This window comes from Lagopus leucura, unplaced genomic scaffold, assembly GCF_019238085.1.
Source record: "Lagopus leucura isolate 7727_CA_CO unplaced genomic scaffold, USGS_WTPT01 Super-Scaffold_100028, whole genome shotgun sequence".
Taxonomy (NCBI): Eukaryota; Metazoa; Chordata; class Aves; order Galliformes; family Phasianidae; genus Lagopus; species Lagopus leucura.
Genome location: NW_024962279.1, coordinates 1838003 through 1969473, shown reverse-complemented (window position 1 = coordinate 1969473; position 131471 = coordinate 1838003). Strand labels below are relative to the sequence as shown.

The 131471-nt window shown below is 42.9% G+C and overlaps 3 protein-coding genes across 6 annotated transcripts; 2 read left to right on the top strand and 1 right to left on the bottom strand.

Annotated features, from left to right (window-relative positions):
• The first annotated feature begins 10776 nt into the window (after positions 1 to 10776).
• Positions 10777 to 16693, top strand: PSMD6 (proteasome 26S subunit, non-ATPase 6). The gene is made up of 8 exons (XM_042880994.1): positions 10777 to 10963; positions 11509 to 11714; positions 12682 to 12827; positions 13661 to 13880; positions 13990 to 14098; positions 14901 to 15069; positions 16153 to 16230; positions 16385 to 16693. Exons 1-8 carry the CDS (start codon positions 10819 to 10821, stop codon positions 16479 to 16481), a joined length of 1170 nt encoding a protein of 389 aa, XP_042736928.1. The 5' UTR covers positions 10777 to 10818; the 3' UTR covers positions 16482 to 16693.
• Positions 16694 to 19383: 2690 nt separating this feature from the next.
• Positions 19384 to 100229, bottom strand: ATXN7 (ataxin 7). Of its 4 annotated transcripts, none has more exons than XM_042880872.1 (13): positions 100163 to 100229; positions 84438 to 84530; positions 76497 to 76757; positions 76116 to 76184; positions 55014 to 55118; positions 30460 to 30724; positions 29624 to 29886; positions 28823 to 28905; positions 27603 to 27868; positions 26998 to 27196; positions 26359 to 26480; positions 24745 to 25699; positions 19384 to 23466 (listed from the first exon to the last, which is right to left on the bottom strand). In XM_042880872.1, exons 3-13 carry the CDS (start codon positions 76744 to 76746, stop codon positions 23449 to 23451), a joined length of 2595 nt encoding a protein of 864 aa, XP_042736806.1. In that variant the 5' UTR covers positions 76747 to 76757; positions 84438 to 84530; positions 100163 to 100229; the 3' UTR covers positions 19384 to 23448. The 4 variants fall into 4 exon arrangements, with proteins under 4 accessions (XP_042736806.1, XP_042736807.1, XP_042736804.1 ...); XM_042880873.1 differs by lacking the exon at positions 100163 to 100229 and adding an exon at positions 99306 to 99320; XM_042880870.1 differs by lacking the exons at positions 84438 to 84530; positions 100163 to 100229 and adding an exon at positions 76913 to 77115.
• A 73-nt stretch (positions 100230 to 100302) lies between these two features.
• On the top strand, positions 100303 to 108345 carry THOC7 (THO complex 7). The gene is made up of 8 exons (XM_042880989.1): positions 100303 to 100410; positions 100665 to 100782; positions 101689 to 101816; positions 102135 to 102221; positions 103628 to 103685; positions 106839 to 106905; positions 107029 to 107098; positions 107972 to 108345. The coding sequence occupies exons 1-8, from the start codon at positions 100392 to 100394 to the stop codon at positions 108037 to 108039; spliced, it is 615 nt and encodes a 204-aa protein (XP_042736923.1). The 5' UTR covers positions 100303 to 100391; the 3' UTR covers positions 108040 to 108345.
• The last annotated feature ends 23126 nt before the right edge of the window (positions 108346 to 131471 follow it).

Here is a 131471-nt window from a genome sequence, read left to right as displayed (position 1 = left end):
GTGGTGGGAGTCAGCAGTGCCTGCTTCACCACCTGGCCCAGCCATGATGGCTGAGGGCTCTGCTCAGGGGAACAATGCTTTGCATATATGTATGAACACAGTCGTGCATGGTGAAAGATATAGAGAGGAAGTTGATTTGGGATGCACAGAGAACTGGAGAAAACAAGCACTGCTCCCCACGGAGGCTTTATGGCAGCCCCAGAGATCTGAAGATTTAATGATGCTTGCTTGTTAACAGCCATGAGAGAGCCGGAGAGCCCGGCTGGGGAAAGAAAGGTGGAATGCTCCCAGAATCACCTCCGTAATTTGGATTTTCAAACCGATGTTTATGAGGACATCATTACTGCTGAGCATCCACTGGGCTCAGGGTGTAAAATTCCTTTTATTCATCTCAAGAGTCAGCATTCGCAAGTGCAAGAGATTTCCAGGTGCTTGTCTAGTTCCCAGTTTGTATGCAAATGATGCTGTAACATTTCGTAGGCGGAAAAGCCGATTTTAGTTAGCGTCAGTCAAAGTGTATCAGCCTTGTCAGAACAGAGATAGTTTGATTCTTTCAGGTCATAACAACCCAAAACTCTTGACAGAATATTCAGGCACTCTGAAAACATGATGAGCAAAATGAAAATGGTTTAAAGCATTATTCTTTTCAATTAAGTTATTACTTTGGGATGCACAGCCACTGCCCAGAATCTCCCCAGCATCTCTAGCAAGCTCCTTCTGCTTGCATTAAAGCAAACTGAATTTGCTGGGGTAAGTGAGCTTGTGTCAGGGATCAGCCTGGGGATGGTGTGCCCCAGCAGGTGCTGGGACTGGGCTGCCAACAGAGTACCCCAGCACCGGGCTGGTTTGTCCTCTGCTCTGTCCCTTCTGCACAGGCGCAGCCAGAAGCAGCACTGCAGGATGAAAGAACTCTCCAAGGGACCCTGAGTTGTTAAACTGGGCAGGTTTGGGATCCAGGGGAGCTTCCAGGAGAAAGCTGAAAGCTTGTTCATTAACCTCTATTGCCAGAGCAGCTGCTTACCTGTCCTGAACCAGTTACTGCGAGTTTCACATTTCTGCTGCATGCAACTTCTACACCTTCATAGACCACTGCTCACTGCGAAAGACAAAAGAAGCAGACATTGCTCTGCAGTGAGCGCTGAAAGCAGACGGATTTTCACTGACAGAGGCGAGCACAACGTGCTCTCACACACACAGAGTTCTGCATCACAGCCCCTATCATCTCCATGAAGCACCGTGAGGAAATAACAATTTTAATAACAGCATGCATGCACCCCTTGAGCTCTGGCTGATAAGGCAGCAATCAAGTTTCACCGCCACAGAGCGAGATGCCTTGTTATCTCTGTCCCAGAGATAAGCCAGCCCCAGAACAGCAGGGTACCCCTTCCCATCAGCACGTGTGCTCCTCCAGAGCAGGGATTTCTCCAGTACCCACTCCACCACCCTGCAGTCAGAATATCCAAATCCATGCTGGGTCCCAATGTGCTTTCATCCAACGGTCCCGATAACAGCGTTGGCTTCATTCTCATCCTGCATTATTTATTCATTGCAAATTTAGCAAATGCGGCCCATGCCATTCCAGTAGGGCAAGCAGTGAGGATGAATTTACTGCTGCAATAATGCTATAATATCCTGGTATGGCATAACTCTGTCCTTCTAAATTAAGCACACGGAGTGGGTAGGTGGTAGAAAGCACTGTTGGACGTGTGGTGGTGGTGACTGCAAACTCCGGTTTGAAAACGTGGGGAAAAAAGCCCAACTGTTTGCTTCGTTTTCAAGGTCAGCCATTCTGTCCTGTGCACAGAGAAGGAAATGCTAACACTTCTCCAGCTGTTCCCAGACAACTGAAATCTGCTGCTTAATTCCAAAGGCCATTTGGTCCCCATCTCCAACCTTCAGCTAAAAATGTACTGATTTCTGACCGGCTGAGGCAAGAAGGAAGAACATTTCATGTTCCTGCAGAAATACAAAGAGACACAAAAATCTGCTGCATCCCATAACTTCAATCCCATAATTAGGTCTCCTCTCATTTCTTTAGATGCTCTGCCCTATTTATCCATGGCTTTCTGACCCTGTTTCTATATCTGGTAATAAAAACAGTATTCTTGACCTCAGGTAACTGAAATCTACAGGAGCTGCACCAACTTTGTATTTAGAAGGGGATGATAGCTGCCATGGAGCAGGACTTGGCAGGGTGGGCAATGGGAGATGGTGATGCTGTGCAATGCCAGCAGCCCATCCGATGGCTGTCCCTAGACCTGGCACTGAGATGAGAGGCATTTTCTCATTGCTGGTGGCGCTGCCAGCAGAATTCTGATCTTTTTGGCAAACCCAGAGCTGCAAAACACAGGCAGTGGCTGAGCCCTCAGGAAAGCTTGTGCAGGGCATGCAGAGAGAATGCAATCATCCTGCCTCCAAATGAGAGTCAAGATTAATTAACAGTGATAGCCTTCCTGCCCATGAAACAGTACCTGCTTCCAGCCAGATAGAAGTGGTGAAACTGTGTTCCCAAATGCCAAATCTAAGAATAGATGAGCTGTGTGTCAGCCACGTCACCTTTCTGTCTGGTAGATGTATATTTCGTAAAGGCAGAATATCTGTTGCATGAAAACCAGCCACCTGCCACCAAACGGCAACCTTTGCTGTGCCACAGCATGTTCTCAGCTAACTGATCACAGAATCATACAATCATTAAGGTTGGAAAAGACCTCTAAGATCATCCTGTCCAACCATCCACCTACCACCAATATCGTCCACTAAACCATGTCCCTAAATACTACATCTTCCCTTTCCTTAAATACTTCCAGGTACGGTGACTCCACCACCTAATGCTAACACTTACCACATGCTGAAGATTGTATTTCCCAGCAGCAAGTGCCCCAAAAGCAGCCTCTGAGAGGAGCACAACAACCCTTGGCCAGGTCAGCGAGGCCAACAAAGAGCATCCAGCACGAACATCTGGCTGTGACAACTGGCACAGAGAATTCCTCCCCTACTCTTTTTGCAGACGTAGGTCTCAGGCCCAATCCCTCCAGCACTCCGATCCCTCTGAGCCCACCCAGACCCTGATACATGTCCTGGTGTCCCCACCACCTCTCTGGGTAGCAGCGTCCTGAGCTTCTGCCTCCTCCCACCCAAGCCACGTGAAGCCTGTGTCCCTGGGAAGGATGTAAGGGGCTCTGCAGTGGGTATAGCCATGGTCGATGTGTCTCACAGCCAGCCCTGGCATCTCCATGGCAACCTCAGGGATGCTCACAGTCTCTGCACGTAACCACAGCTTTCTGAGCGTGCACACAACTAGCAGATGTCATCATGTTCTGCCTTGGTCATCTCTAAAGGGGCAGTGGGGTAATGCTCAGGGAATTAATGAGAGGCAGCAAACTGCTTTAAATACTGTAATTACTGCCACGATTCTGCTGGATTAAAATCAGCCTCTTCCTTAAGATGCACAAAATCTCTCCCATCCCTCAGGGATTGCTCTGCTGATGCTGCTCACTGCAGCCCTGCATATGTTGCTGCAGCAGGTGATGTCCGTGTCACTGCTGGCATCCATCCCCCAGCCCTTCCCTTCAGGGAAAGTTCAGTCTTTCGCTGCTGCTCAGGTCGCCTGTCTGTCTCACAGCTCACCCCATGCATCCCCAGCTTCTCCCTCTCTCCCCACCCAGTGCTGTGCTCCAGGATACAGGGAAGAGCCAATTACATCGGTTTTAGGGTTAACGTGTTTGCATTCATATTCCAAGCCTTGCTTTCACATCTATAACTCATTTTCCAACATCTTCAAGCAAATTTCACACTGTTGGAAAAATGTCAAGGGTTTAATCTGATATGTGTGATATTTACTGATGCCACCAGGGAGGGAGATGATCATATCTTCCACATCCCGCCGTATTTCTTACAGAGGCGAAAAAACATCAGGGGAATTCTCTGTCTTAAGCCCATTCATTGTATATGCAAATGAACATAAATCAAACTGAGGAGCGCAGACAAACAACTTTGAGTATAAGAGACTCAAGGAAGTTTTTTGCAGTTCATGGTTCTAGGGTTCATAGCTCTGCCAGTGCGCTTTGCCACAGCTGTACTGTGCATCACAGAGCGGGACCTGGTGCCTCGGTGCTCTCCTGTAAGCCCAGGGCACAAAGGCTCTGGTGCCATGGCAGGGAGGATGCTCCTTGCTGCCATCGCTCACAGAGGAGCCTCTCTGGGCTCATGCATTACACACAGCTATAATTAATGCATGGCATTCTGCTGATAGCCAGATATCAATCAATAGTATCGACTTCAGTGAATTTCGAGCTGAGCTTATAAATGTAATTTAATTTTGCCCAGATTGAAGAAAAAAAAAAAAAAGAAGAAAAGAAAAAGCATGCTGCATGAAAGCAATATTCCTGAAGATTCATTTTGGTCAGACATCCGGATCTCAGAAATGGGGCTTGAAGTGTTTGTGGCAAGGAATATGCTTAATTAGATTCATGCCTGAGAAGTCCCCAGCTGTTCTGCAGACAAACAGAAATATCTGAGATTTCTTCCAGCTCTGCAGAGTCACAGAGATTGGCTCCTCTCCCCACTGCCCCAGTCTGAGAGATTTGCAGATGTAATTACTATCTGGTGCTCTGTTTCAGACAATACAAGATGCCACACAACCTCTGAGCACAGAGCAAATATCCCAGCATTTTGTTCCATGATTACTTCCACCCTGTTCACTCCAGCAGCTGAAAAAGCCTTTGCTATTTTTTTCAGGCGAAAGGCTTTCTGGAAGTTGGACATAACACACAGTCATTAGGAAATGAAAATACCTCATGTGCTCAGGACAGAAAAAAGAAGAAAGCTTTGTGAGCTTATTAAAAACAACAGCGCTCACCATGCGGATCTTTGAGCCAAAGGAAAAATTCCCTCTTCTCAGGGTTGTCAGTGCCTTTGTGTACCCAGCGCCCAGTGCGTTCTCGTGGTTCATCCAACTTGGAGGTGGATGCCAGCTGCCCTGTATTGATGGTGGGGGACTGCAGAGCAGCCACACCTCGACTCCATCATCCCCCGAAGGCTGAACTCACCGATTATAAAGTCCTCTGAGCTCCTGGACCCCAGGGCAAACCCATGTGCTGCCGGGGATTGTCATGCCCAGACGGCACAGCTGGGGTGAAGCCAAAACAAGAAGCAAGTGCCAAACCACAGCCAGCCATAAACCCCCGTGCTTGGTGGGGAAACAAGCTGTGACCATCCAACTGCTTACATCCCCAGGTCACCGAGTCCAACCCCAGGCAGAACGATGCTGTCTGGGAACCCCAGCTGTGGTTCTCTGGCTCATCCCACTTCTCGCCTGCTGCTACCCCAACCCTGGTTTTGAGGTCCCAGCTCCAGCCCTTGGCCTGGGGTGCCAACCGTCGTGCTGGTTGTCCACAGTCCCCTCTCCTTCTCCTTTCTTTCTTTCCTCCTCATTTCTTCCTTTCCTTCTCATTCTCTCCTTTCCTTTTCATTCCTCCCCTTCCTTCTCATTTCTCCATTTCTCCTGCCACCCCTTGGGCTGCTCACTCCACTGTGCAGGCTGGGAGGTCTAAGGATGCTCTATAAGTCATGCAGCATGATTGCAGTGGGCCGTGTGCTGCTCTCCCTGTCCCTCAGAACGCCATTTCCCTTTACCTCAAGGGAAATTAAGAATGCTTAAAAGATGACCGCTTTGGCCTTTGAAGCTTTTCTTTCTGATTCAGTGTGTTTGTGCCTTAGAACAGTGTATCAAATATTGTGGCACTCGGCACGATCTCTGTTTCAGTGACGGGCAGGTAATTGTAATTAGTTTTATCACGGTGCAAATTCAGAATCCACTCTGAATGCTTTCCTTTGAATTGAGTTAAAAGGAGCTATTTGAGCTGACAATCATTTTGACTGCAGTGTGTGAGAAAGACTCCAATTCTAAACTTACGGGAAAGGCTCATTTTACTGCCGGGCTCAGAGTCTGCCGTCTCCGAGCTCGTTGGCATCGCTAGGTGAGAGCCAGAGCCAGAGCAAATATTTCTCTGGGCTCCTACATCCATGCAGTGAGTTTTGGATTACACTGAAGTGGATTCACAAGAGGAAGCCGGGGGATGGCAGGGAGGTGAGCGTGGATGGAGGCAGCACAGGGGATAATGGAAGGAAATGGTCAAATGAAGACAAAGCAAAGGCAGGCAGAGAAATAGCAAAGGGCTTCAGGCTGAGAGCAGCTGAGAGAGAAAGTTAAAGTTATTTGCATTGTTCTAAGAAGGTTAACAGAGCACACAACCTGCCCCCTCCATCCCCTGCTCTCACCACTGTTATAGTGATGGGTACGAAACACGCTACACCTGAAATAGGAAAATAAGGGGTTTAATTATGCATGCATGGCTGCAGCCAGCTCTTCAGACAGGCAAGAGCAAGGACAGCTTTGCAAAACAGCAAGCAAGGACGAGGCTGCCTGCAACTCTGAGAATTGTCATGGAAACTACAAGGAAAGTGGCACACAGTGCCAGGGAAGGTAGGCAGGAAAAAGGCACTGGAAATAGCTGCTGCAGGAAAGCCTCCTTGCAGAGCTTCTAGACATTAAAAGTCAATTGAATCAATTGTTGAGTAATTTTGGACGTTCTTTGAAAAAACAGTTTTTAAAGGGAAAAAACAAAAGAGTAAAAGAAAAAACCATGTATGGCTCAGCAAAATGTCCAGGAGGAAAATGCTCTGAAAGGAAAAAGTACAAATGCAAACAAGCATCCTGCAATGTCTGTTACATAGGTAGATGCACATAGATTGATACAGTCACACTTGTGTGTGTTTGCTTATACACAGCATACTATATATATGCTATCTATATAGTATTTGTATGGTTATTTGTATAACTGTAAGAAGTGTGTGTATATAAATACATAAAGTAGCATGTACATGTATATAGTACGTATAGTCTGTACATCATATACAGTACATATAGAGCAGTATTAGATATATATATAGGTGTCATGGTGTGTGTGTCAGGGCAAAGCAGAGGTTGATTCAGAGGGTGGATATCTGCAAAGTGCACGGGCGTTGCACCCTGCTCACATGAGTTACAGGGAGTTGTAAATCACACCACGTAAAACACAGCATCTGATATACTGCAGTATAAACTCAAACTGAAAGGAGGTGACAGCAGGAGAACTGTCTCATTTACCAGGCAAGGTGAATTGCCATCCCCCAAATGCAAAAAGCACACGGGAAAAGGAAAAGTCTGGAGCAGAGGAGATGAGGAATGGAAAGACAGTGCTGAAAGGAAATGGAAAGGAAAATATCACAGCAGTGCCATGCTGGTGCAGCTCACATGAGTGACCCTCACATCCCCACCTTGGGACTTAGTGCACTCAGGACAAGGAGCATCAGCAGCTTCTCCAGCTAATTTGAAACCCAAATCAATGGGCTTCAGGTAGGTGCTCTCCAGGCACATGAGCAATGCTCAGAGCCAAACTCCCATCAGTTTTTGAGCAGTGTCTTACCCTGTGAATCCAGCAGTACGCTTAGACTGCATCCACTCCAACGTGGCATTTATTTTAAAAGACAGCATAATGTTATACAGCACTCGTGTTTGCATCAAACACTGCTTGCCTTGATTAATACATGTTTGCCTGATTTGCTATGAGATCTAAATAGAAGTTACACGATGCTTCTCAGCCCGGCGCTTTTCTTTGCGTGATGTGAAAATGACCTGTCATTACAAAGAGTGAAAAATAAAACGAGGCTGTGTGTTTGAAAAGAAGCTGTGCAAAAGACCTGCCAAAGCACATCAATATTTGTAATTACAGTGGCAGGTGCTGCTCTGTGTGCACACACCAGTGAGGGCTGCTTTCCCACAGATCAGCTATTCTTTCTCCCATTTTGCCCCCATCGCCACCAGCGCAGCACTCCCATCTCTTACAGTGTGCCTCATCAATACCCAACGCGTTTCCCTTCCCTGCCTTCATCCTGGGATGGCCACACAGCCATCCCCACTGCTGATCTCCTTCCCTAAGAGATGTCTGTGCCAGAGGCATTGGCACTGGTGCTGAGATGCAGGCACGGGTTAACCACGACCGCTGCTCCTTCCCAGCTCGGCTCGGCCCTATGTGGCTTGGACCTAAGTTCAAGCAATTGGTCGTCATTGGGGACTCGTGACAGCTGACAAATTTGGTTCGGGTTGACCCAGGGGTTTAAAATGCATTTCAGAACAGACACACAGACTGACAGGCGGGCGGTGTAATTGTGTGAGACTATTTCCTTTGAAAAAGAAGCTTTAAAAACCCACAAAGGACAAAAGTCGCTAATGCACCTCAAAAAAAGGCTGACAGGAGCTAAGAGGGGGAAATGGAGTAGCTCCCAAGGCAGCAGAAGCATGGAAAAATCTTAGAATTCTCGCTCTCCGTTTCTAATTATCTCAGTAAAAATGGCCCAACCATAGGATCATTGAATCACATAATCTTTAGAGTTGGAAAGGACCTTTAAAGGTCATCTAGTCCAACTCCTGTGCAATGAACAGGGACATCCACAGCTGGATCACATTGCCCAGGGCCTCATCCAGCCTCACCTTGAAAGTCTGCAGTGATGAGGCACCCAGGAGGGCTTATACAACACCAACCTGAGGATTTGAGTGAGCTTTTTGCTACCGGCACGTGTAAAGCACAATGAACTCCAAGCAGATGGCTTATTTAAAGATCACATAATATGTACTGAAATCAATATCCAGATTACAGTGGAGCTGTTTCAGGGAAATAGATATAATTGTAGACATGTGAAAACCATCCAATCTGGACAAAGACTGGGGCAAGAGGAATCAAGAGGAAGTCTTAGAAATGCAAAGAGTTGAAGTGCACGTAATTACCAGTGAGAGGCATTGTAGCTAAGCAGATAAAGTTAATTATACAGTAAAGGAGCATTTCCAGTTGGCGTGGTAGTAATCATAGTCAACAGAGAAGTGCCCATTGGAAGGAATCACATATAATAAAAGCAATCATTTAGTATAAGTGTACAGCACAAATTACCTAAAAAGGCAGAGGCAGATACAGACACACAGCTGGAGATGACAAAGCTTAATGAAGACTTGTGGGGTTCTACAACCAATAGAACATCTTAAAAAGCAGCAGATCCTGTCCCGTGTGCTGTATCCCACCAAACCCATCTGCAGGAGGTATTGGTCTCTGCATTCTGACATGGGGGGAATGGAACATATTACCCCAAAAATAAAAGGCAGCCTTTAAGGTTCAAGCATAGATCATATGCATGGTGTGTGTAGTACGTGCCTGTACGACCATCATCTTGGTGATGTAACAGGATAAACATGGGAGCAGCGTGGGAGCAGCCCAAAGACACTGCACCCAGGGCTGTGGCAGGTGATGGAGCAGAAGACCCCCACAGCCACCCTGCCTACCCCTTGGTGTCTCACTGCTATTAGATACTAACAGCTTCCCAGTCCTCTAACTAATGATAAAGTTTAGTTTTGTCGCCCTCGGATGCTAACTCCTACTAACTCCCCCTAACCTGGCTTGATTTTTGGAATACCCCAACTAATATACCTTAATGCTGCAAAAGACTTAAATGAAACGTTGCTCTTCACAGCATCCCCGATGTGCTAACAGGGAAGGATTTAGTGATTTGAAAGTATCCAGATAAATAAATAAAGGGCACCAATTAAAGAGAAACAGACACCCGTCCTATCAGATGAAAAAGTCTGAGGCTCACAGCATGGCTCCAAGCAAAGTTAATTGGTATTACTGGGGTCAGCCTGCAGCTCGTGGTGTGGGTTCTGTGCAAAGAGCTTCTCATGGCAGCACAGCGCCAGGCCTTGGTGCATCTCCCTTTTGGAGATCTTCACAATCATTATGTCAGGGGGAAGTTGTTTACTTTGTGAGTGGTGAGGTGCTGGAACAAGGCTGCCCAGAGGCTGTGGATGCCCCGTCCCTGGAGGTGTTCAAGGCCAGCTGGATGGGGCTCTGGGCAGCCTGGTCTGGTATCGAATGTGGAGGTTGGTGGTCCTGCATGTGGCAGGGGGTTGGAGATTCATGATCCTTGAGGTCCCTTCCAACCCTGGCCATCCTGTGATTCTGTGACTCCACCGAGCTGGGCAGCAGTCAGCTGCAGCCCACGGTGGAGAAAAACCTCCCGCACCGATCCATATGGTATAGATTCTCTATGACACAGAGCCTTGTAAGATGAATTACAGTCACCACAGGCCTTGCTGCTTGCTATACGTATTTGAGGGAGCATCACATGCACGCAGCCAGCTCCTGCACTGCTGGTTATCCCTTAAACGTACATAAGTATGCAAAGTGTGGGCAAATATTTACAGACGAGAAGTGCCGTTTTGTTTAATTAACCAGTGTTTCACTTTGTTACCAAGCACAACACGGAGTACTGGCAATACCTGCACTCGGGAAAATCGACTCTCTTACTCTCCTCTCATTCCCAAGGATTGACTTCATGGCGAACTGAAAGGTGGCAAACCCAGAAATGGGGGAAGGAGCAGCTTTTCCTCACAGCCCGCAACAGAACCGCAGCTCTACCCGCCGCAGGCGCTGAGCGCCACAGGACGAGCACAGCACTGCTGCACGCGCACCCCCTATAGACCACGCACGCCCACTCTGCCCCGTTCTGCGCATGCGCACTGCCACAACCCCCACCACGCGCTACTTCCACTCTACGCATGCGCACTCCCCCTCTTTGAGCTCTCGCACACCTCCGGCCCGAAAGGGGACGCTGCAGAGCCGGCGGCGGCGCCGGAAGTGAGGCCGCCGTTTCCGCCCGTCGCGGCTGAGTCACTGGGCCGCGCCGCCGCCCCGGTGCCCGCCGCCGTCCCGAGCCGCCCCGAGCCTCGTCGCCATGCCGCTGGAGAACCTGGAGGAAGAGGGGCTGCCCAAGAACCCCGACCTCCGTATCGCCCAGCTCCGCTTCCTTCTCAGCCTCCGGCCCCGCGCGCCCGACCCCGCCGCTCGGGATGAGTTGATGGCGGCCGTGAGGCTTCACAGTGAGTGCGGGCGGAGCGGGGTTTGTCTGTCCGGATGTCGGTCTGTCAGCAGGCCGGGTCCGTTTGGGGGCAGCCGACTCTGGCTGCCTCAGGTTAGTCCTGGGGCGGTCGGGCGGTCGCGTGTTGGTGTGTGCATACCAGTGTCCGTGTGCACGTTTCTGTGCCTGGCTGTAGGCGCGGGCCGTCAGTCCGCCCTGGGGGCAGCGAGGGCTGGGCGGTGGAACAGGGAGGGCTTCGGGCACAGTGCTGTGCTGCCCCGTTCCTGGCTCCCTGCACGCTTAGCCTGGCTTTTGGAGGTTTTAAAAGGTGCGAGCTGTGGCTGGGCTCACTGTGCGAGAGGCTGGATAAATAAACAGTAAGGAAAGTGCTGAGTTAGAGCAGAGTCAGAAAATTAGCAGGGAAATGTGCCAGGTAGGGCCCACTGAAGCAGTGCCCTGGTAACGTGCTGCTGACTGCATGGATGTCACAGGTACCTGGCTTCAGAAGGACCTGATGGTCAGTTGTGTTGTCTTTCTATAACCAAAGCATTCTGACTTTTCTTTCAGACATGGCTCCATATTATGAAGCACTGTGCAAGTCTCTGGAGTGGCAGATAGACACGGAGCTGTTGAACAAAATGAAGAAAGCTAATGAGGAGGAATTGAAACGGCTTGACAATGAACTGGAAGATGCTGAAAAGATCTTGGGGGAGAGTGAAATCCGAGATGCGATGATGGCCAAAGCTGAGTACCTGTGTAGGATTGGGGACAAGGTGGGCTCATTGCTGTTGTGCTTAACCTGGCAAGTGGCTGAGTACCACACAGTCATTCACTCGGTCCCTCTTCTTCTCAGTGGGAATGAGAACTGGAGGGGAAAACGGGGGGGAGCAGAACTGGTGGGTTGAGTTAAAACTATTTACTAAGATAGAGAAGAGAAAAGAATGATTGTTACAGTTATAAATATATGTGGATGTATTTGTGCATGAACGTATATGGATATGTGCATACGTATGGATATATAATGTACATATCAATTTATATAATGTGATGGACAAGCAGTTGCCTATCACCCCCCAAACAGCAGAAGAGGGTGAGATGAACTCCTACCCCCTTCAAAACTCTCCTTCTGCATGATGTTGTATGTTATGGGGCTGCCCCTTGGCCTCTTTCCCAATTCTGTCCCCTCCCAGCTCTTTGGAACCCCTTTTCCCCAGCCCTTCCCCAATAGGAGCTGAGAAACTGGAATGGCTTTGGCTCTGTACAACACTGCTTAGCAGCAACTAGAAATATCCTTGTGTATCAACATTGTTTTCCTCCTAAAACCAGAGCATGAACCTGAAGAAAAACAGTTCTGTCCCAGCTGAAACCAGGGCGATAGCACAGTTTTTTCATGAAAGAAACACAGTGTTGTAACCTCTGTAACTGGATAGATTTCTGGGAGTGCTGGGTGGAAACTGGCTGCCTTGCAGTGGGCTTTTTCTATGGCACAGCACATACGTGGATGGGAGATAGGGGGAGGGTGTTGCTGGAATTAAAATTAAGCACTGAAAAAGAAGTAGATTGTAAAAAGAAAACACTTGCCCTGAAAAGGGAAAAAGCTGTTTTCCATTTATAGATGTTGTTTTTCTCTTACCCTGTGTCTTTAGTCAATGCAGCGCAATTGATGCGCTGACGGCAGATGCTTTGCAGATATTCTGATTGCTCTGAAGGTTCTTATAATGCAAATGGTGATTTTGTTAGGAGGGAGCTCTGACTGCGTTTCGCAAGACTTATGACAAAACTGTGGCCCTGGGACACCGTCTGGATATTGTGTTCTATCTCCTACGGATCGGCTTGTTTTACATGGACAACGACCTCATCACACGGAACATTGAAAAGGCAAAAAGGTGCTGTTTGGGTTGGCTGAGTGCAGTAAAGCACTTTTCAGACAAACTGTAGCAAAATAAATGGGAAAAACTCCACCTTGCCATCAAGAAATGACAATGACAGCCTGTGAGACGGAATCGCAGAATGATGGGCAGGTGTTCACTTGGACTAGAGAGTTTCCTATTTCTCAGTCTTTTATGAAGGCAGAAACAATAGCAAGGCTAATGTGTTGTTTCAGCTATTTTTCAAGCAACTTGATTGGACTTTGTAGCCCACCCCCCTTTCTCTCTTCTGTAGCTGTTGGAAGACAAGTTTGGATACAATACAGTACAATGAAGTGCAGTGCAGGGGTGCCACCTGAACCCAGCACATCCAGCTGGCTTGATAAAGTGCCAGTTTCTCCTCCAGAAGCAGGAGCCCAGTGCCAGCATGTTATGCCCTCATTTCCACAGCTAGCTTATCTCTGGGATGTCAGCATTTAATATTTCACTGTTATAAACTTTTCTTATGACATAAAGTTGGCATGACTAATGTGATCATTGAAAGTTTGGCTGTTCCACTGGTAACTTCTTTCTGTGCTGCTAGTTGAACAGCTTTGATTTTAGCAGCAAAAGAAGTGGAGGTCTGTTGTTGCAGCTGAGGTTGATGGTAATATTTATGTGCACATCTCAAGGAAGTGTCATTGCTACCCCTGGGAGGTACATGAAACCTAGATTGTTTCTACAAGTTGTAGCATATAAGAGATTTTGCTTTCTCTGATTGCACGTTATCACTTGATTTACTGTACTTGTTTGGTGTGACTTATCCCATAATAATTTTACATAAGTAATTTTCTTTTTTGTTCTATTTTAAGTCTAATAGAAGAAGGAGGAGACTGGGATAGGAGAAATCGTCTAAAAGTGTACCAGGGTCTGTACTGTGTAGCTATTCGAGATTTCAAACAGGCAGCAGAGCTCTTCCTTGATACAGTTTCAACGTTTACATCGTATGAACTTATGGACTACAAAACATTTGTAACCTACACTGTCTATGTCAGCATGATTGCATTAGACAGACCTGACCTTAGGGAAAAGGTAAGGAAAGCAAGTGACACCTGGTTCCAACAGACGCAGCCTTGCTTTAACCTGCTTATCTCCGGGCTAAAAGGAATCGTATTTAAGCATGCTTTTCCTTTGTTTCCAGGTAATTAAAGGAGCAGAGATCCTGGAGGTGTTGCACAGTTTGCCAGCCGTACGGCAGTATCTCTTTTCTCTTTACGAATGCCGATACGCAGCCTTTTTCCAGTCTCTAGGTAAAGTTGTCTTGTAAGAGCATTCCAAGTGCTGTAGTGGTTTGTTTCACATCATTCACAGTTTCTGTGCTATAGCTGCAGTCTACAACCAGAGCAGAAAATGCCCCACAATTTAGACAGCGGTGTAAAGTTTGATGCTGTATGATTAAAACCAAACGTGCAGTGAGCCTCATGAAGCATTACATCTAATTAGCTGGAAAAGACTTGGAAAATAGCTATGGAGCAGCATTTTACCTGAATAACCAGGCCAAATGGGTAAGCTTTGGAAATCTGATCTTTGAAATAAACTAAAGGCCTTGTGCCTAGGGACACTGAGATCCCAGCTTGTAATTGAAGCTTTCATCATTGTTATCATTTCCAGTTTGGTTTCTGTATTGAAAGCTGACCAAAGAAAAGCTTTTCTTCAAACTTTTGTCATCCTTGTCAGTTCTTTTTAGGAAAGCAGAAAATTAGATATTTAGAATAAGCAAAAAGAGCATTTCATTCTGGACTTCATTTGTAGTGCAAATGTTTCCCTGCAGCACATAGGGAAGAGTGATTCACATCCTAAAAGTATTTCACGATGACAAGTAGGATCACTAGCTTTGCCATAGTATTGCTTGCATTTAATCACTACTTCTGATTCTAGAACTACTATAGCTTTTACAGACTTATTTTTGTCTGGCACAGAATGCCTTTCACATCCTGAGCTATGCAGGAGAGCAATGTAGTTTTGTTCACACTGATTGCGTATGAACTGTTTGATTTACCTGGATGATAACTGCACGTTTCTTACTGATTAGATTTCTGTTTCTTGTTTCAGCAATTGTAGAGCAGGAGATGAAGAAGGATTGGTTGTTTGCACCTCATTATCGATATTACGTGAGGGAAATGAGGATCCATGCCTACAGCCAGCTGCTGGAATCTTACCGCTCTCTGACTCTGGGGTACATGGCAGAAGCATTTGGAGTCAGTGTAGAATTCATAGATCAGTAAGTTGTTAAGCTTTTTGAGTAGAATGTTTGTTTTAAACCTACCAAGGTTATGTGAGTAATTCTGTTCTTTATCCTGCTATTCTTATGGACCTTAATAAGCCATAACCTTTAACGTTTTAGAGGACAGCATGGTCCACAAATACACCAAGGTAGATACTCACATTCCCACACATTATCTGCCCTGCACATCTCATCGTGTAGCTTTGCTTGCTTTCTGCTAAGTAAATAGAATCTGCTGTTTTTAACTTAGATCAGACATACACTGCAGTCTCAATTCACAATTGGTTTTCTGGTGTAAGAAACAAAATCAGATTTAGATCATGATGATAACTGACAGGAGGTGAGGAAGTGCCTTTTACCTCGGCCGTGTGTGTGAAATGCTTTGTTTCGAATGCTTTCACAGGAGCCATTCTTCTCTCATAAAGAAATTTCAGATTTTCTAACATAGAACAGTGTTACAGGAATATGAATACTGCTTAAGTGTTCAGAAATGAATCAATAGGTGTTTCAAGAGGCACCAAATAGCATTCAATTCAGAGGTAAATGTTGCTAAGTCATACTAGCTTTTGTGCTCCTCGGTAATTTATTAGCAATGTGGCTTTGTCTTACCTCATATCCCAGGGTTTATTATTACTATTTATTTATTATAATATCAGCAGTGTCACGTGAAACACTGGCTGATAAAGCAAAGCAAACGAGACGTTTAGAACTGCTAGGAGACCCTTTAAGTGAATTGGCAGTATTTACATCAGGATGAATTCTGGATGGGTTTGATACCCGAGTGCCACCTCTGGATTTGAACAGCTGAGCTAAATGATGAGACTCACTTAACTGGAGAGTGAGATTTTGGCTTGAGAAGAAAATACTGAGACAGCTTGTATTGGGGTTGTAGGAATGATGGTGCTTGTTTTGTGTCCAAGCTTTAACAAGATGAGAATGTATAAGACATCTTATGAAAAGATATTGCATGTACTTCAGCAGTAGATGCCCATGATGTTTTGTAACAGCACATCCTATGCTTGTAGGCCTGTACTTCCTTGGAGAAGTGTTGTTTAACAGTCTTTTTTTTCTCTCTCTTAGGGAGCTTTCGAGATTCATTGCAGCTGGGCGATTGCACTGCAAAATAGACAAAGTAAATGAGATTGTAGAAACTAACAGGTAGGAGGACATCAATTGCTAGAGGTTACATTTTGCAGCCCGGCTGAGTTCTGAATTTTGATCACGTTTATGTGTATGCAGTAAGTTTCATGAGGTAAAAGATCTCAATTCTAAATGGTTTTTTTTTGTTTTTTTTCCCCTTCACAATTTCTAGGCCGGATAGCAAGAATTGGCAGTACCAAGAAACCATCAAGAAAGGAGATTTGCTGCTAAACAGAGTTCAGAAACTTTCCAGAGTAATTAATATGTAATTTTTCTAATGCAAGGGAATGCAAAATGTAGATGTTTAAACCATTTTGGAAGTAACCTATAAATATATTGTATAACTTGGTATACTGTAGGTAAAAAAAAAAATAGTAGCGAGAGAGCTCATGTTTTTACTTTCCACTTCATGATGTACACAATGTTTATGTACACTGGGGGATGGATCCCAGTTCATTTATTAAATGTCTGGTACAAATGATCTCTTGTAATACATTTTATTCTTTCACTTGAATGTGGGTGATGCTCAGTGCTTTATAACAAAGCGAGTGGAAATCTGTACAGAAAGAACACAGTGATCCTTTTTCTAAGACCTTTACATTTGAATCAAAGGTGAAAAGAAATAATTGCCAAGAAATAATAGTAGCCAAAAATTTGTCATTTTTTGAGCACGGTCAAGGCAGGATCAATTCTGACATGAGAGAATTGCAGTGTAAGGCAGAAAGAAGAGGCATTTTCTTTTTCTAGAACTGATATGGAGCAGGGCGTGAAGACTGCAGCTCTGGCTGCTTTTTGGTAGCATCTTTTCCACTGTCCACAGATACAAATGCTAAGGATGTTAGATGGCAGTACTACAAAACAGTATGAGCCATAGGGCCCACTGAACTGAGGGATTTCCTTTGTGGTGCAGAGGTGAATTTTCCTTTCAGGATATTTGTATTTCTCGAGATGACAGCAGGGTGTAGAACAACAGGAGTTGCACTGGATGATTCTTAAAGACCCTCTGACTTGCCTCAGTGTGATTTCTGTTCTGAGCATAGCACTTCAATTTCCATTCAATTTCAAGCAGAAGTGATAGGATTTCTGCTTCCTTTAAACACAAGGTAACTTTCATTTATCTTTCAGTTTCTGATGATAACAGTACGTTTTCCTTTGGCTTGTTTTAGCTCACGATTTCAATTTAATTCTGATTGTGTCAGTCTGACCCAATTTGTGGGTTGGTCCTGACACCTATCCATAGATTTATAGCCTGCATGCCAAAGTTGTACATTCTCTCTCGTAATTTAATCCTGTGCAGTTCCTTGAACTACTGCCATTCTCCAATTTCCCCCTGGGAGGCCAACTTAGCTCTGGCACTGAGGTAGTCAGACTCAGATGCTGCTTCCAAGCTGCAGCCTTACGACCCTGACACTTCCCCCCTTGCTCTGCACTATATTAGCCATCATTAAGCTGTGAGAACACTAGTCTGTGGGTAAAGCTTTTCTACAAAGCAGTTGAAATCTAGTTTGTGTGTGACTGTCCTTTGGTTCACCTGTGTCTAAGGCTCCATTTAATCTCTCACTGAAGATTGGGCTCCAGAGCTCGAGCTCTAGCCTTGCAGACAACACTCTCATTTGCTTTAAAAAAAAAATAAAGTGACCTGTTGGGGACAGGAACGGCTGCAGGTAAGTGAATGGAGCTCAGCTGTAAAGCAGAGGATGAAGGAAACTTCCAGCACTGCTAGAGAGCAACAAAACCAAGCAGCAGTGCTCTGTCCTTGCTGATTTGTATGGATTGGGTGGCAGCTGTCAGTGACAACCGTATCTCATGGGCTTGGACGCAGCCTGCTGCCCGCATGTCTCAGGCTGGTTTTCCTTCCTTGCAATGAAGTTTAAATCCGAGTTAATTTGAACAACTTCAGAGAAGGTTTATGAGTCTTCTGAAGTTTGGTGCGCCAGAAGAACAAAAGCAAATCAAGCACATGCTGCTTTTCTGCAACAAAGGTCCCATGCTGCTTGTTAGGAACCGATCCAATAGCTAATGCAGTATTGAGCCAAAGCACTGAGAAAAGCATTCAGACAAATTAAGAGCCTCACAGCAGATCATACAAGCCCACGTGTGTTTGATTATTTGTTGCAGCAGAACGTGATGATAATAAAGGCACCCAAATTTGCATTTAAATAAAGCCAATGGCAAGCTCTTCTATCAGCTGCTGCAGTAGCTGGGCTAAGTGAGGGCAGGCTGCGGTGTGCCATGGCTCACAGGGCTCTGCTGAGCTCGCTGCACGTGTGGCAAAGGCACGGAGCCAATGCCTCGTCCTGGCTACAGGCATCTTCCTGTGAGAGTGGCAGCAGAGGCCCTACTTTCTGTCCACAAACTCCAGGACTGAAGTAATGGCTGGGCTGTGCTCCAGCTGCGATCAAAAGGCGTTTTTCCATGGCAAACCACTGCTACTGAGCCAATGGACTTGCTTTGCTGGGAGAAGCAGCAGCAGAGGGCAGAGGCTCTGCTCGCTCCTATGCAGAGTTGCAGTGCGGTGTGCCCAGTGCAGCAAAGGGAGACACAGCACATGCAGAGCTCCAGGACACCTCACAGAGTCAGTTACAGGGATGCACTCAGCTGGTTTTCTCTACCTTGTCGGTCTTAGGGGATCCAGCATCCTATTTTAAACGCAGCTGAAAGCAATTCTGCATCGGGTGCAGATGGCTCTGATGGCAAGCAGAGCTCTGCTGCATGACTGCACGTCTCTGGCACAGTTCAGCACAACCCCAGTGCCAGCAGCTGATAGCAGGGAGCAGGAGTTAGGAAAGAAAGGGGAAGAAACCAGAAGATATTTGCAGGGAGGCGAGGTTAAGAACAATCAGCCAACACCACAGTAACACTGCTATTGAAACACCAGTACTGGAAGCAAAGAGCCTGCTTACTGCCCGCCCCATTTCTTCCAGCATTCATTCCAAGGACTGAAAAATACTTTGTGCTTAGAGCTAAAATAAGAATAAAAAAAAAGAAATTAAAACAAAAAGAAGAGCACTGCTGTGGCTGTGGAGTCCGGCCCAGCGCAGGAGTCGGACGGGCTGTGCAGAACTGCACACAGCCTGCCCAGCCCATCCAGAGCTGAGTCGCAGCTCTTTGGTTCCTCTGAACGGTGAGGGATGGTAAAATGAAGCAGAAACATCGGATGCGTTCCATGCAACCAACCTCATTTATTGAAAAGTCCTAATTTTATTGCCTTGTTTAGTAACATGTTTGTTCAACAAACTAATCTTTGTCATGAAGCAAAGCACAACTTTTTCTTATAAATAGTATAAATTATTTTATTTACAGAAACTTGTTACAAAACAAATAGACTATATATTTATTTTTCTTTTAAATATCCAAAGTAATTTTTCTATCCCATGACATTTGTTCATGTACTATACAGCAGCCAACACGGAGTTCAGCTGATCAGATGCTCTTGATTATGTATACAAATTATCAAACTATTCACACATTGTACACAGGAGATTGCTTTTAGAACCAGGCTCAACACCGAGCAAGACGCTTTCAAGGCCTACATTCACATTGACATTACGTAGTGCTCATTTTTCAAATTATCCTCTTTAAAACGTAAAATATCTCGCACAAAATGTAAAAATGATTATTTTCTGCTCAACAGCGAAACGTGAAGAATCTTTCCAAGCCCAATTCCCTCCTCCGGGACAGAATGAGTGAGAGATAAGAGAGATTCCTTGGCAAGAGAACTCTTACAGGAAGACAAACTGCCTTAGAAATGTCATTTGGAAATCACATCTTTATTTCTGAGTGGTGTCGAGAGGTACTTACTGGGTTTTTGTTTTCCTTTCCCGGAATATGGACTTTTGGGAACATTTCCTAAGTTGTTTCACTTATGGATGAATAATCCCCCATCCCCTTCCTGCCCCAAATGACACAGCTCAATCCACTGCTGGTTAAAGGAAGCCCACGCTCCGAACTCTTGGCGCTACTCCCGCTCTGCACTACTAATGGGATTGTTCCAGCACAAGGTACTCCAATGGAAACATCGCACAAAAGTCACCAGCACTGTTTGCTTTTCTGCCATCAATCCATCTCAACAACTTCAGAAAATATATATATATATATAAACGTGTATGTATATATATGTACACACACATATACACACACACATCTATTATATATAGGTGGAAAAAGCAAGCTCCGAGATTTCAACTGAACATTCAAGTCATTTAAGGAGAAGCTGTCTCAGCAGTCCGAGCTCAGATCGAGTTCTATCAGGCACTTTCAGTTTTTCCTTTAGTTTGAAACCACGTGAGACCCACACGGACGCACACACCAACGCGAAGCAAGGAAAGCAGTGTGTCACTAAACAGAGTCCTCTGGAGTCAGGCAACCGAGAAGCAACGCCGGAGCGAGGGACGTGGCAGGGATGTGGCTCCAGGCACGTGGAGGCACCCCTTGAGTTGCAAAGTAGGCATGTTGCTATTGGCTTGGCAGTGAACCACTTCAAATTATATATATATATATACACACACATATATATATATATATATATATATATATAACAGAAAAGGTATTTGCTTTTTCTTCTTTTTTTTTGCCTTTTTTTTTTAATTAATTAATAAATAAATACTAGGTGATCTCAATTGTACCAAAACTGGATATCAGAAAAAAAGACCTGTGCAAAAATACATATTTAAATATGTACAATCAATTAACAAAATACGTCTTCTGAAATAGGGATACTTCAATATTTATAATAGAACAAGAAATTCCAAAATAAAGATACAAAAGTATGTTTTTCTTTTTCTTGTATAATTCTTTGTTCATCATTGCAGCAATGTTTTTAGGTTAAGAAAACTGCAGGAGTCATAACGAGAAGTCGGAAAGACTATAAAAAGTGTATCTCTTAAATTAATACCAAAATCTGTCTAGAAACAACCCAGCCACTGCAAATTCATTTTTGCTAGGAAAATTGATTTTCAGCTTCCTTTGTTATTTACAGTCAGAACCAGGGGACAGTAGAAGCTCCGGGAACAACGCTCTGCTTGTAGCCGACATCTCACACACGACATGGAGGCAGCTCCATCCATGCCCACAGGCACACAGACCCGCAGTGCTGCAGCCCGCTCTTCCAGCAGCTTCCAGCCCGGCTCTGCTCTCCCTTCCTGTGCTGCCGGAGGAGCACGAGTTTGCATTTTGCTTTCGGATCAACAAAACCTTATGAACAGGGTGAGCTTGGTCGCAAACTCACGAGATTCCGTTCTTGCCAAATTGTCTCCTTTGTGTTTAGAAGAGTCGAATCGCACTTGTGACTGAGACCGTCCCAAAGTGACATTTCTGCCCCAGAGATTTCCTCGCACCATGGATTTGATTCCACGCGTGCGGGACTGAATGATGCATTTTGATTTCTCTTTGTGGCGTAATACTTTGGTTCCTTTCACGTTAAACCCATCACAGTTCCAACAATCCTTTCAGTAGGGCGCCTTATTAATCACAAATCCTTCTGTTCCTGAAAAGTTGCGCGGGATTTTGTTTGTTTTTAAATTAAAGTTTGCATAATAAGAGTCCATAACGCGTCGCTTTCTAAGAGTGATCTCTTGTATCCATTCAGAAGCTCAAGTGTCTGCATAGAGGCTGCTTGCTTTGCCGTACGACACCGGTTCTGGAGCAAGTTCAGGTGAAACTGAAAGCATCGTCAGGTAAACAACTCAGCGACTGCTACTGGTAGTGGCTTTGGATTCCCTGATGTACAACTTGCCACCGAAATGGGGAAGGCTGGGCAACGGGAACAATGTGACAGGCTCAGATTGTCTGCTCTCAGCGACAGCTGGTGCCCCTTTAAGGCAGAAAAATGTCTTCTTGGTCAATACTTTGCTTGCCTTGGCTTTGCCCCTTCAGAAAAGTTCAGTCCGTTTTGAGACTTCACCTAAAAACTTAACAAAAGAACCCCGACGAACCAAACCCCAATACAACGAGCCCTTGAATTCACTTCTGAGGTGTTCCGAAGCAACACAAAACGTTTCCTGCAGACTGAGAGGGTGCACAGAACCGTGCAGAGCCCCCGACTCACAGTGCCAGGCAGGAGCACAACGGCTGCAATGCGCACAGCTGCACCTGACGTGGAACTCAGCTGTCATCCGCTCCCCAGTTTTGGGGAAATAAAATAAAATCTGAGTGGTTGAAAGCATCAACGCTTCAGTTCTACAAAGAAGGCATAAAATAAGTGACTTTTATTATTATTATTATTACTATTTTTTAGAAAATATTTAAATAGTTTAAATACTTCACTTTAAAAGGGCTATTTTTTTTTTTTACAGGCTGGAAGGCCAAGCCAGCCTAACATAACCAACACGGTTGTTATTTTACAAATAACAAAGGTTGATGGCATACAGTAAAGGTCAAGAAATACGTTCTTTGGGCACATAGTTCTAGAGGTTATTTGCCTTTGCTTCATATTTTTGGACTGCTTAAAAAACAATTAACTTCTTCTGCAATCAGATCTTATCCAAAAGAATAAAAAATAATTTCTGTATCACCCAAGCACAACATTTTTATACTTGCTTTCTGAGCCATGGCCTCAAACAAGTTTTTGCTGTTTACTGTTCCTATTGGTGTTTTAACGTTTGTTTTTAAACTCCTGATAGCTTCTTACCCCAAATCACTTGCAAAAGGCTGGGCAAAACGCAGACTGCTTGTTTGAATTGTGCTATTTTTATATTCCATTAAAGGAACATTGCTATAAAAACACTAAAGCCATATTCCCTTCTCGAGGGCTTCTTTCCATTGTGCCTCACGCATTTGTGCCCCTTGTTGTGGGGTCCCCTCTGCTGACAGTGTCCACCTGGCAGCTATCACCTACAAAAGACACCATCAGTATAAAAATAAGTCCACAGTCATGTTTATTTCCCCCCCAGAAAACATTCCTTTGCCCAGCCAATCTATGTCAAATAGTGGCAAGATGATGTACTCCTGTAAGTAAATCTCACAGGTTTGTAGCAAACTAGTCCAGACCACCGTTAACACTGATAAGAGCAATTATGTGGCTGAACTTCATCCAGTGTCCATTTCTAGTATTTTCACTGCTACAGACATGGCTTCAGGGAAATTCCTTGTTTGAATGACAGTCCAGTAGATTTCCACACCTGAGGACCATGGGAAGCTGGGAAAACTCAAGGCATCTTGGAGTCCAGAATTCCAGATGGAGGTTTTGCTTGTAGTGAAAACTGTCCAGTTCTTTTCTCACCATGGTATATTCAGCTATCAGGGACGTGCCTTTGGCTTTTGAGCAAATAAATGGGAGAGAAGTATGAGTGAGCCAGGCTGTTATAGCAGGAGCTCCTAAAATACATTTTCTGGATATTGAGAGCATATTCTGGGGAGAATCAGCAGGCATAATCTGACACACCACTCATACGCAGTTGGCTCATCTGAAACTTCACAATGCTCAAGCTAGTGCTTTCTCAAGTTAGAGTGGTTTTGGACATGACTTCCTTCCTCCAAATTGCATTTTTCCTTCATTTCTTATTGCAGTTGAAGTAACAACTGTTAGCTAAGCCCAAAAATAAGGTTCAGTCAAATAAATGATTGTTTGTTATCTTAAACACAAGTGGTGAAAGTCTTCTTCACAGCTCAAACTCTAAATTCAGCAGCTGATCTGAAAAAGATCTCGCTGACCTCCTACCTCTTGGCACGCTCAGATCTCAGGCTTTTAGTACCACAGGAAACAAAAAGAGCCTTTAGTTTTCATCTGGAAAAATCTAGTTCCAAATGTGCCCTCTAAAATTCCATCTTCTCTACACTTTTAATTGCATATGAAATTATTTTACCCCTCCAAATGATCCTTCAAGCCAATCTGAAGCGTTAAGAAGTTTAAGCTCATTTTAACTTATGAAGAAACTTCTTTCCCAATTCTAGTCCAGCGCAACCTGTTCAAAAGAGTAAAACTCCAAACTAACTTTTTCTTTTTTAAAATTACATACCGATGAGATCTGCTTCTTTTATAGTCAATGTTTGTTTTATAGACTACAGAGGTTTTTATCTATCTTGTTTATAAAATTTAATCTCGTTAATACTAAGAAGTTAGTCAGTGACACCTTGGGATAATAAGCTTATTTTATCACAGTTCTGTTATCAGCACCATTATGTTCCACTTCGTAGAGTGTTTATTACTGACACGAGAACAAGAAGTTAGGCTGAGACACTCAGTTCAGTCCCATGGCTGGCTGCAAGATTTTATAATTACTATCATTTGTTTTTAAATGCAAGAATTGAATTTCATCTGAGAGCGACTGACAGGAAGAGCATCTGTGGGAGCCTGGGATGCTGTGTTCAAGGTGGCTTCAAAAATACACAAACAAACTCACACTTCATACTACAGCGTTTGTAAAAATCCTGCACAAATGTTCTACAAAAAAAGACTCAAAGAGAACGAGCAAGTAAGAGGACTGTCTTTTCCTTGAAGCGTCTGAAATTGGTTATCAGTAACTCAGCACATCTAAATATCAGCACACGGAGAGACGCGTTCGCACTGGCTTATTTCAAGACAAAAGTTCCTACCTGATGAAGAAGAGAATTGTTCATCAGTCCTTGTGTCCCTGGGATTGCACCAGTGTGTTTTGCGTGAACGTTATTCACCGATGGCAATTTGGCAACTTTGTTTGACTTGCTGCTGCTGCTGCTGTTTATGCTGCTAGAACCAGGTGGGCACTTTCTTTTCTTCCCTATTAGTTTGTCTAGGGAAGGATGCGAATGTGAAAAACCGCTGTGCGAGTTCACAGTCAGCTCACTGGACTGATGAACAAATGGCCCTAAGGAGAGAGTGGAATCGCTGCTGTTCATCATCACACTCATTCTTTTTATTGATTCTGCAGGGCTTCCAGTAGGAGGACCCCTCCCTGATTGGTCATGTTTGAGGCTAACGGAGTTAGCTTTGCTAGTCATACAATTGAGGCCAACGCTGTGGGACGAAGATGTCACCGACGGATGATAGGAGGTCCCAGAGTTTCCAGAGTTAACCACGCAGTTTTTTCTAAAGGACTCTGTGGAATGAGAAGGTGCTAGCAGTGCGGAACTGTTTTTACGCTTCTTTCCTGAGCCGCCGCCGCTGCTGACGCTGCCGGTGCTGTTACAGGTGCCACTGCCAGCAGAAGATTCCTTAGGTTTAAAAGATTTGCTGGATTTCAACTTCTGAGGTTTGCTGGGCATAGGTGAAGGTACAGAGGAAAGCACTGTAGGTGTTGAAGGAGACGAAGACACTTGTCTTGATTGCATACTGCAGACAGGATCCACTGCACCCAAGGTAGCGGGATTTGCATTTAGTGTAGTTCCATGTGATGGTACCGATTTATTGTTCAGAGACGTACAGGAAGGAGACACCAGAGCTGGAGAGGACATAACAGTGGTGGGGAGGAGGAAACCCGTCGTGCTGACCCCATACTGCGAAGCAGGTATCGCATTTGTCCGGTGCGGTGCACGAACTGCTGCTGTGCTACTAGATGCTGGTGGAATTTTCCTGTGAGTAAACAGGAAAAGAAAGAAACAGGTAGCTCCCATTCTTTGGGATGATATTTAGCATCATCAATCAACAGATGCAGTCACTCCAGCACTAAAATATCTTGCTGGCACTTAATAGTTGCAAGAGAACGATGATGAAAGGTTAAGAGAACTGGGCGTCTTTAGTGTAGAGAAGGCTCCAGGGAGACCTCACTGCAGCCTTCCAATACTTGAAGGGAGCTTATAAACAGGAGGAACGACTGTTTACGAGCGTGGATTTGGATAGGACAAGGGGGAATGGTTTTAAACTGAGACAGGGGAGGTTTAAGTTAGATTTAGGAGGAAGTTCTTCACTCAGAGGATGGTGAAGCACTGGAACAGGTTGCCCAAGGAAGTTGCAGATGCCCCATCCCTGAGGCATTCAAGGCCAGGCTGGATGTGGCTCTGGGCAGCCTGGTGTGGTGGTTGGTGACCCTGCACATAGCAGGGGGGTTGAAACTGGATGATCATTGTGGTCCTTTTCAACCCAGGCCATTCTGTGATTCTACAAAAACAGAAAGCATCCATCTTTGACTTCACTAATCTAAAGGAGGGGTTATTTTTCTCTAACTAGAGTTACAGGTTTTGTGTATTTCTACAAATACCAACAAGAACAAGAACTCTTCCACTTGTACTCACTTCCACATCTGCGAATTAAGATGCTTCTCCACCATGAAGTTAAGTGCACATCGAATATGGTTCCACCGCTTATCAAACACGTAATAACCTCTTCCAATCTGCCGACTACCAAATGTGCAAAACTGAAAAGACAGATTTTTTTACTGGCGTTTTCTACTTTCAGTAACAAAACATTTGTTTATACATACATGCAGAATTATTACCATTTCTAGATGTCTAAATCAAGGATAGAACAGATGTTACACTGCAGAGATGAAAATGTAACAACTATCTTAAATTTTGTACATGCAACCATCTCTTCTGAGTAGCTGTCAGCTTACCTGCTTTTAGCCTAGCCAGGCAATGAAGTTTGTGATTTAATGTAAACTAAGTGGTTTTAACAGGCAGAAATCAGGAGAGGTGCATCTACTGCTAAGGTTGTACCTTAAGGTTCAACTTGCTTCTTCAGTGAAGCAGTCAACATTTTGCCAAAAACAGTAACAATAAATCAGCCTCCACTATCAATTAGTAAGAAAATAAGTACTTTAAAACCTGAAAAAATATATACATAATAGAAATCCACCCTTAAAACCCCCAAGTTGCTTGTTTACAAATTCAGAGCCAGTGAGAGACCAAGGTTAACTTTGACTTAAAACATACAGCGGCTGGTTGAGGATGATGACCTGAATAATGACAATCCAGTTTTTCAACAGGCTCTTCTTTTTCATCACATTCTCCCTCATCACTGGATAACCGAGATGCTGGCTCAGCTGCAGGCAAGGGAGGGTGAGGGGACTCGTGGACTGCAGGAGAATCGCTGGGGGCATTTCCACTGTGCTGGGCTGGACAGCCTGGAGGCCTGGGCAAGGGAAGCAGCAAAGGTTGAGGCAAGGCTTGGCAATAAGCACTTATGGACATTTTAGTACTGACAGAAGGAAATTCACATTAACAGTCACTTGATATGATCCAGAGTCTCATAACATACCTACTTAGGGGAAGGACAGGAGGTGTTGTGCCCCTGAAAAAGCAGCAATTGTTGGAAAAATGTTTAAATTGATGCAAGTCAGCTTCTACTATTTAGAACTCCCAACCCTTCTTGCTATGAGTTACAACTCAGCGTGCAATTGTTAATTGCAGACAGACCACCACCAGGGCTAGAGCAAAAATGCTACTCTGTCCCAAAGATCTCCCTCTCTCTTTCAAAATCCACATGACAAAGCAATCGGTATTAATTTCATACTACTGGATATACTGATTTTTCTTACCTTGGAAGACTGGGGGGGTGAGGTTTGGGTTTATTAGGTAATAAAGGCTTTGATTCTGTAAGAGTAACTCCATGAGAATTTTGGTGCAGCTCCTGGGAAGTTTTAGTAGGTGAGGGATGTGGTTCCCTGAGAGGGGGCATCTGCTGATGATGATCCGAATGTCGAAGAAGTTCCTTTTCCCTGGTTTTGCTTTTGTGCTCAGCTAACAACACATCAAATCGTTTTCTTCGACCCTGTACAGCCCTCCGCTGCGTTAAGGAATGTGTCTGCAAATCCATGAATAAATCATTAATCCCAAGCCATTAGATCTGTGGAAATCAAACACTCAAGACACATGTCCAGAGCTCTAGAATACAGACCATCACCACGCTTGTGGCTTAGTTAAAAAAAAAAGGAGAAGAATGACTTATGGAACAGACTCGGACAGTTTGGGTGGTGTGATCATATGCCTGCTTGATACGAAATAATGAAGAATAGCAACTGAGTTACAACTTATTTCAAATTGCTTTTCAAAAGAAGAAATTACCAAAGTTCAGTTCCTGCAGTGTGTTAGTGACAGCTTCGTTTACCTTTGTGCTGAACAGGGCTTTTTTACCTGAGACTTTCCCTACTAACAGTTTAGTTGCTTTTCATAAGAGTGCCTAATCATTACACAATTGTAGGGGATTGGGATTTTCAGTTCTCTAGAACTGACTGATACCCACTTCTCCCTCAAAAACTTTTGAGCCAAAGAGCACATTTTATCTGATGGAAAGTTCTTAAGGATTGCTTTATTTCGGTTTGACCCCGAGCTGTACCTCACAGCATCCTCACTGACTCCTTTCTGAGTAAGTTGCAGGGGTCCATTCAGTGGCACTGGCATTTGCACAAACACCTGCTAAGTATTTGCTGCAGGTTTTGCTTGGAGAAAGAGAAGGATACAGCTTGGCTGTGCTGCATACATGTGGAGTTAGAAGCATTCCAGTGCCAGCATCCGTGTTTAAAAGGTTTACCCAATAATGAAGAACTGAAGGTTACTTTAAGAAATATGTTTTTGGATAAATAATTAACTGGATTTTGAAAACAGCTCTTTCTTGGTTGCTGGCAATGTGCTTTGAGAGGAAGCATTTACAGAGGCAAATTACTGACTGACAAAGCTTGTACTTTCCTGTGTTCTGTTATATTCCCCCAGAAATCAAACGTAAACCTTACAAAATCTTACTCTGATTAAGACATCCTACCTTGCAGGTCAAAGACCTAGTACAGGGTTTCTTGGTTTCCACATCAATGACACCACAGTATATATCAGGATCAAATTCTCTCTCTGTCAAAGATGCACAAACATCCCATCATTGAAAAGTCACAATAAAGACATTTTGAAATACTAACATTTTCTTCACAGAATTTAACTATTCCGCCAATGTTTTCAGGTAGGACACATGCAAAGGTACACAAAGATATGAACAATAAAACTGTACAAATGCATTTATTTACTCTTAGCAGATTTACCACGTGCTGACACAGTTCTCAAATCTGCAAACAGAATTGAGAAATTCACAGCTGAAAGAGACCACAAAGCAGGACTATCTCAGCTGCATTAGGATTTACTTGTTTTTTACATACACAAATGATCTTGCAAAACAAAAAACATTTAAATGTCACGATAAATACGAACACAGGGTGACTTTTTGCTTTTCTATAATCCTACCAACAACCAAAATTACTGCACTGTAATACCATGTTTTCATATAGGAAAGAAGGAAAATTAAACCTCTTTAAAGACAGTGGAAGAGAGAAACGTTAAAACACGAACTGATAACTGTAACATCAGGTGGTTTCTGAAAGCAACAGCCACGTTTCAAGTTGTTTGCATCCCTTATGAACCTGTCTAATCATAAATTCAAGTTCTAATACGAAAGTGTACTTCATTACAAGTTAGGTGTTCTAAGAATAAATATTAATATGCTTCTAAAGGTTATTTCCATATGTGTATTTCAACACGTACACAAATAATATAGCAAGTAATATTTAAAAGCAATTACCTGACAATCTTTTATGTAAAAATTTCCTATTATTTGTATTTTCTTCAGGTTTCTTTTCCAAAAATGGAGGCACAGAGAGAAGACCTTTACCATTCAGTATCTGTCCAGGGGAAGGCAAGGGTGGCTTTGGTATTGAGGGACAATTAAGGCCAGTCTTTATTGAGGAACTCACAGTAGTAGAACAAGTTGGACCAACAGCAGCTTTCAGTTGGGCACCATCTATCTTTGGATGAATCTTTTCCACTTTGACAGATGGAGTCATACTATTGTTTATGAAAAATAAACAGAAAAAATTGCAGATGATAGTACAAGCATCACAGATTACAAAAAGTACTTGACATATTGCATTACTCAATACTCAGATCTATTAGTAATACAAATTTAGACCTTTGTCCTTAATTTTCAGTTTTATTTAGTTTATTTTTATTCAGTTTTATTCAGTTTATTTTTATTCTTCCTCTTACATATTTTCACATCTTTGGTGATGTCCACCCATTCCTTCTGTGCTTTCTGCTACCTCTTCTTAAGTATTTCAGAGTCATCAGTGACTTCAGAAACTTCTCTATGATGGAGGTATAGAGACTAGATCAAAGAATGAAGACCCCCTAGTAGCACAGCCTTTATTTACAGTGACTCAAGATGAACCTTGGCGAGTGCTGTGTTCAACAGTTGCATTAGTTTACCTATCAGCTTAGACTAGGCTGCTCAAAGAGATCTGGTGGAGTTTAAAGTGATCTGTCAAAGCAAAAACCCTCTGAAACAACAAGAAATTCTACTGATACAGCAGTTTTAATGCAAGTATTAATGCTCAATTCTTTCTCAACACACATACTCACATTTTATCATGGGGAACTTTGCTATGCTGTACCGGATGCATTAACCTGTTGTTTCCGCTGATCTGCAGCTTGTCTTTGGGTGATTTCAACAACTTGGAACTTGATGATGATGATGATGATGATGCACTAGTACCTCCACTGGATGAACGATTGCTCCCACTTCCGCCGCTACCTTTGTTTTTTGAAGGGAAAGATGAAATGAGGGAAAATACTGAAGAGGAGGGAGGAGTCAAAGGCGGCTTGCTGGAGGAGCTGTGTCTTCTTTCTGAAGAGGAGAAAAAAGAAACAGAAGGGGGGGGGGGAAGGAGGGGGGTTTAAATTCACAAGGCCCATACAGAAACAATTCTTAAATACTTCATACTGTCAATTACTACATTAACGTTTTTCCTTTGCTGGCTTGGGAGATCCTCTGCCACACACGGAGCAGTGAGGAGTCCCTGTAATCCATGAGGCTCCATTCACTGCTGGTCCCCAGTCAGTTAAAGGAGCCTCTTAACTTTGTGAGCTCCATTGCTCAGTCGCTACAGCTCAGCTTTTACGATACACTCCCCATTCTCCATCTTACAGAGCAGAACTCAGAAACACAAAGCAGAGAGACCTCAATCCCCAGGCCAAACAAGGTTCAATACCACATTTCCTCAAGCAGTAACTATTCTCTGTTAGTACGTCTCCTAATGATCAAACTGATATTGGAGCAAAAACAAAATTTCACTTTCTGATGATCTTCTCGTGTGTTCTACCAGACCTTCAGTGTCAATGCCCCTGAGAACAAGGGCTGAAGCAGTGAGTTACGTGCCTTCTGGTTTTCTTATTGATTCTATCAATCCTTTCAATATATGACCAACGTAAAGAAGAATTCTATTTAGCAGGAAAAGGAGCAATGTATATTCTTCTTTGAGAAAGGATATCCAAGCATTTGAACAGTCAGGTTTTATCAATAGACATGTTGGAAAAGAAATGATTTAATTAACATTAAACTGTCAGCATTAAATATTAACCATTAATACATTTCTAGAACCACTGCAGTTAAAATAGCGTATAATTCAAAAGTACTTTTTTGGGATAATGAATTCTCAGACACAGAATACTCAACAGCTGCACGGAGTTCCCAGCTCTGCCTACATGGACAGCTAACAGAGCATTTGCTCAGCTGATCTTTGGACACCTGTGATTCCTAAACGATCCCTGCACGTAATCAACACCTGCTTAGAGATGTCCCTCTGGCAATCAAGTATATGCAAACCTTGGATCTAAGAGAGAACAGAGTATTAACAGGTCCATCTGTGGGTAACACTTCCTTCCCAGCCGGCATTGTTAATGGTGCCCACGTCCACGACTGGATCCTTTACACATTCTGACTTAAATTTACTTAAGCTGCCAAGGAAGCAGGCTACTTGTGACATTACAACAAAGTGAAAGCCAAGTGCAGCACAACCTGTGCACAGGTCTGTGACACTATGGAAAATACAAAGTAATATATCCACGTTCTGCTTATGGGATCTGTTTTTCCCTCCCCTCCTAAGTACAGCAATCACACGATATGGGGATGATGGCTGGTAAGAACTTCACTCACAGCTGGAAGCTGGAACCTGTGATGTTCATTCAGGATGATCTGCTTAGTTTTCTAGAACCGTGTGCCATTGAAGAGTTCTCATGTATGTTAGCATACTTATATTCTAGTCAATGGCTGTGCTTCTAATATGACATACTGCTTATTGCCAAAAGTCTTTTTATAGCAATGGCAAGAATCCCTGAGCAGCTTTGATAAGTTACTATTTGAGGGCCATTAGTTCAGCAATGCTACACCCTATGAGATTACTCCATGAGATAATGAGAAAAATTGTTCAATACTCTGCCAGCTTCTGTGTATTTAGAAAATCCAAAGTCTGAGTACTTAATAGAGTTACAAACAATCTCTAATAATTTAGTAGCCCGCTAATGTAATATTTGGAGTTTGTTTTGGGTTTTTTCCCCCCTTTTGCAAAGGAGAATGTTGCTTCATGTTGCTTCCTTGGAAACTGCTTGGCAGGAGAGAAGAGAATGAACCTAGGATAAGACTGAGCAGCTCCTTGCCTCCCAGCATTAGGAACAAACTGGGCAAAATATTAATCTGTGTTATTGATTCAAATGGTACGCACCCTTCTCTCCTGGCAGCTTCAGTTGGTACCATTCAATTAGCTCCAGACAGAGATGCTACTGACTGCTATCTGCATGAATGTTTAGTAGCAACAATCTCAATACACGTGAGTTAATGAAAGAGGCAAATCTGTCACTGCTGATAATCAAAAACATTGACCTAGGAAAGTGAAGGCTAATGGCTCATCAAAACGCAGGACTGTTGTCTGTCAGAGACAATTTCCATTCTACAAACAGTTGTATGATTTGGAGCGCAAAGAAAAGCCAAATGAGCATTTTCTGGAATTTTGAGACTTCTGAAAATTACATTCCCAGTACTGAACATCTCATTCACAACATACACAGCAGCATTACAAAGATGTTTTCTCTGCCAGAACTGCTGAAGTGTCTTAATTTAGCTAAACGCAGGTGGTCACAGCACAAGTAAGCACAGATATCCTTGGGATGTTAGCAGACTTCTCAGTGACAGGGCAGACAGTCTGATTCAATCCATTACCTACTGCTCATTATTAGGGAAACTGTTCTCACTGCAGTGTGAGGCACAGGAGGAGGCAGAGTGCTCCCTGCTACACGAGTCTTCTGGTTGTGTCCCCAGTTATCTGTTACAGACAAATCTGCCACAGCAGAATCAATATATTTGAGGGAAACCTGTACCAAAACAAAGCCTTAGATCTTCATGTGGGTGCTTAAATAAGTGGTCTGAGCTTCAAGATCAGGTTATCACTGCTTTTACACATCACAATACATCATAATGTAGGGCATGGAAAAGCCTCTGGATCTACGATTTTTCCATCCCAAGAATGATATAAAATAGCATGCAAGAGAGGTGATCTGCCAGTCCTGTTAGTGTTCCTTACGAAAACCTCCAGTGCATGTTATGATGCACTAAAGGGAAGAGATAAAATTAAAACTGTGAAGACTTCACTCATTTCCAATGTATTTGCTGATGGACTGACATATTCTCTTCACAGACAAATTACTACACAGACTGTCACTGAATAACGAAGACCACTGTGCACATTATGCCAGCATATCAGTGATAAATTCTGCTAATCATTTGCCAATCTAATGTAGTTCCCATATGCCATTAATTCTAACTCGACTTGAAAGTACTTCAAAATAAAATCATCTCCAGGTGCTCAGTTTTCGGATTTTAAAAGTTGACATACGTGCACCTTCCCTTCATACAACTCTTGAAAGAAAAGTAGCACTTTTTAATGTTATGATTGCTCCTGCAAAACTTCACAGTGGTATTTCAAGTACTGCACCTGTCCAAGGCGGCTCCCATCTCTAAAATCTCATGGGAAGGTTCTTGTTTGCTTTTAAAGCAGAAGGAGCTTTTGCTCTGGATAAACAGTTGGGAAGTTCCCCTTGATCCCATTCAGACTTGCAGGAGACACGCAGAAGATTCGCAAACATTAAAGCAAGTTGAATGACAGCATTTTGTCCCCAATGTAATCAGTGATGAGGCGCAAATCCAACTCACAGCACTGTGTAGAATGTGACTTAATGTTTAGTATTAAGCACAGCTTATATTTATCAGGTTTAGTTAACTAACCTGGAAAAGAAAGGAAAGGAGGAGGAAAGAGAACAGTTTCTCATCACATTTGGTTACTGCTTCTAGGCTGTAAACACTCAGATTTATTTTGGTCTATAACCTTATTTCCACAGTAACATAAGAGAAAATATACTTTTCATAGAGAAAATCATTCTCCTAAGATACTAATTTGCTGTACGCCTAACAAAAATAAGTATATTATCGGAGTAAAAGCTCTCCAATTTTTCTTCCCAGATCTACACTTAGTCCCCAAACTTCAGGAAGTGTTCTGTGGTGTTCATTCTCCAAGTGCATCAATTAATAGCTTTGGGCAGCAAACACGATGTACAGATCGAGTTTCATAAACCCACTTTTTTAATACTGACTGCTTACGTAAGTACTGGGCAAGGAGTCAAACTGACCTGTGTCAGTGCTGGCAGAGCCATCACTAAAACTCAACAACACCCATTCAAACCCACAGGGCCAGTTTAGTCCAATGAAAAATGTTGTGACTCCAGTCACAGTTCAGTTTTAGTGTAGGTTAACTTAGGTGTAAGGGTATTATTCAGAGTACAGAACTAAATAAGTTTACTGAAACAAAGCATAAGCTTACATTTCTGTAACTATTATCTACATGTCTAATCTAAACTAAAAGCACGATAAGTGCTACTTGAAACAAGCTTATCTTTTTTTCATCATGCTGATCTACTGTATGACTTATCATTTCAGAGATGAATTAGCACAGTCATATTAAAACAAGCATCATTCACCTGAGGATAAATTTTCTCCAGTGCACATTTCTACTGTCGTTTTGGAGAACTAATTTTCTAATTGCTCCAAAAAATGGGATGCAGTGCATGCCATGAGGACACAGACTGGGACTGGAGGAAGCCCAGCATGAGTCTGACAAAGTGGCTGAGGTCTGTGGCTGCTGCACAGCCACTTGGAGAAGCTTGGAGAAGAGAAGGCTCCAGAGAGACGTCACTGCAGCCTTTCAGTACTTGAAAGGAGGGGGAACGGCTTTTTACAAGCGTGGATGGTGATAGGACAAGGGGGAATGGTTTTAAACTGAGACAGGGGAGGTTTAGGTTAGGTATTAGGAGGAAGTTTTTCTCTCAGAGGGTGGTGATGCACTGGAACAAGTTGCCCAAGGAGGCTGTGGATGCCCCATCCCTGGTGGCATTCAAGGCCAGGCTGGATGTGGCTCTGGGCAGCCTGGTCTGCTGGTTGGTGACCCTGCACACAGCAGGGGGTTGAAACTGGATGATCATTGTGGTCCTTTTCAACCCAGGCCATTTGATAACTCTATGAATTTAACAGAAGACAATCACAAGCGATGTACACAAAGGCAGAGGAGTCAATCTTACTCCACTTCTTCAACAAATGAAGTCCACAACTTCAGAAGAGCATTTTGAGCAGTAAATCCTGATTTGACCAGGAGTACCCAAAGTCCTGTGTTCTGAAAAAGGTTTTTTTTAAGACACAACCCTCTCCTGCCAGCTTGAATCCTCAGCCACACTGACCTCACTGTGACAATTACAAACAAACCCAAAAAACAGATCCACGAAGATGCTGCAAGAGGAACCCAGGAGCTCAAATCAAGGCCCATCGATCAAAATGCTCCTCCTTCGATGCCATCCTGGCAGCGTGCAGCTGGTTGGGAGCAAGCGCCTGCACAGGGCCTTCATCTGCTGCTCGCTCACTTACTGCTGCTTCATTATCCTGCACTAATCACGGGACCCAGATACCCAAGATTCTGCCTTAATCTTCCACTGACATCCCTTTAATCATCTGATCAGTTCTGTTTGCACTGCAGTCAGGATGAGGTCGCTCTGTGTCCAGCTGGGTGGTGTTATACCGACACAGAGCCGAGCAGGCAGCATCTACACTAAGTCTTATTTTACACTCCAGCAAGAAAGTTACAGAAGAGAATTCTCACAGAGACCAAGCATCAGCAGGACAGACCGCCAAGGGCTGACTGGCAGCAGCACAATCTGTCATGTCTCTAGAGGGACTTCCTGTTTCATAAAAAATGTTCTGCTTGCAACCAGCAGCTGATATTATTGTTTAATGCTCGATGTTAGTAAAACCAAAAAGAAAGCTTGCCTGATTGTCATGTATGCTGATGTCACTCCATTCATGGAAAAGTAACAACTGAGCAGGAGAGGCAAAAGTATTAAGAAGGCCTAGCAATGATGTTGCAGCATAGGAAATACAAGGCAGGGCAGTGCACACACAGAGTAACACAATGTGCATGTGCTCCCATGCTCATCACAACTGTCTTCCTTGTAAATAAGCAGCAATAGGTATAAACTTCTTATCTAACAAATAGGTTTATGCAACATCTTTTACATAGACTATGCCAGAATTAGCTACACTGATACAAGCTCATATCTCAACAGTTCCTTGCTCAAAAAAATATTCAGGACATCAGACATACAGACTGCGTCTCCCCTGCCTGCATGCAACCCCATGCCATAACAAGGCAATTAGGCCACAGTGATGAAACCCCACTTTAAAAATGTATCTGACTGGTGCTATCAAAAACCCAATGAAGTGCAATATCTAACCAATTTTGAAGAGCATATTTTAAAACCCAGGGGTCACTTCTGCAACTTGATGCATTGAAAGGTTTGCTTTGCCTAGCAGAGATTTAAACTGCTGGTTTGCATGTTTTCACATGACACCTTCACCACGTACACTGCAGCACTCAGTTTTATGTTTTCATTAAGATTGCAGCACCAAAGAAGATAAACTCATTCTCCCAAAGCAAAAAAACCCCAGAATTTCAGGTCAGGTCATGCATTACAGTGCAAAATCTAACCACAGAAATTAACCATTTTTGCAATTCCACTTAAAATGTTTGCTCACACTGAAACGCTCCTTGGCAGCTCCAACTCGAATATTTGAGGAAACTTCTACACTCTCTGACAAAGAGGACTCAGAAAAATCACTTTCCTCTTTGAAACCTGAAGCCAACAGACAAATAAAACAAATACACCAAGAACTGACTGTGGATGCCCCAGGGCCATTTCTAAGTTGGTAGGGCACAAAATCATCACTAAGTTTTACCTCTCATACGTTTTCTGTATCTTGTTTACAAGAAGCATTGCTGTGTATTTCCTGCTCTGGTGGTCCAGCAGTCCTAAGCAGAGCCAAGGCCTCACTGCTCCAGATGGGAATTCCTAAAGCATTCCCTCTGTCAATCATCTTGGAAATGCACATCTTGGAATCTCCCTAAAGAGCACACAAAATCTGCCTATGCTTTAATTAGCATCCACCGATTCATTATGGAAATTCAAAATTACAAAGACCGAAGGGGTTTTTAAAGATGTGCTTCGGTTACAAATGCACCATTCAGAATCCAAAACTCTCATATATATTAGTACAGGACTTCAATGTATCATTCCAGTTCTGAAACCCCTCCATTTAATTCACACTGATTTAAGACACATCAATAATGCACATCTGCAGGTTGATGATGGCCCAGCACACTTAACAGCACCTCCTCATGAAATCCAAACCTCAGTTCAGCCGAAAGCCACTGACTGTTTGGAATGATGTATTCAAGCTTCTAGCTCAGCTCTCACTTTGGCTTGTTTTTAAGAACAAGTTTAGCAGAGCATTTTGCACTAGAAATCAGAGCAAAGTCCAGAACCTGAGAACCACCATGGAGAAGGGCTCTGGCTTTTTCCTTCCCCACTCTCACCGTGAGCACTGGGGTGCTACTCCATCTCTCCCAAGTTTCCCAACATTTAACACTGAACATCTGGAAATTATTTTCTCAAGTCCTGAGAAGTGTGGTGGTTAGTTAGTTGACCACATCCTTCTGAACAAAAAGAATAATACTAATAGCTACCATTAGGGTCTTCTTTCATTACAGTAGTTACTGAGCAGCACTGGCTGCTTACAACACTATAAAACCAATTGCTCTCTGATTTGTAAATACATACATTAGAAGTTTTTCTTGTGATTTACTTACAAGATGCGAAATCCACTCAAGTGATCACTCTGCAAATATTTTAGATTAATGGGTATGAAATTATGTGTAAACGGTCACATTTCTGTTACTGCTGAAGAAAACGGAGTAGGAGAAAAAGCTCATTTTCCTTACAACACCAATTTCAAACCTTTAAAACCAGCTGTCAAAAAGGAGACAATCCTGCAACCGTAACTTGGATTATTTAAATGATGCATTTTAAACATCACAGCTACAGCACAGCCAGGATGATGCTGTGGTTTTCTAACCAGGCGATCCTAAGTCAGCAGGAATGGCTTCGGCTTTCCCCATAGGAAAACTGCAGCAGAACTGCTCCCCAGAGACCAACGCCGCAGAAAGGAGGGGAGGGAACAGACTGCAAGTAGCATTAAGAATGCAGCAAAAAAACCAGCAACACTAAAACATATTTAAATAAACAACCTTCAGGTGCACCCTTTCTGACACTGCTTCCTTTCCACAAGGCACTGCACATTACCAACATTAATTTTTCAGTTTTTCCGTATTTGTTACTAATCCCTCCCAAAGCCTTGCACGCAGAGCACACGAGTAGTTCTGCAATCAGATGCCTCAGGGTGTAGGATTACTCTTTCTAACACATGTGCTGCCCCTGAGCGATGGGAAATGGCCCTGCAGCCCCCACCCGTGCAGCACTGCCAGCCCCAAGCCCAGGCACTGTTTTGCCCCATGCTGCAGGGGCAAACTGTAATTAGTGATGCTCCCTTGGGTTCACTTCAGCTGCTGAAACCCTCGTGAGGAGCTCCCAGGAGTAATGTGGGAAACAGAGACAGGACAGGGTCTTCAGGGCATATCAGAGCTGAATGCAGAGCTTGGAACAAGAGGCTGCAGGACAACATCCAACTCGTGGTGTGCTGTCCTGAGTGACTCAAGCAGAGGCAAGGGAAGGATGCATTTCTCACCATGCAACCTTTTGGGTTGGGAGCAGGTCTGTAAATCTGTCAGGCACAGGAACAGAAATATTGCAGAAGTTATTACAGAAGGACAGGCAAGTGTCTTGGATGGCAGCTGGGCCATGCAGAGATTATAACACACACGTTATGAGCACTAATCTCTGGGCAGCCTGACGACACGACATTACCTGCATCAACTGATTAAAGACAGGCACTGAATTAGCCATATTTTTGCTATTAACAAATGTGTTGTTTGAAATTAACTTCGGAAAGCACCACTGAATGGAGGTACTGCGCCATGCCCACATCGCTCGGTGCCACATCTCCGTGGTTCTCTGACAGCTCCTGGGATGGTGACTCCTCCACTCCCTGGGCAGTGGGTGCCAACCCAGAGGTCAGGATGGGCCTTTCCCACCACGCTCTTCTCACCCAGCATCACCAAGGCTGCTCACCAGCCCTTATCACGTAATGTAGTAGTCAACACCTGTCCACCTTTCATCCTGCTGATGCTTCTCTTTGCACCACATTTGAGAATTTTAACATTTTCCCTGCAGCTATTTACCTGTAGCAAACTTCAATCCCTGCTGCTACAAAACATGCTGAGTGAGAACTACTTAAAAACCATTTGTCAAACAAAATAGAGAACACCCAGGCACTGCCATCCATAGCACAGATAAAGAAAACCCTGCTGAGGCCTTTTGCTGCAGGATGTGATGAGCAAGGAGATTTTGGACCCCAGAGGAGACAGGCTTGTCACCAAAGTGCAGTAACAAACACCTGACAACACCATGCAGAGGAGCCTGGGTGGCACTGTGGATCTGGGGGACCTGCCTGCCCTGCAGGAGCTTCTCAGCACAGGTTTTGACTGAAGAAGACAACTTTGAGAGGTGGAAAAGGGAAACAAACTGGTGGTAAAGCAAATAGGAAAGCTTTTCAAAAAGATGTTTCTAAATCAAACGCCTTTCTGAAATGTGAAATCTCTTGGAAGTTAATACCAAAACTGCAACCTCGGTGGAAAAGACAATAAATTGAGTTGTGGGGCTTTTTATTGCTGTTTTTGAAGTCAGATCCTTATGTTATTTTACACCCTTACACCGGCCATTTTTGTAATTATAAAAAAGGATCACTGCAGCTTAACTCATGGTCAATCATTACCGGCACGAACCAACTGTTCCCGTGTTTAAAAGCACTGAACACATTGGCCACACACCAACTAAAATTGTACAACAGCATTAGCACAGCAAAGTCTTCCAGCAGTCACCAATACAGCCGAACGAGGGCACGAACTGAGCACGCTTGCACAACAATGCCTTTCAAACGAAACAGAGCAGCCTTTTCCCATCGCTCTGCGAAGGCTCCCGGCAGTGCAGCACGCTGCCCGTGCAGCCCCAGCGCCCTTTCCATCAGCGCTTGCAGCAAGCCTGCAGCTGCGCTCGCTCCAACGCGCTTCCCGTTTCCTCCCGCAGCACGGAGGGACGGATTTGCCCCCCGGTTTGGGAATTACGTGGATGAACGAGCTCAGGAAAACAAGCTCAAGTGAACAAGTCCTTAATAGTTTCTTTCTTTAATTAACGCTCTGATTAAAAGCCGCCCATTTATCTAGAGGCCTGACAAGATTGCAATCAACCCGCAGTTTTATCGCTGCAATCTGCCCCTCTCTTTTCACCCCGACCGCTCTGGATTTGAAGGGGGTGGGATGCCGAATTTCCGCAGGAAAGCCCCCGCGGTGACCGCAGCGCTGGCACAGCCCCGCTCCCCCATCCGCTTATTGAACTTTGGCCAAATCGCCCCGATGTCATTTCAGGAGGGCTCCCGCGGGCCGCTCGCGTTTAATCCTCATTTTCGGCTTATCCGCTCCGATCCGCCGAGTCCACCGGCGGCACGGCCCCGCTCCACCTCCTCCGGCCCCGCTCCGGCGCCGCGGGCCGTCCCCGCCCGTCCCCCCCCCTCCCCGCCCCGGGCCGCCCCGGGCCGCGGCTTTACCTCCGGCAGCGCTGGAGTCGCGGCGGCGCTGGCGGCGGCCCAGCGGGGCGGGGAGGTGGAGCCGGCGGCGATCGAAGATGGCCATCGCGGCGGGGCCGGAGGTTAAGCCGCTCTCCCATTCGCACAGCGAGCGGGCAGGCCGGCAGCGGCCCCAGCAGGCGCCCGGAGCTCCGGGCTGCGGCCCCCTGCAGGAGGGGCTGCTTTTTTTTTTCTTGCTATTATTGTTTGCTGGGGCGGCTCTTGAGTAATTATGAGAGAGTAAAAAAAAAAAAGGGGGAGGAAGAAAGAGAAAAAAACGCAGGAAAAAAAAAGGGATGGGGCAGAAAGATAAAAAAGGGAGGGAGTAAAGGAGAAAGGGGGCAAAAGGGGGGAAACTAAAGAGGGAAAATGAAGAGAAAGCGGAAGGGGAAATGAAGAGAAAGCAGAAGGGAATGAGAGGAAGAGAAAAGAAAGCATAGTGGTACTTGATGACAAAACTAGAATAGGAAGAAACATATTGCTAGTGGCTTCTGCCCTTGTTTTAAATGCTCATCGCCTTAAGGTAAAGTTTCTGGCCTTTCCTATCAAATGCCATTCAGATTCATTTTTAAAGCAAAAAAGTCACTTTTCCACTTAAAGTTTGCTAAGAGAAAGACATATATGCATGCACTTATACAAATACCTTTGTGCATCTGCTCACTGCATTACAACAGTCAAACAGATGCAGGAAGCATCATTTCAGGAGGGCTGGTTTTGCCTTTTTGGTTTGTTTGTTTCTACAAAGATGTACAAAAGCCCAGAGACGACTCCTCCAACCAACGAGCTCAGAAAGAAATAAGACATCCTCAAACCCATTTCTGGAACACCAACTTTCCCACATCTCTGCAGGCAGGCACACAGCAATCAGCTCCTCCAGCAGCTGACAGCTCCAGCACCCATCCCGTTCATTAAAGGCAGCACAGCCATACACACATTTTCCTGCACTGAGCTGTTTTAAAAAGCCATCTTTCTCCTTTGCCAAAATCAGTAGCAGCCATGTGTGCTTCTGGAGGCTTTGTTGCTGTTGTATGCTGTTCTACTTGACACCTATCATTAAAACTGGGTAAGACTCCAACAGATTTCAGTGGTTCCCAAAACTCTTGACTTTAAACTACCATGTGGGGAGCCAGCACTGATGTGTTTGTTTTCTTACCAACTCAAATTTTCCTTCCTTAGTCTTTGATTTGGTCTATTCTCATTTTAGGACCAAGAGGGTGAGTAACTTATTTTGCTTCTTGTTCCACAAATAAACTGACTGAGATCGGGCCATTCAATTCCAGCCTGGAACAATATAGTAAGTTGTCTTCCTTATGAGTGAGAGCGAGGACAAAGAGTCCAATCAGTAGGAACCCAGCAGCTGGGTGTCAGAGCTGGGGCTGGAATGGAAGCGAGAGGCATGACGGCACATTCACACGGCGAGAAAGCGAGCGGCCGGCTGACAGCACGCAGCTGCTGAAATGCACTGGGTTTTATGCCTTGCAATAACAAAATCTATGATTTTGACATCTATGCTGGAACACAGCTTTTTTTTTTTTTTAAATTTACTATTTTCTAATGAACAAGGACTTCTGAGCAACTTCAGTCAGCATTGAGGGGATTTCACCTTGAAACCGATGGATGGATGTGCCGCAGTTAAATGAGGAGTCTGAATGGGCATTCTGATAAATTGAAAAGTAATCTGACTTCATAAAAGCAACCTGTTATACGTAGCACCGGGATGATGAAATCATTCAGTGCAGGAGGTGGGGGGAGTTAGCTCTGCTGTGCTGCAGAGCCTGATATCCTGGGCCTGGCTGATGAGAAAGCAGCCAATAGAAGGACAATAGGAATAGTGTCAACCATTGCAAAGAAATAAACTTTGCTTCCTGTGTCTCAGGATAACAGAGCAGCATTGGTGCCCTCCTTTCTACATTTACTCACTGAACACACAAAAATGAGAAGGTATTTATACCATGAGTGCTGCTGTCACTAAGCACACACATCCAGTAAGGAAGCAGCATGCACATGTCCTATTAAAGTGGGAGGCAAAAAAAAACCCCTAACCAAACCAAAACACAACACGCAACCTGAAGGTGTGTGCACTGGGCAGGAGGTGTTGCAATGGGAGGGTGAGCAATGGCAAAACATGCAGCACAAAGCCACAGACAAGGTTTCATTACCTTCACTGTGCATGAAACAGCTCATTTATCCTCTCTAGAAATTCAGCAATCTCAGGCGCCAATTTCACAACACTTGAAGCTGGCTGGTGCAAACCAGCAGTGCTGCAGCAAGAAACGTTCCTGCCCTCTCCCCCAGTCCTGACTGTTCCGCTCAAACCTTCACACCATCTGCTCCCTCCCTAACAAAGACAAAATGATCAGCTCAGAGACCTGACAGCCTCCCAAACTGCACGCCTCATTGTGCCAAAGCCTGCAATTAGCAGAGCGACCAGCAGCAAGTATTAAGAAGTGCCTTGATCACAGGGAAAGGGCTGGGGGCTGAAGCAACTCCTAAACGACTGGCCCTGACAAAGAGCTGTGTTGTGAGCTGTGATAAGGGTCATTTTGCCCAGATGCTGAAAGTTTTAAGGGATATCCAAGATTTAAACTTGCAAGGAATTTCATCTGATTGATATCAACACTACATAAAGCAGGCTTGCTTACTCTGCAGCCTGCTTAGGTTTACATTTAGTACCCTCTAAAATGATTTTGTTGTAAATATTTTGCTTCAAAGAGATTGTTTGGTAACGGGTTACTATTATTATTCTTCCTGGAAGGAAGGGAACAACAGGCCTCAAGTCAACACCGAACTTCTCACAGCTGATCCATTGAGAACTCATGGTTACTTGGAAAAACCACTTTGCTGCTATGCAGTGAAAGAACCCCCCCATATGCTGCAACATCATGAAACCAACCTTACCATATACAGCAGCAGAATTATATAAAAAGTAAAGGAGTGCTTCTGATATGTCTCCAAAGTCTCACTTTTTCTCCAAATCTGGAAAGAAGTGCTCTGAAGCACCACTACGAATGAAATCCCTGCCCTCCAGAGCCATGGGACAACGGATTTTGAAATCACTGGATTTTTATCTGGAGCAGCAGGGAGGACAGAGGAAATTTTGGTAGTGAACAGTTCCTAAGTGACACAATCTGTCATTCTCATTCTGTGACAACCTACACAGAAGCATCAACCCTTGCAGCATTACATGCAATACAGACTACGGCATTTCTGTAGCTATTGAGGCCATCACAGGTATTTTCAGAAGCTGAATGGTGCATAGCTTTGTGACCCACACAATGACCTTTGGTCAAGGAGTACCTGGCACTATGGGAGGGGACTGACACTGTTGGTTTAAAACTTTATAGTCCAGGAGAGGGCCAACATGATATGTTTCCAGGAATGTATATAGTTACCATAAAATCACGGAACCACCAAGGTTGGTTATAGGTGGCTCTTCACAGATTGAAAGCCAAAGCAAAATGAAGAGAATGAGGACTAGTGAGTCCAGTGTCAACAATGAGAAGGGCCAGAGTGGGACTGTAAGGTTTCCCTCTATGATCTAGAAATGTGAAAGGAAAACAATTACTTCACTAAGCTCATCTTACTACAGTTGACAGTTGTAAGAATATCAACATGCTTCGCCTACTAACTCAAACAAAGACTTCAGCCATGTAGTAACAAAGCAGATAGAGCCAATTTTCCTCTCAGCAAGGAGACAAGCCATGAGTTCCACGTGAGTATCTACAAATGCTAACGAACAGCTTTTAAACCCATCAACATTATACCAAACAAAATTACTGATCAGCTCAAACGCAGCTCTGTTAATAAATCCACTAACATCTGAAAGCTTCAGACTCCGAGATGCAAGAGCACAAGGAAAGTGTTGCACCTCCTACCTAACAGAATGAGCAGCAACATACTGTAGAAGCCAGGGCTTCTGACTGACAAAGAGACAAACAGGTTCTTGGCATCCTGCAGGGTCACACGGAGGAGACAGCACAGCACAACTTCTACCTGGAGGAGGAACAAAATCCTTTGGATAAAAACATCAAAAGGTCGTCTGGCTGCAAGGGAACACTACTTTTGGAAAGTTACTATGTATAGAGTTTTGAGTTAAAGACTTTCTGACTATCTTGCCAAACAGTCAGGAAAAACTCAGTTATGTAGAATCTGCTTTAACTCTCCAGAAACCCTGTCTAATTGCATCTTTTAGAAACCACTGCATAGAGTGAGAGTTTCATACCAACATGGGCAACTCATTATCTGTGGAACAGAGAACAGAAAACAGGAAAGAGTCTCTTGATGATGGCTCTTCTTTCTCTAATACAACCTGGAGAAACTAGTTTGAATGTTATGGCCAGCAGCTCTCTCAGACATTGCAAGTTTATTAGGACATGCATACTAAAAGACATAGGGTAAAAACCTTGATTTTCTATACAAGCACTACTGTGTATTTTTGCTGCATCAGAAACAGTTAATAGGGTTTTTAAGTATTTGGGTTGTTACTGATGGAATATCTAATAAATGCAACACAGCCAACAACAATAACACAGGCTAATGTCAAATTTCATAACATATTTATCTGTTTCTATTTCCTGCCTTAAAAAAAAAAAAAATATTGCCATTGTTTTCAAGTTTCACATTGTTACAGAGCTCTTCCAGAGATGGGCACTACAAGAGCTAGTCCAGGACTGCAACTGAAAAGCAGCTTGAATCACTGGTGCAGCTGGACATGACAAAACATTTAGTAATCTGAATAGACTTCAAGACCATTTACATTACTTGGATACAACTATTTAGTGTTAAACTGTTAAACTTAACTAGGTGAGAAGCCTACAGTTGGCATAAACTGTACTTTTTTTAAAGTGAATGCCAGCCTGCATTTTATATTACTACTTTTTTAAAATTCATCTGTGATTACAGATTTATCAATAAATGTGGAGCTCTCACCGTATATGAAGTGATACACACTCCCTCTTCTGGTAACCTCTTAAAAGAGCTAGTTTCTAGACTTAGCGTATCAAATGTGAGATTTAAAACGTATCACATTGCCCAGGAAAAAAATCAAAGGGATGATATGAATGGCTGCAAGCCAAACACAGCCAAGTGTTGATGGAAAATAAGCAAATAAATAACAACTGGAAGTTACCTGATGCAGTGCCTAAGCGAAAGCCAAGTACAAGCAGCCTGCATACACTGCGGCTGTGCCCAAAACCAAATTGCTATTGATTCCTTTTAAATTAGTAGGAATTACATTGTCTTAAGTTTTCCCACAAGTGTGACACGCATGTACACATCTGATGACAATTTCTGTGCCCTGCAGGTATGCGAGAGGCTATAGCTTTCAGAATATCCCCCACACCTCCTGAGGCAGCAGATGAAGTTCTTCCAAAACACTGCCTTCACGTGGGCCCTGCATGGATACCTTTCCTCCATCTAGCACACTGCCTCATCTCCTCTCCACTTACAGAACTGGCACACTTTCCTCTCCCTGCCCTGCTGCAAAAGCTGTGTGAAAGCTACACACATCCTATGGACTCCTTATTCTCTACAAATAATTACTTGGGGGATTATTAAGTACAATTAAGAAAATCAGCCAAAAAGAAACGCAACGTAACTGTAGAAGAAAATGACAATGACAGGTAGGTGCACACAAATGCATTTATCCATCTCCTTCTCATTGGTCAGTGCCTCATAAAGCTGGGAGAAATGTCCCAATTAAAAACTATATTTTTTCTGCCTAAAACATGCTGAGTCTGAGAACACCATGACATTACACAAATCACACTTACACACTGCTGCCAAAATATTAAGAATGGAAATGCTTCTGAAAAAGCTTCTGGTTTTGCTTTTGTTTTCGGTCTAATGAAATCTCTCCCTTTCTTCTTCCACCCCCCCTCCAATACAAAGTAACAAAGGCAATAATCTACCTTCTTCATTCTCCCTTCTGTGAGGTCATTTTCTCCTGCTTTCTTTATTTAGCTTCCTCCTTATTGTCTTCATCTATTTCTTTTCCACACGTTTTACTTCAGTTCTTTGTTTTACATTTCCCTTTTTAGCTATTCCCCTGTGTTCTCTCTTTCCCCTCCTCTCCTTGGACACGCACCCAGACTGCAAACCACTTCTGGCTGCACTGCAAACTCTGCCAAAGCCTCCAGCCTGTGCTAGTTGGGCTCTGCCATCCCATCCCATCCCATCCCATCCCATCCCATCCCATCCCATCCCATCCCATCCCATCCCATCCCATCCCATCCTTTCCACCCCTCCAGGTGCTACACAGCTCCCAGCCCTCCTGCAGCATTACGGCTGGGAGTGGTAGTACCTTGGCCAAAAGTTAACCTGACTGAATGGTACTGCTGAGATTTCCTATCTGCCATTCATAGATGCACATGTAGAGGAAAAGGGGCTATGGGTAACTCCTTCCCCTTCCAAACGTGGCATTTGTTCGATAGACGGCTGGTGGGATGAGAGGGTGCAACCTGTGCCACTTGAAACTACACGTTGCCAAGAAAAAAAGAGAGCTTTCTTCATGACAGTTCAATACCCAACACTGTTTTACAAGCTTCCTAGAATACTTCTCCCTGGAATTATAGTGGTGCTCATCTGAGATCTGTAGTTCTTGGAATAGTCTATTCACTGCATGAGAACACATACTTCTCTCTCAAAATAAATGAGGAAGTCCCTATAAATATTTGATTGACTTATATATGGTGAGCTCCCCAACAGCATGATTACATCTCGATGGCTATGACCCAGTCTCAGGTCCACCTCCATGACAGCAGAAATCCTGCTGCTCTTCTAACAACACATCCAGCCCCCTTCCAGCTCCCTAGCTCTTAAACAGGTTGCAGCTTCATTCTGCTGTGCTCCATTTAGGGCCCTCCGCCAAAGGCTGTGTGCCCATGGCCTGCCCTCGCAATGCGTGCCACCTCCTCTGGCGGAGCTCCAGCTCAAAGGAGTGGCTTAGGCATTAGAAAGAGCCCTTTTAGTTAGAAGGAAGCCTTCCAAGGATGTGGAGCATGGAAACCAATGCAGAACTGCCTTTGCTGCATCTGCTGAAAACCTGAAGTAATTCTGAGAGCTGCACTGTGCTCCAAGCACCAAATGAATTTTCAGTGGCGAAACCTTACATTGACTTTCAGATGAGTTAACTCTCTCCTTTTGGATCTCTTTGAATAGCAGACCTGACAACTGGCTTCCAAAGTGAAACTGTAGACAATTGCACTCAACAGCTCCTTGTATCATAACGCCCTGCCTTCTTCAGATCGTACTGAAATCTGTTATCAACCCACTAACTTTCTGCCTCTTGCTGAACAAGTATTTCTGTAAGCCACAGTGGACATGGCACTACTTCCTCTTTTCCCACAAACATAAATACTGTTGTTTTCTTTCTTTCTTCTTGTTCTCCCCATGTTGATGTCTACCTTGAAAAGGGAGTGGTCTGCCCCAGTCTTTGAGTACTTATCTATATTAGCCTTGTTTTAAAAACACTTTAACATCAACAGAACGGAATAAAAAGATACTCCCTATCCAGCGAGCAATAAAACACAAGGATTTCCGCATGTAGGCCTGCTGCTAGTGCTGAATGGCATGAAATTTGATTCCTGTTAACCAAAAGCCAAAAGCACACCAGAGCGTTTCTGAGTTCGTATTCTTTCAGCACACGTGGTGCTGTGAGTGGGCAGAACAGCACGAGTTACATCCTAAGCGGCACGCCAGTTTTCTTTACATCTGAAGCTGAACATCACGGTTTTTGTTTGTTGATCTTAGTGCCTTCTGTCCTCAACCAGAGGTTGACAAATCCATGAACCCACAAAAAAAGGGAAGTTCTACTATACTACAAAACCGCCATCGACTTCTTAAACAGACTCCCTGCGTTTCCATGTCATAAACAAAGACCACAGCCATTACGCTTACAAAAATAGCCTTCTGCACACCAACTGCCTGTGTAACCACAGCACACACTTTCATTACTCCTCAAATCCTGCATGGCAGAACTGTTTCAGACTCTAAATCCCAACGCACACAAGCTAAAGGCTTTGGGGTGCACATTTCAAACCCCCCAAAAATAATAACCGAGTTTCTTTCCAGGTGGTAGCAGTTTCTTATTTAAGGATGCATTATTCTTAAACAAGTAAATAATCAGTTGAAATGGTTTTCTGAAATGAATCCTGCGCTGACCTCTGAGCCCATTCCTTTCTGGGAATATGCCAAGACGATTCTTGAAAAAGTTGCAGAATTTCACGTATCTCTGCCAAGAAGAAATTCAACCAGTTGCTGCTGGATCCAGAGACTGGAACGGAGATCTAACTGCTGGAACACAGACTGCGTGAACTACTGCAAGAGGACTCCGTGTTTAAACACAAGTTGCTGAAGCTGCCAACGATAATTTGTTAAATCATATACATTAACTCAGGCTATAATATGCCAAATGCCACCTGCGCATGTTTGGCAATACGCTTGGCAGATTACTCCAGCACATCTGTGACACACCAGATAATATTCAAGTTTTATCTTGGTTATTAGACTACTACAGAAAATTACTGATACCCAAGAAAATCCCTGTGATTTATATAAAATACTTTCATACTGTTTTAGAAGTCATTAGAGAACAGTGGACACTTCATTACCAAAACAAATTACTTGTTGCCAAAAGCATGCAAGCCATAAAGAAAACTTATCCTTCCAAAACACAGATGAGCTCATGCAATCTCCTACAAGAAAAAAATAAATAAAACAAAACCCACCAAACAAAACTCCCACTACAGGTCCAATGGCTTTGGAACAAGATTCAGTACATTCCTTTCTTTTCATATCTGCCTCAAATGCTGCCTTGCACAGACACTTTATCTTTGGCTTTGTAATACTTGCTAAGCACTCTAAACAAAAACATCTGCAGAATTCAAAAAACTTTTAAAGTATTAAATACTGATGTTAGATTTCCAGAATTAGCTGCTGCCAAGCATGAGACAACACAAAAATGGTAGGACAAACTGATGCTCAATTCACAGTGTCAAAAGAAACTGAGAACATTACACTGCTTCCAACCCTCTATGATTCTGCGATAACACCTGAATCACTCATGATATAATGTCCAAAATACAGGAGCATGTTATCAGAGATAGCTAACGGATCGCTCATCCCAATTAAAATCACAATGACTATTATTTGTACTCTCTGAATGCAGGCACTTAACACCAAAAGCTAACAAATAAATTAAAAACAGAACACCACTATGATCAGCCAAAGCAGTAAACCTGCTAGCTAAAGGTGGGTGTGAGAACTGGGTGAAGGAGAAAGGAATACGCTCATACAGTTAGATGTATGAAGGAGATTCAGGTGAGATTTCACAGCCACTTGCTGGATGGATCCATGTGAACACCCTTCTGTGCAACCGAGATCTGCCCTCCTTGGCCTCTGCAGGTTGAGTATAAGATTGTGTGATAATCTTCATTTCAAGTTCACAGCCTCCTGGAAAGCTCAAGTGTACAAATCTGTAATACTGTTCCTTTCCTGAAACCTACACTTTAAACGTGTCCTGGGCAGAAATACAGATGCTGGGGTATTTCCCCTTGGTTCACAGAGAAGCAGAAAGCAAAGCTCAGAGCAGTTGCTCGCCTTAGTCACTTGCATGCCAAACCTATGGACTCTAATCAAAACATGGCACATACCTCTATAATGACTCAACAACCTGACACACTGTAATGGTCTCTTTCCAATGCTTACTGTATTAATGGTTTCCACAATCACTGTGTGACTCAGATGCTATCAGTTTTACAGGTAGCATTCCTCATGCCATACCTACTGCTAGCAGTTATAACCCCACTTGGTATTTATGGAAACAAGAAAATCTGCTGGAAAAAGAAAAAAGAATAGGAAAAAAAAAAAATAGAGGGAAGAAAATCCATGTCTCTAAACTGATGCTACTTCCACACCAGTGAGCTGTCTATCTCCTCTCTGTGAGCCACCACAGAGCAGCTCAGATGGGGAAGGGCAGCAGTTCTTTCCAGACAGGAGGCCGATCACCACAAGGGAGATGCAGTAACCATGTGGAATGGCTGAAATACCAGCAAAAGGTCACATGGCTCCAAAAACACTGCACTTCAGGGCTGCCATGAAGTACCTGAAATAACTGCAGCTACGTCTTCTGCAAAGAGCAGCTTTCTGCTGTAGTATAGCAAGCATCTATATATTTAGCATGATTTTTAATGGGAAAAAGAAGGAGGAAATAAAGGCAACGTTTTCAGTCCTAACGCAGGCTAGCTGCCAAGGAAGTATTCCTGATAAGGGTGATGGCTGACAGACAAAATCAGTTTTACTGTAAGAATTAATAGAGTAAGAGAGGAAACTGCTCAGGACTCAAGAAACGCACCCAGCAGTAATAGAGAAGGCATGTATATGCCACATGGAAGCTGGAGAGGCTGGCACATGATCAACCAGACTGTCAGCTGCAGCTGGAGAAAAATACTGTGCTTTCTCAGAAGAGGTCAACAGGATAAGAGATCTCAGGTGCTTCTCTCATAGGACTGAGTGCCCGGGTGTCACAGCTTTTTCACTCCTTCGCCACTGATTGATCTCGGCTCCAAAGAAGATGCTGATGCCACAAAAATGCAGCCAGTCCAAAAGAAGCAGCAAGAATGCTGGCAATAAAGTGCTTAAATCATCTGTTCAATCCTGAAAGCGAAGCAGCTGAGGTGTGACAGAAGGAAGATTTGTTCTGAATAGCAGGCCAGCCCCTGGGCTGCCCCACACCAAGAGGAGAAGGCACTGGAATGGACTGAAAGCAGCTGATGGACACAGGCCAGGGGAAATCTAGATCAATGTGCTTTAGAAAAAAAATGATCAGATTACTTTCCAAAAATGCCAACAGATTTTGACCCCTGTCATATATATGGTGTCATATATATACAGCAAATGTCAAAAAGCCAATGATAGCGTTTGCATATGTATTTACATCCATCTATAAAACAACAGCACTAACAGTACTACCAATTGTTCCAATTTACCAAAGAAGGGCACTTCATACTCCAAATACATGCCTAGATTGCCTCCAAATATATTTAATTTTGAATTAGTATCTCTTCTAGTCACATAAAAAGCCATGAAATATAAAAGCATGTTTTATATTAAAAAAGTGAAATATTTTACTAAAAAAAGTAAAATATTCTGATGAATAAGATTATGTTCAAATTGTCACTAACATGGGAGAAAAATTACCTATCATATGTCCTGCAATGCACTTTCAGCCTACCTAAGTAGTTTATCACAAATATGCTTTAGAAGTAATTAATTAGCTCATTAGGCCTAGTTGATAGTTTGTTTACCCTTCCTTTGACAAAAGTGACATTTTAAAAGGGTACATTCTACTTTAGAAACCAAAATCCCATGTGACACCTGTTAAAGAACTCCAAGTACAAGCAACACATGCCACCATAAGTTGAGCAATATTTTCTCCGGTAACAATTAAAAATAAAAAGACTGAGATCATTACAAAAAAGGTACAGCTTCAGGAATATGCTGTAATCTTGGAGCGTATGAAAGTAATCGCTCCTTTTAAAGTCCCTGAAATAAAGGCACGAAGAAAAGACCCAATCCATGGAAAACTGACTGAGACGAATTCAAACTTTATTTTCTTAGCCTACTTTTTGTTTTAGAAGAACCAAATGAGGACTTCAGCTATTTCCTTCTCCAAGTACACAGAGTGAGGAGTACACTGCTGAAGTAATCAATCATCTCTCATATTTATCAGGTTTTAGTTTGCTAAAACAAGGGCCAATGACATAAGGATCTTGAGACTGTTGAAAACAGAAGACAAGGTTGCTGGCTTGACGTGGAATCACAAAGTCAGCCCTCTTACCTTTCTGCGACTATTAGTTTGGCAAACTAAGGTCTTTTAATAATTTTCACCCCACCCAAGCCTGTTTTTCTCATCAGATTGTCTCCTCCCATTTCCTCTGCAAGCTGCAGCACTTGTTTAGCGTCTTCATTGTTCAGAATAGGTTTAAGAAATGCTAAGAAAAGCCTTGTCATTTCCATCCCTTTCTTCTCCATTTCTCTCAGAGAACTGATCTAACATTAGTAGGCTTACACTCCTATAACATATACAGAACAGGAACGTTGCATGAGTTTTTCTTCTTTAATCTTGAAAATATATTTTCCATACCTACATTTTGTAATTGCCTCTTTGTGCTGTTCCTTTCAAATTACAAATACTGCTTACAGGAGAGTTTAAATTAATGACCTTACAATAAACTACACTTCTCAGAATGAATTGAACACTGATACAAGCGGCATTACAAAACCCAATACTTCCATGTCCATGGTCAAGAAACAATACAGCTCCTGAAACCTATTTTCAATCTGCCCAAAGGTTGTCACGCCAACAACTACAACACTGGCCCCTACAGTATGGATCTCCAGTTACGAGAAAGCAGGTGGGGGTCACCAACTCATTGCAGAACACCAGTCCAAATCATGTGCAGAGGCCAATAGCTCTCCTCCATCACTGCCAACCCGAACCAGCTTTATATTCCTGGCCTTGAAGCACAAGAATCATGATGCCAACACTCAGAACTAGTTACCTTCCAGTCCTCCCCCATAAATTTATTTTTAACTGGCAGAATCCATTTAATATGATATTTTAGAAGGACTTATTGGACATCCCAAACTGATACTCAGTGACAGGTGAGGAATCACACTGGCAAGGGGTGGAATTGCTCTCAACATATACAAAGGCTTACATCAACTGGAGTGAGAGAAGCGTATTCCCTTCTGCTCTTCTCGCTCCTTATAGCCCTGGAGACATAAGCTGAGTTTGCTTTTTATTTTACTACTACTGCCATCCACAGATGAGCAAACAAACTAGCAAGAATTATAACATCCATCAGATTCTTCACTGAGTGACTGCAGAAATCCAGCAGCAAGGGTTGGGATGTATCCTGTATGGCATTCTAACACAAAAACCAAGTGAGAAAGAACAAGAAGTGCACCCTCTGCACAGCACAGGAAGACCATTTCCCAGTCTCAAGGAAGCAGCAGAAGCAAACGTGTCTTTTCTTGCTGGAGAATTTAAGATGCAAGGAAAGTTCTGCTTGCTCTCAGATCTGGAAAAGACTCCCCACCCATATCCAAGATTTTCTATCCTTTAAGCAGCAAAGCAAGCAGTCAAATACTGGGCTAGAAAAAAATGAACACATACAAACAGACAGACACAGGGAGGAAGGAGTAGTTCAGATGTTTATTTTTGTTTCTAATCAAGCGCTAACATCTCCTCAATTTCTCAAGAAACAAACAGCTGAACACCAAAAACCTTCTATTTACGTATTGACATGAAAATGCTTGATATCAATTTCTAACCTCGATATGTACGGAAAAGAAGGTCTGCTGCCTCTCTCTGCTACTTTTTGTAGGTAGCAAAGGAACACTTGAACTTGCAGAGCACTTTGTATTTTCTCAGTCCTCTATAAATGTTGGCTAGCACCAGCCAATGTAACAAGAGCTTCCTAGCAAAGTTTATATACAAAACCATCGAACCATTAAAATAAATACAGACTGACACTACTGAAAATAAATAAGCTTTCTGCTCCTTTGGAAGCATATTATGTTTTACAGCAGAATTTGTAAATTTAGCTTTTGGTTAAGTTACAGTTCAAACTGCAATGGAACCTCATGTAAAAATAATCAGTGTAAATACACATGGAGAAATGACACATACAAACACGCTGCACATCCTGTCTGTGAAATACAGTACACATGTCATTTCAACACCGAACTGCACGTGTGCAGTGCTTCAGGAAGACATTAAAAATTGAAAGGAACAAGATCTTCATGTAACTGCACTGTTACGTATATAAAATGATTAAACACAGGTTATGTTCTTTGACATTATTTATAATTTAATGTTCTATGTACCATCAATTAAAAAAAAAAAAATTGCCAGGCTTAATCCTGATTTAACCTCACCCTTAATTATTAAAAATAGTTAAGCACTTACCATAATGTGATTGAAATGCCTGTGGTTTTACGACCTGATTACAGTGGTTACACATCACCAAATAGAAATCATCATGAGCCGGGCAAAGACCAAATATTGGCATATCTAAAAACAAAAAGACAAAATGGCATATCTCTCAGCTGCTTACAATGATTGAAAAACAGTTTAATTACAGAGCCACGACACTAGAGCTGAATCGTAATTTCAATACACATGTATAAAATCTGAAAACGAGGAAAAAAAGAGCATATAATGCAACAGATCCTTCAGTGCTAGAGTACTGCAAGAGTAAAAATCTCCCTACAAAGACAAACGTAAAATAAGTGATTACTTGTAGAAAACATGTATTAGAAATCTGATTGAGGACTGACCGTCTCATAGCAGATGCAAGAATGTAATAAGAGGCAGACACAACATAAAGGGATCTTTCACGTATTCTGAAACAAGCTTGGATTTTATTCCAATTTCATTAAATGAGTTCTAAGACGAAGTTTACTGCATTTTTTTAAACCATTTTAGACGCACAGTCGTTGGGCAGGTAGTATTACATGCCTAATGGTTTTACTCGTTTAGCAGTGCATTATAGTTCAGCCATCTGCTGCCAGAGATCTGTGTAACTGCTACATAAGAGAGAAATAGAGAGATAACAGTATGTCAGAGCATGTGTGGATTTGGGAGATAACATACATACTTGCAGACTTTTACTAATAAAATTAGTTGCCCCAGCAGTGTTTTTAAGAATACAGTTTCTTAAGAGCACAGTTTAACGTTTAACACCCAACTGAAAGGTTTATTACAGTGATATAACTAAAAATGTTACTCGTTAGAAGACAAAAAAAGAGGAAACTGCACACGTAATAGCAAATTCATTCATCACTGCCAAAGAGCATGGCTAAGGGATTTACAGCACTATTTAAAGGATTAAGACTGATATAAGAAAACTTATTTTCTTCTAAGAACACTCAAGTGATAGATTTATATGTTAGCAGTAAATTAGAAATTAAGGACGTTCTTCACCTCTGTGCTAGAACCAGTCCTGGCGCTTTGTGTTAAAGCTGTTCACGTGCCTAGATGTGTTTGTAACCACACACTGCACTGCACTAGAAAGATATTCTCGCTGATGAACAGAACTCTGGCTGTGGAGTAAATGGAGTCGCTGCGTTTTCAGAACGCCGCTGACACAACCCAAGGCAAACAAGGGCCGCAGCGCTGCCTGCACGCTGCCTCTCGCAGACAAAAGAACACATCCACACCGAGCAGCTTCCAGAGCGAAGGGCTCCTGCGGAATAAGGGTTTTCCTCCAGAAACGTCATGATTTCTTCTTTACAAAAGAAGGTGCACGTCCCAGGCTTTCAAAAACACAAATGGAGCTATACCGAAACCGAATACAACACCTAGAAGGGCAGCTGCAACCAGATTGTGCCTTTGGACCCAAACACAACGACTCAAGTGGCTGTGACAGGTCACAGCTATGCTTATCTGCATCACAGGCACTTCTCAGCAACAACAGTTATGTTACAAAATTATCACACACCGATCTGTGCTTCATTAAGTACTGAGTGGCACTGTTTAAAAAATTTTACCTGTATGGTACTTTGGAAAAGAAAAATGTTTTGAGACCTCCAGGTATATCTAATGCACCATCAATTAGGCAAAATCCTGTAAACATACCCTAGATGAAAGCAAGATAGGAATAATACTTCTCTATTTCTCAGTGTTTCCTTTATGTGATTTGGCTTTAAGCTGGTTAAGGAGAAGAAATACAAATAAATATTAATATTCCATATAAACATACAAACTTAATGGTCATTGGTCAACGCTCCAAGCAGGAGTTCTTTGGGCAGGTCCGCATGAAATAGTTTCCACAAATAGTCCATGGTCACTTCCATCTGACTACTAATACACTGTGATGAATGGGACAATAACAGTGTACACTGCCTGCTATTTACATTGTTAATAGCACACTGACTGGCTACTACTGCATAATGCCTAATGAACTGTAAACCCACACCCTGTAACCTTTTCTCAGATCCAAACCTTTTCTGACAACACTGAATTCACAGACTTTACACCAGCCTGTACAAAACGCAGGGGGAAACCAGCCCTCCAAGATGACAAAAGGATCGCCTGCTTCTCTTTGCCTGCTTCTCTCTGTCTTGCAAGATAAAGCACTCCTTGGCATTAGTCACAGTCACTCAATTCAAGTAGCGCCCTATGAATATTTGCTGGAAATAGGGAGCTGTAATTTTACACTACAAGTGAAACAAATCAGCAGAAGTTGACATAAACACAAATGCTTTCCTGTTTCCCGTTTCAGTTTCAGGATCCCCAGAAACTGGAATAGTTTAGGAGCAGCCCTATATACTGGGAAGCACTTCTTTCTTTACAATTTGAAAACCGAAGTTCTGAGTGACAGAAAGCAATGCCAAAGCACTATTAAACACATAAACTCACCAAACCCATCCCAGGAGTAAACACAGTTGATGCAGAAAAAAGGATTTGCTGCAAATCACAACTGTGATTTCAGAGGAAGTCATGCACCAGACTGCAGCAGGATGACACAAAGAACTTCTGCCTCCAGTACACCACAGCCACGGATACAGAGCATCACCTACATGCAGATGGTGAGAGAGTACCAAGATGTTGGAGTCCTAAATGCAAATCCTTTGTTTTCTCCTATGTGATAACATTAACTTTTAGCTTTTAATTATCAAAGCATTTATTTAATTGATGCAATAAAATCCTTTTCTTGCTGTAAATGTAGGGCTCCAAATACAACCAGCACAGGACCAGCTGAGAGCTGCACAGACACGAGGACAACCCACAGAGTAACACAGCAGGTGTCAGCAGGCAACAAGCAGCACCAACACTCTCCAGACACTCAAGATGAGCTTCACAATGCATCTGACTTCAGACTGTGATTCCATCTAGAACAATGAAGATCACTGGGAAAGGGCTGGCTCAAACCTGAAACCACGTTGCCCAACACAGGAGCCTGTAAGGCACGTAAACGCCAACGCTCTTCATATGCTTCGTGTCATTCGAGTCAGCAGAGCAAGAAGAGGATTCAGGAACTCTTATTTCTGTTCCTGTGTCCCAAAAGGACAAACACCAATGCAAAACCGTTATGCGAATGACATAAAATATACTGCAAGTATTAGAGAATATGCAGAATAGTTCAACAAAATGTACATAGCAAAGTGAAGGAGATGGATGTTCGAATTCTCCCCCCACAGCCCCGTATCACAGTTTAGAAGTCCTGCCACTGATATTCCACTGTCTAATACTTTATACCTATTTCATTTAATGACATGCAAATTCTCCATTTAAAAGTCTAATGAAGTTTACAGTATTCCACCAGTATCATTTCAAACGCTCCGTTCCTCTGAGTTTAAAGATGACTTCTGAAATACTTAGCCGTGGATGTAAAGCCCATGCCTCTCACGGAAGAGCCTAGCAACCGTGATTCATATGTTCCTCTTTCAGAGCTGAGCTGATTTAACTCTCTCCATCTGGGAATGTTTTTCAAGGTCAAACTAGAAATTTAAATCAAGACCTCAAACTTTCAATTTACTTTTCATAAATGTAGTATTTATATGGTGGCAACACACAAATATTGTCATACGAGCTGCTAGTTACATTAATTCTATTAACACCATGAAGAAAAATGACTTAATTTACCTCCATATTACACCTCTGAACACTGTAACCTCCAGAATTCATTTCTTTCAAATGTAACTCAGCTCCACTTTTAAAAGAAGTAAATTCTAATGATATATTCCTGTACACCTCCCCAAGAGCAGTACAAGCACGTGCCACAGATACTTCTGAGATATCTGAACTGCATTACTTGCTTACTATGTAATAAGGAAAATGCTTTTCACATGGAAAAGGCCAATTCAGCATATTTCTAATAAAAAAAGGAAAGACAACAATAGCATAGGACCCGACATACCCAACCACCACATAACAAGGGACATGTCTGCCCTGAGCTGCCATTTCCTCTTCCAGCAAGGCACGCAGAAGCAGGCGTCAGCAGGTAACTTCTTGGTGCTTTCAGCATTTCCCTTTGGGACAGTCTCACTCACAGTCACTAAAAGCGCCTCTATGCTTTCAGTTCTGCTACTGAACGTCACAGACAACAGAACAAATAGAACAGGCTACAAACAGGCAGTGAGATAACAGGTCGTCAGTTTGCTTTTATGGAGTCATTAGAACTGGTGAATTCAGTGACTAGCACGGCTCTACTGCACATTCTTTTACTGTTCTTTCTTTTTTTCTTTTTTTTGTTTTTTACCTCCCAAATTTACCCAATTTCCTATAAATTTTGTTCCTTTGTAGTCTGGGACTGTTGTGCCATGTAACAATCCCAGCATCTGAAAAGGCAGCATCCTTTCTAAAATTTTTGCAAAACATCACAAAAAGATGAGGTTAGAAAATCTTTAGAGGAGCGCAATGCAGAGAGTCCAAATCCTGGCCGTTCTTAGAGACCAGATGCAAGTTTCCTATTTTCACAGAATCACATAATTGTAGGGGTTGGAAGGGATCTCCAGAGATCATCGAGTCCAACCCCCTGCCTTCTATTTTGCAGAAGTCTGCTCACCACAGTCGAGAAAACAAGGAGTGAAAAATGAAACAGAGGAAGAGAAAGCAAAAGCAGTGAGGACAGAAATGAAAGGGCAAAAAATAAACTCTATTAGAGATATGGTTGAAGAACAGGAAGCTCAATGGAAAAACAAAAGTGACAAGAAACCATGAAAGTAGTCCATAAGTATTTTCCAGATAGAAGACTACTAACACTCAGTTCTCTCCTTCCCATTCCCAGCATGAACATCTGCTTAGCAATATTATTTTTCAGAAGCCTGTGTCTGATTTAACACAAGCACATATGTACTGCTTCCAATGCAGTACATCTTGACAGTGGACATTTCCCATGTTGATGTCTAATGGGAACAGCAGAACCTTTTGGCTGCAAAGACAGCACAGCATAATGTGCTCCAGCCCAGTTATATTTCCAAAACGTTTTTAATCAGCTACAGTTAATATTAGTTGCATCCCCATTAAAATGCACGGTGTTTGATTACTAACTGTGCTCATAGCAGGTGTAACTTCCTATCATCTTCACAACTCCCCAACCACAGAATTTGCTTTCTCTGTACTGGGGCCCGAGCCAAACCCACCCTGAGTAAATGTACCAACTCTCCCCAAACCACCAGGGCTTCCAGTAAGATGTCAGGAAATTGTTTCAGAGCTATAATGTACAGAAATTGCAAATATATTCCAGTATTTTGAAATGTTGCCAAATCTGAGTTATTTGAACTACTGACTTCATGGACAAAAACTTTTAAGTTCAAATAAAGTACACAAAAGCTATCTCGAGTGTAATTACTCTACTCTAGTTGTGCTTTCCCTTCTTGTTAGAACAGAATCAGTCTTGAGCACGCTGTGGTAAAAATAATGCTAGCACAGCTTGTTTTACCTCATGGTAAGAGTAGATCTCCTTCTCTAAAGGCTTTTATTAGAACTTTTCTGTAGGATAATGCAATCCTTCATTAAAGTCTGAAAGAATGTCAAAAAGGAAAGAAAAATAATAGTAAAATAACTACGTGGTGTGGTGATTCAGACTCAGGTGCAGTACCTTGACACTGGTTGTCATCTTGCAGGAAGACAGTTATGGTGTCACCTTTGTAAATTTTCTTACAACTCTTGCTCCATTGCTATACTGTCATCTTCAAGCAATAACATATTCCTATTGCTTTATTCTTTACAGTCATGAAGAACATGTATGTCATATTAATACTTGAACCCAAACAAAACTTCCCAAACCACTGCTCTGAAAAGCTTGCAACTTGAGGAATGAGGCATGAGGAGGGAGAAGGCAGGCGACTTGCTCAGCACTTAGCATCACATCAACCAGGAGCACTGAACAAGGCTGAGCTCAGCTGAAATCAGACCAACGGCCTGTAGTCCACCCCAAAAGCCAAAATTGTGCCAAAAATCCTCACAACAGGAGTCCAGCAGGTTCTGCTGCTGACATCAGCTGTTGATAACGAGTAATATTCAGGTACAAGGAGGATGTTGGATGCAAAGCTGCTGGGCAGCAAGCTTCCTGCTCCAATAGCACTACAACAGATCGCCCTCCAGACCAGGAGCTGTGCCCACAGATCTACTGCAGCAGTGTAGTGAGTTGTGAATGGTTGGGGGCTTTAGTTAAGACAAGTCATATAGCCCCCTTATTTTAACTGATATGAAAGTCAGATGATGTTTTTTGTTTTCACTTAAGTTAGCATCTCAAAATACACCTTTCATGAGCACATCCTATTTTCCACAACTCCAGTATTATCTGCTAAATGATATTTTTCCAAATTGTTTCTAGAAATGAATCGAACTGCCTATCAATCCTGAACACCCATCCTTTTCTATACTTATCAATGTTAAAATGAAATTTATCTTCTGGCAATTTTTTACATACCAGATAATAATTAAAAAAAAAGAATACTCCTAAGGAGATATCATGAACAAAATAAATAAAATGGCATAATATTCAGAGTGCTTAGAGACCACAGAGCTTAAAACACAATAAGGGATTTCAGTAGGATTCTTGAGGTTTTTTGCAGAACTCCAACACACAATAGAAGAACAGAAATATCTCATGAACTACATGAGCAGACACAACAAATTTGTGCTTGCAAAGAATATATGCATAACCAAACAACACAGAACTTTCACATTTACAGAAATACCTTTGGAAACAAAACCATACCCTGCACAATTCATACACATGTTGCCTCAGATACAAAAGAAAGTCTAAGTACAAAGCTAGGCTCAGTAAATGGGCATTCCCACTCTGCACTGCCAAAGTTAAAAGCCAAAAGATACTCAAGCTGTTTCACTTAAGCTCAAAGGGAAGCGTTGCTACCACAGTACTTTCTGCAAGGTAATAACCTGTCTTTGAAATTCACTGCCAACTGTGCTCTGTACGTTCTTAAGTAGCTTACATTTTTTGCACACGCAGCTTTTAAAGCACAGCTATTTGAGGAGACATTTGACAGACATCGCTCTTCTTGGGCTCTGAGCACAAGTGTATGAACTTTGTTTCACCACGCAGTTACTGATTGATAGGATGAAGAAAGGAACAGCTGAAGCCTTGATCAAATGTTTTTACTGCATTTACCACTTTGGCAAATGGAACAATCACATATAATTTCATTGAAGTCCTAAGAATACCCAAACCTCAAAGTTTTGGCTCAGAGAAGTGATTTCACTTCAGGACCAAAACAGCCCACAATCTGGTTTAACCATGCACAGCAACTGCACTACTAGATTTGATCAGCTGCAGATCTTTAACAGGATGACAACATCTTATCTCTAAAAGCACAGCTCTCTCTCTCCAGTCTCCTTTTAGAATGCAAGATAGTCTGTTTATCCAAAGGAATACATGCTACGGTCCTGCAAGGATAAATTAACATATGGGTTTTTATATTGCTTCCTCAAATTCAAGACAGAATTTTGGACCATGAAACATGAATGGTCACAGACAACCTACCTTTGCCTGCTCTTGCTTTCCATGCACTCAGCCACACCACACTGCCAAAGGCCCATGCCCTGGACCAGCTCTCCACCTCCAGCAAAAAGCCTTTGCTGCATCTTATGGGCAGCACGACTCCTCTGCACAGAACCAATCAGCAAGTCCAAACACCAGCCAGCCCTTCTGCAAGGCTATCAACACCTGATCGCTGTGATTCTCCCTGCAGTCTTTCCTCTCGCTGAGGATGCAGAACACAGCACCAACAGTTGTTGTCTCCTCTGAGATCGAATGGTCTTGGGGAATTTCTACAGCGTGCCCACTGATAAAAAACAGCAGCAATCACCAACAGCCTGTCATGCACACATGCACCTGCAGTCTAGCGTGCAGCTGGGGGTTCTAATTTTAGGCTGCCAAGATTTGAATGTTCCTGAAATTACATATAAAACACATATTAAAGCAGACGTCCAAGTATTTAGTTAAATTCTTTGTATATGAATTCAGCTACCCACAATCTTCTAAAAGTCTAACACAAAACATATGTCAGATGCTTCCCTCAGAACTTCAAAATACCACACAGTTTTTCTAAGTTTACAGAAGGTTATCTTCAAAACAATCAATTAATAAAACTTGCAGTGAAATACAAGTCCCATATTTAAAGCTTTTCAGTGGATTATTCTCCACATACACTGCATTGTTGCACTAGGTTTCCATCAGCAACTTGGATGAAGTCAGTCATTTGCAAAAACTATTCCATTTACTCATTCATTACTTTTCAGAGTGGAGGATATTTTAAATTTCTCCAGTCAATTTATATATTACATGAATGCTTAATATACAATTTGTCATCACTCTCCACAGAGCAAATGTTCACTGAAAGTCACACATTATTTTTAGGTGACATGATCTCACTGTGTCATTGCCATATTTTAGGGAAGCCAACAAATTATTATTTATGTTTCTGCGGCAAAAAATAATAAATAAATTGTTACAAATCTAATCCCAAAATAACTGCAGGGACTCTCAGCACTGAGTTCAATTCTGCAATTGCGACACAAAACTTGAACAGAATTCAGGAAATAAAGAAAGTTTACACAGTAATACTAATAGCAGGTGTGATTTCATATGAAAGGGTACACAGAAGCACTTCACTTACTGTGCAGGAAAGCAGTGTCTTTTATGTGGAAAAAAGAGCTCTGGCCAAGAAATTAGCCACAAGACTAGGCTCAATTAAAATTAACTCTATCATAGAGAGAATAGCCTACATTACATCTTAAGTCACATACCTCAAAGCACGCTACTGTTATTAACTGTTTTTACATCAACATTTCTTTCCTCCTCTTTTATATATAGCACTCTGTGTACTTTGCAGCAGCTGTACTCTTGTAGTAAGAAAAAGGAAGTTTGTTTGATTTAAATCTAAACTTACAGTTTACATAAAACTGCTCATTGCAGCGGAAGTATTTTGATGCATTATGACTGCAAACTGTGAACGCGACCCAAGTTCCTCACCCTCTCCCATCTCTTATCTAGGCATGCTTTTGAAGAAAAAAGTGGCACATGTGGCTCAGTTGAAGTTTTTGTCATGTTTCCCCATGCTACTGCCCCATGGCACCACAGCAGTGCAGATCTTGGCTCTCAGTAACCGAGGAAGCAGAGCAGTAACAACCATTCACATGAAGATTTACGCATGCTTTTACTAATTAAAAGCTGTCTGAGTGAAACATATCTCAAAAGATATAGTCGTGGGTAAGAAAATAACAATGAAGCACACAGTAATATTTAAAAACCAAAAAAAAAAGGTGTCAACACAAAATGGCAACAAATAGCAGAGAGGATATAACCTTTAAACATCTGAAGATTCACAAACCAATAGAGAGGGTTACGCATCTTGTGCGTGACAGTACTACCGCAGCCTTCACCTTGAAAACAAAACAGTTAAGACATTATTTTCCTTGCTGCATGGCACACGTGCTGTGCTCATTGGTGAACCTGTTCTACCCCCATTCCCTGCTGACCACAGCCAGCCCGACCTGCTGCGTGACAGCAGCACAGCTCTGCTCGTGAGCTGTGCAAAGACAATGCTGCTCTTCACAGGGAATTCCGTTTTGCATCGTGTGCTCGATATGTGAACCAGCAAATCAGCGTGTACAAAAAAAATTAAGAAAAATAACACAGATGACCTGTCAGCTAAATTCTATTTCAGTATTTTCTTTTATTAGGCAACCTAATTACCTAAAACTACCCCACCCTGCCACTCCCATTCTTCATACACTTGTACGTCCACTTCAAAAATAAGACTGTTTCAATCATACAGCTATAAGGAAACCAATGCCTGTCGTTTTTGGAATGCCAATCTACATTTCTGCATCCCTCCCAGCAAGCACTATTGGTTCTTCATTAAAATGAACTTCCTTTGCTCCACACATTCCCTAACAGTTAATTTGATACGATGTTAAAAAATATATGTGCAAGTTGCATATTTATGCATATTTATATGCGATAGGTATATAAATGTTCCATCGCAAAAAAACTCACAGTACTTTGATATTTAATAGGATTAAAAGATAAAGTGGAAAATAAAACAATGCTTTTGTTGTTATGGTAAAGAGAACCAACCTACTTTTCTCATAGATTTGGGCACACAGGTAGTGACGCTCATTTTAAACTTGGACATCATGCTTCTAAATAAAGATGACTGAATATTTCAGTAACTTAGTTGAGCAGCCAGTGAACTTCAAGCCCTTACTTCAGTCAGCTGGTATATCAGAAAAAGAATTTACTCAACTACATAACATATAGATCTGGTAGCTTTGGTTCAACTCATACTTTTGACAGACACTTCTACAGCTACTTTTGTCCTCTGGTCCCACTGCAGCCTGCAGTCAGTCCTCCAGGAAGAAGGGGGATGGGTACATATGAAGGGGCCTAAGTACACAGGGGGAAGAAGAAAGGCACTGTTCTCCCTTTTGTAGGTCAAAAAGCAAAAGTGTTCTACACTAGAGGAGAAAAAAATAAAGGACTGAACGGGGCACCAAGTTTAATATTCTTGTTAAGAAGGCTGTAAGAAGAATAAGCCTGATTACACAAGCAGTAAGCCAGAGAAAATCATCGCTGTGCAGATGTAGCAGATCAGACACACCAAGCGGAGGCAGGCAAGCGGTGCCTTGCAGACCCCATCACCCACTGAGCATGAGCATCTGGGCACCTCGTGGTACAATCTGCAAAGGCACAGCAGAGCAGGCATGGGAGACACGTGGAGCCAGCACTGAGAGACACAGCAAAGAACATACAGAATCTGTACTGAAAAAAGACGCAGGAAAGAACGCTGCAAAGCCCTGGTTAACTGTCAAACAGATGACAGAATGACAACAGCTAATAACAGGAAAACGATAACAGAACATTGAGAGGTGAACAGAATTCTTTGATACCATAACAAATTTGCAGTTTACCAGCCTTCACCACACTGAACACAGATGCAGCCACCTTCCTAAACTAACTGCTAACCTTCCTAACTAACTGCTGCAAACGTTTGGGACAAGGAAACCTTGCTTTGTGACAGCAGCAGGTTCTCTGCCTGGCACAGCACTCACACGCGTGCAGTACAGGGCTGGGGCTGAGGTCCCAGCTGCAGCGCCCAGCTGCCCCGGGTTAGCCAGGGCAGGCAGGGAGCCAAAGCCGCAGCCGCCGAACTTGTTCAGCCAGTCTGCCCAGAGCCAGCCCACAACGCCGCTTGGAAATCGCTCAACAGCTTCTGCTTCCAGCAGCCATGTGCAGCACTTGGGGGAGATGCCGCAGGAGCCCCAGGCAGAGCACTGCAGGGCCACCACGGGAACCCACAGGGCTGCTCTGCAGCCTCCAGACGGTGCACAGCACAGCTCAGCCCAGTCCCTCCCCTCACCGCACTGGGAGCGGGAGCACAGCACAACACTTTGCCACTCAACAAGAAGCAAAGCTTAGGGTCGTGCATCTTCCTATCAGGCCTTCCCACTTCACACGCAGGAGCACCGCCCGGCTTCGCATGGCTGCGGCCATTGAGGGCAGCGTGGCTCTCACTGCTCCTTCTCAGCCCCAGAGGAGCACAGGCACAGCACGCTGTCTAGATTTTACTCCTGTCTCCTCTACCTACTCCGTGGATAAAAATAGCTCTCTTATCTCCAAAGCTATCAAGCCAACGCTTCAGATGATTACGCTCGGGCCTCAAGAACTACTGAAGAGACTCACAAGCTGTATTCCAGCAAAAAACACAGAGGGCCGTGCCCCTGCTTTTTGGGGCATAAACGGACAGCCCTGCAGAACCAGAGGGATATTTCCCAGTGCCTGAGTATCAGGGAAAACAGGATGACTGCTGTCTCTCTTAGCAGAGCTGAACACACACAACAAACACCATATATTACAGAAAACGAATCAGCTAAGAAAGCATCCTAAAAACCAGAATTCTTTACAAACCGAAGACCAACAAAAATCTTCTAAACCACCACACACTGTGTCTGACTACTGGAAACAATTTTCACTCCACTGACATATCCATCAAAAATAAAGACAGCTAAAATCTTTGCAGAACTTGAGGCTTTTGGATAGTCCCCACCACAGCAGATTTGTTTAGAAGTACAGTTTGGTAAGGCTCACATTAATGTATATTGTATAGACAAAGTCTCTTTTTCCTCCTGGCATCATTTGCAACACCCTTCCACTAAGAGAAATGTAGGTGACAACTCCTGCTCAGCAGGGTAACAGAGATGCATATGGTATTTCCTGCAGCTCAGAGCATTACAGGGAACCACCTCAGGAATTCCAGGCAAAGCTTTTCAATTCCTGCATCTAGCTTTCTGTCATAGCTAATTACTGGAAATAAACTATAAAAGAGGTAATACTGACCATGACATTAAGTAAAACAAACTATTACTGGCTGTTTACATTTAACAATACACTTACATACTATAACAGATCCTGCTTTTTACTGCAGTTATTTGCTGATATTCTATCTCCAACCCTCTTAAAGATAAACAAGATACAAGATCTACCATGCGATAAAACCATGTAGGTAGTCAAGGAAAAATGCAGATCAGATTCACTCTGACAAGATACATAATCAAGTATGTCCCAATGGATTTTAGAACTACCAGACAAAATACGTGCTGGAAAAGTTTTGTTTAAGTTTAGCAGGCATCATTTTGTTTTGGTAAACAACTAAGTTGGAATGTGACAAATGGTTGATTCAGCAAAGATGGAGGGGCTGCTTAATGCAGCATTGCTGAGAGGAAATAAAAGATTACAAACCACACCCCGGGTGTAAACTGGTATAGATTTTGTTCTGTCTTTTAGCCTGAAACAATAGCCAGAGGGTAGCATTTAGGCTATATGCACCTTGACAAAGCAATGGCTACAATATCTAGGGATTGACAATTAAAATGTTTGCATAGCACAGTACTTCTCTGCTGGTTGTTTGATCACAAAGTTCTAGTGAATGTGGCTATCTTACGAATGCAAACCGTCTCGCCCACGGAGCCCAATAACCCAATCCTGTGTGCATGCTCCAGTCACAAGCAAAAGCCTTGTTGACTGTAGTGGCTCACAGCAAGACCTCACACCCCCAGATACCACTTCATCAACAGGTACAGCTCCAGCTTTCCCACTGACAACATACACTGTGTAGCTCATGCAGTCAGTGAAAAAAACTGTACACATACAACTGAATGCATGAAGGGTAAAGTATAATAGAATTTGAAAACAGCCAATTTACTGTGTATTCAGTGTGCTATTTACTGTTCAAATTTAATGCATTAAAGCTTCTAAATTTCACTATAATGAAAGCTGCTGTAAGACTTTCAGGCAGTCATATCAACGTCAAACAGTCCAACAGAATTTCTGGAAATAAAGCTGTACAAGATCTAGAGGTAAGAAAAAGTTCACATGACAGACTTACAACCTCACAGTTGCTCCCTATGGGATTTGAGCACTTCAGCTGTTTTGTATACAGTTTTTCCTACGCTGCCACTTAGGAACACTGCATTTCCTATTACACTACAAACGTAGCTGATGAGAGGTACACGTAAAGTCCTGCTTATCCAGAGTAAAGCAGATCAAGAGTACTGCGTAAGTTTTCTGACTGTTATAATCCCAGCAGAAGGGAAGAGAGGCATTATGAATTATCCCTTTCACCTCCTATTATCAGTGAAGTTTGTCTATTCCCTAGTCTGAAGCTACCAACAGCTGAAATCAGGGCGAGAGCGAGCTTGTAAATAAATGTTCTTTCTCACGGGAAAACAGGTTACCACTAAACAGCTTATTCCACAGAGGCTGACAAGCAGTTTACACACAACCAAGTCTTTGAGTATCATCTACTCAAGCAAACAACCGAGAATATTTACCATCACAGCAACTGCTTCCAAAGCTAGCAATCATAACTCTCAATAAGAAACAGTTTGAGAGCCACTGTGTCACCTGTCCTAGTTCACAACACCACAAGCAAGGGCAGCTTTTGATTGCAAAGGCTTTCTAGCAACAGGAACACTGACTACAATAAATACCTCTCCATCCACGACAACCGCTTTCACATTCCTGTTCTCTTCTCCATTAGACTTTGAATTCTCTTTACTAGGCTTCAATGCTGCTAAAACCAAAGTATAAATACAAAGTTGTATTCATTTCAGTAATGCACTCCAACCGTATCTAGGAAATAATATTGAGTACCATGCATATTTCCACAGCGGTGATTTTCTTCATTAAAAGAGATAAGCAATTTTTAAGCATCTTACAGGCAATTTAGAATACTTGTTCACAAACTAAATATTATTTTCCTGCGTAATAAGTGGTAAGATCACATGTAACACCAGCTGGCACTTGGCCACTACTGCCATCAGCTAGGCATAGTGCAAAGAGGTGCAAGAACTGTGGGTATTTCCTTTTCTAGATCCACTGCAATGAAAGAAACAGCTTTTAAAACAGTTACTTCAGAGAGAGCAACCTCCATCCTCTTAACCCCATTTATTTAGAAACAGCCTTCACTAAGCCTTTGTGTCTTTCTTGCTCTGCTTGGACCACAGCGCTGCGTTACCAACTCATGGGAAAATCATATTGCTGTATGATACTGACTGCATCTATCTTCTCTTACTGAATGCCTGTTAAGTATAGAAGAGAAATTATAGAAAAAGCAATGTTTAATCAATTATTAAGACATCGTCTCTTCTGTATTCTGCATAGGAATAACCCAGCTATTCATATATACCTCCCTAAAGAAGATAACAGTGAATTCCTGACTGTTACATACATGCATAAATAGCTATTTCAAAGGTTCTTTTAAAAAATTCTTACATATTAACAGATAAATTCAGGCAGTTTTGGAGCTGTAATTCCAGTGAAAGTCTCCCAGGCCCTGCAATAACAGACTAATACTATGGTAATAACTAAAACCTGCAAAATGTCTTTACAGCATTCTATTTATAACATGTGACTCATCTCACCAGAAATAATTAAATATTGTAAACAGAACTTGGATTTAAGTGAAAAAATAACAAGGAGAAAGAAAACCTTGGCCAGATACTGCAGAACAGGACAGAAGTAGCAACTTCTCAAACACCCTATTTCTCCACCTCTCTCACAAAATCTCTACGATTTTCTTAAACAGTTCAGTGTACTTCCAAAGATTCCTCGTAATTGTTTTACAATAACTGCTCCACAAATCCTTAAAATGCTTTCTGTAAATAGCCAATTAAAATGCAATGAAACGAAGAGGAGATTTATCTCATTACAGTCTAAGCACAGCTACGCAGAATGTCAAAAAAGCAGCATCACACGTTGTGCTGCTACCTTAAAATATTTATTTCAGTCCATTAAAAATTCTCAGTGTATTTTCAGGCAGTAAGCGACTATAGAACACTGTGAGCATCTTCGATGTGATCTAACACAACGAAAATCAACTCAATAAAGCACCTCCTGAGGCTGAAGAAAAACAAATTTAAATTTGAAATAAGATGCCGTCTCTCACTTGTATTTACAACTTCATTTTGGAACAAAAGTTTCTCCATGCTTTAATTATTTATTAAACCTGCCAATGGGAAAATTCCAGACCTTGGGTCTATGGGATAAAGATACTTCTAGTGATTCCTTGTAGCTCAGCCCTGGATTGCCCAGCACAGGCTCAAGAAGAATACCAGCTCATGGCAGAGCTCTCAGGAACATCTCAGTACTCTCACTGCTCTGGTAACTCCCATTAATAACAATTAACGTGATCAAACCCCAAAGCTTCTGCTGAACAGTCAAGAGGTTCATGGAGTGTGACACAACACTGAACAGAATTTGTTCCCACCTGCTCTCCTGATAGATCCCTATGGTAACAAATTCTTCCAAATTGTCTTCTGAAGGCATCTACCAAAACTGATGATTTACATCCTCACACAAAATTCAGCACTTGTTTTATTAAGACCAGTAGAGTCTAAAAACCTATAAGAGTGATACCATACAACAAGACTCATGCTACACAGCCAACATAAATTCTTACCTGCGATACCTCCCAGCACATCTAGCACATCAGGGACCATTGCTGAATTAACCTCAGCCTGTGATGAATTGTCTTCTTAGCACCTCCCTCCATCACCACTGACTGGACCACATCACCTGAAACAGCTCAGCCGTACACACAGAGCAATCAAGACTCCCCCAGGAACCTTACAACCTCCGAGTTCAAACAGTTAAAGCACTCACAGACATTACAGATGCTATCAGGGTGACAAAGACCCCCTTTTAGCCAAGATTGAACAGTTCTTGCAATGACAACTGATCAAATCCAGCTTGTGACCTGAGTTACAAATGCTGTCCTCCTTCTCCTATAGTTTGTTGCCAGTTGTCTATAAACTGGTGGGAGAGCTAGTGAAGCACTTGATCTAGGCAGCACTGAGGGATTCACAGCTCAAAGAATGTTAAAAATACATTAAGAAATAAGGCTGTATGTGTAACAAAAAGAGTAAGATGTTTAAGCTCGAGCAAGACACTCCAAATCTTCAGCATGCACTAGAAACACTATTAAAAACAAAAACAGTTTTTACTAAGAATCACAGGTTCTTTCAAGTTGAAAGACATCTTTAAAGGTCACCTGGTCCAACTCCTCTGCAATGAACAGGGACATCTGCACGTCAGTCAGGTGCTCAGAGACCCATCCAGCCTGACCTTGGGTGCCTCCAAGCACAGAGCTTCTACCACCTCTCTGGGCACCTCATGTCAGTGCTTCACCACTGCTAACGTAAAAAACTTCTTCCTTATGTCCAATCTAAATTTCTCCTCTTTTAGTTTGAAACTGTTTCCTCAGGTCCTATCAAGTTGTCCAACCAAAGCTCTCTCCTGCTCTTCCAGGCTTTATTTTCCATTCGGAGATGCTATTGTTTCCACAGTATTTTTATTATTAGACATATTTCAAGATTATTATATTGACTCATAAAATAATCTAATACTTCTGCACAACGACTTCAGAAAGAGTTGCACACATTAATAAATACTACACAAAATGTAATACCTTTCCTAAGAGCAAATATGTTCTCTGTCTCTCTTGCTCAAACCCAGCTTTGTGGGCTTTTGTTTATTTTTTACAGGGGCCGGGAGTGAGAATCTGACACAACATACAGGCTAGCTGGTAGCAAGTGGGAGTTTACAGGGGGAATGGGAGTGTTGGGGAGCGACGGTTGATTTGGAGTGCAGGGGGCTGTGGGATGGACAAGCCCCCAGTCCCAGGGCCTGGCTTTAGGCTGCATTATTTCTACTCAAAGCTCTCCCAATCCACAAATGAAAGGAGCCAACCTGTTGTCAAAGTTTGCAAGGAGTTAAAGGTGGCTCTGATGGAGCCTGTCAGAGTTACTGTGAACAAACTCTATGCATGAAATTACAGTTCCCTTCAGAGAACATCTTCACGAAAACAGTGGGTTTGAAAGTTTTCTTAAAGCAAACCAAATTCAACATTGGTCAGCAAGAATCTCCTGGAAAAATGTCTGCATTTGCTGAAACATTTCAAATTCTTATTACAAAGCTTAGCACTAACAGTAGTTTTCTTCAACTGGGAAAGTATCAAGACATCTACTGCATCTCTCACATGAACTAAGTACATGTGAGCACATTGTATGCATCTGATGGTACACACTGCAAGTATCACACAAGTCTGAATGACACAACATCAAAGTCTCATTTCAAAGTGTAAGAAGAATAGAAGACAACTAGGCTTTCTGCTTCACTGTTTTAGAATTCTTTTGCAGATTACAACGCAACATGCTGAAGTTTCTTCATCACAGCAAACGTGTGGCCGGGGAGTCACACCTTCAGCTGGCTCACAAATAGTAAGTAATTAAGTGACTGGATGAGCAATGATTCTGCTGTGTGAACTACTTACAAAAAGAAGCGATTGCACCGCAGTTATAACACGGACTTAAATGGATAGTACCATTTGTCACAAAAAAGATTTTGGTGTACAAAGACAGATTTAAAACGTTCTTCAAAATAAGACTTTTCCCCATGATGAAGGATGTCCATTTCTCATTTTCATCTGTTGGGGATTTTCCCACAGCCAATGCAAGCCAAGTGCTTTGGGCTCGTACCATATTCCTGTGGTTCTAATTTCTACATCAAAGCTCAGCATGGTCTCTTATTGCCTCAGAAAGCAACATGCAGGAAAGCATCCAGCGAGCTTCTCACTTTGGTGAAGGTCTTCGAGGATCCCAGCAGGAACGACTGTATATTATGGATTAGCAGAACAGAAAGCATATAAAAGCAGCAAAACAGAAACTGGGAAATACAAGAGGAACACTGAGAGTTTGGGATGCCACAGTTTCTAGTTGGTGCTTTGATGGGAGCTTGGGTATGTCAAGGAGGGCTAAATGCAGAAAAAATATTTGAGATTATGAACTAATTTTAGTTTCCTGATCCCTGCATAGAACTGGCATCCCTGACAGGTATTAAGGACTCATCAGGCTTCACAACAACCAGCATGCTGAGAGAGGAGCTGCTTGATCAGCAAATAGGAAATTCCAGTAACAAACGTGCTCCTAAAATCCTGCACCTCTTCTAAGTTTGCAGATGCTGCTCTGGAATAACACAGTTACGTCTTTCATTTCTTTAAAAGAATAACAGGCATCATTCTTTTCCTTTAAGCATAACAAAAGGAGAAGCTGGTAACCTTAACCCTCTTTTTAATACAGCATTACGACAATGAGAACACTCACTCTTCATTCAGGAGATCCAGACATTGCTGCTTAAAAGCGTAACACTCATTTCTCACCATCGGGCACAGCGATGCTGAAGCTAATTCCCAACAGAAGACTAAGAGCAAAAAAAGAGCATGTGGAAAAGGAAGCAACTCTAACTCAGTGGGTCCACGGACTTGCTGGAGCCTGATCTGAAAGTTGACAATTCTTAAATAAAAGAAACAGCTCTTGGTTTTGAAACCAGTTAGAATAAGTGGACTGTAAAGCCATGTTCCCTTCTTCTCTCCCTCTCCAGGCCATGAATATTTAATTCCTTTATGCAAACTGGAAGAGTTGCAATACAAGGTTAAATTAACCTAAATAACCTTGAAATCCTTTGTCAAGTTGGGCCTCTGACTCAACTCCCAACCTGAGATGGAAGAACTTTCTCTGCACAGTGAGTTGTGTATTTAACCTTATTTAAATACTGCACAGTGTGACAAAAATCTTGGGGTTAGAATTGGGTTTGACAGAATTTTTAATTTGTTTAATATTTTCCAGGTTAAAGTCCATTGTTCAGGCAGTCCAATTGCTTAACAAACGTTTGCTTCTCCATTTTCAATACAAAATTCTTCCTGGGTAAAGGAATCATTTACAGCGTTCTCAAAACCTGATTTGATTAACACAACACACACACATGCTGGTGTGTTTTGCTGATCCCCATGTCCTTTCAGTGCAAATCTAATTAGTACAACTTTATCTTTTGCTCTGCTTTGTAGGCAGAGTTCCTTGCAGACCAGCTATACGTGTAAGCCAAGTCAGTGCCTCATTCACACGTCACGATAGCATCAAAATAAAAAGACATTTGAAAGTCTGATACAGCAACTGAGTCTCAGATTGAATTCTTGAAGGCTTTTTTTTTTTGTTTAATTTTCCTTCCTTCAAACCATAACCCTACAAGTCATTCTCATGGTTGAATTCAGAGAAGAGAAGCTGTGTCTCAGTCAGACTGTGCAAAAAACAGTTTCATGATCTCTTTATAGAAGGGAAATAAAAAAAAAAAACAACCCAAAGATTATTCATCACCCTGCCAGCTAATCATTAAAATCTGGAAACCTTAGATGCTCCTATTTTAAGAGGTAGAAGTAAGAAAAAATGTTTGAAAATCCTTCTTAACAAAATCTTTACTAGGATAACATGTACTTACTGTTATAAAGGCTGTTTTAACACTTAAATTATCTGCCTACTCAGAAAAATAAATGAAATATCCAACACAAATATTATTAGACTGGAACTCAGCAATGAAGTAATGAAACACCTGAGAACTTACAGACACAACTGAGAGATAGCAAAACAAGTTTGAATATCTCAGCATGGTGTTCTATCACATCTCTCTTACAGCCCAGTGCTCACTGAATGTGGTCCTATAAATCATTTTTTCCCTAAATGTGAGCAACAGAGGAATTTGACAATAAATAGACATTTTCACTCAGCCTCAGTATAGATCACTCCCTCCCAACTTTATTAAGTCTATGCCAACACGTTTCAATTCTCCTTTGCTGTTTGCAGCTCCCAAGCAGAAGTGCTGAATCAGATCATCTCCTGAGCTCCCTACACGCTCTGTTTTTTCTGACTGTAAACAAAGTTGATAAACTTCCATTCCTAACAATGTCAAATAAGTGACTCACGTGCAACTGATCTGGCATTTATTCCACGACATATACTTCTCATTAAGTGAATTTGTGCTAACAATCACACAGCTTGAGAATGTTGCTCTGTTACAAAGCAAATTTGGAAGTCAGAAAGAAAAAAAAAATAAATAAAAAAGAGAGAGGAAGAACTGAACATCAGCATTCAGGCTTTTTACTGTTCTCCCACTGCCTGTCACAAAGTTACCAGCAACCTATAGGTGTCATCTGTCATTTGGTTACAACTCCAAGCAGCCCTGCTGCTTTAGAAACCAACAGGGCCCTTCCTGAGCTTTTGCTAATCACAGGTGAAAGGTCACTCTCACTGAGCACTGAGAAATAAACACAACTCGCTGACATGACAGGGCGAGCAGCGTCCGAGCACCACACAGATTACAATCCGAATGCAAACGTCCTGGCTCAGAAGAGATCTTAGGAGCGCTGTCACGCAGCTTCCTGAAGATTACTTAGGACCAGAGAAAATCCCACTAGAAACACAGTAAAGTCAATACAATAAGTAACCTGTACTTAACCTCGCAGCTGTGATTAGATATTATTTAATGACAACGCTGATGGCATCGCCTGCTGACAGGCCGCAGGTCCCAAAGCAAAGCGGTTGGATGGAAGCGGAGTTTCCCCATCTCCTTCCCGTGCGAGCCCTTCGGTACCTACTTCCAAGCCGGGAAACTTCTCCGGGTACTTTCCCCCACGAACCAATCGCACTCACCTTCTCGGCAGAGTCGCATCGCTTCTCGATTTTTCCCGTATTCCTTGAAACTTTCTTCTAGTGCAGTTCCTGAAACAGAAAGCGCCCGGAGCTCAGCGCCCGGAGCTCAGCGCACGCCCACCCGGCACAGCCCCGGCTCCGGACGCGGACCCTCCCGGGGGGCAGCGCCGCTCGGAGATGCTCAGCAGCACCGCGCCCGGCAGGGGGAGCGGGAAGGAGGGGACTGCCCACCTGCTGCCCCCGGCCCGGGCTGCACTCGGGCTCCCCCAGAGGTCGGGCCCCGGATTAGGGAGCGGGGGGATAATAGAGGGGAGATCGCGTCCTCCCGGGCCCTCCCACCGGTAGAAGGGCGGCTCGCGGGGGGGCCGGTCGTCCGCTCACCGTCGTTCCCGTGAAGTTTAGCGGCGTCGACCCAGTGGCTCCAGGGCTGCCCCAGCATCGCCTCGGGGCTGGGCAGGGACCTGCGCTCCCCGACGGCCGCCATTGCCGCTGCGGTGGCGGCGGGGCCGGCGCCGCTCCCGCCTCCTCCGCCTGCGCCTCCCTCGCCGTGCCGGGGCCGCCGCTGCCGCTGCCTGGCCGCCGCCGCTCTGCGCTGCTCCCTTCTGACGTCACCCGCGGCCCGCGCCGACATTCTTTCCGCTGCTACAATGTAACGAGAAAAGTCAGCGGGCGCTTAAGGTGGCGCCGCGCTTAAGGTGGCGCCCCGCCGCTGTCAGCCCCGCGCCCGCCCCCTCCTTCCCCGCCGGCTCTGCCTTTCCTCTCGGGAGCCTGCGAGCCCGGGGGCGGCTTCGACTCACCTCTGCGGCGGCCCGGGGAGCAGGAGCCGAGTGCCCATTATGTATGGGAGCGCTCCCTCCTCTTCGCCGCCCAGGTGAGGCGCGTTTGGGCGCGTTTGTGTGTTTGCGCTAACAAAGCGGCGGGGGCCGGGCTACGCCGCCCGCCAGGCGCTCCCCGGCTCCATGGGCCGCCTTTCCCTCTCCGCAGCACGACCCGCGACCCTACAAAAACAACGGCCGCATCATAACCCCGCCCGGCCTCCCTCCCGCCGCCGTCCCGGGCCGAGGGGCGGGCACGGGGCTGGGCCGGTCTCCCCGCCCCGCCCCTCCGGGCCTCCTTAAAGCCCGCCGGCGAGCAGCGGGGCAGCAGCGAACGGCAAGCAGGAAACGCGCCCCCGCCTCGGGACCTGCGCCGTGCTGGAGGCGGCCCCTCGCTGGGCAGCGCTTCGGGGCCGGAGGGCCGCGAGTGGCGATCGGCGGTGCGGCACGGCACGGCACAGCACAGCACAGGACCGGGCAGCGGCTCCCGCGCGGCCGTTACGGGAGCTGCCGGCGCGGGCCGTTTGAACGCGGCGGTTTCCCCTTCCTCGCCCCGGTTTGGCTTTCCGCGCTGACTTCCGCACAGAAGCGCTGTTCCGGCTCGCAGGGCTGCTGCCCGTGCCCTGAGATAGGCGCTACAAGTGACGAGCGCTCGGCGAGCTCCCTGAAACTGAAAGTATTTGAAAGACGCGTTCGCTCCCCTTAACTGTTAATAACGAAGCTATGGAGTTCTCTAATAAACTAATTCCGACGCCAGGCTTCTCGCTATGAGATTCTCTTTCCGACCGGCCGCTGTCTCAGCAGCGATCCCCCCGGAGCCGCCCGCTCCGCGCCCTCGCAGTAAAACCTCAACGCCCAACAAAGCCGTTGGGCTGCTCCGGCCCGGCCCTGCCGGGCTTGGTTCACGCTCCATTATCTCCTTCGTGGAAACACAGCCCCAAAAGCACGGAGCTTAAAGGCTATCGGTGCTCCTTTCCAAATGTAGGAGTGTAAAATTTGCTGTGTACAATCACATCAGGATGTGATTGTAATTGCAGGATAGGCTGCAATTATAAGCACGGTTTCAGCGTTCCAGCCCACTGATCACTGTCTGTCAAACTCAGGCTGTTCTGTATTACAATGTTACACGGCACTGTAAGGGAGTTTTTTCTCCGTTATTGATCACTGGAACTGCCTAAGAAAAGGCAACTTAAAAGGCAAACACCGTAAGATTTAGATAAAGATAGCCCAGTGGCTAGCACCACAGCCAGGTGAAGTGATCCATCAGCTCCTGGAGCTGGGCCCTGATCCCGGGTCGATCAGTTCGATGCCTTTAACTGAACTGCCATTTCCCAGAACAGTGGAATCTCCTTCCACTTGGCCACATATGAGGACAAAGCACTTAAGGGACCAGAGTTGAAAGATAACTGAAGAATGAGGGGCGTTATTCCTTTATTAATGATCAAAGAGCGTGTTTGATAATATAAATAACGACTTACAATTAAAACTAAACACATCAGTGGGAGATGTCAGTCAGGTGTTAAAGCAATCCTGAATTCCTGAACAGAAGTTCAACTAATTTTGTGCTGTAAAAGCCAGCCAGACAGGAGATGAATCAATTACTGATTGATTCTGTGCTCCACAAACACCCACAGCTGAACTCAGACTCCAGCCATAGAACAAGGTGTGTTACAGATAGTTATACCCTCATTGTCAGATGTTCTGATTTCACAAACTGTGCTCATACATCTCTGCTTTGTCCTGAAGGAAGCTGTCAGCTAGCTGTCCCTGCTGCAGTTTGAAAGACTGATGGCAGGGCCCATGAAATTCACAAAGAATTTCACTATTGTTATTTATTTTCCATTCATCCTACAGCAAATAGTGATGGGTGTCCATACAGAGCACACCACCACCTGCCTTTCAGCAGCAACAGATTTTACACTGACACTGAATTACTGTTCATACATTACCACTCTTTCCTTTAAATGTTACTGAAGTAACATTTATGTTATGTATGTTATGCTATATATGAAGAATTACATCAAGGTAGAATGGCTTAATTTGATAAAGTTGCCTTTGATTAGGTAAGTACCTTAATGAGCTAATTTATTGCCAGCTATTCAGGTTCTAGCATGAACACTCATCAAGTTACTCAGAAGTGGCTCTAGCTTTAAAAGTGCCAAACAAGTAAATATAATTACTTCATCCATCTCCCACTGCCTCCTCCTTGCTGTTTTTTGCTCTTTCAAGCCTGTTGTGATTTTTCCCCTCTCTCTTCCATAGCTTTGTTCCTATACATCCACATCCATATTACTAACCAAACAAACAACCAAATCCATATTACAACCAAATCCATATTACTCCAGATCTAATTTTGTGGTCTGGCCTCCCTTAGTAAGCTTCCTTCCTCTAGTAACAATTTTTCCCACTATGCCATGAATACATCAGTGTTCCAGCAGAGGGAGGAAAGTGGCAGCAGAAAGATGGGTTGATCAGTTCAGTGCACAGGACTGATTAGTCAGAGAGGAGGAATATTCTCTCCCACAAACTCACTATGCTGAAGATGTGACCAGGTTGTTTCTGTTTTTATTTTTAAGCACACGAGTTCAATTCTCTTAAACCATTTCCAAAGCACTATGCATGGTTGTGCTGATGATTTTAGAGGAAAAGAGGCAAAGCCCTGAAAATCCATCCCGTTAGAAGGTCAGAACTGAAAACATGTATATAAGCTGTATACTTTGAACAGAGATGGCTATTAGGAATCTGACACACCCTGGTTGGAAGTACAGTCATTCACAGCTGGGCAATCAGGAGAGCCAAGGAAGCTTTTGAGATCAGTTTGGTCCCTCCTGGTCCAAAAAAGCTTTTGAAGAAGCCGTTTTCTTCTCACTAACCACAAAGTCAACGATGACCATGCAACTAAATTGAGTGCTTCTTAGGTGTCCAGAATTAAGAGCGATGAATCAGGTCAAGATCAGGCAGTACACTCCAGTGGGAAGAGCTGCCAAGAAGCCCATGCTCCTTTAAGAGAGCAAAAAGTTGTCCAGAAACACTGTCGATTCAAAGGCTTACCTGAGGGAGCAAAACAGCCCAAGAAGTGATGTTGGGAATGGGATTGTGACTGAACAACAACAAACATATGAAGAACTGAGAGAAAAAAAAACAAAACATGGAGGAATAAGTTCAGCTCAAAGACATTAAGTGGAAAAGGAAACGTGAGGCAGGAGAACAGCAGAAAGTAGCAGCTCATGCGGAGAAGACAGCCAAGTAGTGGGGTGAAGATAAACAAACAAATAAAAATACAACACAGCCTGTAAATGGAAAGAAAGAATGGAGTCAGGAAAACAAAACACACAGAAAAGGGGATAATGCAGATTCAAAGCTCACTGAACAGATTCAGCAATATATTAAGCATGGTTGGTAATGCTTCCAACTAAAAGCGTGCTTACCAACAGCAAACAACTGCTGAAAACTGAGGAAGGCTACGCTGTGTCATGACACTGCAGGCATTTCCCCACATGCACTGACAGGTTTCATTCTTCTGCCAGGTGGTCCTGGAAAGCTGTTCAAACAGGGAACACCTCATTCAGGTGTTCAGTTAGAATCTATGAGACAACCTCCGCACAAGACCTGAGATGTGATCATTCTCATTTGGAATGGAAAAGGAAAAGTGAATCTGCAGCTAAACTCTTATGAGCAGAAGTACAATGTTACTCATTGGTGATTTTCCACAACAAATGTGAAAGGATGTATGATTAAAATGTTGAAGGGAGAGAAAGAAGAACCTATGAGGGCATCGTGTCATCAGTACTGAGAAGAAAAGAAAACAGCACATTCACCAAATAGCCTCTTGAGGAAAAGAAGTGAGGGGCATCGGGGCACAGAAGGAAATCAAGTAAGTTAACTGTAACCAAAGGGCTTGAAGCAATCAGGAAAAAGAAAAATATTATTACAAAGACCTGTTTGTAGATGAGAGTCAGGCTGAAATGACAACTGGAGGAGGTGACACAGAGAAGCGAAATCCTGACCCTGATGTCAGCTCCTGCTGACAGCAGCAGAACTAGGAGCAGATTTTGTGCATTTTAAAGTATGTCTGCACTATGAGAAGTAGAAGAATATAATTGGGCAAGTAGAAAGGCAAGAGATAAAAAGTTCATATAAATCAGCATGTCCAGGTGATGAGAGAACTATCCAGAATAACAAAACAGATCATTTCATTTAAGCTCCACCGTAGGAAAATGTTAATACAACTAAATGCATTATGGTAATCTGTAGCTCACTCTCACCTCCAGTGAAATCAAGAGACTTCTCCCTTCATACACAGGACTGTGATCCCTCAGAATAACAACCACGAGCAGCACACAATAAAAAGTGAAACATCAAACCATGACAACCTATTATCCTTTTCTCACAGATCCTGGAAATAGTATAATTTTATTTATGAGTAACACTTCAAAGAGAGCTGAAGATGCTCAGAAGCTTTGGAATAGAGCTATTTTAAATAGTGGAAAGTGAAATTACTGTGGATGTCTACTACAAACCACCTGTACCAGGAAAGAAAAAATTACATTGTTCAGATGAGAAAACTAACTTGAAGTGTCTTTTTCTGAGAAGAATCACTCAGGGAATGGAGCCTAATAACTGTAAGCAAATCTGAGAATCGGATGAGAACACAGCGGATGCCCTCACATATTGATTTAAACTTCACAGTGACTACACTGTTATATTAAAATAATGTAACATTTTAATATCCAGATGATAAATGTATGCCACTGCCACGTCTTATAAAATACACAGCATCTGCCTTATAAAATACTCTCAGTTCTTGCAGAGAATTTAATAGAGAAAATACAGACTAGTAACACAACATTTGCAAATTTTAAATGTCAGTAGGTAAAACTATACATTATACTTCAGTTAATGATTTGGAAATCAAACTAATCTTTATTTATTTTAGATGTGGTATTGAATTCATCTTTTGAATTTGGAAATGTTAAAACAATCTTGGCAATGTGGCTACACAGATGAATAACTTTAATCAAAGGAATAAGAAATGGGTATGACCTTATACACAGCTGATATGATATTACAACTTAAAGTGATTATAATACGCCGCTACTCAGATTAACTGTAACAAAATATTTGGGCCGAATTTCCATCTGTTGAAATCAAAGCACTTAAGGGGAATACTTTGATATCAACAATCGTCAGACACAACCTACCTACTAGGCAAGGTTTCAAAATCCTGACTGGTTTCTTGCCAGCTTGTCCATGGCTCTGTGGTAATCCGTGGACTCTGGGTCCATGCACAGCCCACACAACTTGAGAGCTCCCTGAGACCACAATGCAGTTGTCTGTCTCTGATGTGAGTGCCCGAATGCTCGTACCGTTAGAAGTTTGCCATGCTGACCACCATCATGTCAAGGATCCTGAGCACTCACACACATGAAAATTTGAATTTGCACCATTCTTCAGAAATTTCATTTCTGCTCACTGACGCAACCCACACTGACAATGTGTGCAACGTGTTAGCAACAAAAAAATCACACCAGCTGGACATGGGCAGGTATACAAATCATACCCATGGGTGCTAAGCATTAGCTCAAAAGGCCGTGGGCCGTGGTGGCAAACAGGCTAAACTGCTGTGCTCACCGTCAAAGTGGCAGCCAGTCAGAAATGGAGGTCGTTGGGGATCAACAGTGGGCCCAATCCTGTTCACTAGACCATCTGGATGATGGGACTAAATGCATCCTCACCACGTGAGGCGCACACTACATGAATCTTGGATAACAAGTAGATGCACTGGAAGAAAGCGTCACTGTACAGAGATTGGAAGCTGAAAGCCTGGGCCAGTTCAAGAAAGATGTTAAAAAACTGGATGAGGTCCATCAGAAAACCACCAAAGTGATTAGAAAGTTGAAAAACATACTGAAGAAGAAAAAGCAATTCTGCTCTAATGTAAATAAGCACCTGGAATATACATCCCATGTCTCCATGCTAAATTTAACCAAATTCTTTAGTTAGCTACATTTTCGTATTCTTATAATATTTGATGACATAAATAAAAGGAATTTGAGTTCATTTTCCGTTGGTCCTATCGTTAGGTTTATGTACAAAAATCCAGATTTCTGGAATATTCCCATATCCTATTACAATTAATTCACACTTTCCAAAAAAAATACCTGCATTAACTTTGAAGATCAATATTACACCAAACCCATTTGGCCTCCACTGTATAACACACAGAAGATTTATTACGTATAACTGGTGTGCATAAGTTTTGTCAACTGGCACAGCAAACCTCAAGTTCTCTGCTGAGGCAGAAGCCATAACTATTGAGCCACAAACCTGCCCAAATCCGTGGGCCTGAAGCTGTACAGTCTTGCAAAAGGAGCCCATAGGTAAGTTTTACACTATTTCTCTTCCTGAAACAGCACTTTCTTTCACATAAACTTTCAAAATATAAACTTTCAAATGCAGAATTGAGGGTTAAAAAGGAATTTTGCTGAGCTGTTCAAGAGAAGACAGCAGTTTAAGAGCAACACTGTGACAAACATTCTGCACTCTTCTTGAGCCCAGATTAATTCTGCCACTTAAATAAATTCTGCAGACCAGCTCTGTGTTCACTGTAATGGCCCCTTCTGCTACAATCTACTTTAAAAGATACTAAAAGATGATTTGCACAGCAAATACTAGTTTGTCTGAAGCAGACTGCATTTTCCAAGTTTGTGTATGAGGAAAATGCAAACTCTGAGCAAAATCTTTTCTTTCGTTATATCAAGAAAAAATACACAAGATGGTGAAATGCACGTGATGATACAGAGCAAATATTAACATGTAGGGAAACAGAGAAAGAAACAGATACTGTCTCTATGAATTAGAAGTTCCTATAATCTGTAAAATCAGCTCTTCAGCCAAATTTCAATTATTATCATAATTCAATTATTATCATAATTCTCACTTTTTTTCCTAATGTTCTGCCAGTTATGGAGAAGAATCTCAGCTGTATTCAGTAACTGTATAATTCTTGCCCCAGTTTACAATTGTACTTTCTGGTAGGCTACGGTACATACCAGAGCATAAGAGCCTTCCAATACATTAAAATATGACAGAAAGTCAAAAATAGATAAAATCAGTTACTTAGAAAAAAGAAGTTAACATCTTCTAAACTGTAATAAATACATTTAAATTGTCACATGATATCTACGCCAAACCTTCCTTGTCCAAATCACTTGATCTAAGTGACTGAGGTACAGCTTACAATCTTTTTCCAGCTTGACTGTTTCAAGCTTGAAGTCCCTTTAGGTCGATTGTGAAGTCACTTTATTTTCCACTGAAACATATATTAAACACCTGCATTAAAAACACAAACAAAAAAAAGAAAAAAAACAACCTCTCCCCACTGCATCTGGTAACACTTCAGGCTTGCTTTGCAACCCTGTTAATATCCTGTTCTCCACGCTCCTCACATCTAAAGTATGTGAATATTATGCTTAAGGAAAATATTTTGGTAAGCATGTCACAGTACCTTGAAATTGTGGCGAATCACTGGGTTGATTTATCAGTTGATCTTCATCTGTTCAGATTCTGGAAGCTTTCTCTAACTTGTATCTGATTAATTCTGAAACAAAACAAGGAGTACAGCAGTAAGACATCTGAAACCTTATTTCAGTTTCATAACTCCGACTACATCTATTTAAAATCCAATACGAAGCACTCTATCAGCTTTACAAACACATTTTCTGCAATGAATTTAAAATTGAAAGGTAAGCACAGAACTGTTATGCCCTCTTTGCACAGAACAGCTCTTTAAACGGCAGCCTGACATTACCAGAAAGGTATGCATTGGTTTAAATCTCAATCTTCAGCCCAGTTACTGCGCTCACATCGCCAACCTCTGACCAGATTTCCAAGCAGAAATTGGTGTCTGTATGGCCAGCTGGTAAAACGACAGCGCTGTATTTTCTGCACAGGATTTTTCTAGAATATAACACGACTCCAATAACAGGAGCTCTCGGTACGCAGCCACTGACATTTTTACCACCATGTCACAGAACGTGGATAGCTAAAAATGATCCCCTGTGTAAGAGTCATTAGTGACTATTACTGTATTGCTGATGAGGGATTTAATAAAAATTAGAAAGATACACAGAAGCTTTTCCCACAACAGGAACTTCCCTGATCTCAAGCTCAAATTTTTAAAGTCCTTTCATTTAATGCTTACAAACTTACTGTTCACATAAATTTTGGCACGGTTGGCTTTGTTTTAGTGCAAATTAATGCCTAATTGGCTAAAACTTTAAAATGATTTTCACCCATCCTCATGCATGGGTTAAACTGAAGATCAAATAATTGGCCTTAGCGTTTTGAAGTTAAACCAGCATTTTTCCTTCATTTTACTAAGAAGCCACGAAGATGGATGCATACAAACAAGCCATCTAGTGCTGCGGACGGATGACACTTCAGAGAGAATTATTTTTTCCTCTCCAAGGATTAAAGTCCAGACAAGAGGAATGCAGTCCAAGAGGGCATCCGAGCCGTGCCGGGGTGGGAGGGCTGAACCCGACAGAAGGTGCAGAACGAAGCTCTTCCTGCCTTCTGGGAAGCTGCCTGCAAACTGACTTCATGCCTTCAAATTCTTTTTGTGCACTGAGGACAAGACCCCTTCTTCTCCTTTTAAATTGCAGCTTACCAGCTGACACGGGCTGGACTGATAAGACCTACAGATACATTTACAGTTTCTTACCTTCACTAAGCTTTACTCTGCTCAGTAACATGCTTGAGCCTAAGAAGCACAACAGAGCTTCATGATATTCTAATTGCTTGGTAAAATAAATAAATACATACAAATTCTTGTCTTCAGTGGACAACACTTGAGAACAAGTGCAGTATTATTTTCTCTCCCCTCTGCATTTACTGTTCTGCTTTGCAGTGAATAAGACTCGAGGTAACTGACTGTTAGCAAGTTTCTACACTAATAGAAGTCTCAGAAATCATAAATAAATGTTACACAGAAATATCTAATCAAATCCTACAATATTAAGCTTTCTCTTCAATTCTTGTTGCTGCTCGCTGGGAAAGGAAATGTTTGTCAAAAACATCTTCATTTTTCCATTGCCTGTTTAGGACATGAATTCATGCAGACTCTCCCCTCTGCAGAAGATCACTCAGTGCTCAGCCTCACAGTCTCAGCCCCTTCAAGCATATGATCTTCCTGCCATGAAAGAAACTCAACTGCTTAATCTCAACCCCGGTTTCTTCAGGGAATTCAGGAGCTCTGCATGCAGAACACCCTTCCTTTTATCTCAATTTAAATGTTACAAGTTGGATAAAAGGCAGGTTTCACTGCTTCGTGCAAAAATGGAAACCAAAAAGTCACCCATAAAACAGAAGGCTTCTCTGAAAGCTTAAAAATCTGGGAATAGGGCAATCAGTGGGAAGTACAAACAATGGAGCAGATGAAGGTGAATGAAAAAACAGTAAACATTTTATTCCTACGTACAAGAGATCAGAGCACGCTGTGTTACCACCTGTGAATTTTGCTCTAGGGATTACATCTGGATTTGAGTTTGAAGCAAGTCAAGAGAGTAAACTTCAGAAGAATAAAGTGACAGTTTAATGACTCTTTAAAGAGGAGTCTTTCTCTGGATAATAGGTGGCAAAGAACAGGAACAATTCTTACTGAGAATTTACAGCAGGTCAATTACAACCACAACTGTCAGCAAAGAGTAATGTAAGGCAGGGATCAGATGATTGAGAATAAGCCACGAGGAGCTCCCTCTGCAGAAGGAAAGCACTTCAGTGTGCTGGAAAAGGGAGAGCGAGCTGAAGGGTGGAAAGGTGACAAAGATTCTCAAAGCAGCAAACGAAGGAGAGGAGAAAGCCTGCATTTTCAAACCAGACTGAGCATGATGTCAGTCCTGCTGCCTGAACGCCAAAGGAACTTGGTTGCAAGTGCTGTTCAATACCATGCAATACAGGAAGCCATAATTGGGCAGAGCAAAAGCTATATAACCTGGTGAAAAGTGTATCTACATAGGTAATAGAGGCACAGCCATGATGAATAATGAATATTATCCACTTAAGATAAACATATTCTCATGAAAAGCCTAACTCATTAAAACAAAGCCTTTTGAATAATTCTAACTGAGCTGATGCAAAACAAATAACTACACAGCAAGGTGTACCTGAGGTATCAACTCCGACTAGTGTCATTTTCCTCTGTCTAATTGCAACAAAAAAAGATTTGCATTGATCATTTTGCTCAGGAAATCATCTCATCACTAATTTTACATTTGTTTTGCAACATCTTTTCTCACAACCAAGAAGTCTTCTTTGGCAGTGCAATTTAAAAAGCCGTAAGAAGCCTTCGCATATCACACTTCAACAGTTTAAATACAACCACACAAAGTGAGGAAAGACAGGCTAAAAAATTACTCAGTTTCAGAAATAATGACAGATATTCTCTAAGCAGGATCTTTTCTTCTAGTTGAAAATACCTACATTTTGCTGTATGATTTATGCCACCATTTGAAAGTTCAATCTGAAAAGCACATTAGGTTACTGCAAACTAAGGTAAGTAAGGACTGTTGAAATTATATTTATACATTTCTTTAAAACCTGGATTTGTATGCATCTGTAAAGAAAACGAAACGTTCCGTATTTTGTGTGACAGGAATATTTCACACCCGCAACAACTTGTATTACATCAGAAAAACAGGCAACACAAAAGGCTGGTAGCAAGCAAAAGGATGCTGGACATCAGGAATCTCAATTCTTCCACAAAGAAATGAAATCCCACTTGGCTCATTTCAAAGGGTGCACAAACATGCAATATCAGCCCAGACACTTCTCAAGATAAAAAGGCACAGTTAATCAAGACAATGCAGAGTATACATGATTAACATGATTTGCAAAATTTATTACCGAGCTTCTCTGTTAAATGTAATATTATTCAAGCTACACAGTCACGGTTATTGCAGATTAAAGATTACAAATTAGCTCCTCGTGTATATCATTATTGTGAGTGGCTGCATTTTATCTGTCTAATTTTAAATTACTGCAGGCAGATGAAAGGCATCTTAAAATCTGGCTCATAATTTAGGTCCCATACCACTAACCTGAACAGAGATGTTGGTTCTTACATGGGTACCACACTATTCTCAATGTAAACAAAGGACACTGGCATGCACCCGAGGCTAAGGATGTCAGCATTTTTCAAACACCTTTCTGACTGTTCCATTTTATGGTGATGCAATATGACCTACATTTTCAATGGCCAAAGAGAGACAGAGAAATAGAAAGGGAGGAGACAGAGAAAAGGGAGATAGACAGACCTTTTCTGTCCTTATCCTCCATGAACTGAAGCTGTTTCTGTCCCTCACAGGGACCAGAATAGGCAAGAATAAAGGCAGAATAACATTACAGCAAATTCCGCAGGAGGCACTGAAAAACAGAGTATCATAAGAAACAGCAAGATTTTTTCTGTAGTCCTGTGAACAAACACATACTGATACCTTCAACAGGAAAGAAAAGCAGAAGAATCAATAATTTTATTGTCAATTGCCAGTACAAAGCTGTCTGTAATACAAACGCTTATTTTACTACCTTCTATTTCCCACTGCGTTTGTACCACTTCATTTTTATGTATTCCCCTTAGATCTCAAAATGAAACACAAAATAATACACATCATTATCATCACTTTTACAGAGAAACTGAGGAGAGTGATTTGCCCACAGCTACTACCAGACCCAGCACAGGGCTGGGAACAGAAAGCATCACTCTTCATTATCTCTGTGCTGTGCCATCTATTAGGCACTGTGATACCTGTCATACTAACACATAATCTTGACATAATTCCAAAATTATCTCTATCTCGTCTTTCTTGCATATGAGCTTCACACAGAAAACTGCACTAGATCACTTCTAACTCTCTTCAGAGAGCTTTCTCTTACAAATGATAGACCACATTTGTCAAGCTGTCTCTGGAAACACACTTGACTGTGAATCGCAAGACTTGGCATAATGTGCCAATGGTATTTTTCACTACAAACATGTAAAAATAAACATCTGATTCAAGCTTTAGTTTTTGTGTTTTGTTTTTTTTTCCCCCTTTTTCCTGCAAACATGGTATCTTACTTTTCAGAAATCTGTATTTTCCACTGTCAAACTATCATGTTTATAAAATGAAGGGATGTCGCTAGGACTATATTAAGCAAGAATCAGCAGCCTTTGCTTAACAGTTACTGCTTTTTAGCACAAGACCTGCCTTGCAGAACACGTGCAAAGCACTTGCAGCATCACAGCCCCTTTACAAACGCTGTTACATGTACATATATACAACATAACAGTAAATCATTTTCTTACTGTCGAGAGTGTAGGCCAAGATTTGATCTTAAGTATCCCTCTGCAAACCCAGAGCAACTCAAGGAGCTTCTTGAGATTTGAGCAGAGGTAAACAAGCCTGTAATTTGGCACTGAATTCAAAACCATGTATCAATAAAATTTATAGATTAATTCCTGTTTTTGAACTGTATTTATTACAACAATAGCTTTCTTATCAAACTGTATTCATCTCCTGAAATGTAATCATCCCAGCGCAGCAAGTACTGAGAGACTGCTGCTGCTCTGCAGTTACAACAGGCAGCAGCACGCAAGCACTGCTACGTCCAACTGCAAGCAGTGACTGGGCAGGCAGGCAAAGAGACCTGTTCAAGGAAAAGGAGAGAGAAAAATTGAAGCCTACTCTACTTTGTTATGAAGAAAAAGTGGAGAGTCAAGAGGCAAAGACCTGACAGGAATGAAGGAAAGGAATTGCCTGTAAGTGGACAGGAGAGGTTAGAAATAAAGAGCAGAGGACGGACACTGCAAAAGGAGGGTGAGGGACAGGGCAGAGGTGGAAGACATGACATCTAAAGCAGTAAGTATTTCTTAAATGACACACCTGAGAGGCTGTCAGGAAATCCTCATTTCTAAAAACCAGGGTACAACAATGTACTCCTCCTCCTCTCATCCCCGGTTGCACCTTTTGCAACCTACTGAAACTGAATTTAGCAGGAAACGAGGATTCCTCCCATCATAAACTGAAATCTGCTTCTGCTAATCTACGACAAGAGTCTTGCTGATCTGTAAAGAAGTCTCTTCACTATTTTTAGCATCACCAAAGCTCTCCTTTGTGAACGTCTCACTGCACCATTTTCTCAGTTACCCTTATTTTTTGCCTTTCTTTTTTGCTTATTTCTTTCTTCATAGCATCTCTGTTTCCATTTGAAAGCAGGAGAAGCTGAAGTGACACTTACTGCTACCGAACACCACAAAAATTCCAACTAGAGAGGGCAACCAGAGCAGGTAGCAGGGTTCAAGCCAAAGCACCCAGCAGCCTTCCCTTCTGCCTACCACTGACTGCCACCTAGAGTCGGAGCCACCAGCTCGCACACAACGCTGGTGTTAAGGAGCAGAGAAAAATGTCAGAGCAATGAGAGAAATGTTAATCCCAACCATTTAAAAACAACAACAACGAGAACTCATATTCTAAAAGGCTACAACTACCTCAAAAATTATTTGGGTTTCTCTTCTTAATGACTAATGAGCATTTGGTCCGTGTCTCCTGTCTTTTCTTTCTAAGTTGAAAAGACAATTTCATTTTGTTATGAACACTGGAGTTGTACACCTGGGGAAAATAGACATAAAGCAGCATTATACTGCTTTGCAAGTAAGTCCTGTGTTCCACATTGTGTGCTCATGCTAAGAAGGTGAGTGCAAAATGCCATCCTTAGCTGGCAAGTCAATCTGTATTCATACTGACACCAACAAACCAATGGCTCAAATGTCTACAAAAGCCCACTTAGCCAACAAGACTTCTCACACAGTATCCATCTGTCACATGTTTCTAACTATATTAACTCAGGGCTCTTTATTATACTATATAAAATATCTTATTTTTTCCATCACTACTCACGTGGCTATTAACAGGACACTCAATTTTCACAAATTAAGCAACCACTGGGTGCTCGTTACCTAAATAAAAGGAAGGATTTGTTGTCATTGCTATTATTTACCTGGAAATCAAATAACTTGCATTTTGACGTACTCCCTGTAGCAGTGACTTTCTCTGCAAACCACAGATGGGTAAGAAGCCGCTGGTGTGTATCTGCTAACAAAGTCTTTGGCAATTAAAGCCATTTATTAATTATAGCTATTAATGTCTTGTGAAGAAATCAGTTCCCCAGTTTCCTCACTCCTCTTACAGTCAAGAAGACTGGTAATGAAAGTATTAGATTTCTTCTCACCTCTATCATTACAACATACATATAATGTCCAGGTCACACGCTGCACCTCCCTCTTACTGCCAGTCCCACCAAGAAGTATATTTTCCCTAATTAGGTGTATATCCACAGACAAAATTAAATGCCATTACAAAGCTCACAGCACCTATGAACCAAAGTCACACTGTAGTCTATCAAAAGCAACAATTTCTGCCTCTTGCATGCATGCAGTGACATGCAACAATTGCTCCTTCAGATCCACACTCGGGCCACACTGATCTGCACAGAGCACTGCACAAATTCTCTTGGTTTTTCCAGGTAGAATAACAATCCCATAACTAGCCTGGATGTAACATCAGAGCAAAGAATATTCAAAGAGGAAGAGGCCTTGGAGGCCTACACGCAACTAACACTCTCCCAAAAAACCAAAACCCACTGAAAACCAAAACCTTTACCTAACAACTGTCACAGCCTTTCTTACAAATACGGAAAACTCAAGTTGAAGTAAAGCTGCTGAACAGGCCACAGAGGGGGAAAAGAAATTCCAGTGTATATTGGTCTTATACTTTGATCCTACTAGAATCTGTGCAGTTTTAGTTAGATGTCTGTTAACCAAAGGAGGGGCAGCAGGAACATCCAGAGGTCAGACAGCCTATCACTCAGCCCCGGGGCACGAAGCCAGACTATCTGTTGGGAACAATATAGGTAATTGAACCTGTTCTTGAAGTCCTCAGGCAATGGAAGCACCATTGTACCTGCAAAAGATTATTCCAACTTTACTTCACCAGAGAATTGTTTGTCCATGTTGAATCTACCTTGCTGCAATCTGACCTGGTTCTTTCCTTACTTGCCATAAGCTCCTCGCTTTGCAATGCTCTCCAACAGAACTGTCTTCTCACTCTCTCAGCCTCCTCTCACTTAAGCTAAGGAATTACATTCTCTCAGCACTTCTTTCCATGATGTGTTTTTCACCTCTTTAGGCAATTTCTTTGGCACCTCCACACTTCTTCCTTCCTGATTTCATTTGGTACCGACCCTGTTGTCCTGCATGTGGGCAGTTAATGAATACTTTATCTCAAACTAAAGATGTCAAATAGGCTGATTTTCAGGATTTTTAATAATCTACGTAATTTTCTGCATAACAAAGTTTAGGAGACCCAGCTCGAACACAGTCAATGCTCCTTCTGTATGTAGCATTTTGTACCTATAAACAAAAGTACACATGATATTCCCACCACTTTAAAAACTCAATGTTCCCGAGATAATAAAATGTCATTATTATGGTCTGAGCACAAACATAAAAAGGAGGTTGTCCCCATCGCTCTGCAGCAGAACTGTGCACATTCCTGTTGACATCACAGATGGTGCACAGAGAGTTGGTGAAGCATCAGAAACATAGAAAATTGCTTTCCAAATATGAAGGAAAATAACCAGACAAAGATTAATCCAAAAGCTTCAAAGTAAATCTTTACAAAATGTGACTTGATAGAAGTGAAAAGAATGCCTGTACCTACCAACAGCTATCCTGTGCTAGGCTGCTCTTTTCCCCAAGCAGTGACAGTGCTGCAGCTGAATAAAAGATCCCACCTGCGTGGAAGGCAGCAGAGAACAACTGCTTACTGCAGGAGGTCTCTGGGAAGGAGCAATGCCTGCAGAAGAGCACCAAGAACAGCCACCAAGAAAAGAGATACAGAAGAGCAGCTGCGCTCATTGATACAAGCAGAAAGAGAAGAAAAGGCAGGTCGCAAAAGGGCTGTCTTAGAACTGTCATCTCTGTGCCAAGTTCTAGAAAGACAGGATGGGGAAGTGGCTCTATGAAGAGGCGATTACAAATAAAGAAGATTCAGTGAGAATACACCAGTCCTTAGGAAACTCGCTACCTGTGTCGCCACCACATCAAAAGCCGACTCCAACATCTGAGATCTGCTGGAACACGCCTGCTTCTCTGCAACACATCCCTGTTGTGCGTACTGTATCTGCTTCCAGGGGACATCAGCCATGTCCCCACACATAGGGGCCAAACATATTACATACAGTGCATACATTTTACTGCTGACATTTTTAAAGATAAAGTCTATTTTGAAATGCAAACACAAAGCAGCCCTGTTTTGAGCTGTGATTACCCTGAGTCCATTTTAAATTCTAACACAGGGGATGTGGCGCATGATCTTAATAATTCATCCAACAGAAAAGTGCATAGAACAAACAAACAAGCAAACCCAACTCATTCCAGAGTTAAGGCTAAAAGTGCTCCTTTCAAAACCAGCCATCTCCCTTCACACTGCGGAAAATCCCATTGAAAACACTTCAATGCCTTTCAGTACTACAGCTCAAAATACGTTCAAGAGCTTGAAAGATCAGGACAGATTTCCTTAACATAAACATTTGAAAACAGCAGCTCTTGAGCTATTTCCTTCCATTTCTTTGATGACATTTGATCTACAGTTACAGCCAGTGGCTGCTGTTTGTTCAAGTTTTTTGACGTAACAGGAGGGAAGAAAAGCTTTACTAGAAAACTGCACTGTAAATACTCTCCTGTTCCAACCCGGGCCAAGTGCCTGCAGCTCAAGTGCATTTTAGGTATTTTATTCAATTTCAAACTCATTACATCATGTAAAAGAATCCCCATATGTTCTAACACACATGTACATGATTTCATTTTGGGCCATTTTCTTGTTCAATCCCATTCTAACTTTATGCTTACACCCCACAAACCACAAGTGGATCTCAGAAATGAAGAAAATGTTCAATAAATGTAACTGCCAAAGCAACACTGGAATGAAACCGAAGTGAAAACATTTACAATGAACCACAAAATCACAGGTGCACAGTTGTAGTTATTATTAGCATGGCTTTGTTTTATCCTCAGCTCTTAGAAGCCCATCTTTTTTCATTTAATAATAAAATCCAATCTTTCTGCCTTTTCTCCTTTATTAGAGCACTTTTACCCACATATAATCGATAGTTATATTTTCATTAAAATAAAGGCAAAAGACAGAGGGCCAGAAAGAATGCCTTACAGATTTCAGACATTCTGCACTAACACTTTTCAAAACAAACCCAAAACAGAATGTTTGTTTATACCATGTTTCTACCAAAATATTGTTACAACAGATTGGAATGGGAGCTTTGTAAATCCTACTCAGAAATAACATTTTGGCCTGAATGCATAGATTTTGATATGAATTGACCTTAACCTGCATACACAGTCACTTTCATAGCCACACATATAACCACCTTCATATCTCAACTGCATAGAAAATCTACATAGATGTACAACACGTATATATCTATGTACACTATCTAAATACACAATGTATCTGTGTCCAACCTCTCCCTTATCAGCAGGTGTGAAATCCATTGTCCCAGCTACCTTCTGCTCCTCCCCCAAAGCAGTTTATCAGACAGATTTTTTCATTATGGTTTCACAAGGTGTTTTTTTCTACCTACACTTTTCAAGTCCAACTTCTATTCCTGCTTGCACATAAAATCTGGAAATTACCACAGAGGCACTCATACACATCTTTGAAGAGAATCTGAAAGGTCTTCAATCTGAAAGTGATTTTTGCAATGCTTGCATGTCTTTCTCTCGTGCTTCTGAAATGACTGGTTTGATTTTATGCATTATTTCCTTAAAAGCTTTAGTTCTGAGCCGTCTAATAGCTATGTGCTGGGCTACAGAGTCGAGTTCATTCTGTCCTTCTGACAGCACTACCACCTTACTCTAGCCAACAGCCTGCTGATTACAAAATTCGCTCTGATGGAAGGAATTAAGAGCATTAATCTCCTCCGGATGGAGGATGGCTGGGTTGAAGGCTCCCACACGTGGTGAGCGTTCTAGCGGATAACAGCCCCGCTAATGACAAAAAGGGAACCAGAACCATCACCACCTCCTGGGTTTTGAAAGCAAAGACTGACCTTTACTCCCCCCTTTGAAAGAAAGAGCTTATGATCCTAATTTCAAGAGAGCGTGAATCCAAAATGCTCCCTAGAGAAAGGTGCTTAGCCCTGGATACAGGCAGGATTTAAGCACATTCCTACTTAGCTACTGGGTAGAAAATGTGCATATTCATCATCTCCTTCCAGCTGCTTCAGCTGGTGTAATTCTAAGGAAACACTTGCAAATCCCGAAGCATTTGGCCCTCTCCTTTTTCATGGAAACCCCTCTGGCTTCAGCTAGGTCCAGTCTTCCCTTTGGTACAACCTGTCTGAGCAGAGTGATGAAGGGCCACAACATGCACCTCCCTACCTGGATCACAGCCTCTGCTGGAAAAGATGGACTATCTTCTCCACATACATCTTCTGAAACAGTTGTTTAAACCATTTGCTTTCACAGGACTGAAGCAATATTTTCAAGGAAACGCTTGGCCCATTTGAAAAAGAAAATGAGAGGGAGGAAAGCATGTCTTCTTCCTAAGAAGGCCACTGCTTCTCTTTGGGGGTTTTGCCCTGCTTTGAGTCACTGCTGTAGGGTAATAATGGTCAGAAACATGACGTGATGCATTAAAACATAAGAATGTAAAAATGAGCAGGCATCACCAAAGTATGTGACCATGCCTCTGTTTCCCTGCTCAGACTCAGAAACCAGGGCGTGAGCAAATGCCTCAGCGTATTGTGTTGTTCTGGAGCCACGAATCACAGCTCTTCTTAAACACTACAACTGACAGAGTTAATCTATTAAAAGAAAATACAATTTTAAGCCATAAAGCGATCCATGGCAATGTATAAAACTGCTTTTAAACAGAAACCATATGTTAATCAAAATAGACGCAATACTTTCTCCATCTTCTGAGACAGAAGTGCTGCTTCCAACATCTTCCCATGGCACAGGATCTTACTTTGCCAAGCTCAGAAAGCCATGTAAAATTTCTAGGTGTTCCTCCACAGATTTCTGCTGCTTGTAAGAAGAAACACACTGCAACAACCAAAAAACAACAAACTACCTTCTGTAAGGCCTGAAGGGCTGACTCAGCCCTGTGCAAGAGCTGTGTGTGGCTCTCCTGAGGCCAACACTGGGCCATGGGGTTCTCTCAAGGAAGGCACAAGCAGGAAACACCTGGCTTCCCTCTGAACCTTCTGCAAAAGTTCCTCAGGAACACCACCAGCTATTTATTTAGATGTCACACAGTAAATACAGTAAATAAGGTATTTGCAGCCCTCTGATTGTTCACCCAATGAACATAATGACACACTTAAAACATCCTGCCAACAAAGAGACTACCAGATAAGTGACTAATTTTTTCAAAACAGCTCCACAAGCACAAATGGCTGCTTCCTTATAACATGCATGAAATACAAAATGTCACCCAAAAATTACCTCAAAGCCGTTTTAAATCATGGATCACAGAGATGGCACACAACCTCCTAGGCATCACACATGCAGCTGAAACCTCTGGGGTTAATGACTTTTGCATTAAGAGAAAATCTAACTACCTAACACAGCTTGCTGCAGTTTCATGACGCTGAGCTCCACGAGACACGTGTTAAAGCACCTTGATGTTCTCACCAGGCAGGAACCCACAGTCCCAAAGAGCATTCTTGCTCTCCCTCCTCTTGTTATGCTGTAACTCTATGAAAATGTGCTAGCTCCGTGGAAACACATGGATCCATGTTAGGAAAGCTTTTTACAAGGCTAAGAATCACACTGTTAAGACAAAAAAAAAAAAAAAATTTTTTTTTTTTTTTCTTTTTTAACTATTCTTTTGAAAAAATTCAGTCCTATCTGCCAAGAGTGAATATTTGAATATCTGCAGAACTAGACAGCAAGCATCTAAGAATTTTTACTGAATAATATGGCAATTACTTGAAACACTGCTGCTGATTTGCTGTAAATACCGAGGGTAAAGAAGCCAAAGAAGACTGCAGACAAAACGTAACAGTAATTTACAAGAGAAAACAGGGTGACACTGGTAGGTTAGCTCAATATCAGTCGTGCACAAAATCACGGAATACAATCAACAAAGAAATAAAGGACAGTAATGCTAAACTTAGGCTTACAGAAAATAGGTCTCACTAAATAAATTTGGCGCGACTTTCTGACGAGAATATAGGTTGGACTGGATAAAAATACCTTGTAGTTTCTGACCTACTATACTTAGATCTCTGCAAGATTTAATGCCACACAACAGTCTGATTTAGAAGTTATTCAACACGAAGAAAACCTGGAATCTAAAACCACCTCATAAATTATTAGGGTGGCTTAGGAAAAATATTTTAAATCCACCTCATCAATAGTTAAAGATGTTTTCTTAGCTCTAAAAATCATAGCTCATTATACCCTTGAATACTATGAAAAGCTTCTTTACCTTTAATTTTTTCTGCAGTTGGAAAGTGTATATATATATACACACTATAGTTAAAGGGGAGGATGTATAAAGTTAGCTTAAACTCTGTGAAATTATTTCAGATTTTTTTTTTTTCAAGAAAGAAAGCCTCAACACTAACAGATTTCTTCAATTAAAAAAATAATAAGTGTACTTAAAAGCCATTTTTTTAGGAAAAAAAAGAGGATGAGGAAAATCCAAGCCACTTCCACGCATGTGTAACATCTCACAGCACTGAAGGTACCCAGCTTACACTGTATCCAGGGACACCTGGAAACATTACAGAGGATCATTTCACTGGTTAGACAAGGACAGGTGTGTAACAAATTATTATGTATAAGCTGCTTCAAGGTCTTACCATGTGGCACATGTAAAGGAATTCAAGGAAAGAGGAAAATCGACATCATGTTTAGCTTGGTTGAAAGCTTGCACAGGTACTTAATCCAAATTACCCAGCATGGAGGAATATGCTATGCCCTGTGCAAGACATTTTTTCCTACTGCATGAATCTGCAATACTGATTTCTTAGTGAAGGTCCAATGCTACTCAGTATTTCTGCCTGTTAATTGAAGGGTTATATAAAGGGCTGAAGCTGATGGAGTCTGCACAGAATACAAGAACTGGTGAAGGATAAATAAGTAAGAATGAGTAGAGCCCATTCCAGAGACCTACATCAAACACTGAATTAATGCAAAAAACATCCTTGGGTACAGCCTAGTGCAACACGCACCCCATACACGTGCAACAAAGGTTGTTTTATACTTACAAGATGAGGAACTCTGCTTAGAAGTGGAGCGAACTGAAAGAAGACTCCAAAGACACAGTGAATGAGTACAGAAATCCAGCAAGCTGGAACTGGCTTCTTGGGCAAAACACGTTGTGGCAGAACAGAAGAGGAAGGACAGCAGGATTTAACATCAATATGTAGCTTAGTGAGATTCTTCATGATGCATTTACCAAGTTCTAGCTCCCGTTTTGAAATAGGAAAGTTAATGAACACTGATGATATCTGAAAACTGTTTCAGAAAGAAAAAAAAATGGGTTTGTTCCCTAAATTCTTCTTATAAGACCCAGGACAGAGCATTTATAAGAATGCTGTAATCAGTGACATAAGACAAGAATGAAGACAAGAATGGCATAAAAGTCATTAAAAATAATTAACTAATTATACGCATTGCTGTATTCTAAATTAATTACTCAAGGAATTTGTCACTGTGGAGGGTTTAGTAAAGCAATCTGACCAACACTGCAACGATAAACAAAAAGTGAGAAAATATTAAAGAACAAGAAATGACACAGAAGTATTCTTGCATTATTAAACCAATAATTGCAATAATTGAGTTCCCTCCTATAATACCCTACAGTTCTGCTCAACTTCTCATCACAGTAGAAAAGGAAAGAGACAAGAGTATGGCAAGAATAGTATTGATAAGACCAGGATGCTCCAAGATGCTGAAGTTCTAAGAGGTAATCAGTGGGTAGAGAGGGGACAGCAGCAACAAACCATGCTGTATAAAATCTCTACAGTTCACTTAGGCCGCCTTCTCACCCTTTGCCACACTCAATCAATACCAAAGGGACCAAAGCCTTGGGAAAAGCAAACATTTTCATCAAACTAAATACATTAAATGGAAACATTCAGATTTCATGAAGGTATTGTTGCATGCACACGCACAGTTCAGGGATTCATCGCCCGCTCTTTGGCCTAAACTTTGCATAACTCTGCAGAAAATGCCATTTTTACATCAAATTATTTCACTCACAGATCACACAGCGATGCATAAAAATGAAGAAGAAAGCATATTTACCCAGTTTTTCTACCCTGGAAATTCTTCATTCTGAAAAATTCAGATGGGGCTTTAATGACCGCAGGCTGCAGCCCTCCCCAGCAGCACCTGGCCAAGAACCCAACAGGTGTCACTTCAGAACCCAAACTGCTGGCTTGCAACAATCTAGCAATACGTAAAACTCCTGTTACACACCTCCATCCCTAACAAAAAAAAATCCCATCATCACTCACAGCTCTAAAACCAGGAAGATGGAGATGAGACTGCAGGCTGGTGTGGTTCTTTCCTCCTTACACCCATTCTATGTTAAAGCACAGCACCAAGCAGAGCGAGCCTGCGTGTCTTTAGTGTCCAACCAAGAGGAGGCAATGCCGTGATGTCAGCGCCTGGGCACACATCTGACGCACCATTACCAAACCGACAGCAACATTATCAACGTTAGCACGGCGCAGGTGTCAACATTTTGGCCCAAAAGGCAAAAACCCAACACTTGATCTCATCCAACAGCTTAACGCCTCTTTTCTCCCGGCTCAGCGCAGCGCTGGTTAGCTTTTCCATAGGCACAGCCGGCTTTGGTTAGCACCCAAAGGAAACCCCACAGGGACAACATTTCCGCGCCCTTCCCTCTGCCCCTCGTGTCAATGCATACACCACAGCCACAACCCCAAGCGCGACCCGGGGCGCCCGGCCCGGCTCCCCCGCGCTCACAGCGCCATGCCCGCTGCTCGATGCCGGGCGTCGAAGGGCGAGGGCCACGTGCCGAGGGCATGGCGGAGCGGCCGGGCGGGGGGCGGCGGGGCCGGGGGCGCGGTGGTCGGGAGGTGGAGCCTGGCCGCGGGCGCGGGGACCTCCGCTTCCCTCCCCCGTCGGCCGCTCACCTGGCGGGGCCGTCCCTCGCCAGGGGGCCGGTTCCGCGCGGGGCGCGGGCCTCCCCGCCGGCCCTCCCCGCCGCTCCGCCGCCGGGCCGCGCGTTCGTCGCCAGCCGGCTCAGGCCCCAGCCGCCGCCGCCGCCTCCCCCTCCATGGCCGCCGCTCTCGCCGGCTGCATTGTGGGAAGCTGACCTCACTCGCTGCTGCCGCCGCCCCGCCGGCTCCGCCGCTCGCCGCCATGGGGGCCGTGACCGACGGTAAGACCTCCTCCCCGCCGCCCTCCCTCCCCGCGGCCCCCGCTCCGGGCCGCTTTCCCCGGAGGAACCCCGCCGGCTGCTCGGCTCGGCCTCGCCCCGCGCGGAGCCCTCCGTGCCGCTACGCTCTGCGCCGCGGCCTGAGGCTCCGCCGGGCCTCTCGGGCCCCGCTTCTTTCTTTCGCCCGCGTCCTCCTGGCCGAGCCCCTGCCGTGCCGTGCTCCCGGCGCGGAGCGCTAAACCCTGTTTTTTCCACAGATGAAGTTATCCGCAAACGGCTTCTCATTGATGGTGACGGAGCCGGGGACGACAGGAGGATCAATCTGCTGGTGAAGAGTTTCATCAAGTGGTGCAACTCCGGATCTCAGGAGGAAGGGTATTTGTTTGCTGTTTTTAAGTCTTGAAACTCATTGCTTTGCGGTTCAGCACAAAACTGAGCTTCTGTTTAGACGAAGAAAGTAAACTGCGTTCAAATGGATCCAGCCAGGCTGGATGGGCAACCTGGTCTGGCGGTTGGCAATCCTGCACACAGCGGGGGGTTGAAACTAGATGATCACTGTGGTCCTTTTCAACCTAGGCCATTCAGTGATCTTTGCTATGTTCAGCCCTGTGTGGTTCTCAGGACAGAGCCCAGGAGCTGCGTCAAGAAATGTCAAAAATTACAGAGCAAACCATCCTGAAATCTAACAGAGCAGTGAGGGCTCTGCACGTTGCTTCACGATTCAGCAGTCCTGTTATTACAACAGGATCACGACTTGAGTGCTCCAGTTGGCGGCTCTGCATTTGTTCTGCTAGGTGGGGGCTGTGCTGCTTCTGCTGTGCTGCCCTGAAAAGGAGGAGGAAAACAACAGGCCAAAGAACTAAAGGTTGAGCAACAACATGCTGTTCTGCTGCAGGGTCTGTGCTGATGCTGGATATAAATTCCAGGAGGACATTCTGTGATGATGCTGTGCACAGAGGAACGCTGGAGTGTTTAAATATTAATCGTGGTGGTCACAGAGCCGGCCCTAGTTGGGAAGGGTGTAATCCCTGGAGCAATCTGCCCGTGTTCTAATGCTGCTTTGCACCTTTAAGGACACGATGATAGAATTAATTGGTGCAGCATTCATTTTTAACTTCACTTTCAATAGTTATACATCAAATCTTAGAAATATTTTATTACTTGAATAATTGCTGTTGTTTTAACCGTTCCTTGCATTACCTGAGGCTTTGTTTTCTGATTATATAAAAACAGGCAGGTATTTTCATGCTGCTGAGGAATAAACGTCTTGTTTGCTTTCAGTTACAGTCAGTACCAACGAATGCTGAGTACTTTATCACAGTGTGAATTTTCAATGGGAAAAACTCTTCTGGTATATGACATGAACCTGAGAGAGATGGAAAACTATGAAAAAATCTACAAGGATATAGGTAAAGGATGAGAAAAAAAATCAATCTTTTCTTATTTGAATTTCTCTTTCATAAAGAAGGTCGAGTCATGTCTGATAAACAAAATGTAAACGTATAATGGGTGACTTAAAAAAAAAAAAAAAATTTAATACCAGTCATAGTTGCCCTTGTATCTTATCAGTGTTTAAAGTGTGTATGAATAAAAACTTTTTTTAGTCTGTTGAAGTATAGCTTTGAACCTCATGGAGCTTGCAGGCCGTCGTGTAAAGAGCTGTTTGTGATGATTTAGCAGAATGGATTGTTGGCTTTTGTTGTTTGATTTGTGTCTTTCTGTTAAAGAAAATAGTATAGCTGCAGCACACGAGAAGATTTCTGAATGCAAGAAACAAATCCTGCAAGCAAAAAGAATTAGAAAAAATCGCCAGGGTAAGGAGCAATATTTACACTGGGCGGTTCTATTGAAGTGTTATCTTTTAAAATACATTGTACCAGAAAATAGATTACATGTTCTTGAAAATGCAGAAGAAAATGCTGTCATTAACGCTACATGTAGCGTTATCTGGTGGGTTCCACACAAGCTGCTGAAAGTTTGGTTGTTGAGGTTAAGCCGGTAAATCTCAGTGACACGTAACACCAGGAAAACTTAGAGAGTAGCTCAGAGGTGTTCTCAAGCCAAAGAAACTTTCCCAAGCATCCTTTAACAATTCAGTTAAGAGCTAAAGCACATTATTAGCAGCGAGACAAAAGAGTTAAATAGGCTTCCACCCAGCACCAAAAATCATGTAAGTGTGTTCCTTCAGCTCTTCAGGAGGAAAGTGAGAGCTAATACAGGAGCAGTTGTGCCAGTTGCATACCCACCAACCAATACGGCCTTGCAGAATACCTCTAAACCACCTATTAGACACATCTGTTCCCTACTCTTAAAACTAGGGATTTGATATTTTTAGTTGAAACTTAAAACATTTCCCTGTAACAGTCTTATCAAAATTTAGCAATTGGGAAAGCAGAAGTTTGCTTCCTAGAAAATGAAATGTGAAAACAAATAGTTTAAAAAAAAAAAAAAAAAACACAAAACAAACAGCTGTAACAGGTAAAAGGCTTTAAAACCTTTAAAAACCACATCCAGGTGTGTTTTGTGGATAATTTTAGACTCTATTAGAAACTGTAAAGAGCCTTAAGCAGTAGAAAAGTAGAGTACTTAGATTTTTACAAGCACAGGTCAGAAGTGTTTGCTTTCAAAGATGTTCTGCCCACATTTTCCATCTGAATGAGCTGATCAGTGTATGTAAAATATCACCTTTAGGAAGTGCCCACTTTAATTGTCTACATAAGCATCATGTCATTTTTACCGTGCAAACAAAAGTTAAATCAAGCTGTTGTTTCTCTTGCAGCGTTTTATTTTTCTCTAAAAATCTTAAATGTCTGTGTAGTATCCTATCCACAGTTTCCTATATATATTAGATTATATATAAAAGCAACACTTAAGATTCATACACAAATACATCTGAAGCAGTGCAGAGCTATCTAAAGGTCATGTTTTCTTATCCTTTACAAATCCCTAGTACTGGGTAAGTTTGAGTAAGTAATTAAGGGCTTACTATGACCTGATCTTTATTTGAAACTGACTTTCATGTAGTCATCTACTTGGATCTGTTATAGTATATTTTTATACAGTTTTACATGAATGTTCCTTTTTTATGTGCAAGATATTACGTAAAGATTTGAGAATGTTAGAACACTTTTTTGAGAAGTAGAAAGAACTGATGGGGAATTTTAAATTCTTGTATCTATACCTTCAGAATTTAGACTAATAATATTTAAATTTCTTTCAGAATATGATGCATTGGCCAAAGTCATACAGCACCATCCAGACAGACACGAAACACTGAAGTAAGTATGAGACTGCATTAGATTACAATAAACCAGCAAATTGAGTCACCAGATTTGACATTTTCTTGGTTTCACAATTTGACCTTTTTGTCCCTGTTACATAGTTTCTTTTGATGCAAGAAAAGCTGGTGTTTCATTTTAAAATTGTGCTTTTATGAGCTTTCCTTCATTAATCTCTATCTGTATGGGTTCAGAAACATTACTAATAATTTTGTATTTGAGGTTTTTCCATTGTTAAGGTGAATGGATGAACTCAGATGTAAATGCACAGCAGTTTATCAGTGACAAGTTGATCAGGAAAGAGAGATAGCACGGCAGTGCTGTAAAGTGCAGCAGCAAGTAATCATGCAGAATATGTATCACACAGGCAAGTAAAATAGAATAAGAAGTAGAGAAAGCAAGAGAAAGCTTGTAGTGTTGTTGTGTGTTTTCCTTCTAGTAGTTGTTCCTGCATGCCTGCTTACAAATTACTACCTTGTGTACCACAATATAGCCTGCCCTGGCATGTAGGTAAGACCTACCTGTTGTCCAACTCGTCCTGCATATAACCTCCAGAATTACTTGTCACAGCTGGGTTTGGATCAGCTACCTGTGCTTTTGGGCCATTTTGAGCAGTCACGAGGAGATCATCTTTTGAATATTATTAAGCCACAGAAACATTCCAGGACTTACAGCATCTACAAGTTTGTTCTTCTTTACCTGATTAAGGGCATGACATGGATTACTTTCTCATTTAAATGTAGCTCGTGTCTATCCTGCTGTCAGCTTTCAATGAAATTGTAGAGGGAAGCTATTATTTCATGTCCCATGCTGTTTTATAGCAGCAGGAAGAATTTATCATATTATTTACCATAATATTAGCAATCTGTTTAGCTATAAACTTCTGACACTATTTCATATGCTTCTTTCTCATATATTATATTTTTCTTGGACTTCATTGCCTCAATCTCTGTTATTACAGTTCATTCTCTTGTGACTTACTTATTTCTTTACTTCATTACTCAGCACGTGCCATTTATCAAGAGTTCATAAAAAAGGATTATTAAAAGTGAAGCTTTTCAGATAAGTCAGTTGACTTAGAATGGAAACAACTAATTGATAGTTTTGTGGGTTGTTTTTTTTTTTAAGATGCCAGATTGTTAAGATCTGGGAGGGGAGGTGGTTTTAATTTTGCACAACACATCCAAGTGTCAGTTTCTTGAGCAGAGCTGTAACTGTCAATAAGGTCAGCTAATGAATTTAGCATTTTAGCTTTTCTTAAACTTAATTTCTTATCACCTTAGAAGAATATATTGTTAGAATTAACCCTTTGTTCATGCACTGAAGAGTGTCTGCAACATATCCCCCCTATAGTCCAAGATGTGGACTTGCAGAGTCTCTATTTTACAGATTTTACAAATCAGACATAGTAAGAGAATGGAAACATCTTTAGAGAGAGCTTACTTTATATATATTCCAGCTTTAACTGACTTCCCCATGTGAACACTAAACATAGAAACTGTTTTAATAGAAAGTGTTTTAATTACAAGGCTTTCTTTCCCTAGTTTGAGAGGAAAAATATAGAAAATCACATAATGTGAATCAGGAAAACCCGCCCTAAAGTCAGTGGAGGGAGACTCACCATCAACTCTTAGTTACTAAAAACTCTAGAGAAAACTTCTGTGAGGAGAAACACCATGGTTTATTGCAAGAGTTACACTTATAGCTTTAGCAAGTCATACAGCACAATAGGACAAAGTTCAGAAAAACACTTTTTTTAATGCTTTTAAGGGGCTATTTCTTGGAACAACTAGTCCTGCAGCACAGAGGAGGAGAAATTGTTATTGACTTAGTCATGAGTAATGCATAGTAGCCAAGTCAGGAAGTGACAGGAGCCGGACCACTAAATGGCAGCGCCAGTGTAATTACCTGCCTTATCAAAAGAGCTGTTACAGCATGAAGCAATGACACCAGTCTTAGAAAAGGAGACAGAAAAATGAGAAGATGAGGCAAAGATCTTCTGGAGCTGAAAGTAAGAGAAGTGAAGCACCAGGTGTAGCTCGGACATTGCTAGAAAATTGCTTGTCTTCTCACTGCCTGCTTATAGCTGACAGCAACGCATAAACAATGTTTGGTGAAACAGAAGCCTTTCAGAAACTAGAAGCCAGGTAGCAGTGAAATCATTGCATAAGCCTATGAGCTGTCAGTCTGTTTCCATAATAGGAAGGTTTACAATGCCACACCCAACCATATTTAAGGCATTCCCCTCCAGATACCAGTGTACTACCTCAGAAATAGACAACACCCTGAGGTTGCATTAAACCAGAGCTTTTTCCCAGCCATCGTGACTGGAAGCCCTTCTGTGATTCCCTGCCCAGACTAGTTGCAATAGCTCTCAGTGCTTCAGAAAAAAACAACTTTGTTCCCTTGCTGACCTGTATACAGCTCTGCCTGCTAATTAATCAGCCTCAATCCACCTGACCTGTAAAGAAACAGGTTGATCTCATCGTATGGATCATAAATTACAAGAGGCATTACAGGAAAATGAGCAGGGCCAAACTGGAGGTTTGCTTCATCCTCATTTGAAAGCTAGTCTAGAATACCGTACCTATTATTCTGTGCCAGATCTCAGAAAGGATTGTAGTGGACCAGATGAGAATAGAAAACAAATGCTTGCAGAAGGGTCCTAAAGAGGGCTTGACAGGTTACATATCCAAAGAAAACAGGAATAATAACAAAGATTATAGATGTTGCATACTTCCTTTATCTCTTAATTAAAATAATAACTGGGATGGGAGAAGAAAATGAGAGCATATCTATGGATCACAGGAGTACAAATATTGAATGTTGCTTTCTAAGGAATAAGCTAAATCATGTATCATCTGAAATGTGGATTACTCTGTGTAAATCTGCTGTAAAGTTGATGATATCCACTACTGTGTCTGGTCAGGCTATTGTCAGAGATGGAGTACTTTATCTGACAATTGCTGTGTTTATTGCCTCTTTAGGTGAAGTAGCCTTACCTGTATGTCATTCCTTTTATTATGCTTTGTTTACCTTTGCAGTACTATTAGCCATGCTGCTCATTTATTACTTAGTTTAAACCCGTTTTTCAGTAAATTCAGAGAACTTTTAAAAAAAAATAAATAAATTACTGTGACAATTCCTTTCCAGGCAGCTAGAAGCTTTGGGAAAAGAACTTCAACACCTTTCTCACATTAAAGAAAATGTTGAAGATAAGGTAGGTTTTTCATAGAGATTATTGCATAATTATTTAATAGGAACATAATTAAACAAGAATCTGCTATGAGTTGTTTGGCTGTATATGCTCTGAGTTTTCTGAATATACTCTTGATCATTCCAGCTGGAGCTGAGAAGAAAGCAGTTTCATGTTCTCCTGAGCACCATCCACGAGCTTCAGCAAACTCTAGAAAGTAAGTGATATTCTTAGGTAACACATGCATGGGTTGGGTTTTGGCAGATCAGAAGATGAGATAGCTTGCAGCAGTGGACAAGCTACATGCAAATTTGAATACAAAAAAGCTAAATGACTTAACCCTGTGAGGCAGGGAGCCCGTGATAGAATGGGGAGTAAAGCTGTCAAACACAAGAGCTAAATTCAAAAACACAATCAAAACATACTTCAATCATACCAAACATATTCAAAAAATCAGTGTTTACTTTTCATGCTCTAATAATACAGATAATACAGATAATTTTGTTTTAAATATTATTTACTGGACACTTGCTATGTCTTTTGAAGACAGAATAATTGGTATAGTCTGTGAGCATGACCTGATTAACATACACATGTTGCTATAAGAGCAGACTTTCATTCTCTAAGGCCCTCTAGATCTTCTTAAGCAGAATGAACTGTTAATCCTAGATGCAGTTTAGCAGAAGGTTATTGTTATTAAGCATTAATGACACTTGCTGAAGTATTAGTCTCTGAAATACATTTTTGTATGACCATAAGGTTTACCTTTCAGTTTCTGGAATTTTGTAAAGGAAGTAAGAGTTTAATGGAAGAACAACCTTAGCTGAAATAAAACATCAATAAACAAAGATAGGACATATAATTTGAAGCAGTGTGGCACTATTTGTTTGAACTGATCCTGCAGGATTTACCCTATATTTCCTGTAATAACTGTGGAAGAATCAGCCTTAAACATAGCATTTTGTATAAAACAATACTCAACTACAGATTTAAGGCAATCAACACAAAATACTTTAGCTGGCACAGCTTTGCACTATAGTTTGTAAATATAATCTAAGCACATTTAAATAACAATAATATGTTATTTTAGATGATGAAAAACTTTCAGAAGCTGAAGAATCTCAAGAAACTCAGATGGAAGCAGAGACCAAACAGTAAATATTGTTAGGACTACTGATGATACTCTTGAAGAATACACATACGTCCTCGCTTTGTTTTCATGCCAATAGAAAAAGAATGGCAGCTGAAAACTTTCTATTGCTTCTGTGAGTTTTAATACACAAGTACTTGTTTTGCTTTTGTTCCTGGTACAAACAATTCCAGATCTGTACAGATGGACCCTTTGTGTTAATCCATAAACTTTGACAAGAAATATGTTTTGGTTTACAAAAGGTGAATCTTCTGTACATTAATTGTGAACTGAGGTGTTTGCAAATCACTGTCAATAAAAAGTGTTTACAAACAGTTTTCTATCATTTGGTAGGCACTGAGCTGAATAGTAAGGCCTCTTCTTACTTGATATTACATGTCAGTGCACCTTTGCACAAGTCCCAGTTTCAATGCCATAGTCCAAGTGGGCTCTAAAACAGAACCAAGGTCTTAAACTTTCAAAGTAGACCAGAACACACTAGTCTAATTCTGTATGTGATGTGTTTTCTAGCAGTGTTTCTGAAGGAGTGTAAAGCAACATACTATACTATCTTTGGTTTGGTTTTTTTTCCCCATAAGCTGATCCAAAGCACTGCAGTGATCTGAGCCTCACAATGCTGTGCACCCATTTCAAAAGTGCATTTTGAAGTGACACATTTAAAACTGCAGTTTAAGTACTTTGTTCTTGTAGAACTTGTATTCTAGTCCTGATACAATTCCTTTTTTCCTGCTTCTGGATTTTATTTGTTAACCGTGTATTATGAAATAGGTTGTGGAGCCCTTCCTTCCTCGTGATAACAAACGCAAGCTGTAGGCAACAATTGTAATGTTAATGTTAAAGAATCCAAGATACTTTGGTTATTAATAGGGAGCATAGAGTGCACCCACCTGGACTGTCCTGCAGTTTGCTGGGAGGTAAGAAATACAGCTTTCAACCTTGCTGACAGAAGAGAATTGAGTGTGCTGTAAGCTTTCTTAAGGCAGCAAGCAAAGATCCTGGGGCAGCAGGAGGTCATATCAGTACCTGTTACCCATATTCGAATATCACCTGTTAAAACAGCCCTTCTGGTGGTTTGGGTAAAGGAAAACATTTTGGATCTCAATCAGACCACAACATAAGTAGGTTGTGCAGAGAAGTTGTAGGCGCCCCATGTCTGGAGGTGTTGGATGGGCCCTGGGCAGCCTGTTCTGGTGCTTGATTCAGTGGTTAGCATCCCTGCCTGTGCTGAGGGGACTGGAACCTGATGGTCTTTGAGGTCCCGTCCAATCCAAGCCATTCTGTGATTCTATGATTTGCTGTTTTCCTAAAATAACAGTACTGTGCAGAATGGAGCCACCTCCTCAAACAAGGTGGCAGCTAAGTGGTATTTCTGGGGTTGCAGCTTTGGGCTTCTGTAGGCCAAATGCCACGTAACTCCCATTCTCAGTGACAGTGAATTTGCGTGCATTGAGCTGAACAGGCATCTGAGATTGTTTTGTTTGTATTCCAAGTTTGCTAAAGGCAAGCCAGCTGAATGAGAAGTCGTACAACTTCAGTAGCACAGTGCAGCTGTAGACTAATAAGCTGTCAAAAGTCTTCTGGTTCACAGCTGGTCAACTCAGAACACAGGGGAAGCTCAGGTTTGCCTGTTAAAGCCTGTATAGACATGCTCTTCTTGTGCACACTTGCAGAATGGGGGTGAGGGGAGCAAACAAAGGATTTTACATGAAAAATAACACTGTCAAGAAGTATTTACTGCTCTGTGCTTTTTCCCCCTCCTAACAACAGTGAACAGTAAAATATTTTACAAAGCAACAATAGTAAATTATTGCTACATCAGGGAGGAGTCACCATCACAAATCTATGAATGATGAAGACCATAAATGACAAAGTAAGAAGGTGGTGTCACCATGCTGCCTTGGAGAGTAGCCAGAACATGTATGACACCAATTCATTGCAAGTACAGCCTTGGTGGGACTTCAGAAGTCTTAGCTCCTGTTTTTTTCAGTGTTTAAACCTCTTGCTTCTTCAACAGTGGATTTGCACCAAGAGAAAATCAAATGGAACTCTACTGCCAGGTGACATTCAAAGTCTTTTATTAAGACAAGATTCAGATTCTAATCTGCTCTGTATGTGTTGAAAATACAGATCTGTATCCCTTTCATTCTTCTGTTGACTTTTTGTTCCATTACCAGGACAGATGATTGCCCCTATTTGATCCCTTCCTAGAAAGTTCTCCTGTTACCTTTCTTACCTGCATTGACTCCCAAAGTACACATGGAGACAACCGTGGCATTTAAATAAGAAATCCTTCCTGCTTTTATGATTTACCTTCTTCCCATAGCAGCTGAGAAATGACCGCATCTCTAAACGCAACAGCTAAATTTCATTGCCACATGGATACAAAAAGAAACAAAAATACAGGCAGACTGGGAGATGCTGAAGTGACAAGCTGACACGAAGCTCCTTTTTGAGGGAGAAAAGAGATAGGAAAAGGGGAACATTGGACAACTAGCGTCAGTTTTGCCCTGAGAACCCCCGTACCTTTTATTCTATAGAATACATACATGAGAACAACGCTGCGCTGCATGTGAACCATTGAACACATCCATCGAACGCCCGGCCGGGGCTGCGGGGCCCTGCGGCAGCGGCAGAGGGCAGCAGACGGCAGCGCTGGATGCGAACGGGAGCAGCGCGGGTGGTTCGACCCGAACAGCGGACGAGGAGTGGTGATTCTTAAGAATACACACACACACACATATATATTTTTATATATATATATATATATATATACATATATATATATATAGTTCTTTCTTTCTTTAGGTTGCAAAGTTGTACTGGGTTTTTTATGCATACCCAGCATGGGGGATTTTCAGAGTCTCTCACCTAAGCTACCCTAATTTCCAAAGCCTCACCTGAAACACTCAGGTGTATAAAACGCTGTGAAGCAGCAAAAAAGGTCCCGCACTGAAGTCAGCACCCCTTGGCACAACGTGAGCAGCCTGCAACCAAGGTTAGAAGGCATTACTTTTGGAGCAGCCTATATTTACATCTGTGAGAACTACAACAGATACAAAAAGCACAACACTGATAGAGCAAACTCTCTGTTACAAAACCACTGTCTTTCAACATAGTCATCACTATTAGTTAAGCATTTTCACCTGTAATGAACAAGAGCCTGTGTGCCATTCTCATAATTATCTGCACCCACAGAGGTGCTCCACTGTCACCATAATCAGATCGCATCACCTACTGCCTCTCTGTGCTCATATCCACTGTTTGGTCTTCATCAGTATCTATGAACAGGTGCAATTTTTTTTTTTCAAAAGGAGGAATTCAATGACACATCTTTGCTCCTTATCAGATGCCATTCTATCAGACTGCCCTTCTGCTGCCATTCATTGCACCACAACAAAATGTAACAGAAGATCGGTGGAAAGGTTCAGCATCTGTTACCATACCACCAACACCTGCCTCTAATGTTGTGGGCCAGTATAATAAAATAGGAGGCATTACTTTTGGAGCAGCCAAAAAGCCAACACAACCTCCAGCAGCCTCTCCCACATTGGGGCAGGGGGAACAGAGCCCAGCAGTGCAGCCCAGCCCTGTGGCCATGCTGCTGCATTCCTGCCTGAGCACACTCTGCCCCAGCAGCCTGAGGCCATGGCACGAGCCATTTGGGGATCATTTCACACTGCAATGCTCAGAATTTGCTGCACCATGCTGAAAAACCCAACAGAAGTTGCTGAGAGTGTTATCTATCCTGTGTGAGAACTCCTAAAGTAGGCAACAGCTGACATAGGTGTTAGTAAACACTCAGGTTTGTTTGTTTTATGAGGTAGTAGGGATGTGCTCTGCAGCCACCTTTCAAATAATGCATCATTTCACTTTTCCTATGAACCTCAGTGAAATTCCTCTTCACGCTGAACTTTCTGCACCAAGTTCCACAGACTTCAGCCAAATGCAATGCTTTCCCTCAAGCACTGTTCTGTAACTAACAGAGCTCCCAAACAACACTGAAGCTGGAGGATTTTGTAAGAGAGCCCTCTTTGAATGGGCAGAGATTTTACTTGTATTTACACCTTGCTCTGCCTTCCTCCCCCTCCTCCCTGCCCAACCCAGCGAGCTGCCTGTGGCACTGAGCGCCTCGAGCAACAACAAAGGATCGCAAGGCACTGGAGGAAACCCATGTAATCTCCTCGCTCCAGCACTGTGAACAACCAGCACGTTTGCTGAACAGAAGTGGATGCTGAAAGGGGATTTGTGTTCCAGAACACTGTCTCTCAGTGCCAGGATGCAAAGATATCCCCTAAGCCTCAGTGTTAAACACAGACTGCAAATCTACAAGTACATGGGTTAATGTCTGTGCCATCCTACACCAAATAACACGGCGAGTGTTAAAACGAAACAGCTCACTTCTTTTTCAGGCTTGCCACACGACGCTGACTTGCTAAATGCTGCAGAACATCTGGCACACTGCAAACGCTTAGGGACAGTGTGGGGCAAATCTTAAGGATGCAGCAATACAGATCCCATGACTTCACTGAGAGGCTGTGCTGGAAATCACACAGAGGTTGCAAAGCCACTCAGGAACAAATAAAATCAAAAGAGAAAGAATGAAAACATCACCAATCATAGCACAGTTTGAGGGCAAAATCCTAAGGAAGGGAAAAGGTCCTCCTGACAGCAGCACTCTTCTGCAGGAGCAGAGGAATTGAGGCTCTGCCGGTGCTCATTTGGCCCCTGGGTGCTCTTTAATCGGATGCCACGAGTTTTTGAAGCGTGCTGCTTCCTCCTGCAGCCTGCTGCCAACACACTGATGGTTTATGCTGCTTACAGCTCCCAAGGAGGAGCACTGCTGAAAAGCAGTGGGAATATTTACTTTCTGCTGCTAATGCAAGTCGCGAGTGAAGGACTTCAAAAATCTTCTAACCTGCATGCAGGGAGCTGCAAACCGAGTCTGGCTGAGCACAAAACGAAGCTGCGGGATGTTGTTCCATGGGGAGAAACAACCAAACTACAACACATCCTCAGAGCAGAGTTCTGAAAGGCAGCTGAGCTGCGGCACTGCCTGCAGGGAGGGACAGAGCCTGAGAAGCCACAGCCAGCAGGCTTGTTTGCTTGGAAGAGCTGAAAGAATAGAATAAAAAAGAAGGAAAAAGAAAGAAAAAAAAAAAACAAAACAGAAAGGCAAAGGAAACTAACTGTGAGCTGGTTGTCTCTGCCTTATTCCTATTCTGCAGCACCAGTCCTTTAACCTCTCTATGTGCACTTACACGCACAAGCGCGTGCACACATGCACATGCCTCTGGGTCACATACAGGCACAGGCACACAGCACAAAAAGCACCTCTGGAAACTCCAATGGATTAAATGTACATATTTTTGGCTCTCTTTTTTTTCTGGCTCAAAGTCCCACACACACCGCTGCTCCTCTACTGAAGCAGCCCAGGCACCACCAAGCTGTAGCCCCTTGGCACTGCACCATGCTTTCCACCATGATGCAGAAATGGAGCCACATGGAGGAGTAAGTGCTTGTTATCGTTTGCCTTGACACTTGGGGAAGCATTGCAGAGTTAGCCTACCTTGCTATTTTGCATTGTCCCATCATTACCCGCTGCCAAACTTTGCTTTGCAATTACTCATCTCCCAGGGGAGCTGCAAGTAGCAATTTCCCCCAAGAAGTAATAGCAACTGACCAAAATGAGCTGATTGCACAGATACGTCAGTGCAAATGAGACAAGAGAGGTTCCTGGTTGCATTATCCTTAAATCACTGCCTGACAGTGGCTGTGCCTGCAATTACTCATCAGCTGCAGGGGGCAGTGAGCACCCAGTCCTCCTCCTGTTCACCCATTTCAACACCAGTTCTGCATGCGTGCAAAGGGAGCAGGTTGTGCAGTGATGTACAACCCCCCGCTCAGAGCATCACACCAGCACTGCATGCTTCTGCTGTTGGCAGGGAGGTGACACAGTGACAGCATCCCACCCAATAACACTGTGCTTGAGGATCCCAAAGAGTCGTTGGAAAGGGAAACAGTTACAGTGGTGAACAATGCTGTGGCAGTGTCTGTGATTAAGGGATATAATTATAATCTAGTAACTTCAGCAGCTGACAGTTCAGCTGTACTGCAGTCATGTTCAAATGAGATTGGCAGTTCCATGCTCATAGACCAGCAATGAAAGTTTCAGGGAGAATTAGCAAGAAATACAAAAACAATAAGATATGCTTCTTGCCTACCTAATGCTCTGGGGAAATTTCAGCGAGATCCTTATGTCAGCGAGCTGTGGGCCTCCAGTTAGCTTCCAATGATTCTATGATTCAGTAAGCATGATGATGAAGGCTCAACAACTGTACTGAATGATTGGATATTAGGAAAAACTTCTAAGGAAAGATAGTGATGCATGGACACAGGCTGCCCAGGGAGCAGTGGTGTCGCTGTACCTGAAAGTGTTCAGGGACCATGGAGATGTGGCACTGAGGGATGTGATCAATGGGCACAGTGGGGTGGAGTTGGACTTGGTGACCTTAGTGGTCTTCTCCAACCTTAATGATCTGATGATTCTATGAAACAGTGGGATGTTATTACTTATAAGCGTCCTGTGCTTGGCCTTAGCTTCTTCTCAACATCAGACACTAAGAAACATTGAGGTTACGTCTATAGGATTTACAGCATTTTTCCATCTATGCCCTAAGACTGCGCAGAGATTTATCCAGGAGTAAAGCATTTGCTTTTGTACTGGATCCACTTCTACAATACCCTCCTTCAGTCTGGAATGTATTTATTTTATCCTTAGCTCAAAGTGTTTTGGCTACCTCTCTTTATATTAAACCAGTTTCATCAAGTTTTCACTCTTTCTCCCTGAGCAGGCTGTATTTTGCTTATAAAACTATAAAAGCAACTACTGAAAACAGCTCATTCCATTTTTTTTCTGATTAAAAGAAATCCCCCCCGCCAAACCTTATAGCTGTACACTTTAGAAGGCTGATAGCAAACTCTGAACCCATTCACTTGTTCTGCACATCCAGCTCTCCAGGTGACACACGATTCCCATTTGCCTACTTCCAGCTCATTGTTCAAGCTTTCCATGTTTTATTCTAAGAATAGAAATAGCGACTTAATTTCCTAATCAAGACCAAACCCCAAGAAAGGATTTATCTTCCTGGCACACGGTACTCTCCCTGCTGACATCCCTGCATGGCACGTGGAGCAGAGTTCATGTCCTCATGTCCCTGGGCTCCTGAGTAGGAAAGCAGAAGCAGGGGAACAACCGCTGTTCTCTGCTTGTACTGTCTACTTCTATTTAGTGTTTCACACACAGGCACAACACATTAATGTCAGGGAAGCACATTTCTGCCCCGTGTTTTCCCTTATTCTGCACTCTTCTCAGGGCACGAGAGCAACTCCTGCATGCAGTTTATACATGTGCATATAGATATGTGTGAGAGACTTTCTAATAAAAAGAGGATAACTGTTGCCACAGGAAGTTATGAATAGATGCATGCATGTACACACTGTCAAACACATCCTGATCCCTTGAAGCCTTTCAATTTCCAGAAGGAAATGCTAACAGAAAAGGGCAATGTCCCTCTTCCAGTTCATGCGCCAACCAAGAGCTCAGCAGCAAGGAAGGAGGTGAGTGCACACCCATGAGCTCCAATCCAAGACAACATGTCATAAGATGACATGGGCATATGAATAACTTGTCTTTGATAGCACAGCTACTCTGGTATATTTTCCTTCAGTAAAGCAAAGTAGTGCTTTATGGTTGGGCTAGCTGATCTTAGAGGTCTTTCCCAACCTTAATGATTTCAGTGGTTCTATGGTTCTAGGTGTGGGCGTGGAGGTGATGGGTTGATGGCTGAACTAAATGACCTCAGTGGTCTTTACCAACCTTCATGATTCTACGATGTACAAGGGTAATTTTGTGACATGGTGATTGTGAGCTTCAGCTACCACCTACAGGAGGGAAAACTGGAGCTTTTCCTTCTACTCCACCCTAAGCATAGGCAAAGAAACATGCCAGCCTCATCTGCTATCCAGTCACTGACACAGCAAACTAAGATCTTCAAGCTTTTGTTTTCCTTGGAAACTGTTATGATTGCTAATCAGTGTAACGAAGGATGGTTCAATCACCTTAGCCCTGGGAAAACGTTATGTAATAACAGCTCTGTGCAAGCTGAAGACAAGTGTCTTTATTAAAAATCAACATTAAATCCCACACCCAGTCCCAGCTATTCGTGCCACTGCATCATTTCAGATGTGCTCATGCACCAAGGAATCCTGTCAGATTGGAGCCACAGGAGGTAAACCAGTAGATTGAAGAGGTTAAATGTATTTCTTTACTAATGGGACTGATGCTGTTCAAAGCTCCCATAAAAATTCAGCATGAGGACTATAAACCCCACGAGCTTAGGGAGCTCTTCATGATCACTCAACCTTTAAGCAGATACAAAGGAAATTTTTCTCTGCCTCTCTCTGAATATATCCATCTCCTCAGGAGCAAGTAAAAGACTTGCATAGAAAACCTGATAAAATTCCTGAGACAGCTCATTAATTCCAGTCACTTCAGCAGTGACTTCCCCACCACTTGTAGCACTCAAAGAGGTTATAGAGTGCCTTAGTAAGGATGAATCCTGTTCATTAGCCATTTTCCTGCACTTTCATATTCACACCGCCTGGCCTTGGCCTTGCTAAGTACAGAAATCTATTCTCCCTGAATATGTTGTTAACAGGCTTTTTTTTTCTTTTATTTTTTTTTCTCCCTAGTTCCAGAGAGCTTGTGAAATTCCCAAGCTTCCAGGGAGCTCCATGCACATCGTGCTTTTGCCCCTGTTCTGGCTGCAGAGTCAGAAACTTCTGCACTACACCACCTCTCCTCCACTTTGGGGAGACCAAACTTAAGAAGGCAGCACACCAACTCATAACTAGGGCCGGGTGATGGGGATAGGAAACCACAATCCTGAGTAGCACAACCCAAGTGGTCATGACTGACTCTCACATAATTCCAAACCAGAAAGGTTTGGCATCCTGAAGGGCCTTGGGCAGAGGAGATGCACTGAAGAAAAATCTTGCTTCCTAAAATGCTAAAAATTTGGAGATTGGCACGAAAATGAGGCCTCTTGTGCTGTTAACTGCATATAACCATGTAATACCCTGAAATAAGAAATGCAATTTTCTGCCTTTTTGATCAGTTCCCAAGGTTAACAGCTGCATAAGCACTGAATCCTTTCAGGAATCCTGCACAAATATTCCCCTCATGCATCTTACTGTAGAAAACTACTCAGCCAAAGCAGCTGCGCAAAATGTTAGCAGCTGATCTGAGCTAATTCAATCATTCTGATGAGGCTGCAAGGGAAGAATCAGAGACAGAAGAACTACAAGGGAGGTCTCATGTACTAAACCTCCTCTGGCACTGGGACACACCACAAAGCAGGACCTGCCCCAACCACAGCTGCTGCTACCCTCCGTGAGGTCACACCATCAGTTATAATGGGGAATTTCTGATAGCTCCTGCTGGTGTTTGTAACCCAGGTACAGCTCACTCTCCAAGAATACATGCAGCAAAACAGTCAGCATCTGTTAGAGCTCCTTCACTTTTCCATGCTGTCCTGATGACCTGGGGACAGCAGAGCCACATCCAGCATTCCTTAAACCAACACTGACTTCAGTGCTGCTGGAGCTGGGCCTGCCCCTCCAAACCCCACTTCTACATCAACGTGAGGCTGACATAAAAGTGAGCAGAAACACGATTCATCACTTTTAGGAGCCACTTTGCTGTGCTTTTGAAGAATCATGACACACTCAGCTGAATTTTACCAAGAAATCAATTACCTACCAGCTATTCTATGTATCCAAATAGGTTTCCAGGGAAGTAAATCATCCTTACTGTGCTAATGCTAGTAGCACCAAGCCCATCTGCAGGAGCACATTTCCCATTAGGATGGATGGCAACATAGGAACGCATACAGCTGACAGACATTTACAGAGGATAATTACAGAGATTGCTGGAATATCATTTACTTTGACACGTTAATGGTATCTTTTTCATTAGGTACACAGGCAGAGAGGTGATTGCAAACAATGCAGTGGCTGCTGAGCTCATGTGCCATCAGCAGGACAGGCCCCCAGGGTGCCTTGTTGTACCAAAGAGCAGCCCATCCTTTGGGCAGGACCAAGGCTGGAGCACAACTATTATGCTACAAGGCCCCTCACTACAAGAAATTGAGGCCCTAGAGTGCATCTGAAAGAGAGCAATGAAGCTGTGAAGGGGCTGTAATTTATAACTCCAGCCACGTGCATTTCAATTCCCACCCAGCATTAGCAGCACGGCTCTGCTGGGCTTTCAGGGTGGCTGAGGAGCTGGTTTATGAGGCTCCAAATGAAGCTGCAGGTGTCAACACAAACTAAAGGAGGTTATTTGTATATGGTGACATGAGGCCTTTCCACACAAATATTTTAAATGTTAATTCTCCCTTCTGCAGACATATTTGCCGTTCACATCCCCCAAGGCAAATTTCAGAGGAAGTTCAATCCCATTCCCAGCAAACAGCTTTCAGCCCGGCTCCAGACACTGCAGCAGTGACACTGCCACACACCCCATCCAACATACCCCATTTTTCCAGGAATTCCCAGAATGGGTGCTGCCTCAGTGTTTATCCACTGCCCCATATCAATCCCATTGCTATACAGCGTTCTTTATGGGGAGACCACAAGTATATATATATACACGTATATATATATGTACACAAGTATAGGAATAACAGAGCATGGCACGGAGGTGCTGCCCCTAAAAGCCTCCCTTTGCTAAGATTTAAGGAAGGGAAAAGCTCTCCTTCCCTTGCTGCCTGCAGCCAAGCTGCTCTGCTGAGCAACAGAAAGAATCTGCTTTCATACAGACATGTAATTGCTACGAGTGACATTCATGAAAACAATGCGGTTTCTGAGCGATCTGTAGTATTAGACACCGCAAGCAATTTTCTCTGATGGAGTTTGACAACTTTGTCCAAAAAAATTGGATTTCTTTAAGCTACAAATAGTCTTCAACAGAAACAGATTTAAATACAAACCGAAGTCCCTCACGCTGCTGTAAATCACAAGGGAAACATAATTCATTTGCAGCAGTTTTCAACAAGAAAACTTGGCAGCCTTTCAGCGAGTTTCATAATTGCTCTATTTTAAACTCCAGCTTGAAAATGCTTGAGATGGCTTTTAGTTTTATTGAAAGGTTAATTTCACACCTCCAGAAAAATACCAGCTTTCCATTAGATCTAACGGAGTGTTAAACATGAAAATTACAGACCCTTCATGCAAACACGCTGGGTTTGGTGGGTTTTTATCCCATGTTGCTTTTCTTTTCCTCCCAGTGAAGTCACAGCCGTATTTGGGGCTGTCCCCACTGATCCTGGCTGAAGGGATACGGCTGGGATTCATTCCCCAGGATGAGTTCAGAGCCAAAATCCCAATCCTCTGTGTTTGTAGCAATAGCAGTCCCCAATGGACACCGACACTTCACGACTCCCAAAATCATGACTGAGCAATAAGTGTGCGTGTGTGTGTGTGTGTGTGTGTGCCCCAACGGATTGGCTGTATAAAGAAAAAAGCTCATGCAACTGTACTCAGAGGGAAAGCCATTAGAAAAACACATTGCTATTGCCTTCAAGAAAACCATGATTCAGTTTTACGAGGAAAAAAAAGTTGCACTGAGTTTTAAGTATTTCAAATTCATGTTCACCAGAAAGTGTTTGTCAAGGGAAGAGAGAGAGGCAGCGGGTAATTACCATAGAATCATTTGAGTTGGAACAGACCTCTAAAGGTTTACTGGTCCAGCTCCCCTCAATGAATAGGGACACCCTACAGCTCCATCAGGTTCTCAGAGCCTGCCCAGCCCAGCCTGACCCTGAGTATCCCCAGGACTGGGCATCCACCACCTCTCTGGGCAATCCCTGTGATTCCTGGCACCATGGCTCCGTGCAAGGGTGAGTGCAAAGTGCTCTCTGAGCAGCCCCAGTGCTGCTGTGAGCTCCCTGGGGTCGTGGGGTACTTGGATCACATGGAGCGACCAAGACATAACTTCACCAGGAATATAACATATCCATTCATTGGGAACAATTTTATCACTGCTTCATAGAATCACAGAACAGAACAGGGCAGAAAGGACCTCAAAGTATCCCCAGGTCCAACACCTCATGAGAAAAAGGAGACCAAATAAGGTTCTGCAGCATCGTGCCCAAAGGCATTTGGAAAGAGGGAGACATTTGAGGTATTTGAGGCAGCGGCACAGCCACCCAGAGGGCTGTGGGTGTCACACACCTTGAGGTGCTCAAGGACAGGATGGTTGGGGCCCTGCAAAGCCTGAGCTAATAGTTTGCAACCAGCTCCTCAGCAGAGGGCTGGAACTGGATGATTTTTAATGTCCCTTCCAACAGTTCTATGATTCCATGAAATTTGGAATGCAATGTGGAGAGGTGAGGCATGGGATCTGCTGGTGAAGGTACCAGTAAAATAACTGAGCTTCCTTTAGCTGATTCCTTTCTTTTAAGCAATTCTGTAGTTTCTCCCCATAATCATTAAAATAAATAACTTGGTCGTCTGAGATTCTCTTGTCTAGAAACAGCAGGAAGAAAAAAAAGAAAAAACCACACACGGCTTATGAAAGAAGCGGCTGCCTTTGTGAAAAATAAGCTTCCTTTTAACATTTACAAGTTATCAGCGCTGCAAGGATCCTGGCAGGGGTGAGCCATTCTGCAGGAGATGGATGGGCAATTGCCGAACAAAGGCTCGTGCAATTTGGCTGTGAAAGTAGGAAAAAATAATTCAGTCATCAGTGAGAGCACCTGCAGGCATCCCTCTGCACATCCCAGGTGAGGACCATTGCTCATCCAAAGGCAGATAACCTTTATGCTTCCATCTGACATTCAGTCTTTGGCCTTTAGAATCACTGCTCTTCCGATCTTCCCCATGTAAATCATCACACTTCCCCTTTTGATGATATTCTAATTAAGAAAACTGTGATAACAGTAACTAATTATGTCCATAACACATTTTGAAGCGATCTCTCTGCCTGTCAACACTCAGAGCTGGAGTCTAAACTTTGGCAAATGTCCCAGGGCCAAAAAAGTGTACGGAGCAGGATGCCATAACCTCCTGTCATTAATCTCGGATAAAGAAGTTCCCATGAACAATCAGCGACTTGTTTGCCATCAGCCTCCCACATCCTGCTACAACTTCTCTGATACAGCCTCACCACGCTCTTTCTAATAGCTCTCTCTTGAGCATAATCATTGCCTTCTTACCATCCCTCTTTCCTGAGCAAACAACACCTATTCAGAAAGAAGCACAAGGACTGAGCATTAGGATGCACTGTGAGCAGTATTTCATCTATTAGGAGAGGTGGAACTGCATCCCTCCTTTAAAACACAACAAATGAATCGACCAGGTTACGATGCTTCCCCAGGCGCACACAAAGCTGTCACGTTTTGCAGCTGAAACACCGAGGCCACAGCATCTTTCTCCCAGCAAGCAGAGCTGCTGGGGGTGCTGCACTGTGGAGAGCACAGGGGAGCCTGGATGCAGAGTTTCCAGAAGTCAACGCAACCAATGGGAGATGCCTCAAGTTATTGTCATTGCCAGTGGACTTCCTCCATATTGGGTTTCTCCATCTCCTGCACTAGGAACACCCCCCCAGCCTGGAGCCACAGCTCCCACTCCTCTCTCAATCCTAATGGGGACATCTGCTCCCTCCCGTGACCATAGCCACCCCATATGATCCACTCCTGATAGCTGGAGCCATGCAGGCATCTGCACTGGGATTGTCATATTCAGGTGTTAAAGAACTGTCTCCTCACTTGATCAATTGATAGCAAATCCAGAATCCAAATCCAATTGTAAGATCTTTGGCCACTGACTTTACACTGACAGAAAATTGTCTGACACACCAGATTTCCTGCAGCAAAATGAGATATGAGCTGCTGGAATGCCACAGCCCTGGGCTGTACCAAAGTAAACCTATCACCCTGATGGGCAGCAGTGAAATCAGCAGCTGTCTGTCTGGGTGCTGGTCAGTGCCTCTCTGAGGAGTTTCAGTCTTTGAGCCACATCAGGACTGGGTAAATCAATTGCACAGATGCCTGTGGTCTACAGAATGCACAAGAGGGAACATAAAAAATATTAACGTGTCAACAGCTTGTTTTATTTCAAGGCCTGTGAGATCACAATGACACTGGAGAGCAACAAGCAGCCACTTAACAGGACCTCTCTGTATTTGGCAGTGCTACTAGTGGACAAAGCTCAGCAGTTTTTGGCTGAGCTGTTATGGCAGGGACTGAGCTGCACTGCAGCACTGCTCACATAGCACCAGGTGACATGTTTGCATCCTCCTGAGCACGCTACAATTACAGACAAGCTATTAGTCATTTCTTTTGGATCAGCTGTTATCACATCTAACACAGTCAAGTCCTTCACGACATTTAGAAAGCAGGGTTTATTAGAAGGACCCGATAATGAGCCAATCAACAGCATTAATTTCACTTAAGCTATCATGGTTAAAAATGCACAGCTCTTTCCATCCCAACAGGTGCAATGTGATGGCTTAGAAACAGCAAAGGCAAATCACAGGCCAGTAAAAGCAGCTTCCAGGTGGCACTCCTGCATCTTTTACAGACCCTTTAAGAGGGAACAAAGACCCATCCCTCCGTGGTGCAGGATGCTGAGAGCCCCAAGCAGCCTGCAAGACTGCAGAGTGAACCAAGTCTTGGAAAGATCACAGTGGAAAAGCAAAGGTTTTGCTGAGAAACCATTTTTGGGAGTCACAGAATCACAGAGGTTGGAGGGAACATCAAGAGATCATCAAGTCCAACCCCCTGCTAAAGCTATACCATACTGGGGCACGCAGGTAGGTGTCTCCATAGAAGAAGACTCCACAACCTCCCCAAGTTTTACCTGTACAACAGGAAGCAACACCTGCTCTGCTGGCAAACCACAGGCTCACATTTGTGTTAGCAGCTTTATTAATAATTGAAGTATTATTCAGATGCCAAGGAAAGATTGGCATTTCTGAGAGATGCTCACAAACTGTCTGAGCTTTAATGTGTGCCTCCTTATTCAAAGTTTACACAAGAAATATGGCATCTACCATTCTCTTGTCCATAAAATATTCATCTCGTTCATCAGTGGATGGTTTAGATCAAAACCAGAAGGCAGGAACGATTCCAGTGAACTGTCTGCAAGCTGCCCCCTGTCTGGAGGATGCTCATCCAGAAGCAATGAGCTGTTGACCACGCACAGACAAAAATAAATAGAAAAGTGCCATGTTAATGACTGCTTATTGAGAGAGAGATCTAATTTGCAGCTTATCACCTGGCTGTGTCAGCTCCCATAGAGAGCTGCCACTAGGTTACTGATGGATGGTGCTGCTGTCATCATCCCAGTCCTTTGTGGAAAGCCATAAAAACTAGTGCTGCTGCTGTCCAAAGCCTTCAAGTTCTTTGCATGGAGGAGCACAGGCAGCACTGCTTGGTTTAGAAAAAGCAATGAGAAACCTTCCATGAGAAAACCATAGGGCTGACCTCTTCCACACAGGGTCCCAGAAGGTCCCATCTGCAATAACTGCACACCACAGTGTCTACTGAGAAACGATTTCATTCATATATTAAGCCACATATTTGAATATTTTCATGCATATTAAAGTCTGATTCACAATCTTTTGGGGATAAGCTTTTTAACTGATAACTCCCACTTACAAAGTCCATCTTCTGGATGAGCATTAAGACATGAGCAGACTCAAGGCAGCCCAAGATGATGTCTGCACAGTTTCAAGCACAAGCCAGAAGTCTGTGTTGATAACTAAATGAGTAGAAACAGCATATTTGTGAACAACAGGAATGACTGTTCTGCTCCCTGTTCAGGAGTTGGGGGGAAATAAAGAACTCATACACTGAGCAGGTGCAGAATCGGTCGTGTTTGAGATTCCTGCAGTGATCTGTCTGGGTAAGGGTTATTTAATTTAGTGGGATACGTTGTACTCAAGTGCTTAAATTAGAAACCTGCTCTGAGTTGAGGATCTGTGATTAGACTAAGAGGAGAGCAGTAATCACTTGGAGTGCTGCACACAAGGGGCAAGCAGCCCCACAGAATCCCTAATTTGTAACCTATTTATGCACTGCAGAACCACACACCTTAATGGTTTAAATACTCCTCTCTATGCCAAATGACTAAATGCTGCTTGGATGAGCAGGCAGCCATTTGCAGTCAGGTCATTTGTCTTTCAGAATTGCAACAGAGCAATCTTGCCCTGTCTGGCTGGAGCCGCTCTCTCTAGGTACAGCATCCCAAAGTGGCTCTGCTTCGATCTGTGTGACCTGAGGATGTGCTGTGGGCAACTTCAAGCAGGAAAACTGTAAAATTACTTCTCGACATGCAAACCGCCATCGTTACCATGTGCTGTGAGAGCACCAACACATCACCACGCAGAGACCACAGAGAGCTGCTTCTAGAAATGTAATCAATGTTCCCTCTATTTCTATAAGTAACGTGTGGGACATGTGAGCTGCTCAAGGGCTGATAACTCACTAATAAGAGTGAGCCAGAAAAAAAAAATTAAACTTACTTTTGTTAGAGCAAAATTGGTCTGTATCCATCACCTTTGTCTGACTTGAACTTCGTGGTGGAAGTGGTCTCAGCCTTCCCCCCCCCCCCTTACACTTTAAATAAAATACACTGCAGTGCTGAGCTACAGACACACGTTACTACCCCATGCAACCAGCCAGGACTTAGCCATAACCACAGATAGGACACATCTGTCCTGAGCACTGTGTGCAGATTCCCAGCCTGCTCCTATCACACACCCACAATTGCTCCCAGTCCCATCACAGAAGGAGAAGAGAAATGAGAAGCCACAAACACCTTCCTTGGAGGCCAATACAGGCACTGCTGTTCACAATATAGCTGTTTTAGGGGAATCAGCATGCACCACCCAGCAGTGCAGCTGAAGTCTGCTGTGTCTGGTATCAGTAGACAGATCTTCACCTCCTGACTTTGCTGCTCTATTAGCATGCCTTACATTAACTCACCAAATTAAGAACCCTGTGGGAAAGAAGAGAAAATTTGGAAAATAAATTAAGGATTGCACGCAGCTTCGTGTTGGATGCTTTGACCAACCAAGCAGCAGGTACAAAACGGCACTGATGGGCAAGGACTGGGCAGGTGGGCTTCCCAGCACCGTGGTCACAGCCAGCCAGGAGCTGGGCTCCTGCCCTCAGCAGAGGGGGGTTCAGGTGGAATGCTACACCTGGAGCAACAACTCCAACGGTGGCTGTTAGCAGCACCATTAATGCAGCAAGCACCTTCAAGCAAAGCACTGGGTGCAGCACACAGCCAGCAGGCTGTTAGTGCAACTCATGGAAACCACTTGGATCTTGGGCCCTGTATTTCTAGGCAGGGTCCCCAGTCCCAGCCTATCCCTCCCGGAGGAGCCATTAACTAATGAGTAATTGAGAGACCTATTTCAGAGCAGTATCTCAGAGCTCACTTGTGCACACATCACATGGGACCAGGGCTTGGCTCCCACCACAGACACCTGCGAAAGGGTCTCTTGAGAGAGAGATGGTGACTTCTATGGTAATCACCTTTGGGAAGATGCAGTGGTGTGTTACAGAGGAGATGGCAAAGCAGCAGGTCTCTGCTATTATCAGGGCTGCCTAAAAACTAACAGGCTGTATTAAAGCGCAGGAGTTCCTGAACAACAAAGCAGCGACCCATGGCAGGATAACAACAACAAAATTACAACTCTCATGAAATATTTGATATAGTTGGGATTCTGGCTATAGCGAGGAGAAGGAAAGAAGAGAGAGATTACATTACAAAAAACCCCCACCAAAACAAAAAAAACAACCACCACCACCAACATGGTTTTGCGTTCTTTACACTCTTACCACCAGTTAGTTAGCCCTCAGCTCTCAACAAGCATTTTTCTGAGGTGCTATCCACAACTACCCAGAGTGGATGACCCCTTTCTCATTTAGATCAGCACTACAGAGATGGGGACTGGCACAGTATCAAACTTCAGGAGAGAACTCTGGGATAGGAGCAAGGGTATGGATACTTCTTGCCTTCAGCACCCAAAAAACCAGGGGAAAAGCTTTGTCAAGAAGAGCACCATGGGCAGGAAGGGCCCAGTAGTGGAGTGATTGCCGGCTCCACTTGGCAACATTTTAATTCCAAAAGGCTTTTGACAAAGCCCCACTCCAAGGCACTTACAGCTGCTAGAGTGTCACAGGATAAGAGTGAGTATCCTTTAATGCATTAATAAAGAGGATTAAATAAAAAAATCAAGGGTTGGAATAAGCCCCAGATAAGGAAGAAAGCCAGGCTGTTCTCCATAGCCATCATCTATAAAGTCATTTGATGGCAAGAATTTGTAAGGGAGACAGACCAGTATAGCAAAATCGGAGATTTTCTACTTGTATACACACACATACACCTACCTGTAAAGGAGCACACACCAACTCTACAGCCTGCTCAGCCCAGCACACCTCTCCTCTTTCCCAGGGCTCTGTAGAAGAAGGGCATTTTCTTTCCATCAACGTTTTCAAGCTGATTTAAGACACTCTGCAGCTGGGAGCTCCTCATTAGAACATCTAAGGATGATGCCAGCTGCCACACAAGCACTTTCCCTCTAACCTAGCTCTGCTGCAAGAGCAGCTCTTGCATTGCTCTAGCAAGGATAAAGAAAAACCCTACAGTTCCCCACTGCTTTCAAGAACTACAATAAATATTTGAGAAGAATTAATTGTTGGTCTTTCATTTGTTATGCTTACCTACCCCTTCTGTTGCATATACTTAAGTACTGCTAGCATTGCTCCTCCTCAGGGTGCATTCAGCTGAAGACTTCAGGTGCTCATTAATTAATGCCTAATTTGCTTGGGCCTCTGCTTAAAATTCTCATGCAAATTACCTTCAAATCACGCTCTGTTTTTAGCTGAGTTGGATCCAAGCACTGAAATACCAGAAGAGGAAAGACAAATTGGAGAGTGAATGTAGAGGTAAGAAAGCTTTTCTGTTCCTTGGAGGCTCCACGGTAACCTTGGGTCATGTGTAGTACAAGCATGAATTTAGAGAGGAGATAAAGAGGATCGTGAAGGCTGAATCTCCTAAAAACACAGGCTATGAGCTGCTGATAGAAACAAACTACTCATAAACACTCCCTGTTGTATTAGGTATTAACATGAGGTTTTCCTACAAACTCCAGAAACATCCTCCAGCAATGAGTGATCTTACCAGAGGAGAAAAGAAGGGCTTTTCTGTATCATTTAATCACTGTGTATGTTGCCCAGTGTTAATACAGGATTTGACAAAGCCACCTCTAATACAATCTGTTTTTAATTTGTGGTCTGTATTACAGCTTATTGTAGCTGCCTAATTAAAGTTTGTCAGGGAGGTAATCAGCCTTATTTTATAGTGAGAGCAGTTTAATAAGAAGGTAATTTTGCAATTTGTTTTCTTAAATTAATTAGACAAAATCCTATAAAACCCTCAGAGTGGGGTCATGAACCCGAGCAAACTCTGGCACTAGTTGCAGTGTCTTGGAAAAGGAGATCACCTGTTAGTGGTCTTCCCTTGGTGCAGAGTCACACCTGCTGAGCACAGTGGTATTTGCACCTTATCAGGAGCAACCTACCCTATGAGGCTTAACCTGAGTGACTATTGGTGTATGCTGTTTCCAAACAAACCCCAAAAGAGCATCAGGTGGAAGCTGGACACAAATACAGAACTAAATCAAAGAACATCCACTAGCAGGTGTGGGAAATGGGTTGGCATTTGTACACAGACTTCCTCCAACAGCCCAGAAGCCAAAAGTAGACCAGCATGTATTCCTAGGAACAAGAATCACAGGAATAGATGGAGGGCCCTGGGACACCTTTGGAGAAGGAAAAATCTCAGCACTGGGCTGTAGATCTTTCTGCTTGTCTCCAATGTAGGAATACTTGGTTTATTTCCAGTACTGCCCAGCTTCATTCTTCAGACTGAAGCAGAGAGTGAACACTCATGAAATTATCCAGCCGAAAGTTATGTTAGCTTTAGCTGCCTTCCCACAGAGCTCGCTGTTTGGTAGCATTGACTGACCCTTACTCAGCCCTGCAGAAATCATGAGTAGTAAGGCAAGACTTGCGCATAGATTGCTCACTGTGACTTGCTGTCTTCTGCTCTGGTGGCATGAGGGTATCCTGAGGCTGAGCAGCTGCTGCTTGCTGCTGGGGGGTTGTGAGGGTGGAAGAGCTTCATGGATCCTGCATGTCAGTTATTGATCATCACAAGTCAAACAGGTCAAAAAGGGCTTGATTTCACCCACTAATGAGCTTCTGCACCCATTTGGGCTGGAGGGCCTGAAACAAGTCTGCCTGAGGATCTCAAACCCTCATTGATTTCAGCAGTGTGTGATGTGCCTTGTGCATCTCCAGATGAAAAAAAAAATAAAATCTAGAAAACAGCAGGTGAGGAGAACAGACCATGGAGAAGGGGGAAGAAGAAAGAAGTTGTGCTCAACCCAACTTGTGTTTTGGCCCAGAAGTGATTGCCACTGCCCAAGTTGGCTTTTTCAGAACCTTTGAATGGGAGGAGGAGTGAAAACGGCACTACACCAACTATGCACAACAAGCATAGAATCACTGAGGTTAGAAAAGACCACTAAGATCACAAAGCCCAACCATCAACCCATCCCCACCATGCCCACAAAACCATGTCCCTCAGTGCCGTGTCTACCCTTCTCTTGAACACCTTCAGGGAGATTCTGCTGCAGACACCCAGCACTAGGGCTAGCCCTAGGGCTGCTCCCATGAATTCCTTTATTTTCATTTTGGGGATCACATTTTCACATCCTTGTTACATGTCAGAGATTGAGACTGGCTCTTGTTGTGGATGTGCATAACATAAACTCACTCCTACAATAACAATGAATAAAAGATAAGTCCTGTGGCTCTGAATCTAAGTCTAATGGCTGATTTGTGCAGTTGGGGATTAGAAAGACAGGCTGATGTATCTGGCTGCTGAACGCAGTGCACTGTTTGCCTTTGCTGGAGGAAGACTCAGAGCTAGGGCTATAAACACTTGTGGGATGAGGGAGCAGCAGACAAGCAAGGAGAGAAGATGTAGCTTCACCAGAAACCACGTAAACTACTGGCTGCAGTAAAAGTCACTACAGGAATTATAAGCTCTTGGTTCAGAGCGCCATAAAAAACACCATTTCTTCTTTATCTAGCTTCCCTGACTGAATCCAAAACAAAGAGGTTTTCTTTCTTCCGTTGGTGTTTGAATGCTCCTTTGCGGCTCACAAACTGCAGTGCTTTGGAGAGTACATAATTCTGGGACAAATCTTGTCATCTGCTCTGAAGTGAGCTCCTAGGGCTGGAGGGGAGTTATCTGCTGCTGTGGTGGACTAAGAAGTTCTATTCAACACAAAAAAAAAGTGACAAACACCTTGAGGCAAGGAGGCACCCAGCAACACATCCCTCAGACTGTAAGGTTTCAGCCCCAGGGTCCCAGCCAGGTCTTGCTGAGGGTACAAGAACAGTGAGACAGCTGGGGAACACGTTTCTCTTTACTAAAAGTTTTGTGAAAGTTTGCAAGCCCAGTGCACGTGGCCTCGGGTTCCTGGCAGAGACTGGGCTAGAGTCAGACTGTCCCAGCCTCCCAAGTCTAGCAGACTGCAGATTTAAGTCCAAATATAAAGTAAGAACCTATTGACCTGGGTGTGCTAACTGGAGTATGAGAATTACTCTATCCTCTTGAGCCAAAGATCTGAGGATGAAGCTTCCTTGACCCCCATTTCTCCTCTGGCAGTCATTTGGAAGCACGCAGACCTGCAGGTATGACTCAGAGCTTTCAGAACAGAACTTAAAACTGAGATCCAAAGCCTGCAGAGCTTCCCAAGCCCAAGCCCACAGAGGTCAGGTGTTGAGTAGCTGCTCTTCAAGCTGCCTTCACTTCAAGGGGGAGAAATCAGCTATTGAACATCAGCTATGGGATGTTCACACTTACAGAGGAGATGCAATTTAGCATCTCATCAATTTAGCTGCCTACTCCTTAGCACTTGCGTGGGCTCTGCTATGAGAAATCGATGATGAACTCCCATCACTTCCAATAGAAGCAAGCTAGGAACGAAATAAAGCACAACGGTAGCCTTTTAAGCAAGCTTTTAGCTAGCTCCCCAAGGATGCAGCCAGACTTGCTGTCTGTGCCAGATCAGCTTCAAAGCTGTCAGCTGAGTGCTCGGGGCGGCCGCAAATAGTCTGAGCTAATAAAAGAGCATCTTCCACAGCCGAGCTGCAAACTTCTGCCTACTGCAGTCTAGAAGGAGATGCTGGGGCTCTTAGAATCATAGAATTGTTAAAGTTGGAAGAGACCACTAAGATCATCTAACCCAACCATCGCCCACCCCCACCATGCTCACCAACCACATCCCTCAGTGTCACATCTCCACAGCTCTTCAACACCTCCAGGGATGACAACTACTTCCCTGAGCAGCCTATGCCAGTGCCTCAGCACTCTTTCTGAGCAAGAACTTTCTCCTAATATCCAGACTAACATCTTCCTGCATCCCCCTGCTTTAGAGCATCAGGCAGGGCTGTCAAAGACAAATGCAGATGGAGACCTGCACATCCCATTCATGCTGTTCAGAAACAATCACTACACTCCTGTGAAGCTCTGGCACCCAGCTCCAGCCCTGCTACATGCACACAGTTTCTCTGCACCTCTGATTCCCTCCTGACCGTTTCAATATTGAGTTATGCTTCCAACTCTGGATTTCCACTGCGCATTGCACAAAGGCTTTGAATAGAATCCAGGTAGTCTGAACACTAGTGCATCACACCAGCTGCATTAGAATATGAAGGGTTTGCACATGATGAGATGACAGAGTGAGCTGATCTGATAAAAGGCTCTTAAGTCATTAATTCAAGTCATGCAAGATTAAGAAACGTTTCACCAGTAACAGAAACTGTGTTAGGGCCTCAGCAACTTCAAAGAACACTTTCTTAATTGGCTTCACAGTATTGTTCTTTTTGTCTTTTGTTGTAACAGAGGGATATTAAGAAATTCCTTATTTCAAAGTTGGGGTTTGAAAAGTTTGAGTGTCTCTCAAACAAGCTTTTCAAAGCAGTGCTATGTCTTCAGTACTTCAGTAATAGGAAAAGCCTTCTAGGGACTCACATTCAATCCTTCTCCTACCTGCTTATTTTGTATGATTCCACAGATCTTCTGCCTGGGCTGAAAACAAGGGGTTGGCAGAAGAGGCTGAGGGCACATTACCAACACAAAGCCATGATACTCCTGGAGGTGAAGCTACCAGATTAAATCTTCACTTTAATCTGCGAATATTTCACCTCCAGACAACATCTTTGCCCTGGAATCAGCCCCATGGAGCAGCACCTTGCCAGCTGAGCTCCCTTCTGAAACCTATTCACAC

Bases quoted from the DNA above. Each gene is read 5' to 3' on its own strand.
- THOC7 (XM_042880989.1), top strand. The intron at 101,817-102,134 runs GTAAAGGATGAG...TTTCTGTTAAAG, and splicing joins AAAAATCTACAAGGATATAG to AAAATAGTATAGCTGCAGCA. The intron at 106,906-107,028 runs GTAGGTTTTTCA...TGATCATTCCAG, and splicing joins AAGAAAATGTTGAAGATAAG to CTGGAGCTGAGAAGAAAGCA.
- PSMD6 (XM_042880994.1), top strand. From the start codon at position 10,819: ATGCCGCTGGAGAACCTGGAGGAAGAGGGGCTGCCCAAGAACCCCGAC. The intron at 11,715-12,681 runs GTGGGCTCATTG...TGATTTTGTTAG, and splicing joins TGTGTAGGATTGGGGACAAG to GAGGGAGCTCTGACTGCGTT. The intron at 12,828-13,660 runs GTGCTGTTTGGG...TTCTATTTTAAG, and splicing joins AACATTGAAAAGGCAAAAAG to TCTAATAGAAGAAGGAGGAG.
- ATXN7 (XM_042880872.1), bottom strand. From the start codon at position 76,746: ATGTCGGCGCGGGCCGCGGGTGACGTCAGAAGGGAGCAGCGCAGAGCG. The intron at 29,887-30,459 runs GTGAGTATGTGT...CATAAACAATAG, and splicing joins AAAGTTCCCCATGATAAAAT to TATGACTCCATCTGTCAAAG. The intron at 27,869-28,822 runs GTAGGATGTCTT...ATGGATTTGCAG, and splicing joins CTAGGTCTTTGACCTGCAAG to ACACATTCCTTAACGCAGCG.